Raw genomic sequence first — 142,133 nt, forward strand, 5'->3', positions numbered from 1 at the left:
TAGATAAATAGGTAGACGTGGGTACTTCCACAGTACTTAAAAGTCTTTGTATACCAAAAAGAGTAAACATGGATTGTATACATCTACTAACTAAATAGAGTTGTAAAGAAGTTAAAAATTCATCTATACATCATTCATTCTAAAGGACTTCATTAAATTTAATATTTATGAATAATATCAGTAATTGAATAATATTGCAAAATGTTGTAATGCATTTACAAATCAGCCTTCACCTTTAACTGAACTTGTAAAAGTCTTCCTAATTGGAAGTTCCAACACGTCACTTTATACAGTTACCTGGCAAGGTTGGATTTTTCCGTTACCGTTTTAAAGCGTAAACGGAGAAATTTTGACTTGCTGACAATTCTACATTTTCCAGGTATCGGCAATCGACACCTGTAGATAATAGCTTTCCTAGTTCCCTCAAACGGAAAATACTTGCGAAAGTCTGCTAAACTTGAAAAGATTCTTTTCATCGAAGCACTTCTTGTTTGTATTTTTTACAAACTTTTGTAAAAATTTAGTAAAAATTTTACTCATATATTTTGATTTTCTTGTCATTTTTCTACAATAATCGTTATTATTAATTAATTTTAATCTTTTATCGCAAACCAATATATTTTAACAATACGCTGGCATATGCTACATACGTTAAGACATAAAGATTCTGTTATATTCTCATTTGCATTTGGTCAAAGTTATTAATTTACTTAATTTCCAAATACTTTTGTGAAATAATACCTAAGCATTTGAGAAAATTCAAACGATCGGAATATTTATTTTATTGTTGTGTTTCATTAACTTGATGTTTTATTAAGTAAAACACTAGTCCAAGTACGAAAACTTACAACCATTTATTATAAAACGAAAACGTACACTTAACAACGTACAATAGATATTCGTATACAAGTCTTAGGCAATTGAATGGATCTGTTGTCGACGAATAAAAGAAAAAGTCTGACTAGAGAAACCAGGATGAGAAAGGATGAGACACTGAGGACAAGGTTCGAAAATGGATAAGCAATGAGGAACTGAGAACTGGGTCACGGATGAGTAATGAAAAGGACTCATGAACGGAAGAATTTGGGTACATATTGACTATTAGTTTAGGTTTCCAAGAGATATACGATAAAAATCAGAAAGTGGAGGAAAATTTAGAGTTAACATACAACATTATACTGACCTTGTTTGTTGATGAAAATAAGATAAAGGATATCTTTCTTTAATAAAATGATTCGGTATAAATTTATTGACACCTGTGACACGAGTATTGGGAAAAGGTAGACATAACTAAAAGAAAGTGAAGCGCGCATTCGCCTTATATATTTGTCAGATAACCCAAGACAGGTCTTCAATTCGTAAGAAAATCTACATAAAACCAAGGTAACCAATCTACAGATTGATGTATGTTTATGAGAAAAAGCCAGTTCGACGAGTTTTAGAATTCTTTCAAAAAGTCAGCAAAAAAGATACGGAAAAATTCACTTGTTGCTAGCAGGTCAAATATCCAAGGGATCAAATACTACCTAACAGGCAAAAATTCTTTTGTTCCCTTTAGCAAGGATGGCAGGTGCACGGCGCGCCGAAGGGAAAGCTGATACCTGAAACGCTTTCAACGTTTTGATCTAACTGTAAAAAAAGGAGTAAGAAGTTCTAATTGTAAATTCTCAATGTCGAGATGACCTTCAATACAAAAAATAAAGGCACGTTTAAAATCTGTAACCTTGAACAATCGACTTCCCTTTACCTCGAATTTACACGATTATAATTCGTGATTTTAAAAAATGTTCATTGAAAAAACAAGTAAATTTTATTAAAAGGATACAATTCATTAATGAGTAATTGAAAATGTTATTTGGATATATTTTATAGGACTTAAATTTTTACGTTACCATGATGTAAGAAAGAAATAGAGAATTTCAAATTTATTAAACAGATTATTGAACAATGTACATACAAACAATCACATTGTATTATTAATGATAATCAATATGTATGTACTATTTAGTGAATCATAATAATAATGTTATGACAAAGACAGAAACACAAAATAAATATTTCTCTAACAATAAGTCTGTAATCCATATCTCAGATAGCACACGACGTCTTAAAGACGTCTATTTTATGTTCATTTTATGTCTGAACGTCTTACAACATAATTTAGACGTCTTAAAAACATCCAAGAGCGTACATCTTAAAAACTTGCAAAGTTTACGTCTATAAAACATCTTATAAATGTTTCTTATGACTTCCTAAAGACATACTGATTTTTAACATTGGACGTCTCAGAGACGTCTTTTGGACATTTTTAGGACTTTACTGGATGTTTTCAAGACGTTTTTAAGATGTCTCTGTGCTATTTGGGATAATATAAAAACGTGTTAAAAACGTTTTAAAGACATCCAGCAAAGTCCTAAAAATGTCCAAAAGACGTCTTTGAAGCGTCCGAAGTTACAAATCAGTATGTCTTTAAGACGTCTTAAAAAACATTCATAAAACATCTTAAGATGTCCAAATTATGTCTATAAGATGTTCAGATAAAAAATAGACATATTTAAGACGCTCATGTAGTATGTCTTTAAGACATCTTATGAATGTAAATTTTCGAATCTCTTTAAAACGTACGCTGTTGGATATTTTTAAGATGTCCAAATTATGTCGTAAGACGTGCAGGTATAAAATAGGCGTCTTTAAAACGTCATGGGCTATCGGGAAATAGATTGCATGTATAGCACGGGAATAACACTGTTCAACAAATTTTGACTTTTTTTCGATTTTGTAAACGTGAATAAACATTTCTTATAGATTTCGACGTGCTGATTACGAATCTGCAAACCGTTTTTTTCCAGAACGTACAGTTTTTGAAAAAATCAATTTTGAAAAAAATGACAAATTTTCAACTTTGGGATTTTTCTGTGCTTTTGCCGTAGTAGTTACTTAGTTGCTCTTTGCACGAAATGATTCTGTGGACTCTCCCGAATAAAATAATATAAATATTTATTAGATTATAAACATCGAAATAGGTTTAAATAACAATTAAAGTGAAAAGGACACTCAAAACGCACCCATTTTTGCTGATATTTTTCACTTTATTTCAAAAAGTAAGGGTCTAGGAGAAAATTTGACTATAACACGCGATAGAGCAAACCTTTCCACTAAGGAAAGCATCAAGCGAATGTTCAAAATTATTTTTGTTTTCAATATAGAAATAAAATAGTTTGGCGAAACGCGCGGCGGCGACAGTGGTACTCAATGACGTCAATGCGTACAGGGTCCGCGGAACGGCAGGCGATAGGCGAGGCGTCCACCAGCGCGCGCCGCCGTCATTGAGTACCACTGTCGCCGCCGCGCGTTTCGCCAAACTATTTTATTTCTATATTGAAAACAAAAATAATTTTGAACATTCGCTTGATGCTTTCCTTAGTGGAAAGGTTTGCTCTACCGCGTGGTATAGTCAAATTTTCTCCTAGACCCTTACTTTTTGAAATAAAGTGAAAAATATCAGCAAAAATGGGTGCGTTTTGAGTGTCCTTTTCACTTTAATTGTTATTTAAACCTATTTCGATGTTTATAATCTAATAAATATTTATATTATTTTATTCGGGAGAGTCCACAGAATCATTTCGTGCAAAGAGCAACTAAGTAACTACTACGGCAAAAGCACAGAAAAATCCCAAAGTTGAAAATTTGTCATTTTTTTCAAAATTGATTTTTTCAAAAACTGTACGTTCTGGAAAAAAACGGTTTGCAGATTCGTAATCAGCACATCGAAATCTATAAGAAATGTTTATTCACGTTTACAAAATCAGACCCCTGTTGAACAGTGTAATTGGTAACTATTAAATAATGAATAACGTGTTAATAGATTTATTAAAATTATTCAGAATTATTCTAACAATTCAACAGAAAGATGTTCTATCATTTTAATACCTTGATTTTATTTCACTACTGTACTGTATTTGTACATCTTAAAATCAATTCATTATTAACATTTTCAATATGGAAAGTCTCTAGAAATATGCAAACAAAGAATGTATATATAAGTCGTTCGATAGAAAGTCGAGTTACATATAACAATGTGAAAAAGATTCATTTATCAAGGATACAGACTTAAAACAAAATTACTATTTTCATAGTTGTACATCGAAAAAATGACTGAATGCAATAGAAAATAATTTGAACATACATGCAGAATCTACTTAATAATTTCTTTATATCAAATTTCATATAGTAATACGTATAAAACAACTGCACGTACATACATGGGACATAACATGTTCGCGTGGAATATAGAACAATTTTGCAAATTACATACATCTTTAATAACATACGTAAGCTATCCGTAAAATCTACATCACATTATATGTACATTTTGAAATAATTTAAAACACAGAAAAATGTTTAAAAAATTAACTTCTTTCGCATACATATTTTTATTCTAAAGTACACTTTAATATATTTTTAGAACTAATGAAAGTTTATACTGGTTAATTTATTACATAATGTTAAGTTAGACTAAAAGTAAAAAAAGTTGCAATTACAATTTTTAAATACATAAAAATAAATAAGTGAAAGTTAAATGCCTTGATTAAAACCATTTAATGTAGTTTTGTAATATTTTTCCTATCTCCACTAATTTTATTTAAAACAGAAAAAAGTGATTTAAAAAACACTATATAATAACAATAAATAAAATTAGTAAAAAGTATTTATATATATATATATATATTGAATGAAATAAAAAAATAAAATTTAATCTTTTATACAACTGTTTTCATTTTCTCATTTTTCAATAAATTTTCTTCTATCTACAATAATAATCACGAATAATTTCATATCAGTTCAACTCGAAATCACAGCTATAATAAATTTGTTACATTTACTAAAAATCCTCTCTTATTTTGAGTGCCTATATGGGCCTAATTTAGAAAGCTAAATGTTTCCTGTTCTCTCTCATCAAGTACAAAGCTCGTAAGAAAGCACGATAATTAATTTCTAAACGACGACCTTTTTCGACGGCAAAACATTTGTGCACAGCATCTAGTTCTTTGTTGCTGATTAGTTGTAACATACGTCTTATAGAAAGTGCTTTAGTCAAGCATTCCTTCGAAACTGTACCAGTATTCTCTTTATCATAATCCTAAAATTAAAGAATAATGAGATTTAAAATCAAATAATTCTTGTTAATTATTAAAAAATTGCTACGATTTGTGGTATATCAATCATGATATTCACATCAACTATTTATCACGAGAACAATGTACGAATATTACGAGAGAAAAATGTACTTTTTTCGATTTATGTTTAACAACAGACTTTAGAAATATAAGTATTTGAGGAGTTAATTTTTAAAATTCTATAATTTGTTTATAGAACTGATCATAGAACGTGACCTATAGCTGAACGGTAATAACAAAAAAATATTTCTTATACCGTTTGTTATAACATTTGAAATTCGTGGTGCAAGTTTCAAATATACATATACAAAATGAAATAAAATGGAATTAAAAATATAAATAAATAAAAATAGTAAAAAATATAAATATAAGTGTATATTTTTAATTCTTACACGCGGATAATCTATTCTAACATAATCGAAGCACTATTGTGCATTATGTATACAATTAATTTATATAATTTCGATTATAGAAACTCAATAAATATTTTTTCAACATTTTGCAACACTAATATAAATGTATAGCATACTGTTTAAAGCACACAAAATCAACTATTAAGAGCTATTCAGAGTTGAAAAAAGTATTTGATGCAAACTCTAATGAATGAAATTTTCTCTATGTTCCTTTGCTTTGCATCCTGTTCGACAACTATTTTATTACGGTTAAAGTAATTTTTATCTCGTATATTCGAATCAGCAGAAAGTTTATATGTCGATGATATTTGATTCGTCCCCCTTATACGAAATCTATTTTTAGACGATGCATGCTCTACATGTCCGCTGACCTTGAACAGCTCTTTTAGATTTGGCTCCGTAACTCTGGACAGTTTGTCCATTGCCATCGTGACCATGTGCCTTTCATCGAAGTTCAAGAATGTTTTGGGAGAAGCTTCTGATGGCACATGTTGCACAGGCACTAAAAGTGGTGCTCGTTCTAAGCTTTCTGTAGCAACAGCTTCCTCGACAACAGCTCCGAATTTCACATAATCCACGTAGTCCGATCTTTAAGAACCAAAATTCAATTATATTATTATTCACAAATCGAAAAAATTATTAAACACAAACAGAGAATTGTCATATTGATTGCCTTAATTATTGCAATATAAAAACCATTTCATTATTTGGAATTTAGATAATGTTTTCATACCTTGAAGGAGCTTGGAAAACGTTCATAATAGTTCCCATTTCTGTGCACGACAAATTGCAACGCAATTGATCTAGTCCCCGCATAAATTCGGTTCTTGTAATAACGAGTTCGTTGTGTGCATCATATTGACGCATAAATTCGGTAACCTTTATATGAAATGAATGTACAAACGAAAGACATTAAATTAAAGAAAGCTAAATATAGAAATAATATTACATATGTATAAGGTACACTCAGTAATGTATATACATAATATATGTATTCAATAATTTGTACACATAGAGGCTGGGTTTGATTGGATAGTAAATTAGACCGTGGGAAAAGCTAGAACATAGCTCCATAGCCATTACAAACGGTATAATTTTAAAACTTTGATATGTATTATATATGCAAATTATAAACATAAAATGCACACATTAATCAAATACACGTTACATTAACATAAAGTTTTAATAAATTAGATGTTATTAATTGTTGTTCATTTCATTCATAATCAGTCGTATGCGCCAGGGCTATACCGAATTATTATAGTATATGGATCGAAAACTTTGTAGTTGTATTACTGGTATCGGTTCAAATAGTCTGGTATTTATAGTAATTATGTAAATGTCTGTGAAATATGAACAATTATAGTAAAAATATTTCTCAATTATTGAAAAAGAAACTGCATTTAAACCTAACGGCGTAGCGGCTCAGTGGCCTTCGGATGGCGACCAGGCGACGGCCTAAGGTCTAAACCTACCTCCCTTACCAGGAAAAGCCCGATACCCCAGTAGGCCAGCCCAATCCTGTCCTGTGTCAAATAGAGAGTGTAAACAGTATACAGGGTGTCCTATTTGAAGTTTCGCACGAAATCTTGGCAATTTCTTAAATTAACTTAGAGAAGATTTCGCGACCATCACAAGATGCCCCCTTTCCTCTCCCGATATAGAGTAAATTTTATTTTAAACATTTTTTTAAACGAGCTACAGTTTGAGAAATAATTGCATTCGAAACTTTAATGGAGACGCATTGTGTGTAGCAATATTCTGAATATTCTATGTCCCATGATATAGTATCCAATATGTTTCTAGTTTACAGTAATAATGCCTTAAAGTTAATATATCTTTACGCTGAACTAATAATCAGAGGATTCTGTAATTTTACAGATGCATTGAAGAGCAATAGTAGAACCAAAAAGTTTTAATACATTTTGTAGTATCTCTCACGATTTAACTGTTATGAAACTAAAAATCCGAATTTTATTCTCTATGACTATCTCGGATTTTTACAGCTTTATAAAAGTTAAACAGTAAGAGATATAAGATAATATATTAAGGCTTTTTTGCTCTATGGTTGCTCTACAAATCTCTCGTAAAATTACAGAATCCGCCGACTGTTACTTTAGCACATGGACATGTTAACTTTAAGACATTATTGTTACAAAATGAATGGCATCGGATATTATGTCGTAAGGTATGTTGTTACATTTAAATTCCCGTACCTTTTAAAATATTGCTATGTCTATCGTTTACACCCTGTATATAATTGTAAAAACCTACATAATTAATTAGCTCCACATTTTGAAGCGAATCGGATATTTCTCACTTTTTGGTTTTTTGTTTACAAAAAAAATTTGTTAAGTTTGTCTTTACTTTTCTCATTAATGTTCAAGCCAAATGAATACTGATTACGAATTCATAAAAAGATATTTACTTTTTAATATTAGCTATTATATTTTTACTATCAAATAGAAAGCGATCCGATTCACCTTGGTCTACCGTAGTATCTAATCAATTAATATGCTGCGACTTTGTAACTGCATATTATAAATTTGTTAAAAAACTCATCAATCAAAATTGACAAAGAAAGAAAACGTTTTATCTGGAAAACTAAAAGTAACTTCCTTACTTTTATCTGAAACCATTTTTTGTGAAATTAAGTAAAAGCCTTGAAACTTCATGACAAGTTTACACTATGTAAGATATTCTATATGTCAAATAATTTACCTTAATTCTTTCACGTACAACTTTCGCTTTGATTTTAGCTAAAATTAAAACAATATTTTTCTCATCGGTATCAGCTTCTGGTGGCGGTTTCTCAGCATTGATTCTCCTTTTCTCTTTCAACATATCATGATACAAAGGCTTTTCAATTTTTCTTGATTCTAATTCTTGTAGGAACCAAACGTAATTAAAGCCTAAATCATTGTTATATCTTTGTTCTAACGCAAACTCCTCTTCTTCAGAAAGTAACACTGTTGCGGTAGTTAATACTTGTCGCAGTTGAGAACGCGATACGTGTCCTTTATTATTGCTAAGCATTATTTAAAAACAAAATTATAAGAATTTCGTAATTTCAAATCTCCAAAAATACTAAAATAACAGAAGTTAAATTATCAAATACCGGTCGTAATCTTTAAAAAATTGCTTCAACAAAATTCTTCTTTCTTCAACGCGATGTCGAACTTTTTGTAAAGTATCTTCGCAAAGTTCCCTTATGCTTTTCGGCTCACATTGCCAATTTGTCGTTCCTTTTCGACTTAGTTCTGCTATTTCTTTTGGTGGTGATTCAACTTTCAAATTTGGCAACTTTTCTAATTCCTTCACAGTAAATACTGAAGATGAAATACAAATTATGTGTGAAATTACGTAAATTTTTTTTAAAACAATCAACCATATTAAGAGACGCGAACAATAAATTTTATCGATTTCAAAAGGTTTTATAGTTTAGAAAAATAAACAAGTATAATTGTGAAAGAATAACTATGAAATTACAATTCTAAATGTACTGAACTATTCAATTCATATTTATACGTGATTACATTGCAACTTTGTTTTGCAAACTTTCGAATTTTAATATAGTACTTTAGAAATATACTTAGGTCTATTACAAGCAGCTTTAGAGAAATATAACAACTCAGTATTTTATAAGTTGTAGATCGAAAACTTCGTTGATACATTTTATAGCTGAAAGGATACCTTGATCGATATCATCTGCAAACGTGCGCCAACATACACGATCTGGGTCGTTTGGATCTTTATAAAGTGAAATTAAAGCGTTGATCTCCGTTTCTGCGAGATAAAGACGTCCTATGCTAGATATTTGAAGGGTGTCCAATCCTCTCTCAAATTGTGATATCGTCACTTTTCCAGCATTCAAAGGATCAAAGCTCTATCATTAGTTGTATCTATTATTTTTTCGTTAACTTTTATTCAGGTATTATTTATATAGGTATTTGAAGTATACTTTTTACTATAACAAATATAAATAATAGATGAAAAAGTAAGATCTTTTCTTAAATTTTTCACCAAAATTCTTAAAAAGATTGAATTAAAATAAAACTGCAAATGTAACATATGTATCTACAGAGACAGATCTACAGAAAATGCTAACAACCATTCATAAAAAGAGTCTAATATAATGTAAAATTAATTCAAATATATTAAAATTATTTGAGAAGTTATAGTACAATATTTATTTTCTGCACGGACTCCCAAAAGTAGTTATATCTTTATTGAAGCTTTTCACAAAATCTAGACGTATTTAAAAAAGGATCTGAAAAGTGCTTTATGTCATGATTATTATATTATTCTACCTTGAAAAACTGAGAAATACGTATTCGATTCTCGAGAATATGTCTTTGAATACGTTGGATAACTTCCATTAAAGGCATCGTTTTTCTGGGCTCTTCCATTACCGGATGAAACACTGTTTGCTTTTCGAATACTTTACTAGGTATGATTCTACCGATTTCTGGTCGCGGAAGCTTTGGTAACTCTGCGGTAATGATTCGGCCAGGAAATTGGTCAAGCAGTTCCTTTTGTATGGAATAGATAAGAAATTTACAATTATATTCAAACGTGAACTGGCAAACAAGATTGTTCGTAACATGCATAGCAAGAAATAATTACTCCACCAAGAGATAACATTCCATGCTTGTCTAGGTAAGATTGAACTTCGTCAATTGCTTTCAAGAATGTCACATAATTTATCGTGTAGGCATCTTTTGCAAATCTTTTTACAAGTAAACAAAATTCTTCGGAAGCCAGGGCAATGCCCAAGAATTTCAAAATTCGCCCAAAATGTGAGAACGTTACAGTACCAACATTTTTTGCAATCTATAAATAACAATATCAAATATACATTGTAAATCGTACACACATAAACATTTTGTGGTCAGATTGTTTCAATACTACCACTGCAAATGTATTATACAAATAGTAATCTCAATGTTGAAATTATATCGCAAAATAAACTTGTATTTAAGAATCTTGGAACAGTTATCAAGACTTCAGAGTTTGTTAAAATATATTAAATAAAAGAAGGTTGATTAAAGAACTATCCTATCTTATACCCTATAAAATGTAATACTTAGTAATAGATTACAATTTTAAACAAAAAATAAGAAATAAGTGAGTAATTTTCTTACTTATACATTTTTTTCGTATTTTCTAGTAAATGCTTCAATAAAATAATTCGAATCTAACAATAAACTAATGCATTTTTCATCAAAGAAACGAAGAAATAAAATATACTAACAATAAGTATAAAGTATAGTTGAACAGAATGCACTATAAAGATTTTATGTATACATATTTTTAATTGCGTAAAATAATTGAATGATTATGTTAAATATACTTGCCACGCGTGGTCAATACTAAACATATGCTTGAGCAATAATTGGTAATAAAAACAATATAAAATTTATAATTCAGTGCCTACATATATGAAAAAAAGATAAGTATTTTAATATTAATGGTTTAAAAATACTTCTACACGCACTAATTCGTAATCTTGAAAATAGGGTCTTAACACGAGCCTCCTGTCCTTTACGAGAACAGCAATCTGAGTAATAATAAGACATAATTTCCGATGTTCAGTAGCACTTAATCGATTCACGTGGTCTGGATCTTCCCATTCCAAACCCGTTACAAGTGGTTTGTTTTTGTCAAATTCAGGAACTAGAGGAAATATGGGGATGCAATCTTATATTTATGAAATTAAATGTTACTTATAAAGCAGAAGTGTACATATAAATTTACATTTTTCCAAATATTTTTATACATTGCAATAAGCAATGTAAAACAAACTTTTTGAAACGAAAATTGACTGAGATGTAATTTCTACATACACAGGTATTATATAAATAAAATATTTTACGATTTGAAAAGTACATGTGTATATATAGCGATGGTAGATGAAGATTTATAACAGGGTTATAACAGGAAACGAATTTGGTGACGAGAATGAGTTCCCTTAACGGTACTAGGTCAGGTATATTCGTCAAATACGGATTCCTTTCTTTCCAAGGAAGAAACCCGTTTATAATCTTATCGAAAAACTTATAAAGTATTTCTTACGATTTCCGAAACTTAATCGTATTTGTTGATGAGCAAATAATACTTGTGGTTCATTAAAAAATCAAATATAATATAAATATAATAAAAGTAAAGAAAAATAATATAAGAAAAATATAACATAGACATTTTATGTAAATACGTATATATGTATAAAGTATAACGTGGACAATATTTAAAAATGGATAATATATATAAATATAATATAAACAATATCAAACACATGATACTTACTAGGAATAAATTAAAATCTTACTTAAAGTTTCAATAATAAGTTACTCGTACCGCTATCGTGAATGATTGTGCAAAATTGTGTATAAAAAATCCGACCATCTTGAACACGAAAATAATCAGCTAAGTCACAAATTTCTTTTTCAGATAATCCAATTTGATCTTTCAGTGGGCCAGCCAAAACCGAAAGAAACTTTGACTCTGCACAACAATATTACGGATTTATATTTAATAGTTGTAACATACGTAAATATTAAACAAAAAAGATCTATAATCAATAGAAAGGAAGGACTTGAAAAAGTTTCGAAAATATGCGTTATACAATTTTCTGTTCTATTCAAAGTGAAAAATTGAAATTTCAGCAATGATATGAAAAAAATGGGTGAATAAATATACAATTATACCTGAAATTAAACAATTATTGTTAGGATCTAGAGGTTTATAGTAATTCCATAGGTTAAAACCCACGCGAAATATTGCTGCCCTTATTTTATTGCAAGTACGCCAAACATCTTGTAGTCTCAAAACCTGTGGGCAGAACTTACATTGGGTGCAAAGGAATAGCCAAAATATATTACATATGTGTACGCCAATGCGCTCGACATTCTATTTTAAAGACGTAGGGGGAACGGTATTACCTTCTGTTCCTCGGGCATTTCGAATATCAAATGGTAAACCTTTAAATATAGCCTAAAAATTTAATTCTATGAAAAGTTACAAATTTGACAAAGCATCGAACAGAAGTTTATTCGTCAACAAACAAAGAACAAACGCATATTCTTGTATAAACGTAAAGTGTCATTTTCAATCATTGAAATGGAGAATAACATTAACAACTAATGTAAAGCAGCTAATAAAAGAATGTGTTACTGAATTAAATGGAATAACAGGCAATAACAACAATACAATTCAGATTGTAGTTTTGCGAAACTAATAAACTAAAAAATAAAGAGGCTACATAACCCTAACGTTACAACAAATTTATAATATCGTTTATTCAAGGTTTAAATATATAGCGGTCACATTTCCAATTAGTGTAAAATCAACATAAAACGAAAAACCTCTTCTAGATGAACCATTACGCGTCTACCACGTGGCGTCATCTACATTGACGCTAGCGCCAGTTACTAGCGTCTGTGACGCATCTAACAATAGGAATCAGAATCAACGGTTAACGTTTCCCGCTTTTATTAGCAACGACATGAAAATCTTATTTGATTACTGAAATTGAAATGAAATAAGAAAATAATGAGCCAAAAATATCGGTACACAGGAAAATAATATATAAATAAATAAAACTATTCTTCTTAAATACTATTTTATTGATTTCTTAGAAATTAACGCGCAAAGCATTCTGGGAAATAATGCTACTGAATGGTGCTGGATCTTTGACGAATTCCTATTGGCTGATATGTACTACTCAGCGTTTGTCGCCGATCTCATTGGCTCTTCGCGTTCGTCCATTCCCCACACCTCACTACAATCTTCGTATGCATGCCATTATGCTTACCGTTCCCCCCTTGGCGTCACAAAATGCCTGGTAGACATTGATTGGTATAGCAGGGGCGTAACTATGTCTTAAAATTTTAACACCCTGTTCGTTGTGTAAAAATAAAATATATGAAGTTATCTTATGTTTGATATGAAGCTATACGAGGATCACTGTTTATAAAAAAAAAATTTATATATATTTATAAAAACAAATACGAGGATTACTAGAAGAATTTTAATAATATCAATAATATTAATCAAATATTGATATATACGTTTCCCTTAAAGCGTAACTACATATCTTCTGTTTTGTATACCTAATATTGCATAAATTAAAAAGATTTGTTGTAAATGAAACTCGCATAAAAATAATGCTTTGAAAAACATATAATTGTTTATTAAACAATACGTAAAACAACTCAGCACCGGAGAAAGGTTTGAGGATGAAAATGTAAACTGGAATGGGATAGAATGGTAAAGGTACGGTACTGAGCAGTGAAATCTGATTGGCTGGGCGAGGTATTAGGGGGAGGTAAAAGAGATTCCATGATGCTTTGCGCGGAATCTCCGGAGTGGAATTGAGCGCAAGTCGTACTTCTCCCTTCTCCATTCGGCGGCCGATCAGTACGGACGTGAGAGTGTTGTTAGCTCGTGCAGTGTATTTAAATTTCTTAAAAACACGATTTCTAATTGTGTTTTAAGTGTTTTTATTTAAAAATAAATAAGCTAGAATATATAATGGCCGATCAGGAGAACAAGGACTTCAGCGAAGATATCGCCGATCAAAACTTTGAGCAGAACGGTGAAGCAGAGAACGGCGGCGGGGACGCCGCAGAAAATGGCCAAGAGACGCAAGAGGACAGGTAACATTTTTCGCCCTAAATCTCGATTTTTCTACTTAAATTAAACGTCATTTATAAAACTGTCGATTTTAATTCACTTGATACTGTAAACGCGCGTTTTGAACTTGCATTAAAGCCTACATACGAGAATTGCTTTGTGTGGTATGATAATCGCGATGACAAAATGGCGGATACGCGAGGTTCCCAAAATTATAATCCATTTCCATCAATTATAAAGCGAATATTGCTGGTGTTGCAATTTACTTATTTTACATTGCTGCAGTATGGAAAATCCCTAGGCGTTAATCTTTTTTTTCTAAACAAACTACAGAAGCAATAATAAAAGGAAGTGAGTCGGTCAAACAAGTAGGAATGCCGGCCGCAAGTTTAGAAAGGGCGCGCCCACGCATTGTTGTAAAGACAATAAGGAAGAAATAATGAATTTGATTAAAGAAAGAAATTTTCCGTATTATTTTGTCGCACTTTGCCTGGGCTCGTTTCTGATCTTTTGTTACGATTACATTGTATCACGTTCCTGGTATTTTTCCACGCACAAATTCACGCACTCATGCGTCAAGCCAGAACATATATTAAATATCTTACACAAATTTAATGAGTGTGTAGACTGTTCAGGGAGGGTAATGCGCAATGATATTTCATTGTTATCATAGTATCGTCGTGACATTTACTAGAAATGTTAATAGATTATAAGAATTCTTGGTGGCTGGTGGCACAGCACCTTGCCTTTCCCCTTTTTCAGCGTAACGAGATCTCGAGCTGGACGATTTTCCCACCAACGATTTTAGTCTGATGTCGATGTCGATGTTGATGTGTACGGAACACAGTTTATGTAAATATCTTGTAATATCACATTATTACATTCGTTCTTATTCTATGTTCATTATCGCAGCATTTTGGGTTCTATACCAAAGGGATTTGACTTTTTTTTTCCTTGTATCCCTACAGCTTTGGATTCTCACAAACTCTTACATAGTTTGGGGTATGTTTTTGCAATATGGGTAAGCTATTTTTAGATTGTAACTTGTAGAACTAAAATGATACCGGGAAAGAAGATGTAACCTTCAAATTTAACAAAACTTACCTTAAATATTTGTTGTAATGGCATAGTAAAAAATGATTATTTCAAATATTGAAACATGTAACTTTCTTTATGCTTCATTGACGTTACTCTTGTACCATAAGATCTAAGAATTTGGAGGTGTGCTTCCTCTCACCCATTGTGGAATTATTTAAGTGCGTGTTAAAGGACGTGATTTCTATGCATAAAGTAATAAAAGCAAATAACTAAAGGCTGGCATTCCACTATTAATTATGACTGTTTAATATATGAGAGACAAAAACCAAAATAGATATTGCATGTTGTTTATTGCAAAATTAATATAAGGTAACTTTAAATATAAGAATAAGTATATTAGTTATAACTTTATATGTGCTGTTGTTGCGAGGTATACATTTATCTGTTTAAAATTTTGTAATTTTGTGTAAACTCCTTATTTCTGCTCTCCTTCCTAGTTAATTCTATTCTAGTTTTGTAATTCATGAAAAGAAGTTGTGATTTCATCAGTGATAAAATTTGTACACATTGTGCAAATAATAATTGTAATATTTTTATAGAACATAAACTTTGAAATGCATTTTTGGCCAGCTGAGTCTTCCTCATTGATTCATTGCAGCAGAATTCTGGTTAGTCAATTGTTTACGATTGACAATATGTACGCTTACCTGGGATCTGTGAACTGAACCTTGAAGCCTTATGATTGACTTCTGAGTCTGAATTATTGTGAGAAGTCTACGTCAAGTTCAAGTCCGTCATGTTTCGTCACAACACAAGCACTGGAAGTCGAGTCAATTACGTCAGATCAATAAGTCTCGCACAGACACACACTTGCCTGCTGGGTCACGCGTAGAGTAATTTCTGATCCGATGTCAATGCTGTTTGGGCGTGATCAAAGCACAGAGTCACTAGGGCCAATGCGAAAAACTCCGATAGGTCGGAATGCCATTAACCCAGTTTATGTGGCTTGGTCTGCAGGTGGCAAACGACCCAGTGCGATTATGGCGGGCGGCTCGCAACCGGCTAACCGTGACCCGACCAACAACTGATTACCGGCGAGTGACTGGTGCCTACGGTATTTATCACCAGCCCTAGATGATATATGAAAAGATCGATCTAAGTACAGACAACTACCATCACACTGCCAGAAAAGCAAAAAATATTGCAGCTTGTTACATTTTTATATAAAAAAGGCTGAAAAGTATATCAGGGCTTGAGACATACTTTGCTGATGACTAAACAAAGAAAGAGAGAGAGATATACATATAAATAAACGTCCAATATTGTACACATATAGATACTAAAAAGATCAAGAAGTGGCCATTATTAACTTGTATTATGGAAACAATTTTTTTAGCTTTTTAATAGAGTTGCAGTCTATCTACCATATGCCAATTCTTTGGGCCAATCAGCAGTCAGAGTTCAACTTGGAAAAGTTAAATCTTATTTCCTTTAGGAGCAGCCGTATGTCAACTGGAGTTATTACTATTGTTCGGGTTCACATGAACATCGTGAAAAGTACTTTGCTCTCTCATTGCGTTAATTTTTACTATATATTCTTTTTTTCCAAGTTTTTTCCATTAATTTTTGTTGACATGCACATTTATCTGAAGTTCAAATCAAGGTCTATGTGGTGTGCAAAGCAGTCTCTTCTCATGGTTGTTTCTTATAATCCTATGTTTGTTATTAAGGACAAATGCATATCTTTCTTATAATAAGCTTATATTAGTGAGTTCGTTTATTCTAGGAACGTTATTTTCATGATTTTATCATTACCGTAACTACCAAATTAAGATAATTTTATTCTTGCAAAGATTTTTATTCTTCCAAATTTCAAAGTAGATATTAATGTAGGTCACTTAATTAACTGTAGAATACATTTATACACAAGTATATATTTATATTTATGTCCATAAGAAACATTTAATATAAATTACATATAATACCTATTGAATAAAATTCCTTACCAAAATGTTTAAAAACTTATCCAGTGCCCCTTTTCCAAGTGATATAATACTGATCTATTACATTTCTTGTATATTGTCAATATTAAATTTTAATATTTTAACTTTGATTCTAGTTTTTCCAGGGGTCAAGTCAAACTCCTTTTTCGAATATAAATGGAAATAATTTATAACAGAACTTAAAATTTTGATTCAATCTTAGTCCTTAATAATAATAATAATATAAATTTCAAAGATCATTATAAAATTCATTACATTGCTTTCCAGGTCATCCGGAGGTAACCAGGATTCCCTGAATGATAGGTACATTCAATATTTATTATTGTTTCTTATTTTATTTTTCAATTTATGCATGACAGTGAGTACGTATAAAATTTAATATCACAATTGTATGAAGTAATAATTTTACTAAATTATTCAAATATAAGTTAAATTATAATTGCGAAAGATAAATAATAGTAATTGTTTTTGCTATTTTTATTTACAAAATAGATTAAAGATTTCAAGAATTTTTAATATCAAAATCTTTATTTTAATATTTACGTACCTTAAATTTTCATTCAGTTTCATTCAATTACCGTTTTACTTTTACTTTTCTCAGGAAATTGTTCGTTGGTGGATTAAGTTGGGAAACTACAGATAGTGAGTATATTTGTTATTTTATCTCTTTCTAAAAAAATTTTTATACGATTTTTAAACAGTGATGTTATATCTTAGGACACCTTCAGATGATTTTAAATCATATGAGATTAACTTATACCTACTGAGTTTTCATATTATATTAACATAAAAAGAATAAAAATGTAGTTTTAGTATTATATTTTAAATAAATCTATTAATTTACAGAGGAATTAAGAGATCACTTTGGCACTTATGGTGACATTGAAAGTATTAATGTGAAAACAGATCCTAATACAGGACGATCGCGAGGGTTTGCTTTCATTGTTTTCGCAAAAGCTGAGTCACTAGATAAGGTAAGCAACTTAATGGATTAATGAATTGCACGTAAAATTATATAATGTGATGATATTTTTAATTGTCAGTTCTGCTACTGAGTTATTTGAAGACATTCCATTTTCTGAGATAATATATCAAAAAATAAATTTGTAAATGTATGAATCGCAGCATATTTAATAGAAATCATTTGTTTCCAGATTATGGCAGCTGGTGATCATGTAATTAATAATAAAAAAGTTGACCCAAAAAAAGCAAAAGCTAGACATGGCAAAATCTTTGTCGGTGGTCTGTCGACAGAATTGTCAGATGATGACATTAAGAACTTTTTCTCCCAGTTTGGAACTGTAAGCATTTTTACTATTATTTCACTTAACACAAATAACTATCAACATTTGTTGTACAAAAATGTGATGACATATGTAATGTGTATCTTAGATCGTCGAAGTAGAAATGCCATTTGACAAGACAAAGAACCAGAGGAAAGGGTTCTGCTTCATTACGTTTGAATCCGAACAAGTAGTAAACGAATTACTGAAAACACCTAAGCAGACAATCAATGGCAAGGAGGTATGTGCAAAAGAGTACAGTTGGTTGCATTCGAAATAAACTCTTGATTTTGTTTTATAACTACTTCATTTTTTAGAAATAATTTTCGAAGTATTTGTTATCTGAAATCTAATAGTTAAATACTTTATATTAAATTTATCACACAACCTAAAATTATATTTATAATTATTTATTTTTCCAAGTTTGAAGTTTATTTGAGAAATTAAAGAAATTAAAGAAATTCGTAATTAATTATTTGAAAAATGCTATTACCTCAAATAAATTGATATTTTTCATATTTTCGAATAACGTAATCAAGAATAACGAAACCATTTTTATTTTCATTTCAAATAAAATTTGCTAAGTCTGATAATAAATGTGATTAAGTATTGTTAATATGTACATATATCTTGTACTAAAAGAACAAAATGTTTGTACATAGGTTGACGTAAAAAAAGCCACACCTAAACCTGACGGTATGGGAGGAATGCGTGGCGGTGCTGGTGGCCGAGGCGGTCGAGGCGGAAGAGGTGGTAGAGGTCGCGGTTTTGGTGGCCAAGGCGGTTGGGGACAAGGCGGATACGGAGGTGGATACGGCGGCGGCTACGGTCAAGGCGGTTATGGCGGTGGCTATGATGGATACGGAGGAGGCTACGATTATTACGGCGGTGGGTACGGCGGCTATGGTGGTTACGACTACAGTGGATACGGTAATTTTATTGATTATTATTAAAGAACTTACACGCGCTTATCGCTGTGTAGGATTATTTCAAAGAATTTCGTTTTTTCATTTTATAATAATCAATAGCAGAAATTTGTCTGCTGCTACCGTCCCAGTGTATTCGGCAGACGATAGCATAACTTTAAAATTATTGTACGTTACATCTATTAAGTTCAACTTATCTATTTTTCTTCTATATTTTTTTCCATTTATTTTCATTGCTCTTATTCAAAAAGTTCTATAGAACTCCGATATTATGGATATCCACTGTTAAATCTAAAAAATTGTGTCATGTATACATACTCAAACTTTAACAATACCAAATAATCGAAGATCATTTTGGGGTATCATTTTCTTTAAATGAAATACTTTCTTACAATCTTTATTAATAAATTACAAGACGAAACTACAAAACTACTTCTCAACAAAAGATAGAACTATAAAGTAGAGAAAATCAGTACACTATTTGTTTGCAATATAAACATGCTTTATGTAGAACAACTTTTTTTTAGTTCTAGATACTATACAAAATAATACCTTATTAAATAAGATCTACCCCAAAATGAGCGTCATGTATAATTAAATATTTTCGATAAAAATTTTTGAAACCGTAAGACTCAAAGTTCCTATAACTTCAATTATTTACTTTGAGTACCATGTATCTTACATATAGTTAAAATGTTTATGACTTGCATTCAAATCGTCTGCCTTGATATATAGTACTACAAGGTAATATATGAAATGAATGATTAAAATTGGTATTGTATGGTATGTATCATGCAAAATGACACAAAATGAGTGATATTAAACATAACTGATGCTGCAGAGTGAGCGCTGGTTCGCAGGCGGATCAGCGGTAATTTTCGTTTGTAAAATTACCTTATTTAAAATCAATAATGTATTAGTTTTTAGAAATATGGTTAACTATATGATTTTAGAAATATTAACATTTTTTAATTCGTAACGGAGTAAAGTTTACATTACTTTGACAAAGTGAACCAGCAGCTCAAATATGTAGGAACTGCATTCGGATTATGTTATTTTGCTCCAGAATATATTACTACAGGCATTTTTTTATATTTTCTTTCCTTTTTAAATGTTGATCATAACAGGGAAGTCATCAAAATTTTAATGGAGGTTCGACATAATCCGAATAGTGAATCCCTACTTCCAGAGGGTTGGCTGTTTTTGAGCTGTGACCAACTAACCTATTCTAACAATTTGCTAAGTTAAATTCTTTGATGCCTTATAAATATTTATCTTATATATACATATATATACACACATACATGCGAATAAATAGAACGTTAACAATAAATTGGATATAAAGCAGGACCATATAATATGTAACAGTGAATGTGTGAAGACAAACATTTCATTAGAGTCAAATCCAGCAAATTGGGAATTGTATAATTGTTTTATAGATCACAAATATAAATTCTACATAATTATTTTCATTTTTTTATCTAAAATTTTTTCCTAACATACATCAGTTATTATAAATAACAAATTTTTCATAAAAACAAACAGATAGGTATACAAATATTAATATTTCATACGTTCACTGATTGATGTCAGTGAATCCGTGGAATAATTTAATTCTTTTACATGTTGTGTCTTGTACATTCTACAGACTCGCTGACTTCAAACTCACGCAGTCACTGTAACATAATTATATGTGAATTTAAAATGTGTAGAAAACATTAAAGCAAAACTACACAGGACGATACGTCGTATGAAATGGTATATTAAACCTTCTATCCTCGCTTTTTCAAGTCCTGCCACATTTCCTAATATATGCATGATATTTCACATATTTCCACATTTCATGTGACCACCTCATTTATAAAATTTAACACACACCTTTTCAGTAGCAATGGATTTTTAACACTTGCATTGTGTTTGACTTGTTCTTTTTGTCAAATGCTTTTCACTGTCTTTGGCATGATTTTTAGTTATTATTTGTGAGGATAAACGAACAAGTCATTTAGAATAAAGAAATCTAAAACTTAAAAAGTTTCAGATATGATTATGTATATTTGTTGCAAAATCATTTCATAGCAGTTACGTCGCGTGAAGAATTTAAATATATATTTTATTTTGAACAATACGATATATAAAAAATTATACTACGGTATAAGTTTATCCATTTGCGTGTCGACCTTGTACACACCTCCTCTCCCTGGGACAGTGGCGAATCATTATATACGTATTACACTGAAGTTTTTTGCTGTAATTTAAAAATTTTCAAGTGCATGCCATTTCTTGTTAACATTTTATATTGAATAATTGATTCAAGTAGTGTTTCAATAGTTTTATCAATTTATAAACAGCCTCTGCACTTATGTTTACATAGTAAATGTGCAAACAATGAACCCTTTGGAAGATAAGATTATCTTCTAGTATTAGTGTCATTAAAATAGCTTGTTACGTGATATAAAAATTTCATATAATTTGATTATACATAACGTATAATTTGAATAATAAGTGTTGAACTTGAGAAGATTTTTCTTAATGCAAACGCAAAAATGCGTGTCTTGCACATTAAAGATGATTGGTATTATTATAATGGTAATATATATATTACCATACAAATGAAAATATAGTTACCGGTACATGTTAATACTGACCCCATTGTCTCTTGTACCGTGTGTTCCATGAAACGCAGACGGCTATGGCTATGGCGGTGGTAGTTACGATGGTGGCTACAGTGGTGGGCGCGGTGGTGCACGCGGTAAAGGTACGCATTAGCGTTCCTTCTCTATTTGTTTGTATTTCCTCGACCGTCCCACTTTGTTAGCATATGTTTCTAAAATCATATTCAGTTGTTATCAATTATTTTTCATCAATCATTTTAATCCTATCTTCTATGCCTTCCTCCTTTATCATCATTTCCTTCTATTTTCTCTAACTCTAAGTATGTGTGTACATGTACGTGTGAGCATATGGAATTTATGATTTTACTACTTTTATACTTACGATACTAATCAGGATAATAACAAAATTTCAGCATACGATGATGCGCATCACTGAATGCGCAAAAAGAAATTTAACTCTATACCTATAATATGAAATGTATTTCATTATTTTCTAATTATTTACAAAACATTCCCATTCCTTATATCATTTTTTCTAGTAAAGAAACATTGTGTCTATACCATTTACAAATATAAATTGTATGGTGTACTTCTATTCATACATTCGAATCATACTTCTGTGGGAAGTGCTACATTTTATTATATAAGTTTTTCTTGATATCAATACTTTTCATGCTTACAATGCAAAATAGTATATTGCTTATTTAAGAATTATATAAAACGGTAAATGTTGTTTTCCAGATATTTCTGCATCAACTTAATTAAAAATCTTCAGAAATAATGAGTGAATAATGTACAGGTAGCTTTGTACCATTTATTGTAAGTTCGCACAACTGGACGTCCGATGATGTTCATGGATACCAGCTACGAGCCATTTGTATAAGTACCTTAAAAAAAATAGGTGAACGGACATCAAGTTGCGTAGATATAAATTAGAGAATCAAAACTAAATTTCATATTAAGTCAGTCTCTACCATTTTAAATGAACTTTACAGTAAATATCGTTAAAGTTTTTAAATGTGTTTTCAAATTAAAAAAATTATTTCTGAAGTTTATAAGTTTCAATTATTATTTATTATCGTTTTTACTAGTTTCTCTCAGTAAATATGAAGAACTTGATACAAAATATTTTTCGTTGGTTTCTAATTATTCTTAGAAATCAATTTAAGTATCTTCATTATTTTTATGTGTACTTCAATTTGTTTGGTTTAAATCTGTTACGACTATTTGTAGAGTGGTATACACAATGTTTGATAGATCACTAAAATTATACCAACGTCGCTAAACCTATTTCATCTTTCTTTCATTTATATTTCCTTAACCTTAAACATTTCTGGTTATTTTATAGAAATAATTTCAATTATTTTTGTGAATAGTATGTTAAATTATACTGGCACAACAGTGTATAACAAATTTTCTAGGAGTAAAGTAAAAGCTTATTTAAGGTTATTTTAGATTTTTTAAGTAATTTGAGAAGTTTCTTAAGTATAATATATTCGATACAACAATCTCTTAGTATTATTCCAGCATGTGAAGATCCCAGAAATGTGTAAGGAGAAAAGGAGAATATGAATCAGAACGCAGCCTGCAGCTTACTACCTTAGCCTGTAGCCTCTATGTAGATTCTTTGTAGTTTTATATCCATTACGTTAGTCTATTATATTTTTACATTATTTAGTACTTTATTCTGTTACTGATAGAAGTGTGCGTGCGTTAATTTTCACAAATAGACCTTTTTGTGGTCTTTTCTAATTTTCTGAAAAAAAAACGGGTAAAGGGAAGAAAAGGGAGATAGTGAAGTTGCTGGACTAACGTACGTCATGGGTATTGTTTCAGGAGGCTCAGGCTACGGCGGGAAGCAGAGGGGAGGTGGTCGTCAGAACCAAAGGCACCAACCCTATTAATGGAAATCATTCATTGCGACCGCAATGCAATTCGCATTGTAACCGCTGGTGAGTCATCATAGCTTTCCTGACATCTATGACTTCAATATCGATAACCTTTCTTTTCCTTGTCCAATATCATGTACATGAAACAACTAATTATGGTCATATAGCTAAATAATTAAAACGTGAAAACGCGCGCATAGTGTTTGAATACAATAATTCATTTTAATATTTGTTTTCTTTACAGGTTTCCTGTCCTACAGTAAATCTCATAACTCGTTAAATCATCATTCCATTAAACCACGCCACTTTCAACAAGATTTTCAACAACGCAGATTACTGCCGCAAAATAAAACGAATCATCAGGAGTCACGACAAAAACTGTAATAGCTTTACATCTTGCGTCTAGCAATACATCTGTATTATCGAGACAACAGAAGCAAAAACATATATACATATATATTATATATATATATACATATTAGGTACAGGATGCTTTCTTCCATCTCTTGTTTACCCTTTTGTACAAAGTGAAAAATACTTCATATTTCTCATTTACCTCTCTCATTTCATCTTGTTTATCATTAATTTTTTACCTCTAGTACGTTATGTCGTTTAGCGTAAGGCTCTGTTGTATTATAGTACGTTTGTGAGCATATTAACGTTGTATGCTGCCGGAAAGTATTATAGACGCAGCACAATGATAATTTCAAACGTATGAACGACTAAATCGACATTTTGCCTTACGATGAAATATTGTAACGTAATTTTTGTGCAAATGGGAAAGCTAAAGATGATAGGAGATAATTTAAACACGAATATTAGGAAAAATCAAGTTTTCTTATTCACACATTTGGGACTGTTGAAGAACATATTATCGTCCCCAATTTTAACAATAAGATTATTTTAATTTGTCTATAAAAGTAAACTTAAGAGGAAACAAACCCACTATAGAAGAGTAAGCAGGCAATGTACTTTTTACACGGCTACGTTAAGACAAAAATGAGAAGTATCGAGTTGTTTATAGATTGTGTGAGGTATGAAATGAGGTAAAAAGATTATTGCTTCCTTATTGGTAAGAAAAAATAGGATAAAATAAATTCATTTTGTGTACATAATATATCCCGCGTATGTTTGTATTTGTGTTAACCGATCCTATAATAATTTAATTTTGCGAAAATATAAAAATATGTACACAATATTTCTTTAAAACATAGCGATGAACGTCTATGTATTAGATTTAAAATAAGACTGACACGGAGGTTTAGTGAATTTGTATTGCAAACAATATTTTGCCGATTCTACTACAAAATGTGCATCGATCTATTAGGTATCTTTTCAGTTTTTACTCTACACTCAAGAATAACATATGTACATTATATTTATATATCGACAATTTCATTCTAAACAAAAGATCATCGTAATAAGGTTTTTAAAGCAAAAGAAAATTGTATTTTTCTCAAATTCAACACTGTTCCATGTCACAAAAGTATTACATTAAAAAAAAGTCAGAGAAAAGAAGTCTTGCCTTTTTTAATTTCACAAATTTGTATAAATGTGCGAAACTCTGAAATCTATTGTTACTCAGAGAATCCTCCATTCTGATTTTACTTTCTTAATTACACGGAAAATGTTTCTGTATAATTTTTCACATATTGCTAGATTACTTGTGCCAAAGTATAGGTCCATAGCAAACATTTCGATGGTCAATAATTTTCTGTTGTGTTGAACTTGAAAAAATAATGTATATATTTCACTGCTCTTGTTTTTACATAACTCTTCATTGTACTGAGTTTAGTATTACTAAATTTAATAATCCAACATACTTTTTAAACATATGTCGGAAATGTCACGGGTAAGTTTAGTACTAATGATAATAATGAGGTATATAAAGTAACAAAAGTTTATTCAAAAGGAAATTAAAACTTCATTTCATTCTGTTACAAATAACTAAAGGATATATACATTTTCTAATTACATAATTATATGTAATCTTTAATTAAAACAGTGCATATACATGTTTAACAAAATATAAAAATAGAGAAATTCAAACAATTTTTTGTAAATATAAAACATATTTATGCACATCATAATTACACGAGTCATGCATGTATAAATAAATACCCAAATAAAAATGAAAGATTTTTAAAAATGTCGTTATCAATTGCAATTAACTTAAGAACGCGAAGGTAATAAGATAAAATATTTATTACTTAAAAATTGTTTAATTAAAATAGTTTTTAGTCGTTTTAATAACGTTTTTAATGTCAAATGTAAACGGATCTATTTTAATATCAAATTGAATATAAATATTTTAAATGTAGAATCTGAATTAAGAGGCTAAAATATATTTATAAAAGTTTCCATAATATATATAAATGCATATATACAGCTATCAATGCATTATTAAGCCACTTATCTAGAAACAATTTTTTTACATTTCTGAAAATTTTAAATTGTTTTTTCATCAGTTATGAATCGTTTCTCATTTCTTAAAAGGTCGCTTTTGTGTATTATTTTTTATAGGTTATGGTTGATAAACTGTGTATATTGTACATCAATTGAGTACAAACAAATATAATCTATTTTATTCATTGTTTTGTGTAATGTCATTAAAATTTTACTTTGTATATTTGATTTAATTGAAAGTAACAATAAGTTATGCGCGTAATGTAAATACTCTATAGTCAGCTGAAAATTTACTAACAGTATACATGTACACACATTCTGAACCTCCGAGTGTTGGCAGTGTTTATTCTAAATGCTGTTAGCATTGTAAGTGCTTGCAACATTCATTAGTATTAGATTTTCAGTTAAACTGATCACCTTATAGTCAAAATAAGGCAATGTGTACATATATAATCTAGTTATTTTTTTATTATCATTTACACAGCCACTCTAGTACTAGCCTTGCTGAACAAAAAACAGTAACACTGCAAGATTTTGCACTAGATAGACAGAGACACACAATGCTGCGTATTTTTTCTACCACGTGCAAAATCGGACTCTAGCAGTGTTGTTTTTCGTTGAGCATGGCTAGTATTAGAGTCAACAATGTCATTTAATAAAGTATAATTTATCTGTAATCATAGATATTTTTTCTTATAATAGTTAGAGCAGATTTTGAGTGAAAAACAATATACATTATACATGAAAGATATAAACTGATGAAATGAAAGATATAATAGTGAAAATTTCACAAGAGAGCACAGAAATTGGGCCAATCATGAGTTTTCAAGCATAGAGTATTTCTCTTTAAGCTTTCGTCTAATTGGATAATCTTTTATCTGAAAAGAAAATCAGCCAATCCACAATGCGATACATTTGAGGAAATACATGTTTGAAATCTCTTCGATTGGTAATATAGATAGTCCTGTAAAATCCGCAAAGCTTAGATGAACACTCAACTTCTGTAAGAGAGTCGTTCATCTTTATACACCGGTGCTTCTGTGCAGGTTCCGCTGCATGTGCTGACATCAAGGTGCTTGGAGGACTCATACGTTGAACTGTTTTTATAATTAACATTATTGTGAACTGTTGTTGCTCGTGTAAGCTTTCTGTTTTCCGTCGTAGCTTCTCGTTTATTCAAGAAAATCAGTGGGTTGTGTCGCGCTTTAGTGATTCCATCGGGTGAGTGTAGAACGTCATACGATTGGCTTTGCCGATGTTCTTTCATTCGACTTCTCGGAGGGAAGACTACGGAACGAGTCAGGAAGGCAAGCATGATACGAAATCATGAGCAGTCCGGCCTATCGTTTACGAATTGTAGCTACGTTTATTCCTCATTGATTGTTTAACTTATTGAATCCTCCGATAGCTATGCTAAACGTTCGTTATCAAAGCATTTTGGCGTAACTCATGCTGAGCAGATTAGCGTTACCGTTTTTGAGATCAAGAAAAATCGCCATGCTTACTCATGCAACCGGGCGGCCCCCTTGTCCTCAGTCTTCTTTGCACAGTATTTGAGCCGAAGAATGATCGACGGTTTTCTTTTTATGTAGAATGTTTTACGAGACTAATTTTTGTAAATTCGGTGTATATACGAGCACATGTTTTTCCTAACGCGTGTACGCACACAGTTCATCATTTGATGCAAAAGCAAAGTTAATCGAAATATTAGCACGAGTACATTGCATATTTTAAACTTTTATCGTTTATCGTTTGCATATAAACGATTTAAATAATATGTGTACATATATATATATACACATGTATATGTAGACATCCACAAGTACTCGTTTATTGTGAAACGTTGAATAAATCTCTTAATCATAATAACAAATTAATTATTTCAGAGTAAAACATAAGCAGTACAAACTTCGTTTCAAATTTTATATAATTGCATTTTATATTACAATTTTATTTTAACTTGAAGCACATTACTCTTATGTGATATCCTCAGATAGCCACTTAGATTGATGTGCATATTCTATTTGTCATTCAAGTGTGTAGTACACATTTGTTTTTCTCTTAAAATTAAATTTTCACATTCAAGATTAGAATATTTCATATTTCATTCTGGGTTACAAATTTATTATTCATGTATTGTTTATAGTATAATATAGTGTACGTTATGATTGTTTGTAGTATATATGACTATTAATTTTGATTATTATAGTTATAGTTTGGAAGAAAAAGATCTTATGTATAAATAAATACTCTATGGTATTTATCAATATATATTTCATGTGTATTTTTCTTTTTGTTTCAGACATTTTTCTAATTTTAACATTTGCCAAGTCAATTTTCCATTGCTGTTTAAGCAAAGTCATATTTTAGACGCTAGGAGTAAGAAAATGGTCATGGAGGCATCCCCTTCTCCACAAAATGTCGGTCGTGAATTTGTCCGACAATACTATACATTACTTAATCAAGCTCCTGCGCATCTCCATAGGTAATCATTTAATGATTAATATAATTTAATTATTAAAATCAAATTATCCATTAATAGCTTGTAATTACATTTATGTTCAATTTTGCTATAGGTTTTACAATCAACATTCTTCTTTTGTGCACGGTGGATTAGATTCTAATAGAGAGTCAACTCCAGCAATTGGTCAAAAACAAATACATCAAAAAATTCAACAACTAAACTTCCGGGATTGTCACGCCAAGATAAGTCAAGTAGATTCACAACTTACTCTTGAAAATGGTGTTGTTGTACAAGTAAGTAATATTAGCATAAGTAATAGTTGTAAATGATTTTGTTGCCATAAAATATTGTCATTATAAACTGATTTTAATTGTGTTAATCGAGTAAACAACATAGTAATACATACTAATTGATATGTAATACATAATATGTATTAGAGTACATTTTTGAAATTGTCTAATTATTTACAGGTGTCTGGAGAACTATCCAATGCTGGACAACCAATGCGTCGTTTTACACAAACATTTGTATTAGCAATACAAGCACCAAAAACTTATTATGTTCATAATGATATATTCCGTTACCAAGATTTGATCTTTCCTGATGAAGAAGAAACGGATGCAGGTGGTGTAGAAGGAGGTGTAGGTGAATCTAGCGAAAGGGAAGGGGAAGAGGGAGGGCGTTCTGAGCCGGAAGAAGATGAACGCCAAAATCAAGGGCAGCAACTTTCAGCACCAGCTACATCTACTGAACCACAAGCACAACCACCACTTATTCCTCCACAACAACCTGTTCTTCAACAACAACAGCAAATGTATTATGCTCCTCCACCACAGCAGTCTCATGTTAGTTATTTTACGGTAATAACAATATTTAAATAAAGTGTTATGTTGAGTAGAGCCATTATTTTAGGTACATCCGGTAATGCAACAAGTTCTAAATGGATCAGTTCATGAAGAAACTCCACTGATTAATCAGCAACCATCACAGCAGCAGCAGCAACAGCAACAACAGCCACCACCACCACAGCCTACACAACAACATCAATATATAACAGAACCTACGTCACAAACACAATTTGTACCAGAAACAGAGTTGGACACATCAGCTGAACAACAACAGCAGCCAGAAAATGAACCACAGGCTCAATCAAATGAAACTCGTGAACAACCTGAGACTGAAACATTTACTCCTGCACAAGAGTCTGAACCAGAACATCCAGTGTCCAATACAAATGTGACCAGCAGTGGACCGAAAACATATGCCAATCTTGTAAAATCTTTTCCAAGTACAACTGGCGCAACGAGTCCTCAAGCTCCTAAGTTGTCTATGTCACCGGTATACATTTCATGCTATAGTATTTATCTTTAACAATTAAAATACCTTTTGCCTAATACTTTTCATAATTTGCGTGTTAATATTAATTTGATGTGTTAGTTGAAGTGTTAATTTGATGAAGACTACTTCATTTTTTATTTTCAGCCTCCTATGACGAACTTGCGTTTGGACGATAGATCACCAATGCATCCAACTGGCAGTGGATCTACATTTTCTACATCAACTAATGTCTCTACGCCCCAACAGCAAGCTCATAGAGTTGGGAATCAACAGCCACAGCAACAACATCAGCAACAGCGAGCTCCAAGAGGAGGACCAGTGCAGCGAGGTAAGCTTCATGTTGTATTATAACAACAATATTGATATATAAGTTTTATATTTTACTAGTAACGGTATAAATAACATTAAATAAATGATACATTTTGTAGATGGTGATCGTCGTGGTACGAGACAAAGTCAATACAGCGATGCTCATCAATTATTCCTTGGAAATCTGCCTCACAATGCGTCTGAAGATGATTTACGACAAATATTTGAACCCTATGGTAGGGTGGTAGAATTACGTATCCACAGTAAATCAAATGATAGATGCAAAGGGCCGCAAGGAAATAACACAGGAAAAGTGCCTAATTACGGATTCATCACATTCGAAGATCAGCAAGTTGTCACCAAAGTGTTACAGAACCTGGTCGGTTTTGTTTCTGTACTGTGAATGTATTTCAATAGAAATTCAGTATTTTATTCCGATGTTATATTTTCCATTTATAGCCAATTTATTATCCTGCCGAGAATGGACAAAAATTAAATGTGGAAGAGAAAAAAGTTAGGCCTAGACCGCCACTTGATGGTAGCGGTGGACGACTGAATTCTAACGATGGTAATATGAGAGCAATGGGTGGGCAACAGCAACAACAGCAACAACGAGGTCCTGGTAAGTAATATTTACGTAATTAGAATTTAAAAAATTATATTATTATATATTGAAAACTAAAATCTTAATAAAACAATAACAAAATTAAAATAAAGATCGATGATATAATTTAATATGATTAAGCAATAATGTAAAGGTGCGCCAAGGCTTTTTTTCATGTGAGTTTTATTATACAATGCGTGTATCATGATATACATTTGAGAATGTATACGACTTGCATTAGCATATAATTAATTATATATTTTACATTATAATTAATATAATATAGATTTCTCCAATATTTTGTATGAAGAAAACACTGTAGTTGTTTATTTACTGTTACAAATTAGTAGAAACGAAAAAATTTGTTTTTGAAATTAAAATTTTGCTTTTAATTTTGTGTTGTGTAAATTCTACACTAAAGTTTTATGAATTTTTGCAATTATTCTCTATCTTTACCGCGTTGAAAATTCTATTTAAATATTGCGTTATCAATTTACTTTTGTTATTTATTTACTGCATTGTTCTTGAAGGTTAGAAAAAAGGATTTGTGCATTATACGTGAACATTTTATAGGTGGACCTGGGGGCTTAATGAGAGGTGGACAACATGGTACGAGAGGTGGACGCGGAGGATTTTCACGAGGTGGAGATAGTGGAAGGGGAGGAGGTGGAATGCGGCAACCCGGTAACCCAAGCAATCCAAGCTACCAAAATCGCCGCTAATACTTGAAGCAATGTTAAAGGCACTCCCAACTTTTTCTTCTTGAACAAGTCACCGGTATATAACTACCATTCTCATTTCCAAATACAAAATTCAAGACTATCGTATGCCACACGACGTGATTAAAGGCGCTATCCTTTTACGCTTAAACATCGCTTGCATCGTTTGTCAAGCAACAACTATAGGTGACACAGCTCAAACTGTATGGAACACGAACTCGAATAGGATAATCAGGTTATCGCATTTAAGCTAAGTTCGTCGTGTTTGCAGGGATAAGTATATAATGATTTAGCAAAATAGTTCATTGAATGTCCGACCTGACTCGTTGGATATTTGATGAAATAAAATACTACGAGTTCGTCCTTCATACATCGACGTCAGACACTCTACAAGACTTTACAATGAAAACATAAAACTACATTCATGTGCACATATACGTATACGTATTGTGGAGCGACGCGTGACAGGTATTTCCTGGGGAAGTATGGGTGTGTTTTGTCTCCTAATACATAGCCCATATTTCTTAGAACGTTGACATCCAAGGAACAAAATTGTTGTCAAGTTGAAGTGATAAAGTGCGAAAGAAAGGTCGAACAGGAAAGTGACGAAGAGAAACCATTGGAATATGTGCGCAGCATATAAAAACAAGAGACAATGTGAAAAACATACACTCGTATTATATATGTTGAGCTAAGAGTTCCGAATAACACAATTATTGTTTTCTCTAGATGAATGTCAGGACAAAAGTCATACGTCGCTCTTTTAATTTTCTCCGTTTGCCAATTGCAGTAAGGAGACACAAGCGGTGCGAATTCCGCTATCGTAAATAAGTAAACGAGCCAAACTAAACGAAATTAAAACGAGAGGATACGAACCGTCTTAATTATGAAAATATCGTTGTACATTTCATATGCTCTCGAGTTAATTCATTGACTGCCGATGAAACGTTCCACCTACATGTAGAAAGTCGGCAATAATGTTTATAGGTGGTAGTTGGTCGGTGTTGGTTAACGAGTAGAGAACTGTGACTGCTCTATGGTCGCATACAAAAAGACAGTCGATTTTTCTCACAAAACATGGCTAATTATCAGTCGACCGGTATCGATTGATAGTGGGACAGTACCTTTAGACTGCAGCTGGTCTCGCCGTTTCCTAATTCATCCGCGTATCGCTTTTGCTCTATTTTGTTCCAATTCTGCTGATTTTTGTTTAATTTTCTGTTCCTTCTGTCCCTGTGCACCCCTTCCTGATAAGCTTTTTCGTTTTTTGTTACGTTAATATTTTCCTATTTCTTATTTACTGATTTTTTGCACCAATTTTTTACTTTGGTCTTTCATTTCCTTTTTCTTTTCTTTTCTATTCTTTCTTTTACCTTTCTTCTTTTTAGATCATGTAAACACAAGACCGATGTTATTTCAAAATTAAAATTTTATTATTGAATTGTATCATAAATTGTGTAGCACTTAGTACCTTAATACTCTCTAGTAATTGCAGAACTCGCATTGTGCTGTTAAGGAAACAAGAAAGTGACGTGACCCTGGTACCATTATAATAGCAAATTTTAGCTTGCTTTGTGAAAAATCTATTTACGGAAATATTTCAACGTACTTAGTCATGTATATCAATGAATATGAGATCTTTCTCTCTTAACTACGTAATTAGTGTTATTCTTGTAATTATATACACGTAGAAATTTTGTAAACCTTCATGCAGTATCAGATGGAGAGCTACAAATATTGTACATGATAATATTAAATTTTCTCCAGTTGACTTTTATTCTTCAATGTATATTTCCATATCAACAGTTAGATTGAAATAGTTTCCATTTGTTGACGAATTTTCAATCTACACGTTCTCGTACGAAAGAATATTTCTATTCGTACACGATATAAATAACGACAAATTAGTGGAATAGATTTATAATCGAATATAAACTTCACTTTGAAAAAGTAAATTCAACATATGCATTTATTGTACATGCATCAGTGAACGGAATTGAAAAGCGTTTTTATTCTCGTATCTTCATAAATGCATATACTACCGTGATTTATAAATAATATTTATCTATCTGTATTTTCGAAACTTCTCCGTGTAAAGGTGCTAGGACGGATGAAATAGAGGAGAGAGAATTATATCTATATGTTTATAGAGAAAACACCAGAAATGATATTCTCAGATTTTTACTAATAACAAGATGAGTCCTGCGATTAATAGAGATATGTGATTATTAGAGGCGATATATGTACTTTTTCTAATTCATTTATTTTTTTTCTACGGAAATGTCATTTTTCTAAATTCACGTCACATGAAAGATCATCGTTTGATGGAACAAAATTTTCAAGCTGTCATTGAAACAACATAGAAAATCCCACAAGTGCAAATTGTAATGGGAAGACTACCATCATCGCGATACGACCGTTGCGCATATACGATAATTTATGTGCCATCTCGTATGTACACCTCACTCTGATTCAAGTGCAGGAATGAGAAGAGATGAAACGTGCAAATGAACATTAACCGTTTTCTTTTTCTCATAACACAGTGATAAAGCAGAGGTGATAAGAATATATATGTTGATGGTGGTAAATTAATTCGGAATTGGACGAAAATCCGTGAAGAGTGCACAGCAACTAAACCGTAAGACGCTACGACATTAAGGCTGAGAACATGTGAAAAGTAATTTACGTTTCTTATCGACCCATAAAATTGTTACGTAGTCTACATTAAAAACATCCGCAATAGTTTGTAATCGAATGCGTTATAATTGCTATGTCTGGGATGTGGCAGAGTCATCGCTGGTCAACATCCCACTCTTTATTGTAACTCTGTTATAGAGATATTCTCTTAAAATATTTTAGTTAAGTAGAGCTTCACATGGCCCAAGCTTTGTGAAACAAAATTTTGATGTTTGTAAAAGATTGCGCTTTGTATTGTGGCGATGAAGCTGCTTGATCTCAGTCATAGATAAAGAAGTAATTTCGCGTAACTGTATGGCTAGATATGATAAAATATCTCAAATAATTTCTATATTTACGAAGTGTGTTCACCTTCGAAAATTATAGTGTTATTCGTACAAAAAAATTTACTAGTAAGTACAATCATTGTAAAAAGCAGTAAAGTTTATTTTTATTTTAGGGGCCCATAGATATTTATGTGTTTTCTATTTTCAAATAACAGTGCTTCAATTCTTATATGCTCGACTAATAATATTAGTAGTTCTCTACACTGATCTAGTTCCCTGAAAAACTAAAGTGGTTTTACTTATAATTGTAAACTATACGTAGGTTTTTTATATAATTTTACTGCAGTTGTTTAATAAACCCGTGATTTATATAAAAACTTATTGTAAGGATGAAGTGTTCAAAAGCCATGGTTACGCGAAATTACTCCTTTCTATATGAACGAAAGCTGCAAATTTTTAGTGTGAATGTTTTCTTTTTTAAGTGACTATTATTAATAATATTAATAATAATATTAATAATAAGAAGAAAAGATAAATATAATGAACGAAGAATGGAGTACGAAGAAAAAAACACGAATAATTATAACATAATAATTAGAGGATGGCGATCAATAAGTTGTGAATTTTTGTAGCATACATTTTTATTTCGGTCTATCAGGCCAGTTTGTGTGTACAACCATGGACAACATTATTACAACAACAACCAACAACAACAACAACAAAGATAATGTTAAAGGAAAATGAAAAAAAAAAAACAAACGTCAAATGTATTGTAACTTTTTGCATTTAGTATAATATACCTACCTTACTACCAATTCCTGTTAGTATCTCTTTATTTATCTAAACATTACCATTTTTTTAGTATTTCGAAAGGTATTTGATTTACAAAACTCAGTTAAATATTATGTATATATCAGTAATTATTTATAATAATAAGGTCTAATAAATTATATTATCTAGAACTTGGAAGAATATTTCAATTCATTCAAATAAGTTTACAAGTTAGCATTTTAATTAGAGTAGGAGATAAAAGTAAAGAGTAAACAAAATAAAAATGATGTTCTCCATTTTTGTAATATATTTTCTTACGAAAAAATTAAATTTAAAACAAACTAAAACGTAAAAAATTGATATTTAATCAATGTAATTTTGTTGCCAATAGAAAATGTGCATATTAACATTTCATTTTATGTAAATCTGTAAATATAACTTTTTATATATCGCTATTGGGTATTTTGCAAATATGTTTGTTTCATTTCATATAAGAAATTTTTTTTTTATAAATCAAGTATCAGCGTATAAATTACGATATGTACGTGCCCAAAATTGCACGAAATATTTATTTTTAATGACTTAAGTTGTAATTTCATTTAAGTTTCGAACAGTGTTTCATTAACTATATAACTATATGAATATTGTATGTCTTATGTTTATAAAGAAAAACTCGTAGCAATCACTACAAATTTAAATATATCTTTATAATGTTTTCAGTATAATGAAATCAATTTATGGAATTAGTATCTTTAATTGTTTGATAAAGATTGTAATATGAAACATATTGTAAAAAGCTGAAGAATTATTTATTTAATGTAGCAAGGGGTAATTGAGCACATTATTCTAGTAAGTGTGTTAATACGTTATTAAAGAACGTCTATCTCTACAGTTCAATTAGTGTCTTGCTATCTTCTTGATAGCCGTAGTCTTTAAATTGTCTACTATACGTCGCACTGTATAAAGCAATTCAGTTTAACAAATTAAATTTTTATTGAAATGATTACAGCGTAAAATGTGTACGTTACATACATTTTGTAAAAGAAACAAATGTTGTTTTTTAAATTGTCAACATTTGTTTATTTAATTGATTATTTCGTACAGTTAATTGAATACTTTATCAGAATCACAAAAATTTTGTGTACGTACTTTTAGGAACATTGCTGATCAGTTTGTTGAATTTGAATTATTTACAAATATATAGATAGTTACTTTTTTTTTTTTTTTTTTTTTAATGAACTTGAATGGTGTGCTTTGAAATTTTGTTAATATATACATATATGTTAGATCATTCAAAAATTAGTTTATTCAAGAGTAGTTTAGTATAAAATACAGGGTGTAACAAATCTAGCCTTCGAAATTTTTAAAGGTGATAGGAGATTCAAATTGAATCGCAAAATGTCCTATGACATATAATGTTCGATCTGCCTCCATTTTAAAATAATAATGTCTTAAAGTTCACATACCTACTTTCTAAACTAACAATCACTGAATTTTATAATATTGCAGACAATAGGAAGCAGAAACAGATCAACAAGGTGTTAATACCTTTTAATGTATCTTTTATGGTTTAGCTTTTCTAAAAATCCTTTTTAAAAATCCTATTCTAATCTTATTCTACTTCTACCCTTCAATACATATGTAAAAACGGAATTCTTTGTTGTTAGTTTAGCATATAAGTATATTGACTTTTCGGCGATATTATTGCAAAATGAAAGTAAATCGAACATCATGTCATAGCACATTTTTTATTCCAATTTGGATCTCTTAATCACTTAAAATATCAAAGACTATATTTGTTACACCCTGTATGTTTGACTATAATTTATTTTAATCTACAATGTAATGTCCATTTTATTCAATGATTTTTTTCAGTCTTATGAATTTATAAACATTTTCCTAAGAGAATTTATCTATGTTTGAAGTTAAAACACTATGGTACACTATGAATTTACATACTAATTTAATATTATCACAAAAGAAGAACGATATGCAAAATTGTATTTATTTAAAAAAATAATTACACAAAAATTCTTTTGATATATTTAATGAAATGTATGTTTGTAATAAAAACGTTTTAATATTTTACATTAATATCAGCCTTTATTTTTTCAAAAATATCAGTATTTACAAGGAAAAAATCCCACTTTTCTGAGTGCATATATCTATACAAATTATTAATAACTTTACTAAGGTTGTTATTTAATCAATTCAAAGTATTCTGGGAAAAATTTTATCGAAAAGATTTAGATAACTAATCTATCAGTTTGAATCATTTATTGTAAAACTTTATTATAAGCATGGAAAATACATAATGATAACAAAATGATAAATAATAATACTTAAAAATAAGAAAATAATAAAAAAATTTTAACATTTAAGATTCTTTCGACAAGAACGTTTCAGTAGCGCATTAATTATCTATTAAATGAATGTAAACATGAAATTATATTATAAATATTAGTAAATATTTGATGCAACGGAAACTAAAAGTTACAAGATTGATCAAATGTGATGATGAACTTTTTTTTATGTTATAAATGAATTCGAAACTGAACAAACAGAAAAGGGAGGCTTCTATGATAGCAAAATATGTAAACAAGCAAATGCATACATATGTACGTCGACTTTGCAAAACTTTTTATAATTCAAGGATAATTCAATTTTTGCAATAGCTACCTTTGTTTCCAAATGGTACAATAATATTCCATAATTACTTGACGAGCATACATAATACATAAATATTTGATACCTACCTCATTATTTATTTGAACATGAAGCAGGTATTATGAAAAATAATTCAACAGATATGGTTCAACAGTAAAAAAAGATAAATAATAAATACTGGATGACATGACTACAATGCAGATGGGTAATAATAAATACAGAAAATAGCATTATGTATAATATATATTGTACGATGTTTCTACAGAGAATAAACAATATTTTAAAGGCTGGTACAGGCGTCAAGTGTAGCACAAAATATCCTATGATATAATACTTGATCTTCCACTACATTTTGCCTAATAATAATGCCTTAAAGTTAACAGATTTATACACTAATCGGAGTTGGAGGATTCTGTAGTTTTACAGATACATTAAAGAGCAGCACTAGAACAAAAAAGTCTGAATACGTTCCATCGTATCTCTTACTCTTTAACTTTTACAAAGCTTTAAAAATCCGAGATGTTTGTAGAAAATGGATTTCAGATTTTAAAGCTTTGTAAAAGATGAACCGTAAAAAATACATCGAAACGAATTAAAATTTTGTGAAAAACGAAAGTGACAAAGAATGAAACAGTAGTTCCAAAACATAAAGTAAGCAGCAACGAGTGCGTAATAAAGAAAGGAAATACGAGTGCATGCAAGTAAAACCCGTTTATTATAATACTTCTAACGAGTTTATAGCATGAGAAAACTATAACCGTGAATAATGCACCCCAGTATGCCGCTAGAAGGTGTGAAACTTGAAAACCGCGAGCGTAAATCGAGTTGGTCGCGTAGCCCGAAGATATGTAATCTGAAAAAGAATATCGAAGACTCTCGTACAGTACTGGGTTGCGCAATTCACAGCAGGGTCTTGCTCGTAAAGCGACGAAAGAGCCGAGAACCAGCGTGCATATGGCAGAAAGATCAAACGGGGGTGTTTGGGAAAAGAAAAACGATGAGATCATCCGTGGTCGGGCGCACGAGCTCGGCGTTTCTCCGCGCGACACGCACAAGCAGAGGCACAGTCAGTACCGGTCCAGCGACCGATTTGGAGGGATCTTTTGAACGTTTCCGACAGCGGCTGGAGAAGGAGCGAAGCCGCGTCGCCTGAGAAGAAGGGCAAGGAACGAATCGCCAAAAGAGAAGTGACTTGAGGTACGTAACTGCAATCGTGACAGGTGTGCGACTTGTTGCCGGGGCTGTATGGCCATGTACAGCCGTGCAACCAGACTAAACGCCCTTTCGAAAGTAACTGACTGATTGGGAAATTCAGAGTTGGAAATTACACGCTTTTAAAAACATCTTTTCGAATGAATTTTCAAATTTTAATAAATGCTGCACGAGTGGACTCTTCATGTTTTTATTTTTTATGCCACGTATACTATGGATGATTATTTTAGATATAAACATACATTTGTACAAATACAGAATGAAACTTTATTTAAATACATATATAAATATTCTAGTCGTAGCTAATAAATAGAAACTTATTCATAAGTTAAGTTAATTTTACGTTTGCGTTGAAAGTTGTCTGTTATCTATCATATTCTTTTCATTTTTATAGGACAATGCTACTTACATTTTATGTGTTTTGTAAAAGTAAGATGTAAAGTTTTCGAAGTTACAGTTTTGAAAGTACCTGTAATTAAGTTGTATTCACAAACAATGATAGAGAATGCGAAAATAATTTTATATTTATTTGAAAAAGGGCCTGAAGTTAGAAATAGTATGGAGGAAGGAGATAAAAGAGTGAATTGTAATCGACTTATTAATTTCTATTTGTATGTCAAACGAATTGTATGTGTATTTAACATTCAATACGTTTAATAATCCTTCTGTGTGCTAGTAAGTATAATAAAGTATGTATTACATAATAATTATTGATATGTAGTATTATTCAGAATCAATTTCTAATTAAATGTATTCAACACTGATATGGTCAAATATTACCTACATAGATGCATTAATATAATTACTTCATTGTACTGTTTACAAATTAATTTTTACTAACTCAATTTGTAGAATACAACATGAGAATATATAATACGATAACAGTTCTGAGAATAGTTTTGAAATAAGATTAATACTCACATGACTTACACTCTGCTGTGCATTTGTTCCGCATTGAAATCACCTATGCTCGTTTTTTGTGACACAGTAATTAATAATCGCAATTCAAAATAAAATCAGCAAGAATTTAAACTTTCTTCATCTTCATATTGTTTTTCGTTTAAGTTGAATATTCGATATAATTTTTCCTTTAAATTGATTAAATTTACTTTCACGTGTTAGATCAACAGAAAATGTATCGAATACCCACATAACACACGATGCCTTGAAGACGTCTATTTTTTGTCTGAACATCTTATAAATGTAAACTGAACGTCTTTAAGACATCTTATGAATGTCTTCTAAAACGTCCTAAACACATACTGATTTATAACTTTGAACATCTCAAAAATATCTTTTGAATATGTTTGAGACTTTATTGAATATCTAAGACATTTTTAAAACGTCTCTGTAATATATGGGCATTCCAATCGAACAATGCTTTAACATTTTATGCATGTACGTACACACATACATGTATATATATATCCAATACAATTGTTCTTAAAAGTGTCACTGTTGTTGAGCTCTGTACGCGGAAGATTATGCGAGTAATTATCTAGTTAAAGTGGTAGATGAGGAAGTTACGCTGAAGCGACAAATTCATTTCTCTGATTAAATAATAAAAGCACAGCATTGTTTCTATAATACAGACGTAGATAGGTATACTCGGTGAATGCCATACTAGTGGGCGTCTTGTCACGACTAACTTATCTTGTCGTGTATTGCTCGGAAACCGTTCCTTTTAGAGCGGAAATTCAACATCCTCATCACCCCATCAAAAAAATATTAGGATTGCAATATTCAATGTTATTCCAATGAGTAATTCCATGAAATAACACTTCATGCTCTTGTTAGTTTACTTCATTTTTTAGACTATATAATCATGAATAACTCGACAACGATATTTTCTTGGCGAAGTTACACAGTTTATGATATTCAGACGTTCGATTTGTCGAATTTCTGCAGTATCGTGATACATGATATCTGAACCAAATGCGCAACGATCAGCAAAAAAGACTTCCGTCGTTCGAAAGCACATATCCATGAACAATGATTAAGTGTCTCTTGAGCAAGACGCGTAGAACAAGACCCATCTCACATAGTGCATCTATCCTCCGTTTTATCATCCTGCTGGCGAAGGTACTTTTTATCACTATCAACATTCCGTGCCTACAACAGTAAACAAAACAGAAACACATCTGTAGGATCGTAGCGATTTTAATTTGCCCTTCCAAACTGGCGATTTTCCATTGCTCGAATTTGACGAATTGAAGAATTTTAGGTCACTGGAATGACGCGATATTTCTCGAAACTTCGCGCGATGACGATTATGCGATCTTGTGGGCGCCGATCAGAGAAGCGATAAAAACAGGGCCGTTTGCGATTCCTACACATTCTCGCCTCCATACTTCGTGAACCGTATTGCTAGTTCGCACAATGTCGTGACACTTACAGTTGTAGAAATTGTAGTTTTACTAGTCACTATGCATATATAGCAGCGACAATTCGAAAGAACAATTTCTTAGTGGAATTCTTAACCAATTATATTAGCTAAATGAAAGCTTGTTAATAAACGATAAGTATAAAAGTAGTATGATAGCGTGTAAATTATAATAATCATTTTAACACGACTTAGATTCATCGAGAAAAGTTAAATGTTGATATAAATGATTATAATACGAAAATAGCAATGTAGTTCAATTGACTGCTTTATCTAGTTTCTAAAAAATTGTTATATTTTTTATTAGCAGTTATGAGAAGTCTATGAGAATAGTTTTACAGAAATTAATATTGTAATTTTGATAAGATTCTTGAATATAGCTTTCCAATTTCAGACAAAAAAAGTAAAACAAAAGCAGTCTTCTTTTGACTTCGCTATATCACTGTGTTAATATGCATCAATTTTTATTAACAATGTTTCGTTAACTATGTGGTAAATCAATCCCACATTTTATACAAGGGTTTCTCCTAATCCAAATTAATTTTGTTCAAAATTTGAACTTTTGAACATTTTTTGAATTTTTTAAATAATTACAGACATGAAAATCCAATTGCTTAGATAAAAGTAATTTTGTTTAAATTTTTCGTGAGTAATGGGACTGCTGTTTTCATCACTAATTTTTATTGTTCTAAAAAAAATCATTCGGTCACGAAAAAATTAGTAAAAGATTTTCAGTAATTTATGTTTCATTTGGACAATTTAATTATCAAAGACCTTGGGTATACCTATCGTCTTTTAAAATAGTAATTTCGTTGACTTTCTACCCTACAAAGCCATAGTTAAGTGTAAATTATTAGATTGTTAAACTAGAAATCTATTATTATTGTATGAATTTACGTTTTCGATTTATTGATCTAACAAATAAAAAATCATTGTAAATAACGAAAATAAATTTATAAAGTTCCTGTAGGAGATACGATCTTGTAAAGGGCTACGCTGAAAATTACCTAGAGTTGTCTTTATCGATTCTTCAGCCTCTTATAATTTCGTAAGTTATTTAAATCCTAGTTTGAAATTTCACTGAAGTATTTTGAAGGTATTAAAATATTCGAAAATTTTTTGCGTTTCATTAGCTCCTTCACAAGATCTTGTGAACTTGTAACTTAAGAACAGCAATTTTATAAATCCAATTGTTTCAACAAAACAAATTCTGTCGGATCTTTATACAAAGAGAATATCATCTAAGGTATCCTTAAAGAATTTAAACTTTGATATTTTACTGCTCGCGTGATATGCATGGCACACTCTGCTGTAGGGTTAACATGATTTCGTGGAAAAGACGAACGAAGATACATACTTACGTTTCTTCAAGGAATTCAAATCTCTTCTTGCAAAGAATGCTTTGTTATTAAACCATCCGCTATAAAAAGCAAACGACAGTGAAGTAAGACACATGCTAGAATCAAAGTTTATAAATGTGCAAATTTTTTAAGTTTTACGACATAGCGTTTCAATTTTAATAAACTTTCTGTAAAATTTCGAGTATATAGAGATTTTAAAAAATGCTTACAATTTATAAAGCCTATTTTCAAGTTCTAAAGAAAAGCTGACGTAGCTAAATCATGTAATGATAGCTGTTGAAGGTTTCTGTTTAACGATTGGTGGAAATTTCTTGCTACAAATGTAATCAAACAGAATGAAGACTTACGCATAAGCAAGATATATTTAGCTCGTTGGTTACAGAAAGTTAGAGATTCATGCTCTGGTTTCTAAAAATTTTATTTTTACTAATATCAATTTTTTCTTATTTCTAATATTATAATTAAAATGTTCAAAATTTTATTCTTCAACATTTTCTTTAATATTCTAGTACTACCAAACATAGAAACGTTGAAAATGCATTCTAAATTCTCTATAAAGATTTAAAAAATTTTGTATACTACATACATATATATTTTTCACTGGAATTTAATTCTAGCGAAGAAATATCTTAAATAATTAAATTGAAGTTAAAATGTATTTAGTGAACGATATATTTACTCCAGTATTAAAAGAATCAGAATGCATCTATTTATCTCTCATAATGAATATCTACCAGAAATAATAACCGTGTATTATTATTCGAGATTCTTATAAATTAAGGTTTTTAAGATTTCTTATCACTTCTTTCCCCACCGTTTTATAATTATAACAAGGCTTTTAATTTTAATTCAAAGGTTGTTTAAAATCCAAGACTGAATATAACATTTAAGAAGTGAAAAATGCTGAATAAATTATTGCTTTTAAAAAGTCAGCGTAAAGATATGGAAATAAAACAGTATTTAATTTATTAGTAAATTATTAAATGGAATGTCTAATATTCTATTTGAGTGCCGATGAAAGTTTCAAGTTTATTTGAAACTATTGTATTTATTTTAACTTATTCCATTTCTAAGAATGTACTTTACATTTCGCCTGACAGGACAATTAAAATAAAAAAAGGAAAGATATCACAATGCAAGAAATACTCAAACTTTAATAAATAAATGATAGGAATTAACAAATTTAAATTATTAGCAAAAGAGACATATTAAATAACAGTTTGAAAATGTAATACAGTGATTACATCCTCTATTTGAATAGGACTGTTTAGATTCTCAGGTTTCACAGGACTGATAATGTATCCATAAACTAGAAGTTGGAGCGATAAAACCTAATTTTTTCTAAGCTAAGATATCTTGTGATGTGATACCATTGTATCATATATATCCTTAACATAATCTTATTATCAATCAATGCTTAAAATAATATAAAATACTTTATCTTATATTTCATGTTATTAACCTTAGTGTACTTTTTAATTTAACTCAATACTTTATTTTAATCTTTAATACTTTTCTGTAGAAGATTTGAATTTACATAAAATTTGTTGATGTCTATTAGTAGCATTTAAGTTATGTAACATCTAATAATAATGTAATATTTTTTGTAGGTATAAGCTAAATTTTGGATCTCTTCAGTTCAAATATATAATTTCTGTTGTTATTATTAATATCAATACGAATATCAGTGGGGGCAAAGACCAATGTGAAATTTGCTTGAAAGAATTTTATAATGAGCATTATTTCTCAATATATATTTCGTTTGTCAAACTTCCGGTTCCTCATTTTTAAATAGGTCTAAGTACTTTAGAATTTTTTAAAGCAAACTTTGTACACTATCTGTTCATAAGAATAATGTGTATTTTAAATGTTTCTTTTTCCAATTGTTCTGAGATTCACTTAAAATTATTAATGACAAATTCGAAACAAATGAGCAACCTTCATACGGTTCGTGGGCGTTCATATTCCGACGATGAGTTCAACGCGTCCTTCGTTTCTATCCGTCAATTCAAAGCAATGAAGGCGATGCATTAATAGATTTTATCACCCGCGTTTGTCGTAAGAACTACTTATACAAAAAGAATTAGGGAAGTGGAATTGCGTTGCTCGCAATATACGCATTCAACTTGTTACGGAGCATTCGTAAAAATCGTGATTTTCAAGTATCTGGGTTATCGCTTCGTTATTCCTATTAAGGCCTCTAAGATTTATCGTTGGCTACGCTGACCCAAACGGAATGGGTCGTTCGTGCACGTTACATTGCTGCGAATTTTCAAAATTAACCGTTCACGACCATGTATGCGAATCATCTAGAGCAAACGATCTTCAATTGGAGGTTCCAGTTACATAAATTGTGTCAGAACGATAAACCCTACTCGCGGAGGAAGTTTATAAAATAACGATGCGGATGAAAGAATTCTGCTGAGATAACGCGTTCGCTCTGCTTCACCCTTCCATTTAAACGATAAAAAGAAGCACGTGGCAGGCCTGAAATGTACACGCACATATTTATCGATTGATTGTCTGTCACAGAAATCGCAATGCGGACGAAGCTGCGGCTCCTTTTGTTTGCGTTGCTGTTCGTGGCTCTCTTGGTGGACGTCTCGGCACAACAGGTAGGAAAACGAAAAAATAAACATAGTGTAACGATAAGGGTAATAGTCGTACAAGTCCTATAATTATTGTGTCAGTGAATGCAAATGCTTATGGAAATGACGAAACATAGTACAGTCTACGGTTTCCTTTTCATTAGGATTATATTTCAAGTGAATTTGCATGAGCTAGTGTCATTGTTAGCAAGTGGAAATTAACATATGATTCGCGAGGTACCTATCTGAAGTAGACATAAAGGGTGTTGTGATTATCGATTTTTAGCGACGAAGAAAATATCGTCGTCGCACAACTACGACAACGGAGGCCAGCGTTCAAGATGAGGTCATGAACATGCTTGAAGCTGACGAAATAGCCGAGGAAGCAGCGGAGGACGCTGAGGTCACCGTCGAAGATGGCAGAAACGAGGTTGGATCGAAGCGTCAGAGTTTGCTCCGTATGGACCCGTGCATGGATAAACACTGTGGCGCAGGACGAGTTTGCAAGGTTCGTCAGAGATAACAAAATGATCCGGGACTATAAACATGCGTTCTAGGTACTGCATTCTAGCGACATTTATAATCACGAAATGAAGGAATTATAAAAATCATCCTATCCAGTTATTCATTACTATTTTTTCGAATAAGCCTAGGCGCATACGACCGACAATTTCGTTGGTTTAAAGCAGCGGACTACAGACTTAACAGAACTTTATATATCGATTGTCCTCTTATCCGTTAGATAGGAAAAGGATTGTTTAATCTATAATCGGCTTTTAGTTAGACCGTGAAACTGTCGGTCGTGTGTGCCTCGGCTAAAACTTCCCCCAAATTCGGTCAGATGACATATCAGAATTCATCTACAACAAAAAGTGTAATAATTTCAGGCTATTGACGATGACACTGCCGAATGTGTTTGCGTTGAGGTGTGCGATGAAGAAGTCGACCCGAGGCGTAAGGTTTGCACCAATTATAATGAAACGTTTGGTAGTGACTGCGAAGTCTACCAAGCGCGTTGTTTCTGTGACACCGGAGACGCCAGGTGCAGAGGGCCTGACTATCAACATGTTCACATTGAGTACTATGGCGAATGCCGACAGATGCCTGTAAGTGTTGCCAATTTCTCATGAATCAGTAAAAAATAGAATATAGAAACGATAAGTTTGTGTCGTTTTCGCTTTCTCCTATATTGTATGTATAGATAATTCACTGTAAAAAAAGATGATGTTCATTAATGAGTCGCCTTTTAGTTATCGCTAAGTGATAGAACGTCACATTTTGTTCACAATTAAGTATGGAGGTATATCTTATCTCCAATGTATTGTTTCATCAGAGAAACGATTTCATTGTAGTTTTATATTTACACTAGCCCTTTTAAACTTGGTGATTATTACTTTGAAATATCATTATTTAAATTGAACCGATTTTCGACAAATGAGAACTTTTAAATCGAAAAAATTGCAACGCAATAAAATGTTAAAAACAAGATATGTACTTTTAAATACAATGGAGTTTAAATAGAACGAAAATTTTTGAAACAGGTTTTATGTAATAAATAATAATTCTTAACAATTGATATATAATTGTAATCTTTAGGACCTCGCAGTGCTCAAATACTTTCCAATGTTAATAAATTTTTTGTTTATTTTTGTCAATTATATTTTATTTTATGATTTTACGATAAACCCTTTTCGTTCGTGTAGATGTGCAAAGAAGAAGACATGGCTGACTTCCCAAGGCGTATGCGCGATTGGCTCTTTAACATTATGCGAGACTTAGCCGATCGTCAGGAATTGCCATCGCATTATTTGAAGATGCAACGAGAAGCTGAAACGAATCATACATTACGATGGACCAATGCTGCTATTTGGAAATGGTGTGATTTAGATGGCCACCCTCATGACAGGACTGTCTCCAGACACGAACTTTTCCCTATTAGAGCCCCACTAATGGCTCTCGAACACTGCATCGCACCATTTCTTGACTCTTGCGATATAAATAATGACCATAAAATTACTCTTATCGAATGGGGAAAATGCTTACAGCTTGATGAGGTAACATTTCTTACATTTTACGTGTAATATAATACTTAACAACTATTATTAACAACTATTTAGCTAAATGTTATTCAAATTTAGTTTGAAAGTGAGAGTTAACTGACTTTGGCTAGCCACAGGGTTTAAACGTTACAAAATTAGATTACTAAACTATTAAAATTGAAACTCATATACTTAAAAATCTATTTACGAAGTAAAAACTTGGAATAGAGTTACAAACACTACTGAAAATGTAACATTATGTCTTACTTGAAGAAATTTAAATTTTAAAGAAGTCAGTGATTTTTAAATAGCGGAATACAAATAACGATAAGAATAGCGAAATTGTATTTCATTATGCCATTCTATTCGTTATATATTCACGATATTTTAACATTCTTTTAAATCTTCAATGGAATAAATATTAGAGACATTTTTATGCTTTTTATGCTTTTATGCTTTATGCTTTTATGCTATTTTTCGAAAACTGATTTCGTTTAAATCCATAATCAATACAATGCAAATTCCGAAATTAATTACTAAAATATTATCTAGTTATTATATTTCACACAAGTACCACATTCAAATTTTTTACATGAGTATGTTAAGCTTAATTTTAAAAAAATTATGAGGCTGAAACACGTATACCTACAATTTATAAAAAAGAGTTAAGATTTCTCAAATTTCACTTTACATTACGTACCATTGCATTTGTGTTTATTTCGTTTAAAGTACTTTAAGAATAGAACACCTGAAATAATATTGATTTCATCATGAACAATTGTAGGAAGATTTGGACGATAAGTGTGACGAGCTAGCCGAAGCAACGCACTTCGACCAATAATAACTACAACAAATTCCAATGACATACGGTAGCGATAGCGACTGGATAAACGAACGGATGGAAGAAGAAAGCGAGAGAGTAAATACATGGCGTACAGTGGCGATGAAAGGGCGAGGAATGAGAAAAATGGCGGGAAAAATCACAAGTATACCGCTGTACGGTGGACAGTGCGCATGTCTGCGCACAGACTCGTCGATATCGCAACCCATCATGGTCGTGCCAACCGCAGTTTTAGACAGTGCTCCCCAATAATATAGAGATGTGTACGTTAGGGACTGCTCGCGATCATTTTATAATAATTTTGTAATAAGTTGCGAACCGTTTGCCATGTGATGGTTCAAATAGAAACGCGATAATACCTGCGCGTTTCCTCTCCTTCAATATAGCATAATCTTGATATTTTCCCCGTAGCAACAACGTACGTATTTTCTATATATATCTACATATCTATATACACACACATCTTTTGTATAAATTTATTATATGACTGCCTTTCTATCAATAAAGAGTGATACAGTTTCTTCGATCTCTGCGATGCCAATCTATCACCATGTTTCACGGTAACGACTATTATTATGTTTAAGAAAGAAATGTATTTTTTGTATTTTAGGAACAGTTTTCTTTATTCGTTTATGGAATAACAAAGGTTCAAGTATTTATATGAATTTAATTTACATGTTTGCGAAGAAATTATTTCTATATCCCCTAATTTTAACCGGTCGTATTAAATGGTAATACGTTCATCAAATGTATCAAATAGTTTAATTATTTAAACACATTTACATTATCGTGCATTTAATAAAGTTACATTTCAAAATTTAATTTTTAATATAGTGTTTTAATTTATCTATTTGGAATAATTGTGGAAATGAAATAATTAATCATTGATGAATTCTCGGATTCATCGATTGATTATTTTGAATATTACCGGCAAAGTCTCATTAATATTCTAAAACATGCTTAAGACTAATATTTTTGCGTAATATATCGCATACAGAAATGAAATTAGATAATCATAAGTATTATTCATGCCATAATCGATAGTTATGCCGATTTCAATAAATAAAAATTGACTGAATCGTAATAATATTATTCTTGTTAAACAAACATACACATTTCGTAGCGCTATTGAATATACGACATAGTGGTAAAACAAGGAACAAAAAACATTCTCGACATTGTGAGAGAATAAATAAGCCATTCTCCTCTTTCATTTTTATTAAATTTGCATTTAATATAAAACGCATGATTAATTCCCTTTTTCATGTTAATAACGTTTTCATGTCAAAGCAAAAATGTAACAGACTTTATCTGTGATAATAAAAACCACTGAAAATCAAGCGGTTGGTGCATTTCAAACAATGAAAGATGTTGAAAAGTGTCCGATAGAGTTGAGAATAAACGGTCGACGTGAACAATAATACAGTGCATGTATCTTAGGTAGTATGGAAAATTACCCAGGGTACATGAAGCATCGTTCAAGCAACACAAGATAGAGACGTTAGTTTTCTATCGAAACTGTAATAATAGGTCTCCACCGACAGATGGCGACGAGGCACTTTCACCGAGCCTCTGTAATTGGTGTGTTTTAGTCACGTGGGTGACCGCGGGACGCGCCGACAGCGCCAAGCGTATTTGGCGGGACCGCGCTTAGACGGCGTCGTCTGTGCTCCTCGTAAGTCTGTCGTGTAGCGAACCGCAAAGGCTCTTGTCGCATAATGGTGAGTATCCGCGAGTTTTCAGCGGATCCTTTAGCCATCCGTGCTCCGTTACTACACCACTGTGTTCCACGATGTTCGTACTATCTTCTGACGAAGTTTGGTGCGTGTATCTCGCAAATTAACGGCAATTTTTGTATCCGAACAGGCTGGCGGAAAGGCGGGCAAGGACTCTGGTAAAGCGAAGGCGAAGGCGGTCTCTCGTTCGGCGAGGGCCGGCTTGCAGGTGAGTTTAATACTTGCTACTCAATTAACTCGAGTGCGTAGAATATCGTTTTAAGATTGTTATTTGCCGACGGTGTACGCGTACGTGATCATTTCGGAGTGTTTTAAAGGTAAACAGGTTAAATCATCATGGTTGGCGCGAAAAACCGGAGTGTTCTTAGATAACTAATGAACTATTCATTTATGTGAAATATTAATGGTTTTTAAGTGAATAAAAAGCGAGAAATTGATTCGTTTAACGTTGATTTACGCGAATCGTGGCAGAATATCGAGGAAAACTTGAGGGAAATATATTATTTTTTGAATTAAAGTTATGGTGGTTACACTTAAGTTCGGAAGTTTTCAAACGAGACGGTTGAGTCTGTTGTCGCCCCCCTCCTCTCGTATCTTTCAACTTACCTCTTAATGACTTCTAATAAAATTTTTTCCCATAAGAGAAAAAGAGTATTTAATATTAAATATTTTACGACCGTATTGTTTTTTATTTTGTGTCAATCACATTAAAATAATGGAAAGTGACAGTGATTATGACTTCATCCTGTGCCGTTTCTTTCGCGTTCAGTTTACACTTATCTGTCATCGAAATATGACTAAAAGTGATACACGTATTATTTACTTATGTAAATTATGCGGCAACTTTGATTTATTCAAACGTTTAAATATTTGAATAATTAATTTCGATAGTTAATAGTTCGTTTAATATATTGTTATGCTTGTGATTATATAAACATGCACAAAAATAAATATAAAAATAAAGTGATTACAATGTATTTTATGAAATAATGTAAGTTTATTATATATTTAATCAGCATACATAGAATTTAAACCACCATTGGGGATTTGGTAATTTATCGTGATACCATGTATACCGTGTATTATCGAGTGACGAAACTGTGTACTAAAGCTAGAGAGCTTAGGAAAGTAGAATCACCGTATACCGCTCGATATCCGTTGTATTAAAAGAGAGCCGAGTTACGCATACTGCTCCATGTGTAAATGAGGTTGGTTTTTTCAGGACAATCGGATACACCATAGTTTTCGAGAAAACAGTGACAGTAAAAAAACCGTAAACGTAGAATATTGCGAAAAATCGTGTCATTGTTCGTCGTTCGATATTTCTTGCATGAAAAGCTGCTGACGCGTGTGACCTTATGTTATTGGAACAGACATTATATATGATGCGTCTTAACCCGTAAATATTTACCTTGCCACGAAAGCAACTACTTCTCGTATGTAACCATTTTTTACGTATACTAAACGTATCTCATTTGTTTTCTTTTCAGTTTCCTGTTGGCAGAATTCATAGGCATTTGAAAAACAGAACTACAAGTCACGGCCGAGTTGGTGCTACAGCAGCGGTGTACAGTGCAGCTATCTTGGAATACCTCACTGCTGAGGTGAGTAAAACTGTAAAGGCGTCCGTAAAGAGTTGTGTGTGTGTGTGCGCGTGGAGAGGGAAATACGCACAATAGGAAGAGCCTGTGTAACCAAGCTATATGCGTTGGCATCACTAGCGACAAATGGCGTCACTAAAGTCAGCCATTATAGCTAATGTTTCCCGCCTTTTTCTCAACTGTTAATAAGCAAGGAACAAAACATTTTTTTTTTTTATTACGTTGCATCTACTTTCATATGTTTCTTTTACAACATATGAATCTTTTTCATTTACTCTAAAGAAATATGATTATATCCATACATTATGAGAAATTGGTAATATAGTGTTTAAAACTCCACTTCTTGGCAAATCCTATTATAAACCTATTAATAGGCTTCCAGTAGGTAAAGTATTAAAGTTTTCATCTTCAAGTCTTTAAGCGACAATTATATTTAAATATTTCTAATTCTTTATATCTATTGATTAACGTCAAATTTTATAGTCTTTATATACTCTTATTTATATTTCGCTAATACTAACAACTAAAATACATGAATTATAAAAGTTAATATTTTGGTTACTTTAGGTACTGGAGTTGGCAGGAAATGCATCAAAAGATTTGAAAGTCAAACGTATCACACCCAGACATCTTCAACTTGCTATTCGTGGTGATGAAGAATTAGATAGTCTTATTAAAGCAACTATTGCGGGAGGAGGTATGTGTATTTTAGTATTATATCAGATTTTATTTCAGTTCAATATATTTAAGGTATTTTGCAACTGCCTAGTTGTCTTATCAGAACTGTATTATATTATATTTGTGGCATGACTATTAATAACTAGCAAATAATAAATAATAAAATTATTTGCATACCAACATTGTTTGAATGTGCAAAAAAGTGCTATAGCAAATTAAGAAAGTGTTAATGGTATTATGAACAAGGTATAAGTTTTATTAGACAAACCAAAGTATCATTTTTGAGAAAAATTATTACTCTTTTTGTACTGTATATCTTAAAGTTATTGTTGCAATAATTAATCGTTTTATTTGTAAAAGATGGTACAATTAACTACTGTGAAACTTGTTTACATTGTAATATAGATGAAAAAAGTTTAATCAAATACAATTTTTGTTTGACACATTTGATTATAATTTTAAGAGAAGTAGTGTTATAGTTTATGTTATTTATTAAAAATGTTAAGACATAAGTGACAAAAATTTACATCAGATGCCAAATTTATAATATTTCATTTATTTTAAATTGTTATTTTATTGTTTACAGGTGTCATTCCACATATCCACAAATCGTTGATTGGAAAGAAAGGTTCGCAAAAACCAGCATAATTTAGTGATTCATTCAAAAATCTTTCAAGCTATGTAGACAAAACAAATTGTGAAGCAGCAGAGTGATTGTTGACAAAGTGTACCTACGTTACTAAATTGATGGCGAGACTGGCGTGATATATATATAAATATATATATATAGATATATAGATATATAAATAAAATAAATATTGATATAATTTAATATAGGTAATGAGAGTTAAAGAAAAGACAAATTTTCACCATGCAATTGGCATTCAGAAAAGAAAATATACTGATATAGATGCTGAGTAACAAAAATTTTAGTGTACACTATACTGCAATTATTTGACGAGCGATGCGTTGTAGCATGGCTTGTTCAAAACTGCAGAAGTCTTTGGTATAATAAGCAAATATTAAATATTTTGGAAGTTGGAGTATTTAAGGACTTGGATGTGTGAAATTGTTTCTAATATAAAAAAAGATTTCTTTGTTGTTTCGTTACTAGAAAATCAATGGTGTTTAACTTTGTCTCTTTTTTAAACTACTGCGTGTCACTAACGCTGGTTTCTTAAAAGTTGCTATTTGAAAATAGCATAACTATTATTCTAAAACGATGTATAGTACGTGCAAGTATTAAGTAGTCTTTATTTCACGAGTTTCTTCTATTTTCAATATTGAACGACTTAAATTTTTATTCACATCTAGGTGTTTAATACTCTGCGAATGTGAACATTAGTAAAAGGAAATACGTATTCATTCTTGTTATTAAATACTCTTAACTGTTTTATAGCAGCGAACAGTGTGCTTGAATATTTCTAGAGTAAATTTTTAATTTTGGACAGTTTATATTGTAAAGATTGGTTTTGCCAAATATCTTCAATTAAGCTTTTAAAGTTTTCAGTCTTAATATTAATGTAGATATATTGGAATATCGCAGAAGTTCTAGTTCTATCGATTCATTATTTCTGCTAACCTTATAAAAGTGGATGTCATTTATGAACCGTAGATAGTGGATCTCAATTAATTAAATTGACGTGTAAAAATTTTTAAATACTTTGCGATTTATGTCACAGTATATTAAAAATTATAAGACTGGAATCTTTGAGTCTAATAGTCGTTTACATACGTGAAATGAAATACAAAATATTTTGTCATCAAATTGTAAATCTTATTATTAGTGTTTATTCTAGTAGTGCTCAGTTAGTGTAAAAGCCACACTAAAAGTTAAATGAATTTGAAATATAAAATCAGTATATGTTTTTAGGAAAGCAATCAATTCTTGTTTCTTTCTGTTTTAGTTTTTCAGTCGTACCATTTTTTATTTTACCATTCATAAAACGATTGTTATTTGTGTCACTTAGCGTAATTTCCACTGTACCTACGGTCTTGTACCGTATACTGAATACCAGCCATATGTAAAACGTTCATTTTCATAATAAAGAAAAGTTTTACTATTAAGCATCGTTCAATTATTAAATAAAACAGAAATGTTGAGACTCGTGGGAAAAAGTATACTGATTTGTATTTTGTGCCTTCTTTAAAAACGATTAAATTAAATTGAATTAAAAGGTAATATCTAGTTAAAAGGCTGTAATACAACGAATAATTTTTGTAAAAATGCATCATTGTACATGAATTACGTAATGTCATTTTCATATTATATGTAAACATAGAATTTAGAAATACATACACTTTCTGTGTAGAACATGCCTATAATTCAAGACTACCTCAGAATTCAAGTTATAGTTTAAGCAAAGTTTATATACATTTTTATATTTAGCCTTTTGCAAAGGCGTTTCAAATATGGCGGATCTCTGCGAATTTTGTTAAAAAAATGACTAATCAATTTATTTTTCCTTCAGTTTATTTATTGACACATTATGAAAATTAACTCCTTTCATTTGTTTTTAAGAGAAAATCGCATAGAATGCTTCTAAATTAGCGAAATGAAATATCTGTCGGTTGAGATAAAATGGTGTATAAAGAATCATGAGAAAGCAAACAAAGATTCGCAAATTAATCGTTCTTCAAACATTTCAACATACATAAAAAAATTTCATTGCAAAATCAAATCAACAATCCAGTAGAATTTCAATTGTTGAGGGTATTAATTATTCAATATGAATGATTGTATAATTGCAAATGTAAACCAAAATTTTACAGTAAAATTATTATTCTTTATAAATTATTTGCACACTGTATTTTCGAGTTATTAATCATTTTGAGGCACATTTGCCTACATAAATAATTAGTGCATCACGTCGGGCGTATAAACTTGACTATTTCAAAAACGATTAATCCATGAATCTATGCGAGACACTATAAACTGTATTAAAGAATTAAATTTCTTTCCATAATTGTGCAAGTTATCTTAGAAATATTAACATGAATATATCCAAAAGCCAGTACTTGTTAAATGAAAAACATGAAAGTTCCTTCATTACAGTTCAACGCTCGAATGAAATTCTTTTCAAATTTGGCTACCGACGATTCACACGCTCAGTGCTGCCACCACAGTGGGAGCGGTCTCCTACCAGCAGTCGAGTTCCCCCACCAGTAGCCAATCCCACGGCTCGTTCAAAAGCTTGCGGCTTTTCGTCGGTTCGGCGTTGGAGGGGGGAACGGTGTAGCTCCTTGCGTGTGTGGTGGAAGCGAGATAGCAGCAAGGAAGAGCTCCCCACTAAGCCGGTCAGAAGCTCAGTCGCCTTTCACGAGCACGGTCGGTTGGGCCTCTTGTGCCGTGGGTATAATTGTAAACGTGAGCATCAACAGCCGCTTGACACGTAAATTCAGTTTGTAGCCCGGGAATCAAGGGAGCTGGTTCATTGAGTCGCCGCGGGGGATAGGATCTCTCGACGGATCGTCCCGCGGATCCGTCGCGAGGTAGCCGAGGGAATAGTGCACGCACCGGTGACAGAACGCGTGGGTAAATGTCAGAAAGTGTACCCGTATGATCGGGGAATCTCTCGGCTGGCCCGAAATACGCGACGTGTCCCGTGTTCCACATGGGATTCGGTCACCTCGCTCGCGGGAAACACCAGCGCGAGAGGTCCTGTTTCTGTTTCCCTCACGTCGCGCTGTTGCCGGTGTTTACGCCTTGCAGTCGAATTTTTATGCGCGCGAACGGCGAGGGGAGGGGAAACGGGGTTTGCCCGAAAACCGGTGATTCGTAATTATAAAGTTTCCGTATTCTGTTTCGAAGCGGTCAACGTTTGGTTTCGTGGCAAGACTGAACGGTATGACTTCCTCGGCGTAGCTTCCCACGTAGCGCACCTAGCACACGGGAGATTCCTTGGAGATGACGAGCAGACACGCGGAACGAGCCGCCTCTCTCCGCTCACGGTAAGTCAGTTTCTGTTTCTGTAATCCTCGCGTGACAATGCTTTTACTTGATCAACCCGTTACCCAGATTATTACTCTGACGTGTCACGGTGAAAGGAAGATCGCCGCGTTGCTCCGTTGTTTCGCTTCAAATTCGATCTGGTCTATACTTGACGCATTCTTTAGAAATTGTGTCTACGGTAACTTTCAGCGCGTCGACACGGACAGAGGACTTGCACTTTTCTTCACCGTTTCACTGGTCCCCTGTCCTGTCGTTCGCAATTACCATTGACCCGGGAAAATTAATCATACGTACCGAGCGTGTGTGTATGTGAACACTAGTTGCTTCAGCGAAGGTCAATGAACAGTATCGACGTTTGCTTTCGACATTTTTATGCTCCGTTCTCTTCCGAATATTAAGTGCCGGCATTCATACTGCTGTCACGTGATTTCAAACTGCTCCTGGATACAATTCAAATTCAACTGACTACTTTTTTTTATGTATACACACTTCATAGTTGAGGATTGTTCGATTCATTTTTTCATTTCTTGGCCTTCAAAGAGTAGTTTACGTACGCTGGTATACATAAACTCGATATGACGTGCAAAAAAGATATCTTGGATTATTAAAGGAAATTGTGGCATTTCGATGCTATTTGTGATACTGATACTAGGTACAAATAATTGTCGAGTTTCGTTTGACTAGTAAATATCTCGAACCTGCGGTAAAGCAAAATGAATGTGTATTCTGTTAAACTGTGAACATAGATATTTTATTTTAACTTGATATTAAATTTTGAACTGTATATCGTGGTTTTAGTCTGAAATATATAGCAGCATCATTTGTAGATACCTTATTCTCATGTCATATGAATTGTCATTTATGTATTATTAAAGTTAACTTAGGTACAGGAAAGTGTAGAAAAATTCCCCAACAAAAAATTTTATAACGTAATAGAGTCTGTTCGAATGTGTAGAACGTAATAAGTATTGGCTAGGTGATTAATTTTCTTATGATTTCTTAATCTCAAAAATAATCGAATTTCTGTTAATAACTATGAAATATAAACATACTTTCATCGATTCTTAAATAATAACAATGCAAGTAATGTGATGTCGAGATATCAAGGAATAGAAAATTAAAAAGTTCTATAAACAGAGATATTTATGCTCGTTATTAGGTGTCTATAGTTGTTTACAGAGAAATAGATGCAAATTGTACGATACAGGAGCTGCTTTTATATTTATCGATTGATCAATATTTATTCGTACGTATTTTGAAAGCATGTTAGAGATTAGAAAAGCGAAAAGGGAACAGAACGGTACGCCGCAATAGCGTACGAGTAATATATCTGATCATGTAGATAAACATTGTTTTTCATATAAATTTCTAGCTTCCTCACTATCGAGCATTGTATCCTCTGAATATATTCTCATTGTCAAATTTATGGAGTTATGCTACTGTATACCTACTGCATTTGTAGTTATTCTCCAAAGTGTACTGAATTTGGTGTCTCGAGTGTTCTTGAATGAAGAATGTCATCAGTTGATAAGATGTTAGTGAATATTATAAAACCACTATAAAATTTTTCATTTCCTAAATTGTCGCACAAAATTGCGTGGCTTTTTTTATAGAGTATATTAAATGTTCTGGAATTAGTGTCTTCAATATTGTTAAATTCTTCGTCTCATTCCTACTATATTAAATTTCTTTTGATCAATTCTGTATTAACGAAAGAGTGTTTTACTTTGTTCGATACTCCGTTTGTATTCAGCAAATATCTTCAAACTTCAAATGGTAGTTTCAATACCTTGACGTAATAGCCTTAAAATTGTATGCAACTTACTTAATATTCCCATTTTTTCACAGTCTAGTGATTGCGTAGTGGTAACAATTTCGAGTATTCTGTTATTAGATAATGTAACGTTATTAGATAACGTATTTCCTTCTTGACTGTATTCTGCTGTGTTTAATCCTCCAAAATGACCAATGGTAAGCTTGCAGGAATACGATATTCAGTGTATTTTCAAAATACCAGGAGTATTATAGGCCGTTAAATTTGCTTGATATTTTTGCTCCTGCGTTGCTAGATTAATTCTCCTCAAATTTACAAAAAGTTTAAGGTAATTCTGGTCAGCTGGTCTGCTGCCATTACGGTGTCGCGAACAGTACCTAAGGTATACCTTTTACGTCCTAGGTTTTTGCACGTGCTCCGACCCAGCTAGAAATGTTTTCTGTAATCTAAATACCGGTACTTGGAACGCAAGGTCGGTTGATCGGCAACGTCATCGACGTGATGGCAAATGTGCCGGTGAAAGTTTATTCTGTATGGTAGGGATGGTTCTCTGCACGCTACGTTCATGCAGGAGTGAACAGGGAATTGTTCTTAGAACGAATGCCGTCGTGGTTCGAGAATTTCGTGCGAATACAGGAAACATTGTGCTATTACTTAACGTGGTCTGGAAAACCCCTAATCGCGGTATATACCGTTTTGTTGTTCGTTCATACTAATTTAGTGACGAGCAACAGTTATGAAGTTCTTGTATTGTGTGTCTATTTTAGTAGCTTCTATCAAAAGTTTCTTAATATTTTGCCGCCAATAACACAAACATTTCTGTCATAATAATAATGATTTTCTGTTCTATATGCATATCTTTGCTTCTACTTTGCTCTCACCTCGCGTGGTACATTATTTCCTCGATTGGAGGTAGAAATGGTTGTTAAAAAGTGTCGAATACAAATGTTCATGAAATTTTTACTCAGCTTAGTGTATATGTACCTTAGTCTGTGAAAAATTGAATGGGTAATGCAGTATGACACTTCAAAGACATGTTCTGTCTACACTTGGTTAGGTAGGACCTATATTTTGGAACTTTAAGGATGTATTTTTTGAAACATTGCGTGCTACAATTGCGTTATGTTATGGAATAGGATAATAGAAGTTATATGAGCCTTATAATGATTGTTGCAATTCGAAACTTCAATTAGACTTCTGTTGGAATCGTGTTTTTGGTGTTGGATGGTATGACTGTGCGAAAATCCATGAATATATCTATTTAAACTTTGTATATACGTAAAATACACATCTATAGTTTAATTTATACACGAAATGGGAAATGGAATGCCTTTGGGTTAGCATATTCTTTCAAGTGTTAAGTAGAATATTTTTATGAAAAAGTATAAACAAAGATGTATCTTTCAGAAAGCTTTACTACTCTGTTACTTATTTGTTTTTGTTCATTAGTATTTCTTTTTGAAAGGTACTTATACAGTTAAAAAGTCTGTGCGTTTATTTTGCTTTTGTTAATTAGCAGATTAAATACATTAGATAAAAATAATATTTTTACTAAAGGATTTCCAGTTGTTTATACATATGTTGACAATTACTTCATGACTGTTGCAAATTAAATTAATTTCGTAAATTTAGTAGAAGATGAGCATATAATTTTGTTTTTTAAAATAGATTTATAAAATTTGATTTTTGTATAAAGATCCATAGTCTAGTTATTATATTTACGAGTACTTTTTCTCTTTTAAAAAAGCATATTAGAGGAAACTGAATTAACTGATATTGTATTCGTTCCGCTGATAGTAACATTATTGTATTAAAAAAACCATTTTTGATTTACTACTTCAAATTTTAACTTTGATCCAAAATGTTAATAATAATAACATCAGTGAAACTAACAGATAATGGAGGCTAGAATTGAAATAAGAAGCACTTCAGTTTTATCTGAGCGTTCAAGTTTTGTCAGTATTAGCAAAGGGTGTACATTAATTCAACATCTTCATTAGTCTTATGAGACAAAGCATTGCTTCAATTGTGTACATAGTTGAAATAGTTACTTGATTGTTGCAATTACGAGGGAATTGTGACTGAATGGACACAATCTCGTTGTCTATATGTATCTAGGTATAACGTCAGAAGTTAGTCGATGTAAATGCATCAAAGAGAAATCAGGTCCATTCATTGAGTAAAATTACTGTATCCATTCCATATTCACCAAGAATATATACATGTCCTTATATTTTGATTAAATAACAACTTCTATTAATAGATAATAATGGATTTCGATAATAAAACAAAATTCAGAGCTAAATATTTTGACCAAAATTGCATTCACACACATTTACATAGTATTTACAAGTATTCGCAGTTTTGTGAATTTTGTTATTTTGTTACTATTAATTTGTAATGAAATTCAGAATCGTTCGCTATCAGTGTTAAAAACAAACTAATGTACTACATATTCCTTTTAAAAGGGACATGTTTAAAAACTGGGATTTTTGCGTTACAACTATGATTTAGTTTGTTAAATACACCTCTATTCATTATAAAGATTTTGCCAATTAAATTAAAAACCGGAATTTTTGCGTTACAACTATGATTTAATTTGGTAAATACACCTCTATTCATTATAATGATTTTGCTAATTAAATTAAAAACCGAAATTTTTGCGTTACAACTATGATTTAGTTTGATAAATGCACCTCTATTTATTATAAAGATTTTGCTAATTAAATGTCGGACTTATAAAGCTTAGTTAAAGCTTTCTAATAATATAAATTCTAAATTATTTAAATAATGACAAGAAAATCCTCTATTGTACATAACGCATAATTATTTTTTAAACGAATTATTTAAGTAAGATGACTTATTAGGTAAAATTACTTTTTATGTCAATATTATTTATTTAGTAAACCGTTTTTTTTCTAAGCTCATGAACAGTTTTTTAAAATATGCTAAAATTTATTTATCTGAGTTGAGTCATTTTTTAAATATGAGTGCGTTATGTGCTTACACATCTTATGATTCCGTTAGGATTTCGTTCAACAATCATTTTTAGAGAGATTTATATAATCAGTTCTTTTTAGTTTGTCCTTTTGTTTGAAGGTTTTCTACAGCTGTCGAGTTTTCGAAGTACTTTTTACATAGATAATAGACAACGGGAGTTCAAGTTACATGACCAGTGCTCGTACTCAGCGACAAGACATGTGAATATTTGTGTAGCAAATTTATTTTTATATAACAAACTTAAGATAATTTTCTTAAATTATAAACTAATATGTGAAATGGTATGTCGGTAATGCTTATAGTTGTTATTATGTTCCCATTATAAAACGCTTGTATGAAAGAAATATCTATCATACATAACTATGAATATGAGTAGTGTTTAAGTATCGTTTAAATCACTGATTGATAATAAGTAACAGACGAATCTTTTGCATTAGAAGACATTGTATCAATTCGTAATTGACAATAATAACGGAAAATCTTACGTATTTCCAACGAAATGAAAAGGAATGTATATTTATAGGAACTTTTTTATTTGAACTGACTCTGCAAGTCCCCTTTAGTCCATTAAATCTTAGAAAACTCTGTGTCTTATGCTGACGAGAGGTATATAGTGTATATAGGGGTGGCAATTACTAAATAGATCCACAGTTTAAAAAAACAAATCAGAAATCTTTTTATAGATAATGTTCCATTTACATATTCTACGTTCCTACATAGAGATTTAGTATGTAGAAAGTATGTAGTTTAGTTGTTAGCTTTTCTTTCGACTTTCTATTAAATCATTAAAAATGTTGTTTAATTTCTATTTTTTAATTAGATACATGTTTTATTGTAGATCATATGTATATTTTCAGTGAAATTTTAATTAGAAATGATATACTTATCGTTAAGGAAGAAGTCTTGACCAGCCTTCCGCTTCTGTGTTGGCTAGAACTTTTTGTACCACTGTCATTTTTATTGTTTTCTGCTTAATGCTAATTACGTACGGATTGCGGTTTTCATCTGCTATCAACTAGTCTACTATCACAGAACAGTTTTGCAACAGTCCAGACTATAAATGTATAAATGTTAAATATTTTTCTAACAATAAGCGGTTTCTAAATTTTCCTTTTCGTATTAACTTTGTTTCATTATTCCATCCACAGTATATGTATGGACAGTCTTTCAGTTTAGCGTATCGATCAAAGAAGGTGTGACAATAATTGTAGCGGAATGTGTAAAAAGGAATTGTGTGCAATTTAAACAATTTTTTAGGGAACAAAAATATTTAATGAAGCAATTCTTGCATAGTATGGTATTTATAAACTTGAATAATCCTATTGTTAGAATAGATAAATGAATCCTTTCTTTCAATCTACATAGAGCAATCTTATATGTGTATATCCATTTATGCAATCAAGTTTTATTTGATAAAATGCCATGTGAACCCATTTTATGTGCATATATCTCTTCAATTAATCTCGGGCGTATTTGCAAAATTAAATAATCCAAGTAATATTTCTCAACTCCTTGTCTTTCAACGTTCAGTGTTTTCCCATTGAACGCTCGGTTGGACACTCGACGCTGTCCCCACCATTTCTTGGAAATACGCGAAGTAAGCGACGTCAGACAAATGAATAGCGACCAACCGGTGAATGAATGGGCCTCAAAAATGGTATTACGTCATGATGAGATATTGTCGTCGGTCCTGAGTCCTGAGTTGCAAGCGTTCCTCGAGTGAACCCAGTGCTTGGTCCATAGACGTATGTACAAGCTCTTTTTATCCTCCGAATGAAATGTTTTTTGTTAAGAGGTAGACGCAGGGTTCATCATCTTTTTCCAATTTAATTAATTCCCAATTCGCTGCATTAACTCTAGAAACTCTTCAAAACTACCACTTTTAAGTATTGGAATAACTCTAAGGCTTAGAGTTCTAATCTTACACGTTTGAATTTTATTATGCTGCTATCATCTGATGGTTCTACAAAAAATTAGTACAGCTAAGAAGATTGCACTACATCTAATAATTTGCTCATTTTTGCATTGCTTTGAGCTGGGCTGTAAGTCCATTCAAGATCTAGAAAGACAAATTAAGGATATAACGCTATTAGGATTACGACTTCTACATTTTGCTTGAAGTCGTAAATTTGTCTTTTGAAGTCGAAGAATTCCAGTATTAGGACCAAAGACGTTCATCATTCGCCAGTCATTTTTACGATAAAATTAAAGCTCTTTGGAGGAAGCGTAGCAGGCGGATTTTAGTCTCGACAGCCAGACATAGTTTATCATGTTTTTCGAAGACATTTACGAGCAGGTTGCCTTCGCGGGTTCTCGATTCACCGGCACAGCACGATCCGTTAGTACATCCTCTGGGTCATCGACCACGCGGTCGTCGCATAGAAGACTCCGCGGCACGACTGCCACTATGAAACCGGAGGATTTTCCACCAGATCGTAGTCAAAGTTTCTTGCGTGATAGTCTAATGTCAGATATCCTGTTGGAACGAACTGTCGATCTCTGCGTCGGATACATAAATAACACCTATACAGGGTGTTACTGAACTGATGGTACAAGCCAGAGGGGTTGAATCTGCATGAAAGGATAAATCGAAAATGTAGAGTGATATTTTTTCGTACGTAGCTTCGTTTTCAAATAAGTCGATGTTGAAGATTCGAAGATGAGCGTACATCTGCTCATGGTCGTACTTACATCTACTTGAAAGATATCACTGTGCTGCTCATATTGTCGTCCCGATTTATTACATTGGATAATAGGGGATAAATATAGGAATAAAATTATTCTGTGGACAAGAGTGTTTTTATTAATTAAAATATTGTTGAAAATGTCTCCCAGTTTTTTGCCATCATAATTGTGCCCTGCTTCTATAGACATTTCCAGGATGTTGTCTTTTTTCTTGTTTTGTCTTGCTCTCTCCTCATAAACGAATCTTGTTAATAAAGAAATGTTCCTTTACATAATAATTTTATTTCAATGTGTATTGTCTAATGTGATGAACCGGAATAGCAATATGAATAGCATAGTGACATCCTTTAAGTACATGTATGTACGATCATGTGTAAGTATAGGTATGTATATGTGACGAATCTTCAACATGGATTTATTTGATAATGAAGCTTAATACGAAAAAATGTCAGTCCACATTTTCGATTATTTTTTCACTCCCCTTTGTTTTGTACCATCAGTTCGATAACACCTTGTATAATACATTTGTTTATAGGTAAATATATAAATGAATTGCATAACTTAAATATTCAGTAAAATTTGCTGCTCTTAGAAAAAAATGGATTACCATTCTGCGAAGGTTGCTAAAAATGTTGACATGTAGATGGCAATGAAGACTCTTGTCGGGTCCATGTGTAATTCGTGAATTTTAAGAATTCATGTGTGTAGAAAATACATATGTATCTTTCTATTTGAATTTTGCCTTCTCGAAATGTGACTGCTCACTAGGATGTCAAAATATTGGGTTACCAACAACTTAACATATTGACTTGTATTACCATATATGTAAGTACATATATGTGGCATTACAATAAAGTTTCGAGATCAGTTTGTTTGAAAACTTTGTTTTAAAAATTGAGTAAAAAGAAAGTAAAAAGATGTCACCTTGTACGCATTTCTTTCACTGAATGAAACTATTAATCATTAAATTTACTTTCAATCTGTGGAAAAACTTACAAGCCAAGTAAGTGGACAGATTTATAAATATTGTATTGTGAGTTTTATGTAGTTAAAATGTTTCGGCATGATCTGTCAATCTAGGGAAAGAACTTGTAACTTTAAAATTCGTCACAATTGACGTAAACATCTCCTGTATTTGTCTGATTTTTTTCTTGTGATCTTGTTTCATTTACTTGAGTAAAAAGGATAATCTTTCTTTAAACGCATTTGTAGTTTGTTTTAAAAATGTTAAGTAATTTAACATGGGTATTAAAACAAATAACAGAAAGTGAATGTTTAATTTTTAAAATAAAATTTTTAAACGATTAGTCTCGAAGCTATTATTTCATCACGGAATCTAAAATTTCTGTTACATTTTGTAAATTGACATTTACATTTTATTCATTTTTAAAATTGAATAAAATTAATGTTAGTGTTTATGTATTGGGACATAGCTGACTACTGGAACATTTATCTTAGCTTATTAATAAGTGTTTCTATATTTCAATAGATTTCATTAGGAATCCATTAAGACTGTGATTCAGTTGTGGAGTAGGTACTGGTGTATACCGTAAAAACAAATGTACTAGAATTATTTACGTTAAGCGCTGACAATTTCAAAGTGTTTTTAGTATTTGTATCACGTGAGTGTTTTGATCTTCTTGGAATGTGTTCAACTATGAAATATAAAAAGTTATAAAAAGTGAAGTTTAAACAATATGGCAAACTTTAATGGTTATTCATAAAACCTATTAATTATTATTCGCTACCTATTAATTATAGGAAAATTATTTGCAGAAAAGTTACTCACCGTTTGGTTTTTACCAAATGATGAAATATATAAGAACTTAAGCTTGAATACAAAATGTAATTTCACAATTTCACATGTTTCAGTGGAAGATATTACAGCAAACACATTATTAGGTAATTGAAATTTCTTGTTCTGCATAGTAATACATATTATGAGAGTGATATTAATGGATTCCCAATATTGTAATTAAAATGATATGAAATTTGACATTAATTGTCAGTAAAATAATAAAATCGTTAAAATCAGTCATCGCTTGTCAGAATACTCATGTCTATCACTTTTATCGGAATAATGCAAGAGATCAGTACGAATCAAGTTTAAAATAAGCTAATGAAAATTATATATTTTAATGAAAATTAATGTACATAACTAAGAGTTACAAAATATTGAAGTCATATTCAGCCAGCTTCAATCGGGGTATTACTGTATTTTGTTTATAACTAATAAAAAGTTAGAATGTGCTTATGGATCAGATGTTGTTTTGCTAACGAAACAATACTACTACTTAACATTATTTAAAAAAAGCTTAGCAGAGGAAGCAGCTTTTCTTTGAAAAAAGGACAGTGAATTAAAATATTCATGGAATTAAAATGTTTATTAAAAAAAATAATTTACAAGTTAAATAAATAATTATAATTACATGTACAATATAATTCAAAGAAAATGTATTATAACAGTATATGATCTTGCAATGTTGGTAAAACGGAAGTTTGAATTTTAAATAATAGCTAAAGTATAACCATATTATCAGAAAGAACCATAATATTTCTTCTATAGATTGTTAAAATAAATCAAATACGACTGTCGTTGTAGACTGTTGTTACATGTTTCCGTAAGATATACCTACAAGTGTAGTCGAGAAAAACTCTGACGCCGAAGTTCTTTCCATGTAACAACTTAACAAAGTGATAAATCACTTTCCGGTTAGCCGTACGTCCGTTTCAATGGTTCGTATTTTATCTATCCGCATCCTTCACTAAAACACTAAACGTCTACAATTCATTAGAAATTCCACAACGTGTCAGCATCAGCCTTCCGTTGTGCTTTTCCAATTTTTCATCGCAGTCGCGTTATTATCTCGAACAATGAGAAATCACAACGCTCCTGGGAGATAAGGGATTCCGGTTGTTTGAATTGATTTCGCTACTTGCTGCATAGCTGTGTTTAATCGTAGCTGTAGTCGTGGGGGTATCAACGTTAATTCTCTGCGAGAAAGAAGGCTGCATTCGTTACTTGAGGTAAATTAAAATGTAAATCTCAGGTATTCGCAAGTTTCAAGGACTTTCCCGCGTGAGATTATTCATTCGTATTTAAAGTTATAAATTGAAGTATTACTGCATCTAGCGAGTGTATCGTTTTTAATTACATTGTGCTTGTGAGCTTACGCACGAATAGATTAATATGATTTTAGTTATAATTTATATGAGAAATCCATATACAATTTATTCACAAATTGTAACTATTCGGGGTGTGCGCACTACGTAGAAGTGATATGTACTATGTGTCTGTATGTAAATCGCTTGTCAGTTAAAGTTACGAATACTTTCGGAACATACCAGCATTTACAAAACTCGTTTAGTTTAGGATACAACATTAATTAAAACAAAGTGTAACGTCACACATTAAAGTTTCATTAAATTTTGTAAAATTAATTTCAGTAGGTATACCATTCCTTATAAGTCTATGTAAGTTCTACTTGTAAATTTGAAACACATTAAAAATACAGTGGTTATGAAGTAGTATATACATCAATAGACATCAAATTGATGTATAGACATCAATTAATACAGTAGAGACTCCTGTATCCAAACTCCTATTGGCCAAATATCCTAATTTCCGAAGTTCTATTATCTGGATGTTCTGTTATGTGAACAGCGATGTTTATATACAATATAATACATATTTTCCTATGATAATCATGATAATTCAACGTGAAACTGACAGAGTACGTATCATAATGATAACAAACCGAAATCTTTAGTTTTAATTGTTGAAGGATCCAGAAAGTGACGAAAGTTTAACGAAATTGACAACACTATATGGTGTACGAAAATCTACAATCTCAGACATTAAAAAAGAGAAACGTAATATTGAAAATTACACGCCTATGCGATTTATTAACTAAAAGGATATGGGATTCTTAAACATTGAAATAAATTATCAGTTTTGTTCATTTTTACTTAAATAAATGAAATTTAAACAAAAGAATGCGATTTTTCTATTATCAGGCCACTTTTGTCTCTCTATTAGTTCGGACATAGGAGTCTTTACTGTAATTGAAATTAAAATATTCATTATTTGTAAATAATAATTACAGTTAAAACTACTCGGCAACGATAACAGCATTACATTAAACTTGTTTACATTGAAATATTAATGAACAAAAGATTGTACATTACTCAAAGTATTATAAATGTAGGATACATTAAACTGACGATTAATTTACTAAAATGTAATAAATTAGTGTCCTAAAACAAGTAAAAGACCGGAAATGTTAGAAAGGTAGTGAATACATTTTTAACATACAATTCTTCTACAACAAGTGCCTTTGATTAAATGTATTAAATGTGTCACTCTTCTTACAGCTACATGTAAATATACCTTAACAAAAATGTATAATAACTTCAATATGAAGAAGCTCTTTGTAAAGCTCATATAAATGCTAATTATCTCATTGTACTGCATTTAAAAATGGTTTGTTTAAAGTTTCGTTCATCCCATAAGATAAATCTTATTTGCATATTTCAAACTTGCTTAGATGCTGTTCTTGTTCATCTATGGCGGATGATGGTATCCCTTTCCATGAAGGTTGAATACCGTAATACATACATACATGTATTAAACGAAACCGATACTGTTAGTGGGGATCACGCGTAATGGAATATACGCGTGAATTGTTAATGAAGACATAGAATAAATACTATTAATAGATTTAATACCTCTACCATAGCATAGATAGAGAAAATCGGAATGAACGGCGCCAGGTGGATAAGGAAAATTCAGAGGAACGAGGGAAATAGGTGGAAGTGGCTTACAGGAAAAGGGGAAAAGCGTAGATTGTTCGGGTTTGTGTCTAGGATAGGTAGAACCAGAGGATCGAGGTAACGGTTAACCTGACGTTGCCCACACGGTATTATATTGTCTGCACCGAGCATGTAAAGACGAGATATGATTTCTACGTATGAGTATACGTGCTACACAACGTGCTCACACTCGCTGCGCCGCTCCGTGCCGCATATTCACGTTCACCATCACGCGAACGCACACGCTCTAGTCTCTCGTACATATATCTTTGCGTTCTAGCACGTGCAGTTGCAATATTCATACGAGCATCCTCGTCTCTCCAGAATCCCGCCTCTGCTGCATGGAACTTGCCTAAATAAGTCGTACCTGCTGCCTCAATGTCTTTCGTACGATGTAGAATGCGACAACTGTGAAAGAATTGAACGCAATACGTCACTTTCTGAAATAATGCAGGAAGGTGCATTACAGGGCTACAACGAGTAAATATCGTATGAAAGAGAGCTTTGAAAGGATTAATGGCTAGGGCATAGGAACATAGAAAGAGGATAAGGATGAGCTTCTAAAGTCAAATAGGAAGATCTTTACGAATAATCACTGATCATTTTAGAATCGCTTATTCCTTATGGACAATTCATCTTTTATATTAGAAATTTGAAATACTTATAGAAAAAAGCACAGTTGATATGCACTACAATTAAATCAAGAAGTGTAACTCGTCTCATTTGTACAATACAGTTGCACATGGACTTTATTTTCGCGAGCATCTTAATACATTATTGACGGGAGTGCGAATCGTCGTCATTTAGGTGACATACGTAAACATGTACATTCAACACATACCGTCAACAATGTGTTCAGAACACTTCAGACGTACATCAGTTTCTGGAGTAGACGGAACGTGTAGATCTTTCAATGTGTTTGTTGCGCGTACTATTACGTTATTTTAAATTATCTTTGGCTTAAATTGTGCTACTAACTTTAAGATATTGCTTCAGAAGCAAAAAATTCACACATTGTATTATAGAATATATGAGAAGTTCACAGATATTCTATATGAGAAGTTGAACGTATGTTTAGGATACAATTTATTAAATAATAATTTAACAATTTCATAGTCGTAAGAATTCAGAAAACTCCGCGTTCACCTCGCAGACTACATCAGATTTGGATTATGCTGTAATTATTACTTTGAGAATTATTATAAGGAAGCAATAAGTATAGATAATATCTTGTCTTTTGTTCGTCTTTATCAATATTTCTAGTGAAAACTGTTAAATAAAAATATCTCTTTACTTGAAACATTTTTTTCATCGTTATATTGTTTAAATACAAATTTTTAGATATTTCTTGGAGCTCCTATAAAATATACTGATTCGAGAGACAGAGTAACGGCGGGAATATTCAGAAAAGTGATAAGTTTACAAAATGCAACATATAATTCAGTTCTCGAAAGCAAATTTGATCAGTATTTGTGTAGCTGTTTCTATGAACTAATAAAGTATCATCTTTAAATGTCATTTTCTAATTTTGATGAAGCTTTGCAAGTTTGTAAAGTAATTGAAATATTCCCCATATAACATACAGACGCCTTAAAAACGTCTTAAAGACATCCAGTAAGTCTTAAAAATGTTCAAAAGACGTCTCTAAGACGGCTGAAGTTACAGGTCAGTATGTCTTTAGGACATCTTAAAAAACATTCATAAGACGTTTTAAAGACGTCAAAATTACGCCTATAAGACGTTCAGACAAAAAGTAGACGTCTTTAAGTCGTCCAAAGGCGTGTCTTTAAGACGTTCATATAGTGTCTTTAGAACGTGAATTTCGAAAGTATTTAATACATACGCTGTTGGATTTTTTTAAGACGTTCAAGTTATGTCCTAAGACGTTCAGATATAAAATGAACATAAAATAGATGTGTGTTATCTAGGTGAACGTGTATTTTGTATCGGTTGACGTTTATGTTAAAGTATGTTAAATAAGCAAGAAAACTTATTTGATTTGATATCATGAAAACTGTTGCATGTAGAAAAATGGCTTCGATGGAAAGATTATGTATTTTTCAACGACGAATCCACCTTTGCAGACAATTTTTCAAAATATCAACTTTAAAGAAATAGTTACGATTATGGCTTATTCATATTCTCTGCCAAATTATAGGTACTTTGAAATAAGTTGTCTTGAGAAAATTGTATATTCTTATGGCGTTTTTATCATTGTAGATATTATGAGCTAAGTTCCACGTCTGTTAAATGTATAATAAGACTGTTAATGAACGTCCACGATGTTATATCTTCTTCGTTACGAAGAATGTGAACAGTTTAAACTACGAGTAACTCTTTGCATAACGAAAATGTAGCAAACAAAGGTAGTCTATAAAGTGCTTCTTAATAGTTACTATTTACTATACAAGCAATTCTAGTTGCTATTTTAAAAGCGTCTTTAGAATTTCTTCAATTTTTTAATTTTTGAAACTGCTTTTATATAGAAGTACTATTAGTAAATTTGATAAAGAAGTTGACACTTTCACTTACAAATAATATTTATGTATTAATTTCAGAGTTAGAAATTAGTAATTTTTTAGATATTCTCCAGTGAAGGATGATTAAACTTTGGGCAACATGTTGAACATTATTTGTATTAAAAATTAAATAAAGCATATGTATATTTAATATTTTTTCATTCAGCATTTGGTATTTCTTCAAATCGCATAGTTAAATGTAATGCATTATGGTTGAAATATTTAAGGTAACCTTCATATCATGACTAAAAAACCAAATAGTAAAAAACTAATTATTGCAGTACATACTTCTCTTGATAACAAACAACTTTCGTTTGAAACATTGTCTTACACAACAAATAGCTTACAAATAAATTTTGGTGAAATAGTTAAACGACTCACCCTGCTGAATGTTCTGGTAGACATTTTCATAAAGCAGCTAGCGTATTAAAAATGTAATTTAAAGCATTTCGGGGAAAATAGGGTCTTTACTAAGACCTTTATTGACATATTAACCGTATGTGGTTGATAATTTTGGTATGCCTGTGATTAAGATTAACTTATACGATTATAAATGATACCAATGAAAAATTATAAGGACAGTTACTAAGATAGAAAACGGGGAACATTTTAGAATGCGTATGAAACTGAATTAAAATCAATTTTTCTTACCGATAAAATCGCTATCAATATGCTAGTATTCTTCGTGAATGTAACGTGGAAGTCAACGCGTTAAGTAAAACTTACATAGGTTCAGCTCCTTCACTTTGGAACATGAAATAGAAAACATGTTGTCAGTAGTTTATAGGTGAGGAGGAGTATTTTCAAGATGAAATTGATTTATTAATGTAAAACTGCAATAAAGAACCAAGGTAACTTGAGAATTTATGAATGTGTTTTAGATTACATCTGAACTCTTCTCTGAATTCACGACGGTTGTTTAGTACTGTTATTACAGAATCCAGAGGCAGAGTATCTTTCTCCAAGCTTCAGAGACTGATTATGAGACGTGTACACAACTCTTCTCATTAACTTCAACTCTCATTTTTTAGTCTCACCAATCGCGGGAGCGTTCCACTGCGTCTCTCTGAACCTCAATTGCGCAATACACAAGATCTCGCTTCTATTCACACTCCTGTGGGAGAGTTCAGATTCTCGAAATTCAGCGGTGCAATTGTGAAAACTGTTCATTGTGTTGGAAGGAGTTCATTGTTCTCGTCGTTATTGTGTTATTGACGCGACGTCCTTTTTATCGTGTAAGTAATTTAAATTCGTGGGAGAATAGCGTTGCCAAAAAATGTTACCTTCTCATTTTAATATCATATAAAATAAATCTTGTAAAATGCACGATGCGATATACAGGATGTTAACCTAGAATACTTTTACATAATATGCTATAGACAAAATAAGGAAACAGATTCATATACACCGTTATACACATATGTCTGGTAATGCTTGTTTGTTTAGTTAAACATTATTTTATATTTCGTACTCGATTGTATAGAGATTTCCTTTAATTAAAAAATCAAACGTTACTCAGTATACATGCAAGTTCTTGTTATTTTGTACGCGTTCTTTGACAGTATTTTCGCCACCAATAATTTATAATCTAGCTTGTAAAAGTGTCTCAAATTATTATTAGTATTCTTTATTTCATCCCACTTTATTGTCTAGCGGTGAAGTCCTTCATTCATTTATCTCCTCTCCCAACTGTACCTTTGATCTATTAATTATTCATATTAGCGACTAATACGTACGTCGTGTTAAAGCTTTGCAGCAGAGATGCTAGTCTATCATGGTAATCTCTTTAACATCACATAATTCCTCTGACAATGGAAACGAGAGTGAGGAAGCTTCAAAGAACTCACGAGTTCTCATTTGGCCAACAAAACTCTATAAGCACAGTTAACTAAAAAATCTTTGAATGTTGATAACATTATCACTCTGGAGCTATTCAAACTCATAAAATTGTATGTAAATATATGTATTCAGTTATGCGTTATTCATATAAATAATACCTATTTCAAGATGTTTATGCCAATGCCCAATATTTTCATTAATTTTTGAGCCATTAGATCAAACAGGTGTGAAGGTGTGAACGTGTTGAACCGTAGTTATAGTGGACACGATTTAGTGCGAATTGAGCTTCGTGCAACTACTGTAGCTTTGCAGCTTTGGAGCTTTAAAGTTACGGGTGTATATGCATGCATTCTGTGGATGTGTACGACTCGTTGAATGAAATTACGTCTACCTAGTCTAATTACTACCTAGTATTAATGATGTCTGATATCTTATTTAAAGTTCAAATATGCAACAGCTATTATATTTACGTATTATTTAAATCTGCAAATTTTATTTTTTCTTAAATTTGTCATTGTATGATGACGTACTTAAATTACATAGTCTGATTAACGATAAAATATCGTATTTATGTGAAAAAGTCTTCATAAAAAAAAACAGGGAGGAGTGTGAGCATAAGACTCAAGGAATAAGAGTTGTGCATCTGATTGGACCACTTATAATTGACTATGATAGAATAGCAGAAGACTGCAGACCATAAGATATACATAGGTATACTTTTCGATAAGAGCACAGCTACAACTAGATTATAAGAATATTTCCCTAAGAAGTACATATAAAAATCTACCGATTTAATGAAGCATTTAAATGTCAACAGCGATGCGGGTTATAAGGTCAATATCATCTGAAACATATTCTTCTGAATTTTTTAATTGTTCAGCTAAACAAGCAAGTGTCTTTGATTGATGATTAATAGTCTGACAGGGGCACGATTAAACTATATATATAGACCTAAAATACTAGATACATGTCTGTATCAGTCTGTTATTTGATCCCTCATGATTTCATGCAGCTAATTGTGATTTACAAATTTACAATATATTTGATGAATTTCTAAGCTTTGCGTCGATTAAAAAATTTGTATATATATACACATGTATAAACACATACAGGTTACAGGTAAAGGAATATTTAAGTACTAATTCTAAACGTCAAAGTAGGGCGAAAATTAAGAAAAGCGAAATTGAGGTTGAGCCTTCATTTCTTACTTACAAGCATTTTACAAGTGATAAAATCCACTTGAAATTCTTCGAATCGAATGGTACTATTGTTAGTACGAAACTTGTAGCAGGCACTAAATTATGGAGAGCAATGATTATCATAGCGATTATATAGATCAAGTTATAGAATCCCACGTCAACTGGGTGGAGCAGTGAATATCCCTGTACATCAGTGGCTATGCTGGTCAATACATTCTTTAAAGTTTATAATTAGTAATTTGATTCTTGAATTATTAAGAGAAATTACTCCTTAAATTTCCCCCACCTGTAGCTGAATATTCTATATTCTATGTATATAAAAGTTGTATGATCCTGAAAGACAACTGTTTTTATTAGTGAAGGTGTTTCAAAGATTTGAATGTTAACTTAATATTATCTTTTCAACGTATAATGAAAAGAGTTTGTGAAACCTGGCACAGATTTCAGGTGTTGGTGGTATCTCTTGTAAGACTCGTCTGATTATTACAAAAACCAGTGTCATTGGTTAAGAGTGAGATAATAAAAATCGTCTGCTGGTATAAAAGACATCCTCCACTCGGCTTTAAACCTTATCGATTTTCTCTTTAAGTTCTATTGAAATAATATAAGATATTAGTCGTATGATCAGCCAACCGTCATAGTGAACTTGCGGAGCTCGAGTATCTGAAACGAGGTGCACCAGTACGTACTATATATCTCAGAAGAAGTCCCCTGGAAAGCATTAGGGGCAATGCTTTTCAGTGGACTTCTCATGGAGCCCGATTAATACCTTTAGCAAGCTACTGTGACTTTAATAAGCCTTGTACCATCCTATAGATAAGCTTACCTTATGTCAATAAGGATAAAGTAAGTTCTTATGTCCCTTTTCCCATTCTCTTTAAAGTACAATAATTTTGGTTATTGATACAAGGGTTAAAGAAAACATTTCTAAGAGTAGAATAGCATCTTTTTAAATTTTTAAAAATGTGATCTTTATATCGTATTTGGAAAATAAGAATCTATTTATAATTTTTAATGTTTTTCGAAGAATTTTTCAGCCAAACAAAGATTTATTCAGAAATGCCAATCTTTTGCAATTAAAATAGAAGTTGAGGCATTTGAATCCTATAATGAATAGTTTCCGAGATAAAAATTCTTTAATACAATTCAGTTTTACGAAAATGAACAAGAACTGTATATTTCAAAGTTTTGTATTTTAAATAAATTCGAAACCAGCAAAATGATGACCTTCTAATGAATTTTTGGCTATCAATAGTTGCATTTTGCTCTTCTACTTCATTACGGAGCAGTTTATAGAAAGTATTTTTGGGTTCCGCTAAAGAAATAGAGCGATTGTACCTTAGAAGTTCATCAATACACGTGTGAAAAAGATCGTATCGTAGCATAATAGAGCTTGTTAAGTAGTCTCCAATCTTATTCTATTGTTTCTTCTACTTGGAACAGACTTTGAATAGAGCTAGAGTCTGGCCCCATGCCAAAATCACTTTTTACGCAAAAAATTGTCAACAAATACAAAAGTTAATCAGAATGTGTAAGTTAGGTGTATCCTCTTGCACAGGGTTATCCTCTCTCTCGGAGACTCAAAGTCAGTGCTGCCACAAAAACGTCAAAGCGGGAATACTGTGTTTGTATATATACTGCGTTCACTGAGAGAACGCAGTCGTTTCACGCAGATGGCTTCCATTGCCCTGACTGACTTTTCCACTGAGATTGGTGAAGGATTCAAGAGCCTAAAAGGACACGCCTTGCTTCTTTCTACTCTGTATACCTAGTGTCCAAATGAAACAAATGTTTCTATCTATTAAGAAACAATATTTATTGAGATATCAATGTATAAGAATCCACAGCTTATTTGATTATAAAGAAACAGCAACGGTAGAACTGTTTCCTGGATTTCCTACAAAATGTTCGATGCGACCAGGTAGTTTATGACACGGGAAATCTAGGGTCGTTTATGGTATTGTAACGCAGTAAGAATTCTGACTAGTACCAGTACGTTTTCGGTCGACAGAGACGATATTCAAGAAGATTTTTATTTGCTAACAGAGCCGCATTAATACTTTCGGAGAAAACTAAAATCTAAAAGAATATCGTTTGCTTGCTCAAAATTTCTTTCACACCGTTTATGCGCTAACACTTGAAGAAGTGACTTTCTTTAGAAATGGTAGGACCTCCAAGGGCCCAACAAGGGGTTCATGGGTAGGGATGTGCTCGGGAGTGACAGAGCCAATAACTAATGAGCGTAGGCGTGAACTGCGCAAAGGGTACGAAAACTCGTCAACCGGCAACTGCGTTCTCCCAGTGAATGCAGTATAGAACCTGACGATTTTCAAGCGCATAAGAGCACTGTGAGCCTCTTGGGTCACAATAGAGCAGCATTGTCTTTGAGTCTCCTAGCAATAAGATCACCTTGTATAATCATGGCTTTAGAAATTGTTACCTGGTGAACCACACATAACTGAACCATAACAATTTTTGACTCTCTTCCTTTACCTATCATGTGGAGAATAAAGTTTCTCTAATATGACGTATTTTAACCCAAATAATTCCAGAGTTACAGTCTTACCAGGTTTCAAAGAAACGCGATGTCGTTTCATTGCTTCTTCGTGCAGAACGTTCGCACCAAGCTCGTAATATTGCTAGCATTTCCAGTTTCTACGTCGAAGTCTGCGTCCTTTAATCGCGTCGTTATACAGTTGAACTATTCGCATTTTATGCACTGGGCGCATGAAATACGCGTCACAGATGCAACTGTAAATTATGTCCTCGACTTTCTCGACAATATTTGTCGGCTGTTATAGTAGCCGCGTCCTTTATTCTTGCGTTACCAGTTGAAACATAGTAAATAGCGATACAGGAGGAGCGCTTTAATTAAACGGAATTTAATTGCACGGTAATGTCGCTTTCATTCGAGCGGCATGGAAAAATTGTTAACGGAATACAAACGACGAAATAATTGCAGGAGGAAGGTTCGTCGGCGTTCACGGAGAGGCATTGGCTCGTTTGCTCTGGAATCCTTTTCCGCGCGAGAAGAATCGAGCCTGGCTTGCTCCACGAGGTAAACGTCGGGATAAACGAGAGTTGTGAATCGCAGTAGAAAGTTGCGCTGAGGAAAGTAGTATTTTCCTACCGGTCTAGTTAGGCGTTTCGTACCGAACATCTGTTGAATGAAGAAGCAGATTACACGCCTCGTATTATACGTGCAATTTTGTGAAACCGCGTTCCATCATAATCTGTTGTTGCTGAATTATGAGTTGCATTTCTACTTACTCCTCCAGGAATTCGTTGAGAGAAATACGACAGTTTTCTAAATAAAAATGTTAGGAATTTGTATATTCGATAGAGTGTTCAGACGTAGGAGAATATTTTAGTGTCGTGTGAACGCTTGAGTTATTTTGTGTCTCTCGTTAAGAGTTTTAATTACGCAAAAAACTATTGCAAATAGTTTCCTTTATAGTCGTTTATTATGCTTTCTTTCAGATGTGTACACAAGTACATCTATTAATATAAATAAACTGAGATTTGTTTTAAATTCAATCATTGGGAATTTTACAATGTTTAGTAGTTCAAAAACTTCATTTTGTTTACGAATAGGTAGAATCTCTGAAGGTATTGGTAAAAAATGAAATAATTTGTGTAAGGCTATGTGTAGAAGGCATCAAGCGTGTTTGAACTGAGAAGTCAATACATGGGTCAAGTGTGTCCACGCCAGGACTGTTTCGTTCGACGAAGCGATAGTATATTTTTATCGTTGCCAGATGTGGAAATCTTGCCTCTTTTCGTTAACTCATCGTTTCGAAATCCACATATGGCAAATTTATTACAAGGTAATTCCAGACTTTGTCCAGCGGTGTCTTTTTCTTGGCAATACTCATTCAAAGTTTATTACAAAAATTTACGTCGCGGTCGGTAACGCTATTTAGGACCAATCTCGATACGGATATCAAGGTTTGCTGCTCATTCGGAGGACAGCATGGTCATTAAACGCCTATAAGAAATTCGCCCAGTCTTGTCGCCCTAATCCGGAGTTCCCTTTCTTCCTCCCTAATTTTCGTGGTCTTCAACCTGAGCCAGATGTTTCCTCCATCATTCTTGCGAAGACACCATGGCGGGGGTCCTCTCCCCCTGTCCAGGGTGACCAAGAAGATCTTTCTTCTTTGGGTCGAAGACCAATCAATGTCGAGTCTTATTATCACGCTCGAAATCGGTAACACCTCCAAATTCGAGCGTTTGGGGGATGAAAGTGGAGGAGGAAGTGGACGCGGAACCAAATCAAAATCTTTCGTGTCGTCCGAATCGTGCAGTCAGTCAGAATCATTGGAATTGTTCGAGTCGTTCATAGCACAATGAAACACAAAATAGAGACGTGAACTCTAGCGAGGTTTATTCGATTAGAACTAGCAACCCAAAATTAAGTTGGTCGGTGGTACGCGACATCCGCGGTGTGATACAAAATTTGCAAATCGAACAAGAACAAAGGTTTGCCTTTTTGTTACTACACTAAATGTATTAAAAGGAGTCAAAATGTTACAATTAATTAAGAGAACAACTGAGGAAGTACTGCAATAGATAGAACCTCGAAAAAGGGATTAGATAATAATTACTTGATTGTAGGCAATGCCACTTGTAGGAAATGAAATCATGTACACACATACATATAATCGATATGCAGTTTTATGCTCCGCTAATTAGTTATAGGTAGTCGTTCCATTTCTATCTTATCTTTTGTTTCCCTCAGCTGCGAATACGCTTGAGTAGTATTGGCACGTGTCACCTCGTAGTCCGCTATTGCTCCATTATATGGGATAAATGAAAAGCTACGAGCTATGAATGCACGGCACGTGACTTCGATATGTCACGTTTCTGATCCTCTGCTTCCTATACAGCGGGCTACGTTCACATCCTTCCGTTTTCTCCTCGCATACTACCTCGTACTGACGTCGAAATTCGCTCTGCCAGTAAGGAATCCCAGTACATATCGCGAGAGTAGTTGGTGGTACAGGCTCCGTTTTGAATGCGTATCGTCGCCAACTGGTTATATCGGAGCGAATTTTGAGTTTGTTGGGCGTGTTACTACCTAAAAATACTTCCATCACTTTTTACGGTAGCTGTTGCACATATAAGTTACGTAAATGGCATGGACAGAGGGTAAGGGTGTTAGGTGTTAGGGAGAAATTGCGTTCAAATTCTGTGGCAGAAACCATTGAAAGTTGGTGCAAGTGTTTGGGTCGTTGTTTTCCTTACTATAAAGTGTACTTGTAGAGAAATCCAATGAAAGTCGCGTACTTTGCAGTTGAAATTCAGTCAGAAATGCGGAAAGTATGATAACTAGAGATCACATTGAATACGGTGAAAAGTGTCATAAGTCTGCGAATTACTTACTTACAGCCTTAAAATATACTATTTACTTAAAAATCTGTTGTTTGTTGTTGTTCAACCGGTAGTACTGCTGTTGGTTTATTTAATAGAGTTAGTTGGCAAGAATGCTATAATATTCTTGGAGTGATAAGGGTTAAACTTAAGAATATTATCTCTGTCACTAACACAGCTTTATGATACGGATGAGACATCTGTTATTTTTGAATTACGGACTTCATGATTAATATGTTGGTTTTTAGGCTTTTTAGGAAGCACTGATACCCTGTTGTTTTACTGCAATCACTATATCCAGCTGTTGACTATACCCTGTTATAAACTTATGGTGTGGTGCACGCGGTCACTTGAAAGATAATCTTGGTCTTGGTCTTAGGTTTTCACACGTTTCGAACCACGTTCTTGCCGATCGCATTTAGATGGGAAATGCTGCCGATGCCAAATAATCAATGACTGGATTCCTAACATTCATATTTAAGTGTTGCGCCCTCCAGAGCAAATACTTGTCCGTGGGATTTGTAAATAGTAAATAATAGTAAATACTTGTCCGTCAATCTCAGAAATTGACATACAGCAAGTGTATCACCTAGATAAAATTGCTGTTGCTATCAAGGTTTAATCTATCCCTTCTAGGATGTAGGTATCGTTCCCCTTCTTCTTCGAAAAAAGAACATGAAGGGTAAAACAGATGGGACGCGATGATGACCTCGAACCTACTGATTGATTAGTAACTGTTAACGAAGTTAACTAATCAGTGGTCAGTGTAGGAAGTAATGGGGGTTTGCAGATGTAATGATTCAAAGAGTTGATCAAAGTCAAAATTCAGAGGTTAGATCGGAAAGCATTAAAGAGAACTTCTTAAATCATTGAGAACAGTAGATATCTCAAATCAACGAGAACATTAGTTTTGAAAGAGCTATCGGATTTCAAACCCATTATTAATTAAAATCAGTGGTGCTACATCAGCAAACTTGGATGATCTTTTAGAACTATTAGGCCGCGTGTAATTAAAGTGCAATAGTCAAGGTTATAAATATATACTGGCAGTCATTTACTTACATACAAGTCGTATTTTAGTTTCCGAATAGCATATAGCTTGCTAGATTAGCTTGCAGAAATATCTAAATTACCTATATTTTTACAGCGTTTGAACCTTCTGTTATGATCTATCAACAAAGTCTTCTTCAATTCAAGAATTCAGGGTCATTTATGTTTATTTTGTCCTGAGTTACTGTTTTCAAGACGCACAATTACTTACATCTATGGTGGTAGTAGCGACCTACGTCGATATATCAACGTTGTAAACAACTTTTATTAGTATACGTCGAAAGAAAATTACACCAGAATAACGTGGTCGGATAGAATTGTTTCTCAAAGCCGGAAAAACATACAGGAAGATTTTTAAGGATCTGAAAATATTTGCTGTGGTTTGTATAACTGTGCAATATATTAAGCATCACAACACGTTAGATGTTATTTCAAAAATAAGATCTGGAAAAATAGACGCTAGAAATGACAGAAATACACCGCTTGTCTGATTGCGAGGTAAATAGATTTAAAACCGTAGTTCGAAGCCGTTTAAGTGAATTTGATTTAATGGAACGAGTTGCATGGAAGAAACCGTTCGATGAAAAGAATAGATGAACTAATATTGATTTTGTAAAAACCCATTTAAAATGAACACAACTGCGGTCGAAAGTGATATTTACAAATGTATTGTCAATGTCAAAACGTATGTTACATGTTGAATTGGAAAAGAATATCGACGAAATTACATAAAGTCAATGGTATAAGAAGATGGCGCATCAGTGATTGTCTGGGTTGTAATGCCTGTAAATGGTGTTGATTAAATTCACCGTATAGGTCGAATTATTAACGAATATGGTTAAACATTTTAAGAGAGATATCAGTATATCATATACAGAAACGTGTACCCTAAATGACTAGATCTACTAGGTAGATAACGATTCAAAAGTAGGTACGCTGCGCGTGTTATTAACCCTCGGAAAGTCGACTGTTTGGAATTGCTAGCGCGCGAAGCTGACACGAGGTAAAAAATGACCCTGCGTTGACTTTAGCAAGAGTTAAAACATTTTCAAATGTTTTAAACTCAAATCTTTTAACGTTTTATAACTAAAAACTACAAAAGAGATGCACAAGTTTTTGCAAGAAGCATGGAAATTAATACTTGTAGATACGTACATGTATAAGAATAATTAATTCCATGCCGTGAGATGTGTTGCTGTTTTACGGCAAAAAGACTTAGAACAAAATATTAAAAATTTGAACTGCAATATAAGAAGAGTGACAAGAATAAGCAAGTTTCTTATATGTACGTAAGTACGCCTCAAGAACTACTCATTAATATAAAGTATTCATAAATTAGTTGAATTCTTATTAAGTCTATAATATGTGAACTGACCTAGGAGTGTGTAGATCGGTTTACATACATATGTAGGTGTATCATTGGAAAGATCTTGTCAAAACGAATTAATTTATATCATTTCTAACTTAAAAATCAGATAGGAACACCTTGAAAAATGACTTTAAAGTTTGCAATCTTAAGATTTTGAACAAAAGAAACCGGTAGTAGAATCTCATCTAGCTTGAGTGTCCGAAAGTTGACGCTTGAAGAAAATTCGAGGGATGTAAGCGATACTTCAGTAGGTTGGATTGCCAAATGTGCTTCCTGATCTTTGTTCCAGGATCGAAATTGGGCTATAGGATGGTGTACAGTTTTCGAATATTAAGGAAACTGTAGACAAGAAGTATAGGCTCGAATTGTCCTTTATGTATTCTATGTACGACTCTCCACACAATTAAATGAAAAATTAAGATTTTTGATTTATGACATTTTTTTCGTGAGTTTGTAATATATAGATTATACGTTTGAATTTATTTTAATATAGGTACAAATTTCTTTTGTAGAATTAAAGTACTTATAATATCTCGTTATAATTTAAACTTTTTAAGCCTATTTATACGTTCATGAGTAATTTACACATGTTTATGTAAATTCATAGTTTTATGAACCCAGTTAAAGAAGTGGAACATGAATGCGTAGTCTATTGATTATTTATTCTTGTCGTATCTAAGGTGAGGGTAAAAAGAAATGAAGGGATAATTTCATCGAAATGAGATAATAATAGAATAATAAAGATTAAGAAAGCATGATGTTATACGTTTATAAGGATTTGCATTTATGTATGTATCCTATCCAGCATTTTTGAAACAGTTAGACAATTTACTTATACAGGATGTCACGCAATTGGGACGGGTTATGAGGCGAACAAGTCAATTCGACCATTAATTGATCGAATTTGGTAAGAGAGAAGAAAACTAAAGAGGAAAATTGGATGCTATAGGTTCGCTTTTGTACAATTTAAGTTTTTACATAAATATAATAATACATTTAAAAAATGCAAGTGCACTCTTTTTTTTAATTACAAAACCATCTCCATGAGACATTTTGTGTAAAAAATATTGGGGTACAATGTCTAAGAAATCAGTATTCCCTGAAATATCTTACATTTTTAAAAGTCATAATATGTTGATATTAATGTAACACTTACAGACGGAACCTACTAGCTTGTTCTAACAGATGATTTAAAACGCATAATACCACGTTTTGGATACCATGTTCCTCGGATTGAACTCTGAGTTCTTTTTATGGGGTTATCTCAAAAATGAAGTGTATTCATGTCCATGTGTTTCTATGAAAGAACTGAAAGAACGAATTAGCTATATTGTTCAAGTATAAATAATTGCCACATTGAAACTGTTATAAGTGAACGTCTTATGAACAGTGTGAGATATCTCACTAAGAGCTGATTTTTTAAACATCGTATCCTAATACTTTATTTTCTCAAAATGCTTCGATATGAATACAAAAAAATATGCGATTCCATTGAAAAAAGTGCATTTGTACTTTTCGGATGCATCGTTGCACTTATGACATAAGTGGACTCGTAGAATAATCGTACCACTCAACTTTTCTCTTTACAATTGTGGTCTATCTCTTGTCAAATTCTCCTACTTCCATTCTATATTATTGTCTATTATATACTATCGTCACTTTTTTGCAAGTTTAATAAAACAGGTATCGATACTTTTATGTAAGCATAAAAAGGATATCGATACTTTCAGCACCTTCATCTTTGGTATATGTATGTACCTCCATATCAAACCAAAACGCATAAACTGGTATCGATAATAGCGATACGGTATCAGTCTTAATACTACAAATAATGCCTTTTCGATACGACAGTGAGAAAATTCGAAGTCAACGAATGCTCGAATAGGGCATGTGCTTTTCATCAACGTGCTTTCTCTATCGACGGTCAAGTGGGTACCTCTAGGGTTACCATAAACACAGGAAAGGGCGATATTGACGAAGGCGTCCTCACGGCTAAAAAGACGATCGAAGAATCATTCTTGGTACGAGCAGTCGTCGTGACGGGTAAAACCCAAGAATAAACCGCATGTAGTTTTGCTGATGCGTAAACGCCTGCAAAGTGTTGTCTTATGGCTACTCATCACGCCAATCCTGATTTTCCCTTACAATTTTTTCTGTTATTTTACTTAAAGACAATAATAGCCCTTCAGATATGGTCAATGATCCATAGAACTAATAAAAATGATTTCTTTTCTACTTCCATTATCCTCAAAGCAGCTAATGTAAATACTCAGTCGCATTGTCAAGATGGTTGAACAATTCATAAATGTAGATTTATATGTCAAGAACTATGTGAGTCGAAATTTCTGGGGTAAGTGCCGTGGAGTTCATTACAGTTCTTTTACCAAAAGGCATAGCCTTCCCTACTTCATGGCCAGATCCTTTAGGAACAATATTCTTATTCTTTGGCAATACGGCGCCGAGCCACTTGTCTTCTCTAAACACTCACTCTTCTTCCAAACAGTCACACGACACCCGATAACTGGGAGGCCTAATTTAGCCATCAGCCATCGGACGCCAACAGGACTGTTTAGTCTCCTGCACCCCCATTCAACTACGAACAGGCTAAGTCCCTATTATAAATCCATCAAAGATTAGCCATCATTTGGCCATCCTTTGGCCATCCTTTGGCCATCCTTTGGCCATCCTTTGGCCATCCTTTGGCCATCCTTTGGCCATCCTTTGGCCATCCTTTGGCCATCCTTTGGCCATCCTTTGGCCATCTTTTGGCCATCCTTTGGAAATTCTCTCTCAAAAATACATTGACGCTAACATATACATAGAGTTTTAAATAACTAATTCTCAAATGTCAGTTGTCGTATATTTCAGTAGTTTCTGCACTTACTCAACTGCTAATTTAAAGAACTGCCCAACCCATTTTGCTTGTCTGATACTCTCTCAACCTCTATTTAAATAACAGTAAAAACAACAATGAATATAAACACATTCAAAGCAAATGAATAATGATAAGTAATTAATCAATGCAATTGCTAGTATCACTTATTTAAAAAACAAAAGAAAAAAAATGTCAACATCACGCGGTGTTCCCAGGCGGTCACCCATCCAAGTACTGACCGCGCCCAATGCTGCTTGACTTCGGTGATCGGACGAGAACCGGTTTTTTCAAAGCATAGTATGAACGTTGACAATTATTGTATTCCTCTAAGGCAATGACACGAAACTGGAGACATAGTACAGTGAGCGTAAAAAGTATTTGTGCAATAATCAACTTGAACAAACATTTTGAGAATTTTGTTTATTACAAAAATATCTTAATAAAAACATACATGCGTATTCTTAAAAATCCCTAGAACAAATGTATTTCTCTAGAATAAATGTACATAATAATTATTATGAAAGTATTAACAAATTTCCAAAAATTGGCGTAAAATATACGTGTAATAAGTATTCATCCACTTCTAATTTTACAACAAAAACTATAAATTTTAGTACATAAACATAACAAAAGTCAATCTATTTGCTATTTTAGTGTCTAGTGGGATTTCCTTTCAAGCACTCAAGATTGTACTTCCGTACACTGGCATCCGACCATAATTCGAAGTCAATTTTCTCGAAAATGAAGCACGATGTCGAAAAATTATATTTTACATTTTCGACTTATTTTTTTATGTAGAATTACTAGTTTTTCGCTTATACCACCAGTTCTGGGATACCCTGTATTACCAGAAGAACTCTAAACTCTTTTCAGTGACGGAGAATTCGGAGTTTCTTCTAGCCTCAATACCTAATTGGCATATCATAAACTTCGTGCCAACTCGAGACGATTACCGATAGCGTTATCTAAACTTTCCTCCCCCTTCAAAAATACGTTCGTCGCACCCGTGCCGCTTGATCAAAGTTGAAGGCGGTGAATTTACGGTAGATGTTACCCCGTAGAGGGGGAAGTAAGAATCCATTGGTGGAAACATGAACTTCGTGGGATATTTCAAATTTGATAGGGAGAGTAAGGTCCTGGAAAGGGAAAAGCGGAATTAAATGTGGGGACACTGTTTTAAGGGGCAGCAGTTCTAACACGACTGTTATCGAGAAAGAATCATATCAAATCTTAGTTATTAAAGTTTCGCTATTAGTGTTACTTAGAGCGTTTTCATTATTAGTGCATTTGTTACAATTAAGAGTGCATCTGTGCTTAATGGAAAGTGTTCCGAAAAATAAGATAAAACAACAGAAGATAAAAAATTTAAACATCGAATTGGTGAGTAAATATATTATGATTATACAGAGTGTCCAAAAACTGATAGTGCAAGTGGAAAGTTAGTGATTCTACATGAAAAAGTAAGTCTAAAATGTAAACCAAAATTTTGTGAGATTGTGCTTCGTTCTCGAGAAAACTGAGTTTGAATTATTGTCGAGTACAAGTGTATAGAAGTACAGTTTTGGTATGTGGGGTAAGGAGAACACTTATGGCCTGACCATTGACTGTCAGTACGATTACAGTACGCTAGAAGCATTCCCCTTTCTCCGTTTACCTCTCAAATGGCTAAAACTGTACTTTGGTACACTTGTCTTCGCTTAAATTCAAAGTCTATTTTCTCGAAGTCGGAATACAATATCCCACCATAAAAACATTAAAAATGCAAAGTACTTAAGGTGGTTATGGAGCATACAAAGATAGCCATAAACTTTAAAAAATGTTGCGTCATTTAAATTTATGAAATCATAGATAATGCGCATAATTTTAATTTATAAGATGCTGCATTGTATTTATAAGTTGGTTAATCATTGAAATCGGTGGAATCAATGAGTTACAAGTAAATTGGCGAATAGTTTACTATGCGTTTTGAAAAATTTGTAAAATAAGCACTATTCCAGGAGCTAGTGACAAATTAAAAAATTAAACCTGAGATGCTACTTGGCGGGCCCTTTTGCAAAAGACAAAGGAAAATTAATTAAAAACTACTGTTTTAATTGCGGTACCATGCAGTAGAGCAAATGTTTATGACGAACGTTTTTACATATCAATGCTTTTTATTATTATTAGTATTATAGCTTACCTAACTCCAATAATATAGCTCACTGCAATCTAATATAGTACTCCTGCAGTTAAAACAGATATGATTTCATGAATTCAAATAGCGCAAAATTTTTGGAAAGGTTATGACTACTTTTGTATGTTTAATGTTTTTTGGTGGGATTGATTAATTAGTTAACAATAAAACAATTTTCATTGTTTTGTAAGATCAATCCGAGAGGATCAATTTAATGTCGTCCGAATCCGAAAATACTTAAAATATCAAAATATGTCGAAAGCGGTTGATGTAGAAAATCTACCAAGAGTTCGATGTTATTAAATAATTAATTGGCTAACAGTTAAACAATCTTCATTCTTTTGCAATATCCATCCGAGAGGATTTATTTTGGGTCGATCCAAATCCCAACATGCTAAAAATATCGAAATATATCGAACAGCCGTTGCTGTATGAACTCTGGCTAGAGATAAAAATTAATTAGTTAAATAGCTGCCAATGAAATAATTTTTATTTTTTGTTGAATCCTTTCAGTGGGTTTGGTTCTGGATTGTCCCGAATTCGAAAAAATTGAAATGCGTTAAACTTGAAGAAGAATGGGTCTTTAGATTTGTTTTCGGCCAGTAAATTTGTCCCACGAAGACGAAATTTTTTTCCTTTCTATCTCAGCCTCCTGTGGACCGATTTTCCAACCCGCAGCTGCCCATGCCTCCTACCTAGCATTTTCACCCCGATCTCAAAAAACGTTTTCTACACGGTTTTTTACATACTGAAAATCGGCTGCTTGAGGCTAGTAGAAAGGAGACTTCGTCTTACGCTGATTTTTCTTTCCTTTTTTCAAGTACTTGGCGCGTAACTCTACCGAGTTTCCTGATCAAGAAATGTTATTTAATATTTCCGTTTTATTTTTTCATCGCATATTTTTTCATTAGAAATACCCCCTTTGCGCTTGCACCACCAGTTCTGGGACACCCTGTATATAATCCTATAAATCATGATTATTAATTTTGCCATATCATATTCGAAGTATTGGAAAGAAACAAAAATTACTCGAATTAGATGTATTAGGTCAGTGTCAATGCACCTTGTTAGGCCTTCTGTGCGAACCATTGAGCCGAACCTCACTGTTGGGGTGGAGATAACCGCGTGGTAGAGTGGTAGTAAAACTATACTCCTATTTGTGACTCCTACACAGTTAAACGGATGTCAAATCTTTAACAGTTTTTCCTGATTAAACGGTTCGTTTGCAATATATGCTTCCTTTCAAACATTTCCTCTACTCAACGAACTGTATACGTTTGTGTGATAAAAAAAAGTAATATTAATTTTCAATGTTATAAACAAATTTACGGATAGATTTTTAGCAAATGTCCATCGATTCAGAAGTGTAGATTCAACCCTGAAAGTTGTGTCTATTAATATTTTTATACTCTGTCCTTATTTCCGACGTTATGAATGCGTGCTATTTGCTCATAAACTGAATTCTGTGTAAATTTCTTGTAAGCTTGAAATTTCACAAGGTATTGATGTTGGCGTGATTATCGCATTTTTAGGCGTTTAATTGCTTGAATTAAGTAACGGTATTACGGTTCTACGATAGAAATCATCCATTTATTTCGCTTCGATGAATTGAACGTGAAAGAGGTTGTGTATAAATTTACGCTTTACATCGTTAGTTGATACTCACTTCTACGTGTATCGATTAGAATAAGTAGAGTTGTCGCAATAAAATATTGAAATGCTTTAGTATGTTGAATGTAAATGTTCGTTCGACGTAGAACATAATACTTTCTAATATCTTCATTACTTCGTACGGAGGAAACAACTACGTGTATTTATAACTGTAGAGTTTCTATATGTGAAATTATAATAAGTACATTAAGTTTTTTGTCGCTATAGCTTCGTAAGATTGAGTTTCCAACAAGAGTCACGTTTATTACGTCTATTAATGTAGCGTACTGGCGTACGCTATCGCATAACAAATTAATCTCGTGTGATTATTTTATATTATTTTTTAATGGAGTAAGTTTTTTTGCAGTTTATTGAATAACACGCTGTACGTATAATTATATACTAAACTTAACTTAATGAAAATAACACAGCTCTTATGTCATAATATAACTACGTCGTGTTATCTGTTTCAATGTCGCTTTTGGATTGAACTTGGTAGAAAAAGAATTGGTTAGGGTTGTTCGGTGACAGATCTATTGGCTAGACTGGGTCGGTACCTTGATAATAAAGTCAAGAGGCCGATAGATCTGGAAGATGTGGTGAACGTAGTAAGGAATTTATAAGAAGGGAAAATTAAGTACATACACATATAGTTGCAAAGAATTTCTAATTAAAGATACATCTGGTGGTACAGTATTCTTTGTTATTCTAAATGTATTATTGTCAATCTTATTAGTCAAATTAATAGTGATGAAATTTTTTGGTCCTATATTATACACTTTCAGAGGAACAGATATTCTGCACATATAAAAACACTAATTGGATGTAGTATGAAGTAACATTTTTCTATATGGCAAATAATTCAATTTAAGAGAATAGCATCTCAAAATTTGTTGGTCAAGCGTGTAATTGCTTAGTAGTCAATTTTGAGTCTTTGACTTTTTTTATTCAGGATTTCTGAAAATTAAAATTTCTTTTAACTATTTCATGGTACCTAAAATGACAGTTTTTTCTAATTCAGAAATAGGAAGTATATTTCTGATTTTCTGTTCATTAATGCGAATACTGTTATTATTTCATCAAAGATCATTAAATTTTTACGTAAATGGTTTCATGTACCTTTGCTAGTCTGAAAGATCATATCGTAAAAGTGAAACTTTGGAGAGTAGCTTTACCTTTTAAACTTGAGTTATCTTAGCTGAAGAGATCTGTTTTTTAGCTACTTTGGAAATCTAGAAAGTTTCATTTAATCGGTAATGAGTACTTCAGAGGCGTTCTTCATTGGTATTACTAATTAGTATCCAGCAAGCATGTATATTAAGCTAGCGTAGCCATTTCTTATATCTCTGTACCTAATAAACATATCGATACCATTCTTGCGGCATGTATTTTTCGCTCTTCATCTTTTCAAAATTATTTATCTTTTGCTTCAATCGTTTTTGAAAAATGGTGGCTACGCTAGCTTAATATTCGTCAAGCATGCATGCTTCAAGGATGTACAAGCCTTTTTGTTTTTGAAATCGTTTCAAATAAGAAATCTTGCTTCCATATTCGTTATTTACTTTCGTATGTAAAATTATATCGGGCTTTGTTGTATAATTCGTTGGTATATGGGAACTAAAAATAAAGGTCGAACCACACTATCGATACGCTCAAAGTTCGCGCTCACGCTCAATTTTGGGAGTTGCACTCTTCTAACACGCGGTTGTACCGAGATTGGAGCGTTACTTATAATGTGAATACGTACACTTAAAAACAATGGAATACAATAAAATAATCTTTGATTGAACCGAGAGTAGAGAGTAGAGAGATGGGACGCAATATATTGCAATCCTCAAAACCTCAAATGTTAAAATTTGAAAACCAAATGTAGAAGTATTGAGATATTAGTTTTAGTCAACATATAAAAAATAAGATTAATGTAAATATTTAAAGTCAATAATTTACATTAAAAGTCATTTTTATAAAAATTGTTTTAAAAAATTTCCAACGCTTGCGTGTTGTATCTGTAACTGCATTTGTCAGTATTTTCTAAGATGACATAAAACAATGATAAGTAAAGAAAATAAAGTAAAGAATAACTTGAATTCAATAAGGTCAAAATAGATTTCTGTAGTTGTAAATTAAATTATTCTTACTTGTACGGATAATCCAAAATTGTTGAAATGTTTTTGATCATTCTTTCATTACGTTGTTTAGCTGTAAATCTACCCATTTGTATGCTTTTGTTGTGTAAATTATTTTTAGTTCTTTCTCATTTGCCTACCAACGTCTGTTTCAAAAAAAGAATTGTGTTTGCTTTTAGTTAGTCGAAATTTTCCGGTGTGATGTAATAAACTAACAATGCTTTTTCCATTCCTCCTTCGCTCAGGGGTTGGTTGTGTACAGTTTTTTAATTTATTTTTGAGGCAGATTTTAATTTGTTGATTCAAGGCAAAAGATCAGATTTAGATAATTAATATATTGCAAAACAACTATACACTTTTTTTCTTTTAATACAAAACAGTTTTCTGTTCCATTCTCCTGGGATATACTACAAATGCACTTGTTAATTATTTAACGTTGGATGTACATTACAGTCCATAAGTAGATATTTAGACACTTGATAAAACTTTACTAAAACTTTCAAATATTTATTTTAAAAAAAGTCTCCAAATAGATTGTCAAATGAGTGTTACAGATATTTACAAGAACTAATACGAGTTATATATTTGTTAGTATGCAATAAGGTAAATGTCCCAATACCTGGACGCTTATGATGTCAAACGTCTAAATAAATGGACAACCGAAATATGCATCGAGACCTCAGCACTTGAATTGCGTCCCAGTAATTGAACATACTATTTTCTGATAATATTCTTTGTTTCTGATTGATTAGAATTTAGCTTTAGTGACCAGCTGTCGGACATGGTCGGCTACTGGGATATTTACCTATCTATACATATATGTACGCCAGAAAATAATTTTAACCATTCAAAATAATGTAATAATTCATTTTATAACCTTTGTTTGAATTTCTTTCAGACATCTTATGCATAGATACGTTGATAGCCTCTTTTCTGATTTTGGGCCTTGTTTTTAGATTTTACGATTCACTTCATTTCTCAATTTATTAGTCAGATTTAAACCGAATGATTGTGGAGGCTAAGACAGAATTTAAAATTTCTTAGTAGTCATTATTATCAGCCATATGTGGCTAATATGATTTCAAACATATAATTTATATTAGTCCTTTTAAACATTGATAAGATTCATTCATAGTCACTTAGAATGACTTTCTCAGATAATAACAGAAACAGGACTATTTTTGTCAGGTTGTACTAAATGTACCGAGTACTGTTGAACGTTGGCTTGAGTGGACTATTTTTGAAAATTAATAAACACAGTGTGTTTGTACTATGTACTGTAAACTTAGAACACTATTGTAGGGATATGAGTTGCTTGCGAATGTCTATAATAAATAAGTTATAGATTTAAACTTAACTGTGGGCTGTCTAGGTCAGAGCGATTGTTACGTAAATATGAGATGTTTAGGCTAAGGTGATAGAGGCATAAAAGAAGAGAGTTCAGGTTACTTGAGATTATGGTGTGATCGAGGAATGTGTGGTGACTCGGGTGGACGTGTTTGAATATTGTCTTGGAATATTTGTGATATATGCTTGAGATGAGAAAGAAAATGAAACGCTGTACTGATTGGTATTAAATAAATCTTCTTGTTAACAATTTTTATTGAAAGAAAAATGCATAACCCCAAGCATTATGTCTAGCAGCGTATATGTATAGCTTCTCTGCTACACGTATGTAGATTTGTATACATGTATATTTATATATTTGCTCCCAGTGGCCTGGCCGAGGTGAATTTCGAGTTCGTGAAATGTCACTTCTCAGAATGTTTCCATTTCCATCAATTTTTCTTGGTGTAGATACATGGAGTTCACTTAAACTAAAAGTAGCGAGATTATGTATGAATTGTACGATGTTGTTCGGCTACGGTGACTAGGAAATTATAATGCGATTTTAGATTAATAAAGTTCAAATAACGTTGCAAGTTGCCATCTGCCGTTGCAATCGATTTGTTGTTACTTGTGAACCACAGTTTTACTACTATGTCTACCTATTGTCTTTTATGAAAGTATTTACGCGATAAATTATTGTTATTTATAATTAATTTTAATATTTTGTACATTGTCAGCGTAGGACTTTTTTTTAATATACAGATAGTTATCCCCAAAAAGGAAGCATTTTTAATTGTAGGAGTCACTGATTGTAAATAGAATCACTGTTAATATTATGTAGAAGAAATCGGGCATACAACTGGCATAAAATTGGCATAAAATTAGAAACTAATTTGTGAGGAAATTCGCCATTTTACTCGACTATTGAATATTTATAATCTTTTTGTGAGTTTGACATTTAAAAAAGGATATATTTCTAAAATCTTCTAAAATTTACACTAAATACTTCTCAGTTCTTTCAATCAGTCACAAAAAGCCCAATGTGTTAGATTCCATCTTTTTTCTGTTTATCCTTCATTTAATATAAAGTAACAAAATCCAATTACGGTTATTGAAAAGAAATATCTTTTTATTAGTATCTTTCTTTTTTTAAATAAACCAATTTTTATTCTCTCATCTTCCTCATAAATTTCAATCATTAAGACATTTAGGAATTAATATCTGAACTACATGTAATGAAATTTGTGTCTGCATACCCTATTCTTCGTGGTCGTGGAATCGACGAGTACAGTAGGATCTCATAAAGTATGATTAGTTTTACCTTTTTTTTCTCTTTTTAAAGAATATTTTCTAACTGATTGAATTTTCTTGGTAATCGAAATATTCCAGAATCGGTTTTTTTCTTTTATTCCCTACAACCTGATTTCTCGTATTGAAAGAATCTATAGAAGGGTTAAAGGAAATGCAAGGTATGGTGTGCCTACGATATCGCTTTACAGGCGAATGGACGCGAATTTCTAGTTCACGAAACATCGTCGTCCGAGAAGTATCTTCACCAATTTCTATCTCCGCTTTAGACCAAGTTTGTACCCTTACGCTGTAGGTACACGTCTAGTCCATACTAATCTCCTGTAAAACTTTTATGCAAATGTAGTCTGCCATGCAACATATTAGTTAATGTATGTTGATGTAATATAAAAAAAGGTATTTTTACTGGACACAAAGATTTATAGCTATTATTTATACGTCTAAAAAATCGATCGAAGTTTGATTTAAATACTCCCAACTTTTAACTTTAGTTTTAGCTTTAACTTTAGTTTATTTCAGTTACTTTTGTCTGTCGCGTAGTTAACATATAGTATTCACTGTGTATGTATACGGGAGAGTGGGGATAAAAGTAACGGCATCATGAAAGTAATAGGCCTCTTCCTCTCTTCCACAAACATTTATAAGAAACTTCTTTTACACCATTACATGTGTAAAGAAATACTTCTTTTACTTCATTAATCGAAGCTGAGCAGTAAAACGAATCGCAAGTAGTCAAGCTGAATTTGTGTATTTATACCATCCACAGAAGTTTCTGTTCATTTGGTTTTTTTGTTAAGATTCATAGTTAAGCTATAAATATTGAGCCAGCCGTTTGCCAAAGCGTTCATAAATAATATCTCTAAGTTCTTGTATTTGTTTTCAGTAAGTTTTTTCCAGTTTATAATGTATAACACTTTTATTCTGAAAAACGTGAGTGAGAATAAAAGTAACACGTTACTATAGCAGCGGAAGTAACATGTTACTTGTGTCCACATGAAAGTTGAATGTGTACATTTTGGTAAAAAGCAATGAAGAAACAAGGCAAACACAATAGCATGTAGAATAGGAATGCTTCAAATGACAATGACTACGTATGTCTGATTTGATTGGAGCCCCAGTGAATGCTGTTCGAGGGAGAATTGGATCAAATGTCTAAATTGTATGGGTTAGTCCCATGAAAACTGCATCAGAAGTGATCTTCATTACGTCTTTCATAATTGTAATTTGAAGTACAATAACAAATTTCGGTAATTATATAGAAAAGCGGTCTCCATCTCACTGACTTCAGTAACCTTGAAATATGTTATCAAGGACATTATTTCGAATAACTTATTCCTATACACTATACATGTTACCGCCATTCAATTTTAATTTCCAAGATACTCGAAAAGAATGTTCGGTACAGTCGGTACTATTGCATTGAAATTTGCTTATATGACATACGTACACATCGGTGGCAGTGTATGCGTGACCTCATGGCCACAGCTTATTTATTATTTCTGTAAACACATCCTGTTGAATGTACTTGTTCTTATCTTTTTTAAAGAAAACGTCAAATTTAAATTCTACCTCTACGTGAGCCCTTATTTAAATAATGGTCAAAATATATTAGTAAAGATTGCCTTCGGAGAAGTTGAACTCGCAGGGGGTGAAGGAACGCTGCCTCTTCCTCTGCACCCCCTCCCTGTACAAGGGTCTAGCTTAGACCAACTTTGACTCGATTTTCTTTTCCAATTAGGAAAATACTAAAATACCGCTAACTCACGAGAAGTATAAACACATACAAAATATTAAATGAACATTTCATTAAAGTTCGAATTGTATGATCATGGTATTTCAGTATTCTCCTAATTGGGAAAGACAGGTGGATCAGAGTTAGTTTGGGTTAAGCCCTTTTACGGGATGTTGGTGCAAGTGGAGGGGAAGTGCCCTTTCACCCGTACACGCGTTGAAGTTTTAAACTTCCCTCAAAACCCTGTTTACTAATAGTTCGGTCATTATTTAAATAAGGGGCTCATGTATAAGCAGAATTTAAATTTGATGTTATTTTTCAATAAACATATAAAAGTACATCATTTTTTCGAACATCCCCGATTGATTCCTTGTTTTTCTAACTTGAACGTAATTGAAAAACAAGATATGTTTGTGCTAAGCTTAATTTAAACTTATCTGAAATGTTCAAAAGACAGTATACATGTATACTATTGAAAATATTTTTCAGTATATCCCAAAAACTAAAACCGAGCAGCGGATAAATGTAAAGGGAAAAGCTGTTCAGAAAGATGGCCTTGATAACATATTTCAAGGTCATCGAAATCGGTGGTGTGGCCACTTTTCTATATAATTACCAAAATATTATTAAACCAATACACCATACCAAAGAAATGCACGAAGTTAGTTACGCTTTTTATTTTTCGGTATTTAAAATGAATTTCGTTTTTTTCGTTACTTAAACTATGTTTATTAAAATGCCTGTTTCTATCGCTTTATAACAAAACATTCTATTATTCCATTGCAAAAAATGTTTTTACTTTGTCTTCCTCGAAATAATTAGTGTTAGCTTTGTCCCTATAGTATGTTATTATTTCCCCACTCTCCAGGACGAAAATAACAATGACAATGATTGTGGAAAACTATCATAGCTCTTTGACTACTTATCACGTGAGGTTAAAACGTGGTTCAAATGATAGACCAATAAACATACTTTCTTAAGGCATACGTTTTGTTTTTACATCTTTCAAAAGTAACTGACAGCCAGGCCACGTGTAAAAAATGTTACTTTTGTCCCCGCTTTCCCCTATACAGTGCGTACAATTAACTTTTTTAGTATTCAGATAAATATCTATATGTATAAAAATCTAAACTAGCTTCTGCTTCAGAATATACATACGAGTTCCATAATTTACAATTGTTGAAAATTCAGTATTAAAAAAGAAACAGGATTATCATGGAATTAATAAATATTAGAGATCATTTAGCAAAAATTATAAATAACTGCAAATAAAGTGCACATACGTTGAACGTGTTCAGTTTTTTCTCCTATCGTATTGAAATTCTGTACCATTTGCAATTTATTTTTATTTTTCTTATGGTGCCAGTAAAAGATAGTCGGAGCTAGGCCTAACTGATTATGAAAACAAAAGCACGAGATGCATTGTTTATTTATTTAAGGGTTGAAAATTGAAGGTTTGTATCTTGAATTTTAAATATTAGAAGTTCCGAATATTTGAAAATCTAAAATGACTCGTGTCTTCTACTCATGTATAATTTCGTCGTACGTCGATATAACTTTGTACAAACTAGTTGTAAACTAAAAAAGTCCAAGAAGACAAGACAGGAAGGAACGCCAGAGCGAACCCGTAACTTCTGTTGACTTATTTATTTTGTTTTATTGGATTTTCTGTTCATATTTCTACAAGGTCGATGTATAAATATGATTTGGAAGTACATGGTAGGTTAAAGAAAGTTGATGAATAGTACCAAATTTTGCCTTTGCGATAGAAGACGCATTTCAATTGCTCCGTCTGAGCTCCAATGGAGGGAGTGTGAGGTTTGATGGACCTACAGGTCATCCCAGATGACCTGATTGATACCTAATATAATGTATGTAACTTATTACTATTGAACGCGGGACACGAGACTCTGTGAACGTATGTAGAGGATTAAACAAATCCTCTATTAATATCTTAAAGCTCTACTCTTTGCTAGCTGTAAATGTAAATTTTACTAATGACTTTACCGTGTGCTTTTTTAAAAATAGCGTTGCTACAGGTAATCGTATCATATACCCAACTATTGCGAATTTTAAGCGTGGTTGTTATATTATGTGATCACGTCACTACAGTTTATATTAAAAAAGTAGCACATATACATTGAGATCCCTGAGTTTCCACACCTTGATATGTTAAGGGTTAAATATAGTGAAGCTAGTGATTTTATCGGTTACAGTTTTGTGGGAAAATATGTCGCATTGATCCATTTGTAATCAAAATTAATGTATTGATTTACCTAGATATATTCTGAATTCTATAGAAACTCTGTTCATGTGAATATTTGCTTTAAAAAGATAAAAGATAAAGATTTATACTGAATCCTGTCTAAGGATGCTAGGTAGGTTTATCACTAGTACTGGTTTTTAAGATGTGTATTATATATAGAAAACTTTTAAGAAATCAGTCAGCAGTTTGATTTCTTAACTTAAATTGCGAAAGCACTTTCAAAGTAAATAACTGAGAAGTTGTTTTCATTCGATCTCGAATATTTTGTTGAGAGTACCTACGCTGCTGTGTTACTGGCAAATTGAAACGTAGCTTGCAAATTTCCTACTAAATATATATGTTCATACGAACAAATTTAATCCTCTCGCTTAATATAAATTTTACCATTTCGAAAGTAGCGCGTTCCCTGGGTAATGCTAAGAGTCACATTTTTATGATGGAAGTACATATACCTCGCGATATTTCATTTTTCATCTGTTTTAACGTTCAAATATTTTTGTGCCGCTGACGCAAATGGAAGCACTAACATCACGCTTTTTACGCTTTACCTTAATGTCCATCTACAGAAACTAATATTGTTACTGGAGAAAATTTATGATTATTTGAACCGATTGAGAGACATTTATACAGGGTGGGCCGACAACTTTGACTACCATGAATATCTTCGTTATTTTTAGAAAATTATTACTGTCATAGTATGGCACCCTCCATAGCATACAATTTTTCTTTGATAAGTTTCTTCATATATACAATCCAGTAAGTAACTAAATCGATTTGTCGTTATTTTTAACTTTAAGACTGTTAAGACTGTAACTCTTAAGGCTGTAATTAGATACGTATTGAATAAAAAAAGATATTTCTTTTAATTTAGTGAACAGTATATATCTATTAGTTACACGGAGTTTACTGTAATCTAACTAAAGTAAAATGGAAAAATTTTAAGGTAAGAGTAAAAAATATAGAGTATAAGAATATAAGAATAAAAATGTGAAAACAACAAACAAGTTAGATGGGACTTCTTATGTACCAATTAATGTTTCCTAATGGAATATTATTCTTACCAAGATTCAGTCTCCGATTTTCAGTATATTCTTTCATATATTATATGGAAAATAATGGAAAAAAAAAACAAAAAAAAAAGGAATATTATAGTCGTGGAAAATCTAATTTTTTAAAATTTAGAAAATTAAAAACAGCTGGTCTTAATTAACTGTGTAGCGATTTCCATAATAGTGGCACATTGTTCTGAGCATTAACCTGCTAAATTTTTTAATTTTTCTGTATGACATTATGTGATAAGCAAATAAATTAAAAACTTCTATCAGGAAACGCGGTAGCGTCTCGCATCAAGTAGTTTAGTGGCACGTAACGCTAGCAGTGTTTTTTTTTCGACCAAAACGTTCACAAACTTTGATAGCGATTTATTCTTTTGACGCAGTGTGTAATAGATTTTAACGATTGCCACATTATTATCACCGTGCGCTTAAAATGAGTTCTCACACATGTAAACTGGGATAAAAACTATTGAAATATCGAGATATTAAATTTACGTGCAGGAGTAATTTAACATGCTCAGTTTCGTCCGACGGGGATAGTTTTCTTAGTTTTCACATTTTTGTCGCTAGGTGGTTTTCTGCTTTTCACATTTTTGCCGCTAGGTGGTTTTCTGACTTTCACATTTTTGCCGCTAGATGGCTTTAGCTACGCAGCCAGAGTGGGCGCCAATGGTATTTGCGCATTCCTAAATATGGGAATTCCAAATATTCGTGGGAAAATTATACTGAGTCTTTTCGTTTTATAATTTACACTATAATTATACAACTGTTCACAGTAGTGTAATATTAATAAACTAAAATAAAATAATCGAAAATCAAAACGTTCGACTAAATCGCAAAAGAACGTCACAGGCTTTTAAACTTTATTCAAATACGTGACCCGCAACGAGTGCTGGATCCAGAAGAAGGAGAAAAGGAAAAAATGTTAGAAAAACGAGCGCGTTATCCTAGGCGTCGCTGCATACGCCTTAAGCCGCGTTTACAATACATAACCATGAATCACGCATTATTAAATGTAACTCGCATATGACGTACATTTGAAATTCATGATGCGGGCGCTACACTAGGAAGTTGACAACATCTGTCAAGTTTTAAACGAAAATGTTAATAATAAAAGTTAATGTTTTATAACTAGAATAATAATAAAAAAAAAAACAGCCATCTTCACCTTCCATAAATATTAATCCACGAAAACGAAACGTACAACTTTAAAAAGATATAATAAAAGCCATTTACTATTTGATTTGAAAAAAGTATTGAAATCAAAAGTAGTTGACCCGTTTGTACAGTGTACTCCACAACACGTTAATTAGAAAATCGCGATAAAACATTAATATCTTAAATAGATTCACAAATAACGGATACATGTGAAAACCAGAGAAATTAAGCTTATGGTATACTTCTAGGATTAGAGATTCTAGGGCTAAAGGTATTAGACTGGTTGCCCTGTTTCTTGTTCGAATTTTATGCCTCAGGGCTGATTTTAAGGCAACAAATGCTTCAATTATTAAAGAAAATATTTTATTTCCAACTGTCACTTCTCTTTTTCTTTGTTGTTACTTTTGTTCACGTTATTATCTCCAGTTACTTTTCCTCTTAACGAAGATATGTCGATGCAAAAATTTGATGTACACCGAAGGTGTGATGAAATATATCGGTCAAAATGTTAAAAATATTAAAAGTTGGGTGCATCCGAAATTCAGTTCGAGGGGGGAGTATCGATTCCTAACGCGTTTCCGTAAATATGTGGCTTCGAGTTTTCGTAGCACCTGCAGTACATTGCAGTCCGTTCAGCGAAATTTGCGGGGCCTTGCGGTCGTACGGCTCTAAATAATCCTCGAGTTGGTAATATCACTTGGTCCACTAAATTTCCGTGAACTAAATAGCGAGAGACTGCCTGTACAGCGCCGGCTGCTAGGCACAGTGAGAAATGCCTTATCCTCTTGGAGGATTATAGCTTACCACGCATAATCGTCCTAATGAAATTTAAACTGGCTGCTTGGTGTGAAGCTCTAAATGCAAGTTCTACAGTAGGAGTTATCGCGAATGCTTTGGATTGAAAGTATCGTGCCCTTACAATGGAATGAATTCAAAAGGACCTATGAGAACGTTTGCCCGACCATTTATTCAAGTAACGTTCGTTTAAAAGCTGGTCACGGTCAGCGGTACATACCTAAAGAAACGCTATTTACCCGTTGATAGTTTTAAACAATCAATTGTCAGGCTTTTGGTGTGTATTTCGTTGCGTCTGATGTTTCGTCTTACGATGTATTTCCAATATAATCAATAGCATATTATGCATGTAGGATTCGAGTTTCAACATGTATCACATCGCGATTTGATTTCCTAATCTTCACGGTTGTACCGTGTTCGTGATCCGTAAGATTGCGCGCCAAATTAATTTTGAACAATTGTTTAAGGAAACTGGAAACGAACGTTTTTCCAAACTGTAGAACACCTGAGACAATTTGATTTCTCGCTGGTGTCTCAATGACGGTTCGAAAGAAACTGTCTCGATGTTTTTGGAGTCCGCTTCTTTTCCAGTTTTCATCCCCTTCGAGATACGAACACGGGAGTGTCAATTCGATTTCGAGCGTTGACAAATACAAATTGATTGGCCATCGACCTGGGAAGGAGGATCCTCCCGAGTCACCTTGGAAGGGCGGGAGGCACTCCTACTTCCTTGGTCCCGCGACTGGTAGAGGAGGAAGCCTGCACCCCTTGGTCGAAGGCTGTGCAAGTTGAGGAGGAAGTAACGGGACTCTGGATTAGCAAAGACGAATCCTTGCGAGTATCTCGCACATATTTTATTGCTTATATTCCACCGTTCAATGAAAGCACGAAATTGTTTTACAATTAAGGTCGCCAAATGCGGGACCCTTAAATGTCGAAAAGTATAAAAGACAGAGTTTCCGAAACGAACTCTAACGCTCGCATCTGGCAACAATAAAATAAATGATTGCTTCTTCGAGCGGCGGAGAGATCGCGCAGATTGTTCATCTTTTGTCTCTCAACCGAACAACACGTATGGAAGAAAGGATCATTAGAACATGCGATACAATAAATTAGGGAATAATAACACGCGTACAGAGCGCTAACAATCAAACAATTACAAAGTTGCATGGATGCAAATGCTCACCACTTTGATGCAGGGTCACGTATCTCTTGTAACGCAAGTTACCTTGTTTTACTCGGTTATCTATTGTCCAGTGACCTCGACACAAGACTTCATTGAAATTGTTTGAACACTGACTATTTTACCAGGGGCGAGATCCCGAAACTCGGGACAGAATGGGATTTCGAAACTCGAAAATTTTGGAATTCCCAAAAGTTTCAGGAATTCCCGAGACTTCTGAGATTCTGGAAATTGTCCAGGATCCCAAACCCTGATGCAAATTTTAACAAAGACTTTCAAAAATGTCGAATAAAGAGTACATTTAAATTTAAAAAGTTTTAACGCACAAAAGGAAAACTCGTGTATAGGCAAAAAGCTTCGACCAGTTTTAAATTTTGTTGGTAGGATGGTACAGTTTTGATAGTAGATTCTTCTTTATTCTAGTAGGTATCTTTATTCTATTTTTATATTTATCATATTCACATTAACTACCTGTCATTTTTGGCAATAGCAGGGTAATAAGACTCCGACAAAAAAGACTGTAAGTAGTTTAAATAAGTTGAAATACTCTCAAAATATTCAGTATTGTCTAAAGTATTTGTATTATTGTCTTATAATATTTGTAGATTTTCGTAACGAGTGTGAAATATTTTTAAAAAATTTCTTATTTTCAACTACTCCAATATGTTAAATTAGAGTACAACTTTATTAAAGAGATTACATAATCCGTAATATGGCAGTGTAAGTTTTAAGTTTATTCTTTCTCTCATCAATGAATACAAGTAATTTGTGTTCATAAAAAGTTTAGTAACGTTTGATAAAAACTTTTCACATGATGGAACGACACGGATAAAGGACCAGAAAGGAAGTTTTATTCGCTTGTAAGTACTCGGGTGATGGATATTGCAACTGCGAAGCTCGATACAAAGCTACATATGTAAAATTCACTCAAACTCTTTTGTCGAGAGTACATATGTATATGATTGAAGTATACATAACAGGATATAGGTCTGTTTTTTGAAGCTTTTATTTACGAGTTTTATTCTGTACGCTGATAAAATGTTGTGTAGAATAATTTTTTGGTTATTAACAAACTTTTTAAATATTTCTTTCACTATTTAAAGAAAGTTGTTAATATAACGTTTCGAAACTTTTATATGTATGTGTACTTACATATGCACACAAAAATACGAGTATATAGATGTCCATTATGAAATTAAATAAACGTTCATAGAGTTCATCCCATTAAATCCTTAACTCTTAAACTACAATAAGTTACTCAGAAAATGGAATGTTTAGAAAGTGAATCATAATTGTTTTTTGTACGACTGTCAGTTTGCGTTAGAAACATAAACAGCATGTTTAAGAATTCTTATAACTAAATTTACAAAGTAACAGTAATAATTAAGTTAGAAAGCTGTAAACGGATTCATGGAATGAGACTTTTCAAAACAATGCATCGAACTATTCTGAAATATGTACATTTGTATTATTATATATAGCTCTATTTAGGTATCGGTACAAAAATAAAAAGACTCTAATCAAATTGATTTATCGTCAATTTTATTTTAAGAATATGCAATCTTTGTTATAAAATGCTTTTTCAATAGAGTGAAACAATTTAGTAGCAGTCCACGGTTATTGATGTAGATAACTAAGCGTGTAATTCGTTGGGAAGTTTTTGGTTAATCCTAATTAGAAAGTTGAGGAATAGAAGTGTAGTGCGCAGAGGCATGGAAATTTTAATCCCTCGTGATGGGACGAGCGTAGCTAGGATTTAGTACAGTACCGAGGACTTTTTAACGAAGTTCCTTAGGTTGTAGCACGCATATCATTTAATCTGGCGAATTGCCGCGAATGGTCAGATAATTTAATGAAATTTGAACCTGTTGGATTTGCTCGTGGTGTAAGTTTCATTCCAAAGGTCGTGCTGCTACGAATATATACATATCCCCGGAATCTCGACCTTAAGTCTTGCACCTACCCTAAAAGACAAATTTCCCGGGTATTGTAAGGAACAGGGTAACCTTGTCCCCTTATTTCGGTAATCCTGCTTGTAATGTCTCCATGTGCGACAAGATGAAAGCAAAGTCTTGTTAAACTGTTTCCTTCGGATAAAACAGCTTGTTCCTTGTGATTTTACCAACGATTTAGTATTTATAAAGTGATGAATAACGTGCATATTAACAGGTCTCTTTTCGCTTTGTGAGATTATTGTGCTTCATGTTTGTGTTGGTTTTCTTACAATTAGCAACTCGTATATTATAGCCATTTTTTCAAATTTTAATATTTCTTTCGAATTTTGTAATCCATTTTATTCCACAATTTCTTGGTCAAATTAAGTTTAAGTGATTGTGATGGTCACTGTACCTATAATCTTCAGTTTAGTGATAAACATCCATTTGCTGGTTAGATTTTGAACATACGACCGTACTTTTTCCATTTAGTCATCAACGATATTCATTGTTAATAATCTATGCACTTAGAGAGGCTTTGATTATAATATATGTATATCATTATATATGTATATTCAACATGTAACGTAAGCATGAGAATGATTGTTTTTTACAGTAATTTAAAATATTTGTGTGATTGGTTTTGTACACAATGCCTTAATTTCATTACGTAACTTCTTAAATCCATATCTTCTAATCTAGTGTTTAAATCTACACGTTTTAAGAAAGTGATCATTTTATAATTAATGGGTAGAATTTGCGTCACGTTTGTTAAATAGTAAAGGTATTTTTAAAAATAGAGAGCATTGTTAATTATGAAGTCAAGGAATCATTATTAACTGTACCAATGTGACAACGTGATACATGTGTCATAAAGAATTTGTACATTTTTTAGCCATTCTCAATATACTTCTATTTTCTATTATATCAACAGTTTTACATTATTCACTTCGTCTGCCAAATGTTGGCTATTGTTTGAGAATGTGGCTTAATCTTTATAACTTTCAGAAAAGACGCTTATTACTTTATGAGACACTGTAAAATGTTTCGAGGAAGTTTCGGGAAAGTATTGGTCGTTTTTGTCCTTTTTCGGTGGAAAGGCTACAAGAATCCAAACACCTAATAAAAAATACTGAAATTCTTAATGATCTATGGCATCCGTGACAGAACTTTCCTCAAGTTTATTTTCCTACTATTTATGTTGTTACAAGCTCATTAATTTTTTTTAAAACTCGACAGATTCTTTCTGAAAGCCAACTGATTCATTTTTAAAGTTAACCACACCATTTTTAAAGTCAACTGATCACTTAGAATCGGTAAACGAATCTTGTAGTTGTAACTAACAGATAAATTAATAATCTGGTGCTACTTTGGCTTCATAAGTGTTTTTATGCGTGGCAGTTAATCTTTGTCATATTCTGAATCTGCAATTGTGTAAATCATGATGACATGCAACACTAAAAGTATGTAGCAATTTACTTACATAGATACATTTAACATTTTGAAAATACGAAGGTGTATTTTATGTGAAATTTATATTCTAATAATTATCATTATCTAATAACTTTTACCGTTATTTTTGTAGTAAAAAGAAATAATCACATGAAAAATAAAACGATGTTGTGACACAATGTAGGTACACATGTAACATACATAATATACATAATAACATCTAATATGTGTATATAACATTCAAATATGTTTGCTATAAAATTATCTTCCTATTGTTCTTTTTTAAATTAAAGATGATGAAAAGAACTATGTTTAGGTAACACACAATAAATTTAATACGTTTATACATATACCTTTTACCTTTATCACTGTAATGTGATAAATTTAACTTTTGTTAAATTCCTAATTTACCTGCTTGACTTATCTAAGTACCTACAGTCATAATTATCAGCACATTTATATCTACAGACAAGATAAATTCTGTGTAACATTTAGCGAAAAAGTATATTCAAACATCTTCGGTCATTGAGAAGCTATAAAATAACTTAACCATAAAAGTCCAAATATTGTATATTTAAATAAATCCTTGAATCTATCAAATATCTACATCATTTACACATTTTCTGTTTGACTGACATTTTAGAAAAATGTAAAAGTACCTGAGGTAATGAGTGAAGTTGAGTATCTATTTTCTTTACACCCGACAGTTGAATTTGCTTTTATGTGATCCCATAAATTAGATAGGTATTCGTACATATGTATATAGCTGCGTTTGCGTTTTGGGTAATTCTGGATGTAAACGAGGATTAAAAAAAATTCTGGCAGAATTCTAAAATCCTATGATGCGATGGATACGATGCAGGTAGATATGCGAAAGTAATGATTCTTGACTTTTAAGGAATAGAGCCTGTCGACTATTCGTGTCGTGTAATTGTTGCATGAATTACTGTTAGGAATCAATTCTTTTCGGTAATTATTTATGGAACAAGCGATCTTACCGATTTTTATGACATTGGAATATGTTCTCAAGGTCACCATTCTGAACAACCTTTCTCTATACGTATAACTGCAACTTGACTTTAGCTTTCGAGATATTGGTAAAAAAGTTTGTTGGTTGCGTGATTAACACTGGGTGGAATATGGGGGAGACTTGGGGTGCTTGTTTAACAAAGGGTGGTGTTATCTTTTGCAATTTCGGTGGTCCAAGTAAAGTATGAATAATTATAATGTTGAAACAGTTAATTTTCATTTCATTTCTGTATTTCACGCACGCCATATTATGCATATACATATCACCCAGTATTAATTGCGCATATAACAAAGGTTTTTTGTTAATATCTGGGAAATATCCTATTTAAAAATCATCGAAACCATGTTCATTAACAAGTTGACCTTCAAATCTGAATGATCTTGAAAATTATCCGATTCGTATTGTTTAACCTTACAGTAGTGACGTACAATTAATTTCTAATATTAGTGGTGATGTACATCAAATTAACTCCGTATCACTACAATAGAGGTGACTTGACATCAAATTGACTTTGTATCAATAGTGATAACTTGACGTGAAGGTGATTCTGTATAAGTACTGTAAATGTTAACGTTTTTTATTTTGCCAACTATTAATCTTATATTAAGATGTATTATTGCATTATTGTTAAGTGTATCAAAATAAAATTCATTATTATAATTGTATTAACAAAAAACACATTTTGTGTATGAAATGTTATAAATATAATAAAGTTATCTATGAAACAACAAATAATAGCGTCTTAATATAAGTAAAATAAACCTACATCTAGGGATGTGTCAAATTGACATGTCACTACTAGCGATACGGAGCTAATTTAACGTCAAGTCACTATTATTGATACGGAGACAATTTGATGTCAAGTCACCATTAGTGATATTAAAACGCTGGTCATCACTTGAAGGTTAAATTTCCAGCATAAGGAGAGCCTCTCCTCACTCTCACATGTGTTCTATAGTATAATCCAAGTCTGTTCGAAAGCTATCTCCATCTTGTTTCAAACCTTCAAATCGAGACACGTAATATTAAAATTATTATTGCGTATATCTCTGAAACTAATTGTAAGATCTAGCGGCGATTATGTATACTAGTGAAAGCACTGAAAACGTTAACCTTGGCAGCATATCTGAAGGTCATTAAAAGTAATGAGGTTGCCTGTTTTATTAACAGTTACCTTGCTTTCAATTAGTTATTAAGATTTTAAGATACGCAAGTAAAAAGCGTTAGAAATAAAATTTTTTGCTATTTCATGGAATATGTAGAATATGTATTGTTGGGAGCTCAGAAGTTGTCAGTGGATATAATTGGCTTTATAGAAAGTCACATAAAGATGGCACACACGTATTTCCCTTATTGGCCGAATTGGTCACACTTATTACTACTGCTTGTAGCGAAACGAGCACCCTTTTTATTCCTGTGCCGTTTCACTGACAACTTTTAAGCTCCCAACAGTACATACAATCGTCACCCTCGATATTAAGAAAAGAAAATGTAACTTGTTCATCTTAATGGGGTATTCTAGTCCAGACCGCAAGTTTCCAAGTGTTCTTTGGCATATTATTTTTTATTGTAACGCTTGTGTATACTCCTTAAATATAGGCGAAAAATACACGAAAAAATTTGATACAAAAATGTGTTACCGTAAAATTGTAAATGCTAATGTAAAAATATTGAAAATTGTGAGAGATACAGCTGCTTTAGTACATCCTCTTTTCTTGAAAGTGTCTGCATAGATCCATGATTCTGGCCGTTCTGTTTATCTAAAATAAACGAATTGAGAATAACCTTTGTTTAGTATGAACGTGGTCATAGCCGGAACTAGAATTGTACAAAAATATTGAAATCAAAAAAGTTTGCAGTATATTAAAGTCAGATTATCGACTTTTTGTGCCTCTCTTTATGTTTGGCATGTTAAAAATAATATTAAAAAGCATTGGATTTTCAAGGTTCTAGTTTTGACGATAAAGACAGACGTGCTGGGAATCTCTCCAAAATTTGGCGCCAATTGAACTTGAGTTGAATTAGAACTTGAGATATCATGGCAATCATTTTGGAAAATGTAGTTTCGAGAAAATCACGTATGAAGTGTACCTAATACCATACACCGTTGTGTTGCAAATTCCGAACAAACGCTTCTAATTTCATTAATTTTGCGAATCCAGCAATATCCATTAACAGAAATATTGTCAAAGGTATATACTTTCAGAAAACGAGATTAAAGAAAATCGACTTTTTAAGTTTCTAAATTAGAATACCCCCTTGATTCCTTCAATGTAAAAGAGAAAAATATTGATCTCAATTTTAAGACACGAACGAGGTTTAAAACACGGATGGTTTCGGTCTTGGTTATTATTTTTATATTAATATTTTTCACTTATAATTAAAATTAAAATTATGGGCCTAGATGTTGCTTATTGCCAAAGAATCGACTCTGTACGTACACTTTTGATCTGTCTCGGTTGAATAGCGATTGTTGTGTCGTAAATCTCGGAATGTCGAATATTGTCGCAGTGATTAGGCAATCCGCCAGGCACGCGAACCCTTGGGCCTGGTCCCTATGTACAGATTTGTCCCTGTCCCTAGCTGGCATCACTCCCACTCTGGAGATAGTGGGCGTTGTCCGAAAAATGGGAAACGTTATAGGTAAGGCGTGACTAAATTTTTCATTCACGAATGAAGTGGTTGCCTTTATCCTAACATTTTCAAACGAGGAATCCACTGGCAACATAAGTTAAGTTACGCTTTCCTTGTTTCTGAAGACAGTCTTGTGCTACGTCAAGCTAGTAACAAAATTCCGAAAAGAGCATAGCACAGCTTCATTTAGCTTTTCGTGAACATGCTTCCATGTATACTTATTGTATTGAAGCAAATTTTATGAAGCATGGCATAGCATAGTTTGACTTTGCTTGTCGCTGGATTCCTGATTTAAATAAAAAAAATCGATACACATTATATACAAGATCAGATTTCAATCAATCTTGAAATAAATAATAGTTTAGCATTGCTGTGTTATTTATTCAACTTACTACGTAATCTATTCGAAGTACAAATCGAGTATTGCGTGTACACAAGATACAGTATATAGAAGCTTGTTTTATTCTGAGAAATAAGTAACACAATTTTTATTTTAGTGATGTTCTTATATATATATATATATGTTTAAAATACTACATTTAATATTTATAAATATTCTATGCTTTTATATTTTGGACATAAAAAGGAATAAATTAGAGGAACATAATTTTGGCACAAACGCTGTCAAACCACTACGTAGAAAATTGCAAGAAAGCAATTTCAACTTTGACAATCATGGTTAACATTAAGGCTCTCACAGACCAACGCGAATTTTCCTCAGCGGCAGTAGATCCGCGGTGGATTGAGAAAACAGAAATACAAGTTGATACATATTGGTATGAAGAGGATGCCACGAAAAATTCGACGCTGTTGCGGAAAATTCACGTCGGTCTATGGTAGCCTTTATTATAGTTTTTAAACTTTTTTTGATATCACATTCTGTAAGCAACTTCTGGATTCAGTTAAAATTTAAGAATTATATGTTGTTATGTCAACTTCTTTTTACGGTTTTTAAAGTTATAAATTACAAATGATGTTCATTGGCTTTTCATAGAGTATTACGTTTTATGTGTAATGCTGGTTTGAATATACTGTCTTTCGCTAAATATAAAACGGGCGTTGCGAAAAACACGCCATTGCGTCACGAATAAATGGACAAGGCGTTCTTAATTGACGTTGTAAGTCTATTTAGGTACCATTTGACTCGTTTCAGGGAAATATGACAAATGCTTGTTTTCTTTGACCGTTTTGAAGTGTACACTTTTCCTCTTTAACTCGTTTGGCAGTTGTACAGAAGACCCTTGCGGCCACTCCAAATGTTTCTGTAGAAAACAGTAGCATTTTTTTCCAATACATCAGTTCTTTAAAAGAATTTCTTTTTTCAAAGTTTTTTCTTTCTTTTTAGTCAGTTATTTTAGTTGTGTATCTATGTTATCGGTTTCCTGTTTTTTTGCTTTCCTATTGTTGCTTTCTTATTTTTAATATTTAAATTACATAAATTTGCTATTTTTTCTTGATTATGTTTAATTAAAATAAGATATTGGTAATATTATAATTATACGATTATAAATACTTTCACAAATAATAGTCGAAATTTATTTTTAACTCTCTGTGAAGTAGTATTAGGAACTGTGTAATCAAAACTTTGCATTAAACAAAAGTCAGTATGTAGAATAAACACTAATGCAATGTTTCGATTATTTATGTATTTTTTTTATTACTATGTTAGTTTTATTTTCCAGAAAAGCAATTTTGAAAATCCACCGAGTGTGCGTATTATTTAATCAGCTTTATTTTTACAATAAATTTTGTTCGAAATAAATGTATGATTATAGGAAAAGTTATTTTAAAGCTGTGACTGATTTTCGCATGAAGCTTTATTTTATTCACTTTATTCATTTTTAAAAATTTACGGATAAATACAGTTTGAATTTAAATATACGACGTGAAGAAAGAACATTGAGATATTTTTGCCTTATGATTGAATTTATAATTGCATGTGTTGTAATCAAATATTGAATTTCTCGTAACAGATAAAAAAAAACCGGATGGAAAAGGCCTGGAAGTTCCAACCATCATTGAGTTTGTTTTTAGTCCAATTACGTATTTTCATATTGAAATCAATGGTTTTTCATTTATTATTACTTCTAGCTGCTATTGAAGCATATCTATGGCATTCTTGATGAGATGTAATGAATAAAATTTACTCACAAGTATTAAAGTTACACTGTAATAAAATTTTTAACATTGTTTTAATATGTAACAATTATGACGTACGTTCGCCCCATACGTTTCGTAATTTAAACCGAACGTCTGATTTAATATTAACCTACAAATGAAAATTGTTCGGTTTATTTTAAGGGCTAGTTACTTCCTTAGCGTTATTAACGATAAATATTTACTGCAAATGTACTTCCTGTGTTTTAACCATCAGTTAGCACGATGTTAGTATTATCATACTGACATCCAACATCACATCATAACCCAGACCTAATACTTTACACGATATACGACTTAATTGATTGTAACAAAATAAGTCAGCCGATTTGATCAGAATCATAAAGTCGGGCTTTATACACATTCGTTATTTTACTGAATTAGTCACATTTACTTCAGGGTCTGTAGCGATAAAAAAGGACTAACAAAAGTAACGTCTTAACTGTCATTTTATCAGCTGTATACAGTAACAAGGTTAATTCCTTTATAAAAACTTCTCTGGCGTTTTTCATACGAAATTCATACGAAAGCAATGAATAATTTCAGCGAACTTAATAATTTAAAAAATACTTTTTATTTTATTCGCTCTTATAGAACATAAATAAAAAGCATTTTTCTCGAAATTCGGATTTGTTGAGTTCACCCTTACTACCCTCAACGCCTCATATTTTAGTTGATTAATTTGTGTAACTTATTCATGAATATCTTTTACGCTATTTGGACATAAAAAGTTAAGATAGTATAACTGCTGTGATTCTATTACGGAGTTAAGAAATATGTAAAAATGTTAAAATTTGATTAATTATCCGAATTATCCTTAATTAGTAAGTGTTGCAAATTATCTACTGGATAGTTGTATTACTTTCGGTTATAAGTGATATTGGATTACAACCGACATTACCACGACGTTATTGACATTTTTATCGTGTCTATACTAAACATATAATGCAGTGTGGTGCGTAGGAACTAGACCAGTTCCGTCATTCTTATCTCAATAGTGGCTAATATATTTTGTACTCTTATTGTATTTTCTTCCTATAGTCTGAACTTATTTAGAACAAAAATATTAAAAAAAGAAAAAGAAAAAAAAATAGTCACACGTTTAATAAGCAAAGTAGGCTACAGCACGTATGAGTTGATTTTACAATTAGAAACCCGTCCTTCAGTACAAATTCGGCAACGAGAAATGAGCCTGTAGCGAGAAAACTATTGAGGATAAACTAAGAAATAATACGAAGAAAATAATTGTTAGTAAAGAAAAATGATGATAAGATGATTTATAAAAACGAAGAGAATAACTAGTGCAATGGAAAACACATATTTAATCTAAAATCCAAATACAAACAGCCTTATGAATGTGGAATTGGTTTAGAACGTTTCACATTTCTAAGATTCTTCTCCTATACAATTTAGAAACTATGATTTCTCCAGTTCTTCCCTCGTAGACTTCTCACACATTGCACGAGTTTTATACACGCACGCCCTTGTCGTAGCCAAGTTGGTACCTACAGTAGTGAAGTTTGCACGCGTCATGTTCTTCAACGTTAGACAAAAAGAGTGTGTGAAAGACCGTCTCTCGCTTACAACCCTGAAATCATTCTGTTCGTCAAGCCACCACTCACGAAAAGTATCGAAGCTAGCTATCGCAACGCCATCGAAACAGGAACGCGTCAATCGTTTAGCTTTTGCAAGGAGAAAAGGGAGTTGAATGTCATTCGTAGAGTAGCTTTCAATCGCACGATTAGAGAGTCAGTCAGTTTGACTGCAGCAGACGTAGAATGTGGAAGCGAGAAAACCGGTTTTCCGTGACAATCGTGACAACAGAATTTCCATTGCCACGAAGTGCAAGAAAGAGAGAGAAGCTCGGGGGGAGCAAGACTGGAGTTGCTCGAGTTTAGTTCCTCTCGCCAGTTCTTCTAGCTTTCTTCGTTTCTGTCCTACGCCGTCGACTGGAAACGTAAATTTTCCCCCCTCCTCTTTACTCCTTCTCTCCCTTTTTCTTCTTCTCTTCTTCGTGTGTTTTTTTCGCCGCAAAAGACTTAATTCGTTGGACGCCTTAATCAAAAGTTACGATTCGCTGTACGGCTGAAAGTTAAAGGCCATGCTGGCACAGACGCGACGCAGGCATCCCTTATGAGAATGGATTTTAATTTGGCGATAGTGAAAAGGGAGTTTAACCTGTTACCCTTCAATCGAATAGTATCGACGCGTTAAGAACGTGAAAGAAACCGCGTTGTTTAGTGCTTTTATTGTCGAAGCGGTTTGATGTCATTATTCTTTGCACGGGGGGACGTCGTTCGTATGAGTTTTTCAACTGCAGAGTGGCGACATACACGCCGCCAGCTTTCTTTCTAAAAGGATAAAGCAGTGCTTTTTGCCACAGTGGGAAAGTAACGCGTGACAAGCGTGGAAGATAAAGTTTCTTATGGAACTGATTTCCACTTTGCAGCGTTTCAAACTGTCATTGATTTGTCTTCTCTTAACCCTATTTCTTTACCCTTTTTTGGTATATTATATGCTCCTTCTGCAACAGAGTTTTTTTAAATCTATCCGTGTAAATGTTTTACACAGTAGGATGGTTGGACAAAAAATATTTTCCGAAGAATATTTACAATTAGACACCATTAACGTTAATAGCGTAATTTTAATTTTTAAGCTTTGTACCTGGAATAAGTATAAAACAAGCGATAAATATATATTTTTGTACAGTCCTTATTTAGAATTTACGATACTTAGTATTGTGCAACATTTAGTATAGATACTAAAAGTGAAAAAATTATTGATTTATTACACAATGTGGTCTAAAATTAAAGGAAAAATTAAATAAAGACGAATATTATGTATTTATTCATAATCTTTGTTTTACAGCTTAAGATGATTTCCGATTTTTATTCCGCTTCATCTTTCACAATATATAATATCCTATTATACAGGGTAAAAAAAGAATTCATAATTTTTAGGTTAGGTAGTACGTACCAGATGGAACAAGAAAGTCCTAACAGATCAAAATGGAAAAGTTAACATTCTTTAACTTCCTGTTTCCGTTTAAGTTACTGATTTTGCTCACTTTAAGAGCTATCGTACCACATGGAAGTCGTGAAGTACCTGTCTTTCTACTTTACACGTGTATCATAACACAGGATTATCTGATTGGAAATCTTTTGTAATCGCAAAAAGAAGAAATAATGCGGCAAATCACTGCTTCCATCCAGCACAACAGTTCTTGAAGCAAACAAAACATTTTATTCGATATTTTTTTCTTACTCTTTTATAAGGAATCGTTCGATATCTGGTTGTATGTATAAAACTTTCAGGCTCATCCTGTGCGTGATCTAAAGTAATGTAATGCAATATATTTTTGTACACATTTTGTACACATTTTGTACCATAATCAACATATAAAGCGTTTAGGGCAATAAGGACATAGGTTACATTTGAACAATAATCGAGATATTTAGACAATCGAAAATCATCTAGCATAAATTACTGAAAAATAATACAAGTTAGCGACACTACTTAAAAGTCCTTGTTTGTATAATTAAAATGTTTATTTATTTTAAGTTAAAAATGCTCTAAGCCACACTCAATTCAACATGACAGATAAGCAAGAGGCTGCCTGTTCACAAAAACTGTATGAAAATGCGTTATACATATGCCAAGGTATAATTCCAGATTTTAATTTAAACCTTCGTAATCGATTTTCTCGGTATAAGCCCAATGTGTCTCATATTCTTGTTGTCATATTAAGGTTATTTGTTCAGTTTATTGAATTTCTGTTTAACAGATTAACGTAAGAGAAAACACAGAAAAACGGTTGGCATAGAAGAACCTCAAATAATCAATCAAAGTAGAAAACGTGTAATTAAATAATTATCTACACGCGATTCACTTCTAGATTAAATAGACTTAAGTATTATAGAATTGAAATATTTTCTTTTGAAGTCTACTCAATAATTGAACACTGTTAATTTCACGCATGCTGTGTGTTCTGGTTCATTGTTTTTAGAATATCTCTAATAGAAAGTATTCTTTAAAGGTCTTACAATAATATTCACGGATACACTTTCTTTCTTGAGTATTTACAAACGAAATCGGTTTTTGTCTGATTACTCGTACGGGCCAATCGACTTCCGTTAACAATCTGCTTCAGCTAATGGGATACTTCCAGCAAGAAGGAAATTAGAAGGATATGATAGGGGTGTATACGTGAGAGCAAGGAAATGGAAAAGAGAAGAGAAAAGACAGTGGGGTTTAGGTAGGTAAGGCCTTTATCGTAATCCACGCGTTTTCGCACACGAATCCCTTAAACTTTTGATGCTATCTAGGTAAGAGGATTTTTTGTTAGAAGATATAGGGAGAATTAAGGCAACACAAATCTCCACCCGCAAGATAAATAATTATCTTGCTCTAGGATGAATTTTTCATCGAACGATACGAGTGTTTACATCAGATTAAATTACAATAAGTGACGAGAATTTTTTAAATAAGTTCTTCGAATCTTGCTTTTTTCTAATAGTTCATCATTTATTAATTTTGGTTTGCTTTGTATGAAAGGAAAAAATTTGTTTAACTTTCAGTTTTATTTTATATCAATAAATTTGAATTTGTGAACGTGTTGACTTTAGTTTAAGTGCTTCAAATATCATGTATTTTTTAAGCGCATGTAAATGCGATTAAAACAGTATAAGAATAGCACAAAAGTTGTATGAAAAATTTGAATACCTTTCGAGAATGTTTACCATGCATTAATAATCGAAAGTGAGTTATTTTATTATGCTTACATAGTGCCTGCAGTATTTTGAGAGCTTTCAAAATCATAATGTACTTGCGATGTTTTTTTAATATTGCTTGTTTAAAATTGTTTTCAAGCTTATATGTTTCAACTAGCAAAGAATATTCTATAAAATTACAGTAGGGACCTTTTATCCGAACTTCTATTATTCGAATAACCCAATTTCTGAACGTTGTATTACCTGGCTGGTTCTATTATCCGAACAGCGTTTCGTAACGACGTTTACGTACAATATAATACATAGTTTCCTGTGTTCGGCCGATGAAATCCTGATCATGATAATTCATTATGAAATTGATAGAGCTACGTACAATAATAACAAGCAACCGAAATGTTTAGTTCTAATTATTGAAATACCTCGAAAATGATGAAAGTGAAACGAAATTGGCAAAAATAAGTGGTGTCGGAAAATGTACAATCGCAGACATTAAAAAACAAAAAAGTACAATTGAAAATGACATTATATGATTAGGAAGTAAAAGGATAAGGATAAGATCTTTAAACAATGAAATAAATTATCAATTTCATCATTTTTACGTAAATAAATGAAATTTAATATAAAAGAACATTATTGTTTTATTATCTGAAAATTCTATTGTTCGGCCACTTTTGTCTTCCTATTAGTTTGGATACCGAAGTCTCTACTATATATTTATTTGTAAAATGGTGAATTCTATTAGTACAGTGAAAAATAAAAGGAGTAAGATAACAAAAAAACCAACATTAGATACGTCTATATACAATCAATTACATTTACAAAATTATGGTTTTTATTTTTCACACTTGCAAGCTTTTCTCAGTGTAAGAAAGTCGATATGTCGAAGAAATATGTCTTTGTCGCTTATTGTCGAGTTTTGGATTGAAAACGCGGAATTTACTTGAATAATTTACAATAGGTGTAGAAAGTACCTATTCGTAATTCGTATACTAGACTGAAACATTGTCACTTTTTAAATTACTGTAATTTCATGAAGAGAAGTCGTACATACCTTCCTGAAGTCATTCTAAAAGGAAAATTATCTACTTTCACATCGCTCCTTTGAATTTCCACAAGATATTTTTACACTGAAAAGCAGAGGAAAAGTAGAGATAGTTTTTCCCTAAAAAATTGTAAAAATTCAAACAGTTTCAGTTTCTTTCAAAATTTTGTTTCGTAATCGAAATTACCATTATCTAAAGATTGAAGTCTCACATTTACAAAAACCGTGATAAAAGCTGGTGTACGATTTTTTGTTGCAGAGTTAATTAACTCTGAGTGAAGTGAAGTAGTTGAAGTTAATTTATATTCTGGATATTTTGGTACCAGCACGATACTTCACTTGAAGTAGAATAACTGGGTAATAAAAAAATCACACACTATTTTTATGAAGGTTTTTGTAAATGCTTGAATTCACTCTCTCAATAGATGGTAATGTTGATTGCAAAAAAAAATTGGGGAAACTGAAACCATTTGAACTTTTACAATTTTTTAGAGAAAAACTATCATCATTTTTCCATTTGCGTCTTAGTGTAAAAATATCTTCGTGGAAATTCAATTTAAGGATATGGAAGTAGAGAATTCAGCCATTAAAATGACTCCTGAAAAGTTACTGTACGATTTCTTTCCATGAAGTTACAGTAATTTAAAAATTGACAATATTTTTGCCTAGTTTTTTTCTACACCCACTATATATCTACATATATTTAACATAACATAAAAACCATACACAACATACAGGGAATATTATATACTGGACTAAATTAATCAATACAAAATCTTATCTTGAACAAAAGACATAAGAATCATAAAATTGTACTGATAAAGTAAGTATGTACATTTATTGGATGCCAATGAGGAGTTTCTTCCATATTTTAAACACCTATTACCTAACATTATCTTAACGTATTCTAGTTTTTATTGGAAAAGATAATGGCTTCCCGAAAGTGACAAATTATGCAGAAGGTGTGCGTAAAACTTTATCAAACTTACAAATTTATTACAAATTCTAATTTATCGCGAGACTTCGTACATGCATGAACAGTATTTGAAATATCGTTAACTACTTTCAGAAAGGAGTATAAGCGCATAATCCGAAATCGTTATAATGAGACTCGAGGGCGAGGATCAAAGTCGCAAAATGGCCTGGTACATATTACTGTCCCATTATGAACTTCTAAACAGGATGGTCGCTTTGTACAGCAATGTAGTATTCAGTAACAGAGAATTCGCAATGGGATTGAAGTTGAACAACTATTGAGTAAAATGAGTATGCAAAACTAAGAAAATATTCCAGCTTATTGCCACGACAAATAATATTGTTAATTCTATAATTACATGTACATATTGTGGGGACTTATTTTATAGTTAATATTGATACTGTTTATAGTTGTTTGTCGTTCACATTTGAGTCTGGTTTACCCAAAATTTATTCTTTTAAGACAACTAAATATTATGATTTTAACTGTTAGTCATACTCTAAAAGTAAAAGATATTTGATATTTACCTACTTGTTATATGTATACTGTATACTTTGGAAGTCTTTAAATTCCAAATTCAGGAAGTAAATTATTTCTGTTCAAGTAGTTAATAAATTTTAGTTAATAATTTTTATAGTACTTTGAAGAAAGTAATTTTGGGTGGAAAATATTTTAATATTACTTCCTTGCCTACCTTCTGTTATACAATTTTGTAGATTAAGTACGAAATTGATGAAAATAAATTATTGTTGATGAAATAAGTAAAATAGAATTTTGTTCTGTACTCTGCAATCCGTTTTTATTTTCTTGACTGTTATATTACAATCTAATAGAGAGAAAAGTATTGCTATCAGTCAAATTTTTACACCCCTGTTCCCCCATTTTTTGAATTTCTCGACGTTTTCAGGTTCTATGAGTCTAAAAATAATAAAAATACCAAGGAACCGACTAAATTCTCTGTGTGCGTACACGAGCGCGCTTGTGTTTGTATGGTGGCGTGTATTTTGCTTTATATCTCTGGATTGAGGTATCGGAATTTCATGAAATTTGTTATTGTAGCTTTTGTATATGGGGCGTTGACGCTATTAATGTCTCAAAAAATTCGATCTAGTGGTGAAGGGGGACGTGGGGATTTGGGATACTGTACCTCAAGGGGATTGAAATTACAGAAAATATTGTTCTATTAAGTTTTCAACAGATTATGAAAAAATAGTATTGGTAAAAAAAATGCAATTCAATTTTTAATAAAATCAAATAATTTTGAGTTCGTATGATAAACTATTTGTCCAATGTCGGGAAAATATTGCAACCGCGTTGTCAATTAATTTATTAATTTTGAATTCAATGCTTTGAGTCAATTATAAAACCAACAATTCTGCACTGATTTTAGATTTTAAATTCAGATTTTAGTCTATTCATTGCTTGCTTGTAAAATGGCAAAAGATATTTCAGTTTCGAAAATTAAACTATCTGAAAATCGTTTAATCGCAATTATCTATACATCATTTAAACAAAACTTTGATATTTAAAGAGTATTATGCCTTGAAAACCATTATTTTAACAGTAAGAATGGGGAATGTTTAGATTTACTGAAACAGTTAATATACAATAGATAAACTACTTTTATGGAAAGAAAAAGTATTATATGTGGTGAGTCATAAGTCATTATCTTACTTGAAACAGTCGTATATTTTATTTCTAATCGTTTTTGCATGTTTCCTTATTCAACTATAAAGTATAAAACAAAAAAGTTTAGTAATACTATTAAGGCCCGATGCACACGAGCGATATATTATCGTATGATCTTGTTGCAATCATATATCTGTCTTCGTTATTTGTAATTGGAAAGACAAAGAAGAACATACGATCGTAACGAAATCGTGGGTCAAAATGTCGCTCGTGTGCACTGGCCCTAAGTGTGCATCAGAATTTATCAACTGAAGATTGGCTCGATACAGACGAGCGGTTTTTGCTGTTGTGGCAATTTGCTGCTGTGTTTGAGCAACAAGGACAATTCCAATTTTCTAGTAGAAAAACAAGGAAAAACCACTCGTATGTCCTTTCTTGTTTCCCCAATTGAAAATTGGAATTGTCCTTGTTGCTCAAACATGGCGGCAAATTACTATAGCGGAGAAAAACTACTCGTCTGTAGTAGACCTTAATAGAAATACTAATAAATGAAAGTATTAGTGAACATTCAAACGAGGATTTTTATAGTGGATATAGTTTTCCACAGCTAATTAGAAAAAATTTATTTGAATTAGAAAAAAATTTCCGTATTAAAATTTGCGTTTCTATTTATTTTTGAAAAATTTATAGTCGAAATATAAGGTAACTTGATCCGCACCGTATATTTAGAAATAATATATTTATATATTCGGAAACGTCTATATTTTTAAGAATCGTGATATTGTTTAACTGAGTCCTGTTATAGTTACACACATTCCCAAATCTAATTATACACTGGAGTATAACAATAAACGATAAACACGATATAGGTTTCTGTTGAATGCATTAGCGTGTAGTCAATATTTTAATATAATATATTTTATTAATTATTTTCCTTCTCATATTTGTATGTCCTCAGTTTGGTGATATTTAAAATATATGAAACTTATAGTATAACAAGCGTGTTAATATTTTTAAAAGAAAAAATGTTGAAGCAAAATACATTTCACTCGTGCATGTTCGAACGTTACATGGAGAAGACAAGTAAAATTTTTGTGGTATGATATCTATAGTCAGGAACGATGAAAGTACGTTCGAGGCTTCGTTGCAGGGTTATTAATTACTGAGAAAACGTTTAAAATTTGCGTGAAATTTGTCTGACTTGGGACATATTCTATTGACTTCGCTGTGTCTGACTTGACTACTGCACATCGGAAGTGGAATAAGACCTAAGTCAGACATATTTCACGCGTATTTTAGATGTTTTCTTAACAATTAATAACTCTGAATCGAATCCTTAAACGCAATTTCGTCATGTAGAATTAGTGTTTGGAAGTTGTGTTATTTTTTGTGAGCTAGGTTTTTACCACTACGGTTCATTTTGAACCTCGCAACTATAAAGCAATGTTATAAAAATGTGTGTGACGTTCTTGCATTCGAACAAAATGTCTCCCAACAACTTTGCCTTTTTGTTTATCATAGGTACATCTATAGATATATAGCATTTATACAGAGTGTTTAAGAAATATATGTCAATTCTTCAGAAATTCAATGTATGCACTAAAATAAGTAAAAAATGTCACATGAATATACATTCCACATACCTTATTTTTTGAGTTATGAATGATTAAAAGAAATGTTCGAAATGTCCATCCCATACCATCTTATTTTTTATTCCATTGCTAGTTTCCGTTATATTTTCCCGAAATTTCATTTTCTTTCATAGTTCTTCTTCTGTTTTATGAATTGAAGAGTTTTGTACTGTCGTCACTTATATCTCTCTGAAAGAAAATTTCTAACCCGAATCATATACGACGGGGCGACGGTGATCCATAGTTTTCTTTAATGTCAGTTTGACTCGATTGCTTTTTAAAGCTCGTTCATATTTTTCTACTGGCCAGTTTCATAAACGCCGAATTTATATGTATGTTTCAGGGAACGTACCTCTTTCCAGCTGCACAGGACCGAACGAGGAAATTCATTTATCAGGTAATTATATTTCATGCTTCATCATATCAAGTAATAACTTTAGCTTTTTATCTTGTGCGTTCTGTGATACACTATATCACGCTCGTTCCCTGCGTCGAGCTGTCATGTGCTCGAGGCAGGGATGCGCGATAATCTTACCGCGTCCGCTCTGCAAGTCGCTCGGCAATGGAACTGTTGTCCGAATGGGCGCCAGGCGCCTTCGTGCCAATTAACGGAAGGTTCGGAAAACTCACAGCAACTTGCAGCTCGTTGAAGAGAACAGGTCGTGAGTCGGAAACGCTGGGAGGAGGTTAGCCTCCACAGCGAGGCAAGAACGAAATTGCGCGTATCTTCCACAGATGTTTATTACAGTAATTGATTGGCAGTGTGATACGGCATGGCAACGGAAGATACTTGCAGATGGTCGGCAATTCGCTATGTCACGCGTCTGCGATAATCGGCACGCAGGAACTAGCCCGTTACGATGGATGTGTCGATCGTAATGAGGCTGGAATGACGCTGACGATAGAAAAGATTAATTACGACGAGAAACGCCCGAGACCCTTCTGCAGGAAACCCGAATCGCGACCAGCACTACGGCGTTTCGTGGCCGAAATCTGTGCAGCTGAGCCTAATTAACTTCTTAGGAACGACGTGCCACTATAGTGGCTTTCGCGGATGTCATCTTTTTGAACGACGCGCCACTATAGTGGCTTTCACGTCGAACTCTGCCGTATAGAGAAACAGCCCCGTGCAAAATTTAGCCGTGTCTAAAGGTCACTTTCCATTGCTATAAGTTCGGGCCACGAGCGCGTTCACCGTCCACTTGAAACTGTCAACTCTACGAGCAGGAGGGTCTGAAATGCCCAGCGGGCCTGCACCGTGATCTGCTTAATCACCAAACGAGCCCGGCAGACCCAAAGCGACCATGCACCTATGCTCGCCTAGTGGGAACGTCTTCTCGAACAAAATTCGCCGAGCACGCACAATTTATGACCGAACGAGCCCGTTACAGCAATGGGAAGCGACCTTAACACTAGATTGCCTAAGCAAGTCATTTTGACTGCTTTTGAATTTCAATTAAGAAAATAATGATTTAAATAATGACACAGCTTCTTATAATTTTGTGACTTTTTCTACAACATATAAATGGGTTAATTAATCATTGTTGTTGCCCCCCCGTCCTTCACTTCCGGAATATATATGTGTTATACCTATATTGCCGAAAAGCAGTCATTTTGACTGCTTGGAAAAGACCAGTTCGATAACATACAAGTTCATGATAAATTGTCGATTTCGACATATTCTTGATAAGTTGCAGTTGTTCAATAACTAAAGTTATTGTTATTGTTATTGTTATTCGTATTTGTTATTCGAATCTTTATGCCAGGCCTGGCCACGCGCTCTGTTCCCTTTGAACGCGCTGTAACGTCATTCAGATGGGAAGGAGGATCTCTGAGTGTGAAATACATTTTTTTTATTGTTAATACTTATTAATAACTTGTTATATGACTGTAAGTGATATAAAATATATTAAAAATTACTGTTAAACAAATTTCTTTGCGCATTAGTTATTTTTTCACAATGCAGTCATTTTGACTGCTTTCAGGCAATATAGGTATATACTAAGCTCCCGTCTTTCTAGTGTTAAGAGGTTAACGCAGATTGTCCCATCCTAAATGGTCGGTAGCGTTCGTTTTCGCGAGTCGGCAACGAGTATCCACGTTCGGCACGCGTGCACACGATCCCCCTGATTTGCGGCACGTCCCTCGCGCGCGCAAGCGCGACAGCCTCTGACGTACTCGCTATGGTTCAAGCGCGTATACGAGAAGCTGGGCAGACCGTTTCTCTCTGCCGACGATCCGCATTTTCTCGGCATCGTGGAGACTTCCCCAGGACTTCCTGTGGCTCCTGCCGCTTGGGCAACGATCTTCGGGCTCGCCTTCACCCTTACCTTCTTCCTCAGTCTCTTCAGAAGGGCAGGGTCGTGGGACCACCCGTGGGTTCGTGTTCGGCAGGTTTCTAATGGCTCCTTTGGTCCTCCTCGGAAATGGCATGTCCCTTTATTTCGAGGATTAAGGGTCCTTGTAGCATCCTGTGCCGATATGGCGCCTGGATTTGAAAATTGCGCGGTCAGGAAATGGGAATGACCTCGTGGTCCCTCAGGTCCCTCAGGTCCTGAAACATCGTGTGCGCTTGGCATGAAGTCACCCGAAATTAATGGCGATTCTGATTCACGGTATTTTGCTCCAAGAGGCGTCTCTCGGCACGTGTTCCGCAAGGGGACTATATGGTCCTTCACATCACTAGATGCACTAACCCAGGGATGGTGCTATGCGCAACGTCACAACTAATAAATTATTTTATCAGAAAATGGTGAATTTCGCAAATGGTTTCTGAAGTGTTTTAATTGTTTGTGTAGCGTTGTTTGCATGTATCTACATGCATTAAATTAATGCAAAAACGGTTTAAGTTTTAATTGGTGATGGATGAATATCAAGTTCCATTGTTGCGAGCATCCGGTACACAGCCGCAGGCGACTGATGCTTGCGAGAAGAAGATAGCAAAAGATCGGTAGTATCGATTGAACTGACAGCTGTCGAGCCTTCAGTAGTTTTCGACGGGCTAATGAATTACTTTCGAAAAGCACGATTATACATACCTGTTTATATAAACGTATAAAGTAAAGAATACATATTGTTAGCCAATTCGTAGTTCGACGTGGTTCAAAGTCGTGATCTCACGTGTAACGTGGTAACCAACCGCAACAATATAATATAACATAAAGGTTGTTCTGTAGGAATTTTTCACAGTTAAAGTGCTTGCCACATTCACTAGTAATTTAAAGTGTACTCAATTGTGTACTTTTTGTATAGATACCTGTAACATTTTCTCAAGTGAAGCCAGTTCTTTTACATAAAATAAGTATTTTCTGCAATTCAAATCATATTTTACGTCAATTTATGCAATTCTGCTTTACTTGAATTACAAGAAGGTGGTTAGTAATCACATTTGAATATTCTTGTAATATTGGTATGTTCTGAAAAAATAAGAAAAAGATTGGTTAATAATTGATATTTATTAAATACCTTACTTGAAATATTAAACAAATGTGAGATTGCATTAAAAGCAGTCCCTTTATGTACCCATTTTAGTATCATATCCATTGATTGCAACGATCCTAAAACTCAGTTTCTGGTATATTTTTAATATCCGTTAATGATTAAATTTAGAAACTGATTGAAAATTATTAAGAGAGACTGATGTTCTTTTAATGACCCTTTTTGCTCGAGGAAGTAAACAAAAGTTATCAGGAGACAAATTAGAAGAATATGGCTAATGTTGCAATGTTATGAGCGAGTTTGAAGTGAAAAACGAATTTTTACTCATTTTCTGAAATTCAAAGTGACCTAATCGAATTTCAAAATAGATATCAAAAAGGGAGTACCAAAAGCGTTACAATCAATGGATCAGACACTTAAATGTGTGTATAGTCTTAAGTGGTCTGGTTTCAAGGCGATCGCTTCACTTTTATTTTTAAAAAATAAAATGTTTCAATAGATTAGAAGTCTCGTAACTTTATTATCACACGTTGTATAGATAGAAACAATATCTTCATGATCAGAGTTGTGTTGACCTCTATAATTTTATTTATACTGATGGAATATGAATGTAAACCTGGAAGATGTGAATTGTGTCTTACAAATCCACAATTTCAATATGTAGAACGTTTTTTGTATTTTGCGTTAAGCGAGTAAGTAAAGTATACGTTTTTACTTTTTCTTAAAGTTCATGTATTAAATTTGCTACATTAGTTCTTTCAAAGTAATAATTATGAACTCAGAAATATTGTTTCATAAATTATTTGAACTTTTAACATACGTGGAGTTTTCGAATTTACATTTATAACTTTTAAAAACATATTCTAAGCTCTGAAGTAGTACAGATAATTCTGTTTACTCTTCAAATGTAAATTTCGTATTGCCTCCTAGATCGATTTTTCACAAGTAATCAAGTAATTATGATTCGATTCTGCGAAATGTTACTTCTATTTGACGAGTTGTTATGGTGAATTAAACTACTTATTATGAAATTCTCAAGTTTGTATTTTCATGCTTCTGAGCATACTACTATCCTCCACTCTACAGGCTTTCCTCGGGTTTGCTTCTCATTATAATACAACTGCAGAGATGAGAGATAACTAGCTATTCTGTTTCTAGTAAATTGCTAAATATATGTATGATGGACTAATCTATAGAAATGTTTCAGGTAAAAATTGTTAGGTGTGAGAACAATTTTTATCTAGGTACAGTTTAATAATACAAAAAATTACTAAAAATTAGTCACGAGAAATAGTACTTTATTAAACAATTGAAATTTATAAAATATTCATTGAAACGGAAATGACTAAAAAGGAGAATAGTAAATTACTTAGAAAGCTGTCTATGAGTCATGCAATATTAACACATTGTCAATTGATCAGAATCATTCTGGATGTTAATAATGACCTAAATTACCAAGAATCGGAAATAGGGTTAATTGGTAGCGTATAGTGTTTAACATTAAAGTCAAATTTAATTCGAATAGCTAGCATAGTTTGAATCTTGAATGCGATACAAACTGTGTAGATTTTACGCACGCAATTATAGTTATTTTAAATAAAAGTTTGGAGATAGTTAAGATGACTGGCAATTTTAATTATACAATTATTAAATCAACAGATGTACTACTAGAAAATTAACAACAAAAAAACTTGTACACTGGAAAAAATATGTTATTCTGATTCAAAATATGTCCTATATTCATATTTTTAGGCTGTGATCCAAATTTCAACTTCGTTTAAATGACAACTCACATAAAACTTATATTTATAATAATTATTGTTTTATATACAATGTATATGTTATATTTGTGTGTGTATTTATTTTGTTTAATATTTTCAAAATAGCTTGCATAGTAATGAATATTTTATATATATTTTTTGTAATATATACAGGAAAATTAGTAATAACGATGATCAGTCAATGTATGCTGTAGCTGAATAGGGCATTTACTTTATTTTATTTTATTTTATCTTTCAGTTGGAAAAGTTTTGTAATCTAAGCTCTCTTTGTGGTTATCATCATTATAGTGGAGCTGAATTCGGAAGCTTAGTGAACATTATGGACTTCTATACTTGCGGATTTTCTCATCATTAACTGTAGCTTTTCATTTCCAATAGATAATTAATCTTTAATCCACATATTCAACAGATCTAGCCTACATAATTTTACAGTCTGTGAAGAATATTATCTAATACATTTCTGTGTCAAAGTGTTCAGTCATTTTAGAAAAATCACTTCTGCTTACGTTACTATATTGATGTTACCTGCTAACCCAATATAATTAATATTGTAGAGCGTGGAACTAATAGAATACGTTTACATCTGCATGCGTTGGTAATGGTGTAGTCAGAATTGATTTCATGGGTGGTGTATGTGCATGAATTGATAAAAGTTTGACCTATTCTTGGAAATCAAATATTTTTCTTCGTGACTACCTTTCAGTGACCTGTTGGCATCCGACTATTGACTATGGAACTCGTTGTAAACTTATTATAAGATTGAAAGGGAATAGAGTTGTCGATTTAAGGAAATATTGGAAGCTTTAGTCCTGGAACCCATACAATTATTTGTTTTTGCTATTTTAAATACTTTGTGACACGTAAAATCTAGGTTAAAGTACAAGAATTTAGCTTTTCAGTTCGCTTTAGTATTTTTAATTCTCTTTTCTTAATCCTTAATTAGTGTACGGAGCCTGATAGACTCCGCGTCATATATTGTTATTATTATTTTTATTTAAACATCAAAGCCTTTATAATGAAAGTTGGGAATGCTTGTCATACCTCATTTTTATATTCCAATTAAAATCACATTAATTTTAATCACATTAATATTTAATACCAGTAGGTTTTAATCAGTGTCTATGTATTTTAAAATTGGATGTCCGAAGTTAAGAATTAAATTGAGTTATGGGTTAATTCAAAATTTCGTCTAATTTTTATTACATATTACTCTACTTATGAGACATATGATTTTTTCTGATTTACAAAGTAAAAGCTCGCTAACATTTTTTATTCAGAATACAAAATAGTATTAAAGCATTTACTTTTTAAAAGCAAGCAACTTCTGCTATGTATGTTTCTTCCTATTTCTGAAGAAGTATTCTTTAGATGGTTTTACTGTGTATGTCCTTTTTATGGCGAAATAGATGTACCTACCTCTTTCGCAACGCACATAGGCGAAATGAAGTGAAAAATGTCGCAGTTACAGTGTCGGTAAAATATTTCTCCAATGAATACAGAGTTACTTTAGCTGTTCTTAACGTTGCACGTCACACAGCACGTTTTCTTTTTCTCTTTCATTATCCTAGATTTATTGTAGCATTATTGTAAGGACGATATTGTTGTTCTTGCACAGGTATTATTTCAACGAGAAGCTATCCATGTCCTACAGTACGCAATAAATTTTACTTTTTGTAACGAATGATATTCCTGGTGCTTTAGTAGGAAGTTTTATAAAGTCTGATGTAAGCTGATCTGTTCCTTCCTGTCTGGTATTTTTATAATTGTAATTTAATCATGTGCCACGTACAACAAATGAATTTTTGCGAAATAGAATGTTTAAAAAAGAAATGACTCAATTTAAACACGGCATATTCTATTTATCATAAATACGAAAGAGAGATATGTAAAATGTGATATGCAGTTTTTTTTAGCACAGTAATTTTGTTGATTATTTGAATTTATTCGTTTTATTAAAATATTTTACACACAGAGGAGAGTCATACAGAACCTCTTGAGCAAAGGAATGCATACAATAATGCTATATAGGGTATTTTGGGATCATATTGTTTACTTCATTCTCTTTGATGTTCTGAAAATGTAAGCAAAATTAATATAAATAATGGAAAACAAGATAATCAAATGATATGTGCCAATAGTCAATAACTCAATCATCACTCACTCAATTTATTTAATAATAATATAAAGAGATCTAAAAAGAAAAATAGAAGATGTAAAGAATGCAGAAAAACTCGAAGAAAGTAAATATGATAAAGCGATAAGTGAGGATTCTGGAGGGTCTGATCGTTTGCTAAGAATAATAATCAAGCTTGGGCAAAATTCGGGGAACAATGTTAAAGAATTGAAAACAGTAGATAGGAATAGATGCAGAGGAAGTTGTACAATGGAAAAATTTTTTCCCGAAAACTTAAGAGTATAAAAAGATATTCAATTTAAAGAAGAAAAGGTTAAGGCTTATTTGAACTTGATTATCAAATGATTATTTATTAAATGTACACGATAACCAGTTCTGAATGAGGTCTTGAGAAATTTAGACACGGACAATAGACAAAAAATCGTAAGGCAAAACGAAATAATTGAAAGGAGAAAGCTAAGAAATATCCGTAATAAGTATCAAATAGCAAGGACCTTCTGTAGTCTTGTTGTTTGCCTTCTCACAGACAACCCTGTAGTTGTCACAATAATATAAGAGAAATAATAAATAAGATAAGTAATATAAAAAGCTAGTACAATTAGTACAAAAAGTAGTAGTAAAACGAATGGAAAAAAATCAATTATCACATCGATTTGAAGTCACAGCTAAAAGATATCGCCAGTTTAACAGCAACGGTTGACGCACTTAAGAAAGTAGCGCGCATGCTACCTCAATTGTTAATACCTCATAAACAGTAGTCAATAGACCGTTGGTTTCTACTTGAAACCGATATTGCAGTGCACATCTTTACGAGTTCTGCGAAGTGACCAAGACTCATTAAAAAGCGGAAGACAAACTTGGGATTGTTTCTTGTCAGAACAGTCGTTATTATATGACTTCTTTTACTAGCTTTGCACTACATTAACACAAATTTATATAAGTGTTATTCCGCCTTAGTACAATTGATTAAAGTTAAAGAGACAATTTTAGTAACAGACAAATTTTAGTAAAATAATTTCACGTACCATCTGTTTAGAATTCTTTATAAGTAGTTGATAATTTTGTATGTTAGTAAAGTTATGGTAAAAGTAAGATTTTAGCGAGCGCCTCTCGCTACAAGCATCGCAAGTCCAAATCATAAATCGTACGAAAGCTAAATAATGACTAATTTAGCCTCTGTTGCTAACATAATTAATCAATCTTGGATATGGCACAACAGATGATTCAATTAATTTCTTTTAATTTGTTTAGAAATATAATTTTTACTCAAGAAAATACGTGTAAATAACACACTTGTCGAATTTAGTCGTACAATTCAATATTGTCTGAAATTCTTAACTGAATTTCAGGTGCACACAAAACAAAACTCTACTAAATCTGTTATTGACATCTTAACAGCTTTGGTTCTGTGAACGACGCGCGTCAGTAAAGTTTATGAATTATGAAAGAAAATTTTTAACGTTCAGATTTCGTTTGGTCACGGCGGTTGCTCGTTTGATAAATGATAGTATCTAATTATGACAAATGGTGGAAGCTATAGCTCAGTTGCCTAGTTGGTGCTTACTTACCATGCTCAAGTATGACACTTGTTCCAATTATGCTCATGCGGTGAATTACACTTTCACTTTGCTGTTTATAGTTTTCATTTCTTCTTCTAGTTTTTCTCTTTTAATACGTTAACTATTATTTGGCATTTGGTATGATTTCTATTAAATATGAATGTACAGTGACCTTAACTCGTTTTAAAAGAAAAATTACTTTACTATTTTTTTTACTTTACTAAGTAGATTCCATTAGAAATTCTGGTTAATTTTATACATAATCGAGTATATTAATTTATATAAATAAGTTCATTATGAGAACATACCATATTTATGATCCTTCTCTGTCTTGACATAAATAGGGGGCGTTTCTCTAGTGTTGGATAGCACCTAATATCGGATATTAACTATATCTTTAAAAAATGAAACGCAACGAAGCGACCAAATTGCTAGAGTAAAGAGGAGTTTCCCCTCTATCACTTTTGCAGTTTGGTTGCTTTGTCACGTTCCGTTCTTTTGAAGATATAGCTAATATCTGGTGTTAGGTGTCGCTCGGCGCTAGGGGAACTACCCTTAATCTTGACTTTCGTAGATCTCTAAACGACTTAATTTACGTTTTTCATAAGATTCTAAATAGTTTGATTAATTCTCCGGGTGCTTTAGAGCACTTCAACTTAAATATTCCAGGTAGAACTCTTATTGTTAAGAAAACTCCACCTTTTCATGTATCTAGAAATGCTAGTGATTATAGCAACTACTACCCTGTCGATCGTTTATGCGTGTTGGCTAACAGTGTTACTACTGGACAATGATCGTAAGCTGAAATCTAAAAGGAATGTGGGTCTGATTCATTTACTTATTGCAATAAGTTGATCCAGTGGACAAATCCAAAAAAATTCCCCAGTCAATTCAACACCCTATAAGGACCCATTGGATGAAAGTAACTTAAATCCAATTATTTTACATTAGAATGTGGAACAGTTGGAATGTAAGATAGTTAGGCTTGGATTATCTTTGTCCATTGGATTAGTTTAGACCCACTGTACTTTTATAGGGTGTTCGGTTGCCTGGAGGATGGTTTATATTTTATTTTGCATTCTGCGGATCTGAAGGAATGCCCAACCGTGGTACACATCAACATGGCAGTTGTCACTCAGTGTTAACCACGCATTTAATATTCCATCATACACCACTCGAAACTAAAAAGGCGAGTCGATCTTCCGTGGGACACTCTATAGATATTAAAGAAACAGATATTAAGCAAAATTCAATGCAGTAGTAGTAGCAACAATTTTTTGCAAATATCTTGGAAACTAAGGCCAAGCGACACCGGTTACATGTATAGGAAAAAGTTATTCAAAACCTCATCTTCTATAAAGCTGGGTATACACCAGCAAATAGTTCGCAAACAGTAAGAACAGTATACGCACAAATATGTGAACAGACAATTTTTAGAAAATTGTGTCTCTACTATTCGCGATTAGTTCGCGAACTTTGGTGTATTTGCACTTTAACATACTTTAAAATCATCGAAATCGGTGAAGCTGTCCGCTTTCTAAATAATTACCGTAGATTGTGTAGGTATATAGGATATTTCATAACAGGTGTCAAAAATTGTAAGGAGAGTTATTAATTGTTACAAGAACGTCTAAAATTCGCATAAAATCTGTCTGACTTGTGACTTGTTCTACTACTGGCGTGCATTAGATAGTCAGGTCAGACACCGACGTCAGTAGAGTCAGTAATACGTCAGACACATTTCACATGTCTTTTAAACGTTTTCTCAATAATTAAAAACTCGGAAACGAAATCTGAAATGCAATTTCGTTTATCTTTATTCTTGTCTTATTTTAGCTCGTCAAATGTCTCCTTAAAATTTCTGATACCTCTTGTCGAACATTCTAAAGTTAATATTTTTTGAAAACACGTTATTTTCATGGACATCCTGTATGTATGTATAAGAAGCATGTGAATTCCCAATGTGTTTGGGATCTCAGCCCTTATTACGAAGTTCGTTTTTCTCTGTCAAGGATACCTTTACCATAGAACTGCCTGTCGACCGTCGGTTCGTTCAAAGTGATAGCTCTATTTGTAGCCTTAAAGGGAAACTCTTTAGAAAAAAGAACTAACCGAAGAAAAGTAAAAACCTCTGAACCATATTTGAACGCTAAATATGTTTTATTCTTTTTCTTTTGTGAGAAATATTTTTTGCATATGTTAAGATGATAACATTTCTTATTTAGAAAACGTTGGAAAATGATTTACCGCAAGAAAGTTAATTTTTACTAAAATTTATTATAAGTATATAATATAATGCTTAAAGAACATAATTTTTTAAGTGATAAATTTTACATAATATGCTAACACTTAGCAAGATTTTTAAATGTAATACTAGTCTATTACATTATAGAAAACGTGTCTATGAGTTTTTACGTGTTACGTCAGGTTTACCTCTTTGAAATGTAGGAAGATAAAGATGGATTCAATAATTTCTTTTTCTCAACCTTGCGAAATAGACAAAAAGTTGGTTTAATATTTTACTCACCAATTGAGCTATCAAGAAGTTGCAACGCTTTTTCCTATTAAGCTAGTTTCCATTCAAAATCTATGCTTTTTGTAATACCACATTCTACTGCGAATTCTTTGGTCTTTAGCAGTCCGCCTTTTTAACATTTCTTTCTTTACAGTATTGTTGTTTTCCTCGGTTTTCGTGGGATTATCTTGGAACCTGTGTAAAAGGGTTTTTGTTCCCGAACGGAATTTCGTTGATTCTTTTATGGTGGAACGGAGTTGAAAAAGACTCCTCATAAATAATGTCTAGACACTCTTTAATTGCCAATGGAATTACCTTTTTTGTGTTAAAGATTTAATCACGACTCGGTACTTACTTTCCTGCATTTTTTAAATTTCTTCTAAGTGTGTGTGTTTACTCGACTCTGTCTAGGTAATGAATGTATGCATTCATTATTTTTAATTAAATTTTTATCCAAGTTCGAGAGTTATGTAAGTAACCAGCTATTATCAAAACGATACATTACGCACGGTTTTGAAAGCTATTGATTGATAGTAAATTGAATAGTTATTAGATTGAACTGTAAATTATGTACTTTCTCATGAGAATTTAGTGGTTCTTAAAGCTATTTTATAATTTTTTATACGAAACACAAGTTTAAATAATAGAAGTTTAAATAATAGAAATAAAGAATTATATTTCCTGATCAATAATAATAAAATAAATATCAGTGTAAAACTTTAATTTAACGGTACTTTAATGGTTTGTTAAAATTGTGATTTGTCAAAACGTTACTTCTGCTCACTTCGAAGCGTTTTTCAGTCGATATTGTCGACTTAACATTCGGCTAACAAGGAGATTATATGATCGATTGATTGCCGCATAGCAGACATTATTGCAGAATCGGCAGTGAAGAGCGAGATTTATAAGCAGTGGTCTCGGTTGGCTGCGTCTATCGATCACGAATACGACGGTAAACCAAGGTATAATTAAATTGGCTGTCGAGGAACATATTGTGACCTGCCGTGCGTAATATTATTTCTTAATTAATGAAGATGTCTGCCTTATCAACGTACTTCAACGTTAACATACACTTACGGAACTCCGTGACGCTAGTAGATCAATTAATTAGCTCATGGATTTGTACGGTGTTACTTCAAGCAGAACACAATAGACCATAGATAGCGGTATAGCATAGAATAGAACAGAATAGAATGGGATTCTGTACTGTATTGATGCGCAACAGTGTCCAATTTATTCCATTTCTCTAAGTCGGTGCTTTTATCCGGTTTATTGTATTTTTGTACCTTCTTATTTATATGTGAAATTGATTTAGAGTACCTACTACGTTCTTTTTGTCTTAATTGTTTTGTTTGCCTCAAAGAGTTGATTTTCTCGTTAAAGTTTAATATTGGATCAGCTATCGACAATGGTTGTTATTATTGGTGAGAAAAAAAGAAACTTTTAAGAGTACAATTGCAGTTTATGTCACTCTGACAAATAGTTTTGTTTCCTTCGGGAAAGTTGATATATTAGAAATCTTTTAAGAGGTGAAATTATCTTTCATATTTAATCTTATTTAATTTTTCTGACAAGCGACTAGGTACTTAAAGTTTTTAATATTGAGAAACTTATTAAAAACTTGCACTATGTAGTATCGTAAACGTCACATTGCGGGTGACTGTGTTTAGCTAGTGGGTAATAGTGTCTAAGTTTTGTGCATTTATTCAGTTTTCAATCTCGTAGACCGTTTTGAGGTTTTAATACGACTTTTTGATGAAAAAGCAATTTTCAGTTTTCAAAACATATGCTGATATAGTAAGTATTATTTGTTCATTCAATTCTTTTTACGATTGTTTAAAAAATATGTGCTATTCAATTATCAGTACCTAGTAATGTGAATGACAAATTTTTGAGAATACTGTAGTTACTTACTTCGTTCGTGGTTATATCAGCTTTTTCGTTATCAGATATAATATGACAAATAAGATGGTGTAGTTTAACATTGATGAGTCCTCAGGAAAAATTACAAATATTACAATTCAATTTCTATATTATCTTTTACATATTTCTGGGGTTAAAAGACACTTGCTCACTCTCGAAAACTGAACAAGTGGTCCTGAGTACATGTTTAGTACATGTAATAATAAATCGTGATTCCTATAATATTACCAAGATGTTCACTGGTTCGATGAAATGCATGTTGACTATAAATAAAAAACAAGTTTAGATAAAAGTTGCATTCATTGTTTCGTAATCCTTGTGAGCAGCTGTTGCAAACAATATGCGTCAAAGGTATATTACTACAGCGTATAACGTTTATTTTTCGTGTCAGCTGTAAGCACATTTTAGGATGTTACATTGTGCGAAAGAAAACTTAGAAAATTATATAATATTGTCAAAAAATGAAAGCTTTCACAGGTTAGATTACATATCCGATATGATGAACAAGATGAAATATATTTTTTTTAAATATTTCTACATGAAATTAAAAATAAAAAAGAGTTTTTTACTTTACCTAATATGTTATTTCAAGATATTTGTACCAAACTAAAAAATTACGTATTGCCCTACAGTGACTCATGAAAGTATTTGAACACTTACCATTGTAGATTTTTATAAATATATGTGTATTATACGAAACTTTTCAAAATATTATTGGTACCGTAGGTTGATACGACTACCAAGACCATATAGGTAAAGTTTATAACAAATACAAAAATATATATAAGAGTTATAAGATATTTATTACAAATATACATTGCGCGGTAGCCATAAAAGTATTTGAACATATAGAAATCAGCTCTAAGAAAAGAATGTAAAGAAACTGTTTTGACTACTGAATGTAAATATTCACTGGTGGAGCTAGTCGTTTTCGGTCGTCCTACAGATTACATGAGGCGTAGTTTAGCGTTCGTGGTGAAATATTAATTACAAAATGTCGAAAACAACAAAATTTATTCTTTATATTTTTCTTATTCTTTCATAAAGAATCACGTCTTGCTCACTTGTACATGTTACTCGGAAAGACCCTGTATTACTGTAGACAAGAAATTTTATAATATTGTATATTTATTACCGTGCAATAACTGCTAATTATAAAATATAAAATTTGTGTTTGTTTATGAGTTCCTTATAACTTCTAGTATTTTTATCCAATTGAGATAACATTTTGTTTAGTTACTTTTATATTTCGATGGGAAGTATTAGGTTATTTAATCTGCGGAAGTATTAGCTATAAAACTGGCTATAAGGATTCAGTTATTATCGTATTTGATGAGAGAATATACTAGTAGAATGATAATAAATTTTTAATAAGCTTTTTTTAAACTTTGTAGAATCTAGCTTTTATAAAACTTCGAAGCCCAACATGTTCGTACAAAATAAAGTAATTAATCAACATTATTGCTAGATCACGAATCTTGACTCCAAGTTAAATATCCAGGGTGTCTCAGAAATACCTGTCAATACTTGAGGAGTTGAATCTACACACTAATTCAAGTAAAAAATGTCCTACGTAAGGACACGTACGTGTTCTACGTGGTCTAAACAAGAAAATGTTTAAATGCATCAGTTACGTGCCTCAACACATACAACTACATGCTTTAGTACCTCTTGTTCTTATCTAATGTTTACAAACAATATTGATCATCGTTTACAAACAATATCAGTGAACACAATACCTTGGATGGACCCAACATATGGCCGCCACAATGTGGTCTCCTGACCACAATCTGTCAGATATTTACCTTTGGTACCATTTAAAATCCATTGTGTATTCAACACAAGTAAATGATGCAAATGAACTGCAAGAAAGGATAGAAAATGGATTTGAGACTATTCGAGGTACAGCTGATATTTTCCAGCGAGTGCAAAATTCTATGTTGAGGCGTGTAAGAGAGTGTATTGAAAAACATGATGATCATTTTGAACATCTTTAGTCATTTGTAACTTGAAAAATAATGTACGTAGGATATTTGTTCATACATTTTTTGCTTATTTTAGTGCGCAGATTCAACTCCTTATGTATTAACATGTATTTCTGAGACATCCTGCATTAAGACAGGCGTATACAATTTTGCCACGCTAATTTTTAGAGCGCTACAGATTATTTTAACACCTCGAGCATTATGGTTCATCATTGAAAGTATACTCTACAGTAGATGAATTTTTCGCCATTAGGGTATATATCTATGCGTCATTACCAGTACGCAAATTTAACTTATACGTTATAACTATTGTAAACAAAATTTTGCAATTTTGCAAGAATTTCACATAGTCCAGCCTCACAAGTTAACATAACCTATACTAATGTTGAGATACACAAGAATTTTCATAAACGTATATTATACTGTATTTCTGCTATGGATTGACTTTGATCGTGACATACGTGTATACATATGTATGCACCCTCGCACCAAAATATTAAGAGACTTGCTTGATCATAATAAATATATAGCAAAAGTTACGAAACCATTGATAAATTTTACTAATAATAAGTACTGTCCTCAGAAGAGGACACAAGATGATCCTTGGCAGTTATGAAGGTCTAATTGGAAGGGACTACAATCAGTCTCATATATACTTTGAGTACTCGCATACGGTTCACTATAGCGACCAGACGTACAATGTAGACTGAGACCTCTCTTGCGCCAGTAACGTCCCGAGAAACATCTTGTGCAACATCCGGAGCACAGTACTTTGTATTGTACTATTTACTAAGAACATTAAACGATATTTATACCTTTTTCTTGTATATCCACTTCGTGCTTATGCCTCTTAACCTTCGTCTAGCTAACACTGGGTCATTGGTGACCCCGAGTGAACTCCTGGCGTAGCAGTTTCAAACAGTCGGCTTTTTGAGGATTAATCACAGTTCTAGGTATACTAACTATTAATTTTTTTATTATGTTAGACGTTACGCTTTTCTATTTTCTTTCTAAACTTGCTTAGAATTTTTAAAATCTGTGTGGAACGTCAACAGTCAGAAACGAATATTTTTCTTTTGTTTAGAGTACTCTATTGTCCCTCTAACAGTTTCGTCGTGTATCGAAGGTATTTTATGTAGACTGAGATATTTCAAATATATACTCTAAATGGTGATTTTATTTTGAATAATATAAAAACATGTACATATGCCTGAATATAGGTGCGTTTTTGAGGGAGGAACAAAAGAACAATTAATAGCAGACATTGTGTTGCACCCCACAAAAATTGCTACCCGCGCATATTCGACACACACTTCTTCAAAACTTTATATATTCCAGCAGGAATTCAGTTCTGGAGTAGCTAGTATGTTCTAATAACGTTTCTTAATTCAGAGTTGAAATGTTATAAATATTTGTTGTGGAAAAATTATATCTATAGTTATCCATTTTTTTTTACTATTGGATTATTTGAAGCCAATTATAAAGAAAAGTACAAATTCTTGTGCATGAAATTTAAAAAAAATGAAGTTATTCTTAGACTACGTATCGACACGAACCTCAGTTTTTATCAAGATCCCTGTATGAAACAACTCTGACTGCATATACTAAATGCTATCGAAACTCCATCCTTTAATTGTCACGATCGTTTAGGCTCAGTGACCCCAGTAAGCCGAAACACGCACCTAGTAATTACAGTTTCATGAGTACGTTGATTGCATTGACATAAAAGCTTATCCAATTATTCCTACCAAAAAGTCGGCGAACAAAATGGGAAACGAAAGTTCTGTTTCTCTTTTCCTCCTATTTTCTCGAAGTTGCCGAACAGATGGGTAGGCAGCTGGAATGTTTTTAGTTTCGTTCAATATGAGCTAGAGGACGAAAAGTTCACCGGATGAGGTTGCTATCATCGATTGCGCAGCGCGAATTTCAGATCGTTATTTACCTTGCCGGGAGTTCGGAGACTGCTGCAAGATCTGGGCTCGTATGCAAATAGATATTTCATTCCTGTCTACAGGAACAAGGATTGAGGTTGGAGGGTAAGGTGATTTTCTCGGGGGAAATTCAGCAAAGGGTACTCTGACTCGTGGCACAGGCTACGAAGTACGAGCCGTGTCGTGGATACGAACGATTTTCTTTGTTTCCCATGGACTGTGAGTTCTCGGAATCGAGGCGCGCTGGCCGTTGAGTTTCTTTTTCCGATTACAGTTCATTTCCCTCGATGATTCGCCGTCACATCCGGCTGAATGAGTTCTATCGTTTTCGCGGTATTATCGCCGACTGATTTTGTAACTTAAATTATTAGCAAAGCATCGAGCATCAATAATTACCGTCGCTATCCATGATCCGTACGGCGATCCTAAGAAATTAATTTCGATTTAAATTACTCTTGCTGAAACGGTATTAAGTTCACTCCACGTTCACCTCCCACTAACCATCCTGAGGTAATGGGTAATCAGGGAAATTGAGCCTTCTTTTAATGAACGTTGAAGATAGACAGTAAAGTTAAAATGTCAGTCCTAACATTTTATGCTCAACGCCGTGAAATATTAAAGTAAACGAACGTTAACTGAAAATAGCTGATGGGCAAATTTGAAATGAAAAGTATTGGAAAAGTATTAGTTGTTAAATAATATTGTTTGAATAAAATACAATTAGGTTGCTGCATCAATTATGTTCGCTAGAGTAGGAGCATTTTTTAGAAATTCGATTTCTTAAAAACAATTTACTAGCTTTAAACTATATAATTTGTACTTTGTATTATAATTTTTCTGCGTCCTTTTTATGTGGAAACTGTGTTATGCTTGTTTATAGAAATTTCCGAATTTATTATTAGAAAACGAACTTATTTCCTTTTCTATAACTTCAGAATTATTGAAATTTTCCCGGTCCAAATTAATTTGTAGCGATAGAAAAAGGTGAGTGTCAGTTGGCAGTAGCTTCAGAGAATATACAGAATGCCCCAGGTTTTTTCAGCCAAATGGTGTCAGTATATTTTACGATCGAAAATAAAGAAAAAAATGTCATATAAACATAGATTCAAAAATGCTTCATTAAAAGATTATAAGAAAAATATGATATAACAACAGTAGAAATTTAGTGGTATTTTTCTTGATAATTATACGTTTATCTTATCTGTGTTTGCTTATCTAAACTATGTTTACTTATTCAAATCGTCTTAATATGCATGGTAATTGTACTAACATTGCTCAGTAAGTTGTACGATATCGTAGTATCAATATACCGTGAAGGTTTTCCAATTGAGAATATGTTGATATTTACTTTATTTACGGTTTCACAAATGAAAGTCTGTCTATCAACAAATGAAAGGAAACGAAGAAGAAATTTGCAATGTAGTACGTTCAATTTTTCATAGATGTCAATGCTGTATTTTAAAAACGGGCGACACGTTGAAATGAAACTAACGTAGGTAAATATTTCCAATTAATCCGTTGTTATTTCGAATTTTCCTTCTAGTTTTTTAATAAAGCATTTTTTAACCTATGTTTATGGGACGTGTTTTGACACTCTGTATGTTGAATAAGATTTATACAGTTGTGTTTTTGCTTAAGGGGATCGTCTTATGTGACGGCTAGATGTTTCCGCTTTTGTTTGGGAATTTTTTTTGACGAAACATGAAAATACAGTATCTTGGAATTTTTACTACATATTTATTAACATATGAACAGTCATTTAGAATTTTTTGAAGTGAAAATGTGGAGTAGAATCGACTTTACAGCTCTCAAAAGAGACACGTGTAAAAAGAAAGTTGATCGACGGCTGACATGATTCCGGCTGTTCTGTTTATCTGAAATCAAAAAATCAAGCGACATTTTAGTCTGTAGATCTGTGGCTATAGCCGGTTCCAGAATTAAGTCAAAATATTGGAAATTAAATATTCGGCATAATTTTGAATATAGAGTTACGATTTTCGTCATTTTTTCGAGCTTTTTAGTTTGATAAAAAGAAAACTACGACAGATATCACAATGATTATGGTACGAGCTAGAACTATGGATCTACTGAACATACCATAAAGATTTGAGCGAAATCGGTTCAGTAGTTTTTGAGATATCGTGTCAGCCAATTTGAAAAATGCAGTTTTGAGAAAAACGCGATTGAAAGTTCGAGTACGTATTACACAAAGAAAATGTTAACTCACCGTCACTCTGCAATACCTGGTCCATATAATTGGTCTTCCTCTGCCTCGTTTCTTGTTGCGATCAGCACGTATCGTAGAATATTTACTTCCTTTTTTGTCGCTCATTTTCGTAATAACAATTACTAACAATACTAAACACGTAGATGCGTATGCGCAGAGCAAGTTGCAACTGTGCTGCTCGAACACAACGACTGTAACTTTCCAACAACTTCAAATATCGAAAAATCCTTTTACCCACATATTCTACAGGTGTTATAGGAGCAATTTGGCAAGAAAAATTTCGATTTTTTGGATTTATCACACTAGACGACCCCCTTAACTCTCTCGCTACGGGCAGTTTCTCCGGCGCGACACTCCCACTCAACGAACTGCGCGCCAAAAGTGTGCAGGGCGCGAGAAAGATCGTCAGCGGCCGCGAGAAACAAATGATGCGAAACAAAATACTGATGCTACATGTCCAGAGTAAGATATTCGATGTGGAATAACTCCAATCGCTCGTCGTACGTACAATACGTGGCATCTTATGCAAAGCGACTATAGTCGCCCGTAGTATGTCAGTGGCATTTTATGGAGAGTGACGAGCGACTATAGTCACCCGTAGTATGTCAGTGGCATTTTATGGAGAGCGACTATAGTATTCCGTACTAACGAAAGAGTTAAAAGAGTAACTAAGTAGATAAATTGGATATTCGAATTTTTTGGGAACAAATTCAGATGTTCGAAATCTGGATTACGAATAATCCATGACGTCATTATCTGGATATTCGGATATTTGATTATTCGAATAATCACAGTTCTGCTATAGTTTGGTTGAAATCAATCGTTATCAAAATGTCATTTTCTATGCACATGAATGATAGCTAGTTCAACCGCTGCTAGCCCATTGTGCTGCGTAGGTGAGGTTTCATGTTTCAGTTTTGAAAATGAACGTTTTCCTGCACAATTGGTTACAATCCTGCACAGGAGCACTCCCATTGTTAGAGCGATTCTATATTGGGAAGCATAGATTTCAAATTATCCAAAATTATGTTTCTATCTAATGCGGAGAAAGTCTTACAATTTTGATCATCATTTATGTAGTGCTTAAGATGCTCACTTTCATTTAAAAGATTACCATAATCAAGGTCTTCGTGATACACATTGGCCAGATATTCACGCTTTTTCTGTAGTTCATCAGAATCAATTGTTTTCAATTCGCCGAAGAAGGAAAAGAAATTTTCAATCAATGAATAAGTTTCGGCATGTTTTGTGAGTTCAGAGATTAAAGATTTCAGAATAGGAAAAAATATTTCCACTTTGAACTTTTTACTTTTACTGAGAAATATTTCTCCTTCTGATCCGTCATATCCAGTAAGTTACACAATTTGTTTTCGTTCCCATTTTTTTATGTCGCTATAATTTGAATCTGGACATCTACCCCTGGCTTCCAATTCATATTTTTTAAATTTGTCTCGAATTTCTGAAAGATAAATTTTTTAAAAATTTATCAAAAAGTATGCGCTCATTCTGTGACTGCAGCACTTTACTTGTATTGTTTACTCTTTCAAGGAT

The 142,133-nt window shown here is 32.5% G+C and overlaps 5 protein-coding genes, 2 long non-coding RNA genes and 1 pseudogene across 15 annotated transcripts; 6 read left to right on the top strand and 2 right to left on the bottom strand.

Annotated features, from left to right (window-relative positions):
- Nucleotides 1-740: 740 nt before the first annotated feature.
- On the top strand, nucleotides 741-1,722 carry LOC143186602 (uncharacterized). The gene is made up of 2 exons (XR_013003077.1): nucleotides 741-1,383; nucleotides 1,499-1,722. It is a non-coding gene; the product is annotated as an uncharacterized LOC143186602 (long non-coding RNA).
- Nucleotides 1,723-4,921: 3,199 nt separating this feature from the next.
- Nucleotides 4,922-13,932, bottom strand: LOC143188044 (uncharacterized). Its single transcript, XM_076392075.1, has 13 exons — nucleotides 13,874-13,932; nucleotides 12,532-12,583; nucleotides 12,298-12,421; nucleotides 11,948-12,094; nucleotides 11,088-11,266; nucleotides 10,217-10,423; nucleotides 9,901-10,122; nucleotides 9,284-9,476; nucleotides 8,709-8,919; nucleotides 8,312-8,618; nucleotides 6,324-6,469; nucleotides 5,962-6,178; nucleotides 4,922-5,140 (listed from the first exon to the last, which is right to left on the bottom strand). Exons 1-13 carry the CDS (start codon nucleotides 13,930-13,932, stop codon nucleotides 4,925-4,927), a joined length of 2,280 nt encoding a protein of 759 aa, XP_076248190.1. The 3' UTR covers nucleotides 4,922-4,924.
- A 75-nt stretch (nucleotides 13,933-14,007) lies between these two features.
- Sqd (RNA-binding protein squid) lies at nucleotides 14,008-25,092 on the top strand. Of its 8 annotated transcripts, none has more exons than XM_076388316.1 (10): nucleotides 14,008-14,247; nucleotides 17,533-17,568; nucleotides 17,867-17,907; nucleotides 18,112-18,239; nucleotides 18,420-18,566; nucleotides 18,658-18,789; nucleotides 19,211-19,478; nucleotides 22,158-22,229; nucleotides 23,923-24,038; nucleotides 24,220-24,360. In XM_076388316.1, exons 1-9 carry the CDS (start codon nucleotides 14,123-14,125, stop codon nucleotides 23,988-23,990), a joined length of 1,017 nt encoding a protein of 338 aa, XP_076244431.1. In that variant the 5' UTR covers nucleotides 14,008-14,122; the 3' UTR covers nucleotides 23,991-24,038; nucleotides 24,220-24,360. The 8 variants fall into 8 exon arrangements, with proteins under 8 accessions (XP_076244431.1, XP_076244447.1, XP_076244412.1 ...); XM_076388332.1 differs by having other exon boundaries at nucleotides 19,211-19,436; XM_076388297.1 differs by lacking the exon at nucleotides 23,923-24,038 and having other exon boundaries at nucleotides 24,220-25,092.
- Nucleotides 25,093-27,449: 2,357 nt separating this feature from the next.
- Rin (ras GTPase-activating protein-binding protein 2) lies at nucleotides 27,450-35,544 on the top strand. 2 transcript variants are annotated; one of them, XR_013003449.1, is made up of 10 exons: nucleotides 27,450-27,602; nucleotides 28,684-28,866; nucleotides 28,958-29,138; nucleotides 29,316-29,690; nucleotides 29,758-30,183; nucleotides 30,328-30,511; nucleotides 30,612-30,871; nucleotides 30,952-31,114; nucleotides 31,670-31,873; nucleotides 34,129-35,544. XR_013003449.1 is itself a non-coding variant. In XM_076392069.1 (9 exons), the coding sequence occupies exons 2-9, from the start codon at nucleotides 28,769-28,771 to the stop codon at nucleotides 31,816-31,818; spliced, it is 1,836 nt and encodes a 611-aa protein (XP_076248184.1). In that variant the 5' UTR covers nucleotides 27,450-27,602; nucleotides 28,684-28,768; the 3' UTR covers nucleotides 31,819-35,544. The 2 variants fall into 2 exon arrangements, 1 of the variants encoding a protein (XP_076248184.1); XM_076392069.1 differs by having other exon boundaries at nucleotides 31,670-35,544.
- A 3,713-nt stretch (nucleotides 35,545-39,257) lies between these two features.
- Sparc (secreted protein, acidic, cysteine-rich) lies at nucleotides 39,258-49,166 on the top strand. The gene is made up of 6 exons (XM_076387766.1): nucleotides 39,258-39,413; nucleotides 45,705-45,787; nucleotides 46,047-46,268; nucleotides 46,648-46,866; nucleotides 47,464-47,814; nucleotides 48,584-49,166. Exons 2-6 carry the CDS (start codon nucleotides 45,713-45,715, stop codon nucleotides 48,638-48,640), a joined length of 924 nt encoding a protein of 307 aa, XP_076243881.1. The 5' UTR covers nucleotides 39,258-39,413; nucleotides 45,705-45,712; the 3' UTR covers nucleotides 48,641-49,166.
- Nucleotides 49,167-50,194: 1,028 nt separating this feature from the next.
- On the top strand, nucleotides 50,195-54,974 carry His2av (Histone H2A variant). The gene is made up of 5 exons (XM_076387779.1): nucleotides 50,195-50,361; nucleotides 50,507-50,584; nucleotides 51,867-51,980; nucleotides 52,545-52,674; nucleotides 53,242-54,974. Exons 1-5 carry the CDS (start codon nucleotides 50,359-50,361, stop codon nucleotides 53,301-53,303), a joined length of 387 nt encoding a protein of 128 aa, XP_076243894.1. The 5' UTR covers nucleotides 50,195-50,358; the 3' UTR covers nucleotides 53,304-54,974.
- A 1,026-nt stretch (nucleotides 54,975-56,000) lies between these two features.
- On the top strand, nucleotides 56,001-121,486 carry LOC143188303 (uncharacterized). The gene is made up of 3 exons (XR_013003516.1): nucleotides 56,001-56,190; nucleotides 56,467-56,606; nucleotides 121,433-121,486. It is a non-coding gene; the product is annotated as an uncharacterized LOC143188303 (long non-coding RNA).
- Nucleotides 85,290-85,410, bottom strand: LOC143188557 (5S ribosomal RNA; annotated as a pseudogene).
- Nucleotides 121,487-142,133: the final 20,647 nt, after the last annotated feature.

This window comes from Calliopsis andreniformis, chromosome 2, assembly GCF_051401765.1.
Source record: "Calliopsis andreniformis isolate RMS-2024a chromosome 2, iyCalAndr_principal, whole genome shotgun sequence".
NCBI classification, from domain to species: Eukaryota; Metazoa; Arthropoda; class Insecta; order Hymenoptera; family Andrenidae; genus Calliopsis; species Calliopsis andreniformis.

Bases quoted from the DNA above. Each gene is read 5' to 3' on its own strand.
- LOC143188044 (XM_076392075.1), bottom strand. From the start codon at position 13,932: ATGGAATCTCTTTTACCTCCCCCTAATACCTCGCCCAGCCAATCAGAT. The intron at 12,095-12,297 runs GTATAATTGTAT...ATTGTTGTGCAG, and splicing joins CAATAATTGTTTAATTTCAG to AGTCAAAGTTTCTTTCGGTT. The intron at 6,179-6,323 runs GTATGAAAACAT...TGGTTCTTAAAG, and splicing joins GTTTTCCAAGCTCCTTCAAG to ATCGGACTACGTGGATTATG.
- Sqd (XM_076388297.1), top strand. From the start codon at position 14,123: ATGGCCGATCAGGAGAACAAGGACTTCAGCGAAGATATCGCCGATCAA. The intron at 17,569-17,866 runs GTACATTCAATA...TACTTTTCTCAG, and splicing joins CAGGATTCCCTGAATGATAG to GAAATTGTTCGTTGGTGGAT. The intron at 18,790-19,210 runs GTATGTGCAAAA...GTTTGTACATAG, and splicing joins AGACAATCAATGGCAAGGAG to GTTGACGTAAAAAAAGCCAC.
- Rin (XM_076392069.1), top strand. From the start codon at position 28,769: ATGGTCATGGAGGCATCCCCTTCTCCACAAAATGTCGGTCGTGAATTT. The intron at 29,139-29,315 runs GTAAGTAATATT...AATTATTTACAG, and splicing joins AAAATGGTGTTGTTGTACAA to GTGTCTGGAGAACTATCCAA. The intron at 30,512-30,611 runs GTAAGCTTCATG...TACATTTTGTAG, and splicing joins AGGAGGACCAGTGCAGCGAG to ATGGTGATCGTCGTGGTACG.
- Sparc (XM_076387766.1), top strand. From the start codon at position 45,713: ATGCGGACGAAGCTGCGGCTCCTTTTGTTTGCGTTGCTGTTCGTGGCT. The intron at 46,269-46,647 runs GTTCGTCAGAGA...TAATAATTTCAG, and splicing joins GCGCAGGACGAGTTTGCAAG to GCTATTGACGATGACACTGC. The intron at 47,815-48,583 runs GTAACATTTCTT...GAACAATTGTAG, and splicing joins AATGCTTACAGCTTGATGAG to GAAGATTTGGACGATAAGTG.
- His2av (XM_076387779.1), top strand. The intron at 50,585-51,866 runs GTGAGTTTAATA...TTTTCTTTTCAG, and splicing joins CGGCGAGGGCCGGCTTGCAG to TTTCCTGTTGGCAGAATTCA. The intron at 51,981-52,544 runs GTGAGTAAAACT...TGGTTACTTTAG, and splicing joins TGGAATACCTCACTGCTGAG to GTACTGGAGTTGGCAGGAAA.